The sequence below is a fragment of the Gopherus flavomarginatus genome, chromosome 14, assembly GCF_025201925.1.
Source record: "Gopherus flavomarginatus isolate rGopFla2 chromosome 14, rGopFla2.mat.asm, whole genome shotgun sequence".
NCBI classification, from domain to species: Eukaryota; Metazoa; Chordata; order Testudines; family Testudinidae; genus Gopherus; species Gopherus flavomarginatus.
In genome coordinates, this window is record NC_066630.1 from 11,418,102 (window position 1) to 11,562,280 (window position 144,179).

The 144,179-nt window shown below is 41.3% G+C and overlaps 1 protein-coding gene across 1 annotated transcript; it reads right to left on the reverse strand.

Annotated features, from left to right (window-relative positions):
• Nucleotides 1-20,842: 20,842 nt before the first annotated feature.
• Nucleotides 20,843-101,138, reverse strand: CDYL2 (chromodomain Y like 2). The gene is made up of 7 exons (XM_050922870.1): nucleotides 100,622-101,138; nucleotides 60,408-61,002; nucleotides 46,254-46,471; nucleotides 35,431-35,603; nucleotides 28,873-29,083; nucleotides 28,070-28,213; nucleotides 20,843-25,521 (listed from the first exon to the last, which is right to left on the reverse strand). The coding sequence occupies exons 1-7, from the start codon at nucleotides 100,643-100,645 to the stop codon at nucleotides 25,363-25,365; spliced, it is 1,524 nt and encodes a 507-aa protein (XP_050778827.1). The 5' UTR covers nucleotides 100,646-101,138; the 3' UTR covers nucleotides 20,843-25,362.
• Between the last annotated feature and the right edge of the window lie 43,041 nt (nucleotides 101,139-144,179).

Here is a 144,179-nt window from a genome sequence, read left to right on the forward strand (position 1 = left end):
GAGCCCCAGGCTGCAGGCCTGACTATAGGCTGAATAGGTGCAGGGTTGCAATGGGGCAGCCCATGGAGAGGCAGAGGCAGCAGGTCCGAAGCCCTTTGCCTGTGATGAGTGACTTATGCTGCAGTCAGCCCCAGTGAATGGGGGCTAGATGGAGACTGAGGCCAACTGGCCTGAGTAGCCAAGACTGAGGCGAAGTGGGGATAGTGGGTGGGGGTTCCCCTGGGAGGGGGAGACCCAGACCTGTGGGGGTACTGCCAGGGGGCAGCACCCAGTAAAAGGGGCATGGGAGTCCTGGGAGGGACATGGGGGCCAGCGGTAATGTGGATCACTGGCCAGCAGAGCGTGCTCTGGAGGCTGGAAGCTAATTCCCGTGGATAACCAGCAGGAGGTGCCACCGGGTGAGTCTGCACACTTACACTTGGCACTCCTTTCCTTTTTTCCAGCAGGTGTTTGTTAGTATTCCTTAGGACTCCCGTTGAAGAGGCTGCTGGACCCGTTGCTACTCTATCCGCTCATTGTTTGTGCATTGGGAGTATAAACAGAATGGATATTTTCAGTAGTATTGGAAGTTTGATCCATCTGAGAGGGAACACTCAGCACTGATAATTGCAAATAATCCTTAAAATAGAATAATAAAATCACAGAAGTGTAGGACTGGAAGGGACCTCAATAGGTCTTCTAGTCCAGTCCCTTGTGCTCAGGGTAGAACTAAGTAATAACCAGACCATTCCTGACAGGTGTTTGTCTGTTGACTCTGTAAGAAGGCTCGGTGGGGCTCCACATTTATTGTCCCTTAGCAATTTCCCCCTCAAATAGCTCAGTTTACAAATCATTGGTATGGACATTTAAATCCTCTAATTCTCTTCTACTTCTCTAACCCGCAATGGGAACAATTTAGCTGAAGGATGATACCCCATAAAAGTATATCTCTGCCAATCCTACCCCGAAGTGCACGTGGACAATGGATGCTGTAGTCCATTTTGCCCTCATTTAGATTAGCATAAGCCATTGATGTTATTGGGGATAGATGGATGCAACTGAGGATAGAATCAGGGTCAATTTTTTTTACTCTGATTGGATTTAACCCCTGCTCAACACTGGCACTGACCAAATGCGTCCTCATTAGAATAAAAGTTGTTGCTAATTCTTTACCATTTAAACAACAGTCATTGCCGTTTACCATCACCAAATTGAGACTGGTTTCTGGGAAAGCAGCCATCCTAATTAAATGTACCCCAATTCATAAGGTATTGTAATATTTTAAACTAAGCCACTTACTTAGCAAAGTATATCTGAAATAATCTAAAATATTATTTTCTGATGCTCTCTGCATAAAAATAGCTGAACTCATTCAAATCAAATTTTATACAATAATTAACGTTTCCATCTGGGCTGGAAACCTGTGTGCCAAACTTCAGCCCCAGGGGAATTAAAACAGACAAGATGTAAAGCCATCAAAACAGACCCTTTGCCATGACAGTGTTGCTAAATTAACATGAGTGTCAACTACAAGTCTCTAGCATTTTTGTTTGATCTCTGCTGCTTCTGATGTGTTCAATATGTTGCAAGTACAGTATATGTCCGATCCTGTAAGTGTTTCATAAGGGGAATGTTGTAGTAGACTGTAATGTACAAGTTGTTTTGGGTAGTTAGACATGATCTTGTTCTCTTCCACCAAGTCTCTTTTTGTTTTTTTATGAGTACACGGGATCTTTGATGTGTGACTGTTAGTTATTATATTTATTATTTTGTATTATGGCAGTGGCAGGTGATTCCAACCAAAATTGGCAGCCCATTATGCTGGATGCTGTATGTACATATAGTGATAGACAGTCCCTGCTCCTAGGAGCTTACAGTCTAAATAGACAAGACATACAAAGGGCTAGAGGGCAAACAGAGGTTAGAGAGGCAGCAGAAGTCAAGTTCCTTGGTACATTTGGTTGCAAGTGTTAAGCAACACTGTATTTTAAAATATGGTTCGTCTGAAAATTGACTGTGTAAAAAAGGCTTGTTGGGGCTCCATGTAATTTCCACCTCAAAGAGCTCAGCTTACAAATACTGTGCAAAGATGTCTTTTTTAAATGCCTGCCTGCACACTTATCCTGGGATGAGGGACTCATTGTTTCCTTCTTATTTTTCCTCACCAGTAATAAAGATTCTCTGGACAAAATTCAGCCTTTGGTTACATTCGGTTACCATTGTCACATGACTCTCTTAATGAAAGCTGTCTCACCATTTGAGAGACTGGGATAAGGGCTGATTACGTCAGAGGGGTCACCAAATGAAATTAATAGGCAGCAGGTTTAAAACAAACAAAAGGAAGCATTTCTTCATACAATGCACAGTCAACCTGTGGAACTCTTTGCCAGAGTATGTTGTGAAGGCCAAGACAATAACAGCATTCAAAAAATAAATGGATGGAGGACAGGTCCATCAATGGCTATTAACCGGGATGGCAGGAATGGTGTCCCTAGCCTCGGTTTGCCAAAAACTGCGAATGAGTGACAGGGAAGGGATTACTTGATGATTACTTGTTCTGTTCATTCCCGTCCACTCTCCATCTTTATTCAGGCCTAATTTGATGGTGTCCAGTTTTCAAATTAATTCCAGTTCTGCAGTTTCTCATTGGAGTCTGTTTTTGAAGTTTATTTGTTGAAGAATTGCCACTTTTAAGTCTGTTATTGAGTGTCCAGGGAGTGGATGGGTCACTACAAAAAGTAATTTTCCCTCTGCTGATACTCACACCTTCTTGTCAACTGTTGGAAATGGGTCACCTTGATGGCATTGGCCTCATTAGCACTACAAAAGTAATTTTCCCTCCCTTGGTATTCACCCTTCTTGTCAACTGTTGAGAATAGGCCACTTCTACCTTAATTGATTTGGCTCGTTATCACTGACCTGCCCCACACTTGCTAAGGCAACTCCCATCTTTTCATGTGCTGCAATATGTACACATGCTTACTGTATTTTTCACTCCATGCATCTGATGAAGTGGGTTTTAGCCCACTAAAGCTTATGCCCAAATAAATTTGTTAGTCTCTAAAGTGCCACAAGGACTCCTCATTGTTTTTGCTGATACAGACTAACACGGCTACCACTCTGAAACCAGTCTCACTGATGTAAGTTGAAAATCATTTTCCATGTGCAAAAGAGGAATCTGGTTCCACTTGAGTAGTTAACAAGTTTACATGAAAATCTGTGCTTGAAACAGAAGTTGTAAAAACTTACAGGTCCTGATTCTGCTCTCAGGAGTCACTCCACTGAAGTCAGTGGAGTTGCTCATGTAAGTGAGAGGAGAATCGGGCCCTGTGAATCACATCAGCTCTCTCAATGGTGCATACACCCTGGGCATACAATATATAAACTAAAATTGTATATCTGTATATCTGTCAGGCTCTGCAGGTCTCAAATCCAGGAAGCTGCTGGGACCAGGGTCCAAGAAACCCAGCTATGGCCCAACTCCCACCCCTGTGCTCAGACTGGGAGAGCTCCACTGCTCCTGATTGGGCTCCAGCCCCTATTTAAGCCAGAGGAAGTTGTCCATAAATGAGCTTCATCCTGTCCTGGACTGCTTGTCTGATGTTTACCTCTGCCTGCCTCCTGATCCTGACCTCCTGATATCCCGACTCAGCCTGAACCTGGTACTGCCCCCTGGTTCCTGCCTTCTGATTTGGTCATCTGAACCTGACCTCCTTGTATCCTTACTTGGCCTGAGTCTTGGTAACTCTTGATCCCTGTCCTTCAATTTGTGTCTCAGTTCTGATCTCCTGGGTTCAAACTCAGTCTAATTCCCAGTAACGGGCTCCTTGTCCTGCAACCTGTGCTCAACACTAACTTCTAGACCAGGCCACCCATTCCCTGGCCCTGACATTACCACACACACAAGGCCAATCAAAATGGATCCTTGGTCATGTTAACATAATTTAATACATTTCCTCAGCTAACTAAGCAGTTATTCCTTACACATTCCAAAGTCCTTGATTGCAATGGGATGCACAAGGATTGCAGGATCAGGTCATATAAAGTAAATCTCAGAAGTGTTGTAGCCTGCTCAGCCCCATCCCTTTCCCCCTCCTCGTGCATGATAGTGGAGACTTGGAGTGAGGAATGAGCAGATCAGTGGAGTCCTAGAACTAGCTGCAGAGAGGAATGGGGACCTAGCTGTGACTAGAGCCAATAGAGTGTTGTAGTGTCTCCATACATATGTCCTCGGCCTGCTGTGCATCCCTCTAGATCACGGTTTCTGAAACAGGGGTCACCACTTCTGTGGGGAAAGCCCCTGGTGGGCCAGGCCGGTGTGTTTACCTGCCCCATCTGCAGGTCCGGCCGATCGCGGCTCCCACTGGCCGCGGATTGCTGCTCTGGGCCAATGGGAGCTGCTGGAAGTGGCACGGGCCGAGGAATGTACTGGCTGCTGCTTCAAACAACTCCTATTGGGCCGAAGCAGCTATCTGCAGCCAGTGTGAGCCGCGATCGGCCGGCCCTGCGGATGGGGCAGGTAAACACACCGGCCCGGCTCGCCAGGGGCTTTCCCTACAGAAGCGAAGACCCCCTGTTTGAGAAACACTGCTCTAGATTTTAGACAGGCTCCAGATCTATTCCATAGGGGGACAAACTCTTAAATCCTAATGCAGTAACATGGGGGGAGGGTTCCTCCCTTATAGCCCCTCATCCATGGGTTGTCTTGCAATAGGAGGCAGTACAGGCCATTGACTTCATTGGGACAGCGTGAGTGAGTAAAGTGACTCACATGTGGATGTGTTTGCAGGACTGAGCACTAAGATAGAACTTGTTCTTCTGTTGTTTGCTAGAAATCCATCTCCACTCCTGAGCAGAGTCACCTCCAAGTTCACAACTGTAGTATGTAAACTACTGCTAAAGCAAGACTAGGCACCAGATGACTGGAAGGTAGCTAATGTAACATGGATTTTTTAAAAGGATCCAGAGATTATCCTGGCAATTACAGGTCAATTTGCCTAGCTCCAGTGCAGGACAAATTGATAGATACTAGAATAAAGAAAAGAATGATTGGACACTAGCTGATAGATAAGCATGACTTTTTGGAAAAGAGTCAACACATATTTAATAACAGGAAATCATGCGTCACCAATCTATTAGAATTCTTTGAGGGTGTCAAAAAGTATGTGGGTTAGGGTGATCCACTTGATAGTGTACTTGGATTTTCAGAAAGCCTTTGACAAGGTCCCTCACCAGAGGCTCTTAAGCAAACTAAGTAGTCATGGGATAAGAGGAAAGGTTCTCTCATGGATCAGTAACTGATTAAAAGATGGGCAACAAAGGGTCGGAATAAATGGAACAGTGGAGTCCCCCAAGGATCTGTATGGGGACCAGTGCTATTCAACATATTCATTAATGATCTGGAAAAGGAAATGAACAGTGAAGTGGCAAAGTTTGCAGATGATATAAAATTATTCAAGGTAGTTAAGTCCAAAGCCAACTATGATGAGTTATGGGGGAATTCACACAATGGACAACTGGACAACAAAATGGTAGATGAAATTCCATGTTGATATGTGCAAAATAATGCACATTGGAAATAAATAATCCAAACTACAAATATATAATGATGAGTTCTAAATTATCTGTTACCACTCAAGAAAGAAATCTTGGAGTCACTGTGGATAGTACTCTGAAAACTTCAGCTCAGTGTGCAGCAGCGGTAAAAAAAAAAAAGCCTCTCAGAATATTAGGAATTGTTAGGAAAGGGATAGAAAATAAGACAGAAAATATCATAATGCCACTGTATAAATCCATTATACTCCTGTAGGGTGTCTAGTTCTGATCACCCCATCTCAAAAAGTATATAGTGGAATTGGAAAAGGTTCAGAGAGGGCAGCAAAGATGATCAAGGGTATAGAAAGGCTTCCATACGAAGGGAGACAAAAATGATTAGGGTTGTTCAACTTAGAAAAGAGATGACTAAGGGGGAGATATGGCATGGGGTATGCTGTCCCACTGATCTGGTAATGTTTTACACCCACTTTGCACTGGTGTAAATGGCTGTGCAAGGAGTGAAGGAGTGGAGAATTGGGCCCTTCTAGTTTTTCCTGTCACAATAGAAGAATCTCTGAGAAACAGAACTGTACAAGAAACACCCTGCAATGCAGCATGTTTTAAAAGGGATTCAGTAATAATGATCCTTTTTCAAATCTTGCGACGCCATCATATGTATAAAACACAAGACCGGAAACCTATGAAGTAAAGCCACTCACATAGAAACCCCTCTTTGTACTGGGAGTATCACAGACCATTTGAGTGATATGTTCCTCATTAACATGTGAACCCTTCTGTACGTATGGACAGTGTGCAATGCCATAGCTCCCAATGAAACAGCTGTCATGAAACCACTCTGTGCTCAGCGGCCGAGCCGCCGCTTCCAGCAGCTCTCATTGATCTGAAGCAGTGAACCATGGCCACTGGGAGCCACGATCAGCTGAACCTGTGGACACGGCAGGTACACAAACTGGCCTGACCCACCAGGGGCTTTCCCTGCACAAGCAGCGGAACAAGTTTGGGAACCACTGCATTAGGTGAATCCTTAGAGGGCTGGAACCTAGGCATTATAGCAGCTTTGCTTTCAGCGATAAAGCTGGGATTAGAACTGAGGAATTGCTGATTCTACCTTCTTCCCTCTGACAAGTAAACGTTGCTGCCTCTCAAGGGAGCAGTGTTCGTTTGACCCCTAACCTTGAAGAAGCGTGAAAAGTCCCTGGTGGCTCAGTTGGCAAGATTTTTGGCTTATTCATTATGAGCCTAATGACCAAACCGTGGACTTCGATGAGATTGTTTGCCAGAATCTGAATCCCTAACAAGCAGCTTCCTGTAGCTGCATACAGAATAAACAAATGAGGGGCTAAGATAGTACAGATCTTGAATAATTAGGCATGGGAAGAGCTTTACATGAATGCCTTTACCATTTAATGAACCTCTTGTAGAAAGTGAATACCCTAGAGCTTGGAGGCAGCATATGTAATCACTAACCAGAAGGCTAGAAAGACACAGCCGTATCAAATTGCTGATCTTTTTGGTGTAGCTGAGAATATATCCCTTATTTGGAGACACATCAAAATCACATCTGGTTGACTGTGAATAACTTACTTTTAGAAGATGGTAATTAACTTAATTCTAAGATGTCAAGATCGCTGGTTCATAGTACTCAAATAATTTGTTTCATGATAGAAACTCTTATGCTAGATGCTGCTGTTTATCTAACATCTCAAATAGGTAACATTAGCTGAATAGCCTCATTCCAAGTACATCCCTTACATAAAAACATGAGACCGGCCATACTGGGTCAGACCAAAGTTCCATCTAGCCCAGTATCTTGTCTTCCAACAGTGGCCAATGCCAGGTGCCCCAGAGGGAATGAACAGAACAGGTAATCATCGAGTGATCCATCCTCTGTCACCCATTTCCAGCTTCTAGAAAACAGAAGCTAGAATCATAGAAGATTAGGGTTGGAAGAGACCTCAGGAGGTCATCTAGTTCAACCCCATGCTCAAAGCAGAACCATCAGGCTAGGGACACCATCCCTGCCAATCTTGGCTAATAGCCATTGATGGACCTATCCTCCATGAATTTATCTAGTTCTTTTTTGAACCTTATTATAGTCTTAGCCTTCACAACATCCTCTGGCAAAGAGTTCCACAAGTTGACTGTGCATTGTATGAAGAAATACTTCCTTTTGTTTGTTTTAAACCTGCTGCCTATTTCATTTGGTGACCCCTAGTTCTGGTGTTATGAGAAGGAGTAAATAACACTTCCTTATTTACTTTCTCCACATCAGTCATGATTTTATAGACCTCTATCATATCCCCCCTTAATCATCTCTTTTCCAAGCTGAAAAGTCCGAATCTTATTAATCTCTCCTCATACGGATGCTGTTCCATATTCCTAATAATTTTTGTTCTCTTTTCTGAACCTTTTCCAATTCCAGTATATCTTTTTTGATATGGGCAACCACATCTGGTACATAGTATTCAAGATGTGGTCATACCATGTGTGACGATGTATCCCATAATGCTTTATGGGAATATGACATAACTGGAATATGTTTTACGCTACATGTGCCATGTAAGTTATCTCTGTAAAGGTTATGGTCTACTGAATCTATTCATCCTGTTTGTATACATATATCATTTTTGTACTTGAAGTTATGAATATTGGCTGTATACTTGCTTGATTTCTAAGTAAGATTTGTAAGGCATTTGGTCAGCTTCTTTAGACAGGAATTTGCAAAGTTAAGTGCCCAATCAAGAAGCACTTAAGGAACAATGGATCTTGGAATGCTCCGATCCACATAAGAAGTCTACTTGAGGACGTTCAAGGTAGCATGTGAACCATGGCTGCTACCTGTAGTTCTGAGTCATGCATGGACATGTGACTTGCCCATGTGGCTCCAAAACTCCATCTTGGAGCTAGACTTTGCATAGGAGTGAGGAGGTGGTCTCCACCCACAAGAGAAAATCTATTTAAACCCCTGGGAGACCCCTCCATTTGGTTTTCAGCTGGCTAAAGAGAGAGCCTCTTCACCCCCAAGGATACCTGAAAGGAACTGGAACAAAGGACAGTAACTACAGGGGGTATGAGTGATTGCTGGACCCAGACTAGAAGGAGACTAGTTTATAAAAGGAAGTTTACTGGAATTCCTCTAAGAGTGAGGTTCTTATCTGTATTTTTTCTTACCGTATTAAGCTTAGATTTGCGTGTTTTGTTTTATTTTACTTGGAAATTCACTTTGTTCTGTCTGTTACTACTTGGAACCACTTAAATCCTACCTTCTGTATTCAATAAAATCACTTTTTACTTATTAATTAACCCAGAGTATGTATTAATACCTGTGGTGTGTGTGCGTGCAAACAGCTGTGCATTTCTCTCTCAGTGTTATAGAGGGTGAACAATTTATGAGTTTACCCTGTATAAGCTTTATACAGGGTAAAATGGATTTATTTGGGTTTTAGACTCCATTGGGAGTTGGGCATCTGAGTGTTAAAGACAAAGACACTTCTCTAAGTTGCTTTCAGTTAAGTCTGCAGCTTTGGGGCAAGTAATTCAGACCCTGAGTCTGTGTTGGAGCAGACCGGCATGTCTGGCTTAGCAACACAGGGTGCTGGAGTTCAGAGCTGGCAGGGAAAGCAGGGGCAGAAGTAGTCTTGGCACATCAGTTGGCAGTTATTTGCCTGTGCATGGGAGTAAGGGGACATATCATGGGTAGCAGTATGGTGAGGGGACAGCAGGCTCTACAAAGCCACTATTTCTCCTCTTGTGTAAATGGACGGGGTGTTGGTGTTACGATGAATAAGTGAAGCATTAGCTCTCTCCCCCACAACATACCAGCCAACTCCACTGATCCAGATATAGGGATGGTGCAGATTATTTCACCCATGGAGCAAGGGGGCAACCAGAGACCAGACATCTCTCTCCAAGAGTTGGTTACTGGTCTGGTTCTAATAGCAATACAGCCACACATGGCCTTTTACTCAGGGTTTGTGGCAAACCCACAGCTGATCCCCTGAAAGTAGGTTTTTGAAGCTTGGCTTTGAGAATTTTGGGAAGTATTATTCTGGGGGCTGAGCACAACAAAAATCACAATAATAATATACTGATTTAATAAATACTAAAAGGCTGACTTAAACTGACGAGAGTCAGGGGGCTAAATTCTGCTGTCTTTACTCTGCAAAACTCCCACTGACGCAAATGATATTTTTACCTGAGTAAGGAGTGAATAAAAACTTGAGTGCAGTAGAAAAGACTGAATTGCTTGGCTCAGGAGTTTTCAAGTCACCGTCTTCATTGCTGGCCTCTGCTATAGTTTGCTAAAGGGAGGTGCAGTGGAGTTCAGAGAAGATGGCGGGATAATATGGAGCAAGATCTAAGAGCTCTTAGAGTGAATTACCATCAGTGGGGAAAACGTGCCCTTGACAGAGAGGTAGAGGCAAATTGTGAGAGCAGCCGAGGATCTCCATGATCTATAAAGCCAGGGAGTGAGAAAGAATCCTGGCACTGGAATCCTGGCACTCCATTGTTGATGTACTTGATGCATGAGGAGACATTGGAGGTAGTGTATGTACTATGTATAATTCTGGAGTGTTATCATCCTTCCTGTCCTGCAGGAAAGGGAGTGTTTGCTTTACAGGAACTTCATGTTATTCCATGGAAGTTGCCTGCAGGACAGGTAGGATTATAGTCCCCTCCAGGGTTGTATCTGCTACAGTAAGCAGCATAATTGTTGTTTATTATTTTTGTGCTGGGAGCTTCACAGAAACCAGTAAAATGGCATTCTGCAAATGAGTTTCTATACAAAAATGATGTGTCCAGTTTAAGGTCATTCAAACAACTGAGCCTAGCATATGATAAAATGTAAACTCAAAAATGTTTATAGGAGAAAAAGGGATGTTGTATGCATTTATGTAGATATTTTAGCACACCCATCTTCAGTGCTTATCCTCGTCAATACAGACTTTCCTCTACAAAAATTATTTCCTCTTTTCTTCTGTGTCCCTGTGTCTTTCCCTCACAGTCCTTGTCTGGCAATTAATTTGTTCCCTGCTAAATGACAAACTGCTTCTTTCTTTTTATTTAAATGAGAAATTCCATTCTTACTGAAAAAATACACTTCGACTGCTCCAGGTGAAAATTACCATGTCAGGCCAGACGGACACAATAATTGGAATCCAACACGGCTCTGAAGTATTCTATTTTTATGATAAATCAGTAATTAGCAAATTTGTAAAACTAAAAGAAAGAACAGTATGAATTAAAGCAAAATGTTCCAAGCTCAGTGCAAATGGTATAAATGCTAGCACTGGCTGTCTCTCCAGCTTTACTGGTAACTTGAAACCCTCTCCGGGCTGTGATTGGAGAGCTTTTTGACTTTTAAGATGGAGAAATCAGACTTGAAAGACATACTCAGGACTGTGTCACACTTTCTTAAGCTCAGTCGACCCTGTGAGAGTCTTCTCAACAGTAGCAAGACACTGGGAGGAACGGGGGGTGAAATCCTGGTCTCACTGAACTCAGGAGGAGTTTTGCCATCAACTTTTCAATGGAACCACAATTTCACCTTGGTGTTCTCCTCTTCATTGTCCTAACCTCCCATTCTTCCATGTTATGGAGTCTCCGCTCATTTAGATGATCACCCAATTTGCGTGTGAAAATGCTTTCCCATGGTGTCCATGAAGTCCTCTCATGAGCTGTTCCCTCGTTTTCTTCCAAGCCTCTCCTTGCTCCTCCCACATGTAGTATTGTCCCTGTCTAAGGACTAGGGCTCAACACCAGAAAGGGTTTGTCATAGTGAGATAGTGCTTTGGGTTGTTTTTTTAATGCTGCCTTTGTTTGAAAACATTGATTTATTGCCTGGATATTTTCTTTCTGGTATCTCAAACAGAATGTGTTCTTTTGTCTACTTTTCTCTAAAGGGAGGATCTTTACAGGCATTGGGTTTGGTGAGTTCCTCTTCCCTGTAACTTGCTAGTACATTAACCTATACCACCACCCCATGCTCCACAGGTGATTTATTCTTTTCAACTGTACGTTCAGGGAAGACACTGTAGATGGTCAAACTCATCTCTGTCAATTCACCCAAAGTTGCTACAGGGTTCTTTCCTTCTAAAGAGCACATTTCATCTTTAGACTTCTAAGAAATTCATCCTATCCAGCTGCAGTTTCTTCTGAGGACTAAACAGGATACACCTGAGATAAAATTTTTTAAAATATCATTAGTAAATGAGGGGCATTTTTCCAAAAGCACTTAAGTCAAAAGTTACTCAGATAGGTGCCAAGGAGCCTAAGTTTCATTGAAAATCATTTGGATGTAGGCTCCCAAGTGCCTAAGTCACTATTGAAGGTGGAATTTAGGCTCAATCAGGGAACTAGTGGAGGGTTAATTCCCAGTTCAAGGAGACATATCCATGCAAGGGATGGGATAGCTCAATGATTTGAGCCTTGGCCTCCTAAACCCAAGGTTGTAAGTTCAATCCTTAAGGGGGCCACTTAGGGATCTGGGACAAAATCAGTATTTAGTCCTGCCTAGCAAAGGCAGGGGGCTGGACTCAATGACCTTTCAGGGTCTCTTCCAGTTCTATGAGATAGGTATATCTCCATATATTATTATTTAAGCTCTGATCAACCTAGCATGCTAGAATGTGTAGCTGTGGCAGCACAAGCTATAGGAGGGGCCAGCCACCCCAAGTACATGCCTAGTGTTTTGGATGAGTATGTACTCAGGGCAGCTAACCCCTCCTGCTGCTTGTGTCACTGCAGCTTCACTTATATTTTTAGTGTGGTAGCTTGATTATAGCTCATGAGGGTATGTCTCCTCAAGCAGGGAATCATACCCCCAGCTTGAAGTGCAGACATTTCCATAAGTCCTTTAGTCCCAGACTCTGATCTCTTGGTTTCCAACCCGGCCTGGTTCCCAGCTCCCACTCAGTCCATTAAGTCAGAGTGTCCATGTCCCAGGCGTGAGAGTTTGCATGGACCAGTTAGGGCACAGAAGTGGGCCCAGGGCCGGCAGAATGGATCTGGTTAATTATTTGGGAGCATTGGACATGCTCAAGAGAGCTGCCTGCTTTCAGGCAAACAACCAAGCCCTGCAGGCTTGGGTTGTGCAGCTGAGCTCAGGAAACCAACTATTGCAGGAGCAAGTAAAAAATGCTGCACTCCAGGCATGCTCGCAGAGTTCTGTTCCCCGATACAGCAAGTCCGAGGTTTTATAAAGCAATGTCACTGCCTGTTCATGATGCATCCTCAGTCTGATACTACTGATGGTGCAAAGGAAAAGGGCAAATATAGTGCCAATCTATAAAAAGGGAAATAAGGACAACAAGGGGATTTACAGACCAGCCAGCTTAACTTCTGTACCCGGAAAGATAATGGAGCAAATAATTAAGAAATCAATTTGAAAAACACCTAGAAGATAATGAAGTGATAAGTAACAGTCAGCATGGATTTGTCAAGAACAAATTGTGTCAAACCAACCCGATAACTTTCTTTGACAGCCTTGTGAATACGGGGGAAGCAGTAAATGTGGTGTATTTTGACTTTAGTAAAGCTTTCGATATGTCTGACATGACCTTCTCATAAACACCTAGGGAAATACAACCTAGATGGAGCTACTATAAGGTGAGTGCATAACTGGTTGAAAAACTGTTCCCAGAGAGTAGTTATCAGTGGTTCACAGTCAGGCTGGAAGGTGCATAATGAGTGGGGTCCTGCAGGGATCGGTTCTGGGTCCAGTTCTGTTCAATATCTTCATCAGTGATTTAGATAATGGTATAGAGAGTACACTTATAAAGTTTGCGGACGATATCAAGCTGGGAGGGGTTATTTTGGAGGATAGGATTAAAATTCAAAATGCTCTGGACAAACTGGAGAAATGGTCTGAAGTAAATACGATGAAATTCAATAAAGACGAATGCAAAGTGTTCCTTCCTAAGTGGAGTAATCAGTTGCACACATACAAAATAGAAAATGACTGCCTAGGAAGGAGTACTGAGAAAAGGGATCTGAGGGGTCATAGTGGATCACAAGCTAAATATTAGTCAACAGTGTAACACTTTTGCAAAAAAAGCAAACATCATTCTGGGATGTATTAGCAGGAATATTGTAAGCAAGACACGAGAAGTTCTTCTGCTCCACTCTGCGCTGACTAGGCCTCAACTGGAGTATTGTATCCAGTTCTGGGCGTCACATTTCAGGAAAGATGTGGACAAATTAGAGAAAGTCCAGAGAAGAGCAAGAAAAATGATTAAAGGTCTAGAAAACATGACCTATGAGGGAAGATTGAAAAATTGGTTTTGTTTAGTCTGGAGAAGAGAAGACTGAGAGGGGACATGATAATAGTTTTCAGGTACATAAAAGGTTGTTACAAGGAGGAGGGATAAAAATTGTTCTTCTTAATCCCTGAGGATAGGACAAGGAGAAATGGGCTTAAATTGCAGCAAGGGCAGTTTAGATTGGATGTTAGGAAAAACTTCCTAACTGTCAGAGTGGTTAAGCACTGGAATAAATTGTCTAGGGAGGTTGTGGAATCTCCATCATTGGGGAGTTTTAAGGACAGGTTGGACAAACACCTGTCAGGGAATGATTTATATAATACTTAGTCCTGCCTTGAGTGCCGGGGACAGGACTAGATGACCTCTCGAGGTACTTTCCAGTTCTATGATTCTATGAAAGTTGAGCCTGGTCATCAGCCTGCTGTCCAAGGAAGCATTAGACTGGGCCTCCCTCTTCTTGAAGTGTGACAACTTGATACTGTCAAGCTGGGAGGTCTTTCTGCAAGCCATGGTGGTGCTATTTGATGATCTACACTGAGCTTGAATGGTGGAGGCTGCCCTAAGGATGCTCCAATGGGCAGGGCACCATAGCCATCTATGCAGCTCAGTTCTGCAGCCTCATGGCTGATACAGATTGCAATAAGGCAGTGCAATGTACCAGTTCCGGTGAGGCCTGTGAGAAGAAATTAAAGATGAATTGGTCCAGATGGAGATGCCTGTGAGTTTGGATGGCTTTGTGGCTCTCATCGTCCGTGCAGACAACCGGTTACAGGAATGAAGGAGGAAAAAAGAAGTGTCTTGCAACTCTCCTAACCTCTGTTCTGTTACCTGTTGATCAGTGCATCCCACCGAGCTGATGCATGTGGATGTATCCTGTTGACAACTCACCCCCCATAGAAAAGGAATAATGATGCTGGAATCCAGGGCCATTCTTAGGATTTATGGGGCCCTACACAGCATTATTAAACTGGTGCCCCATTGATCCCAGTGTGCCGAGGGGGCACAGCCACCACGCCTGCCTGCAGGCGCCCAGAAGAACCCCCCCACAATTGCTGATGTCCTGGGAGCCAAGGGGCATTTCTCGCCCCCACAGGAGTGGAGAGGCCGGCCGGTGAATTTGGTGGAACTTTGCCCGACTCACCCTTGGAGCTGGCCGTGTTGTAGGGGTCCGTGGGGCCCCATGCCCAACCCAGGTCTCCAGAGTCCACCTCTGCTCAGCCCTTCCAGGCTGTGTCATAGTCCCCCCCGCTGCTTGTCCGCCACCGCCGCTGGCACCATGGTGAAGTGCGGCATCTCAGGGCGGGGGACCTGCAGGGCTGCGGCAGCTCCTCCTGTCCTGTGCGGCTGCCCCTGGAATCGGAAGGATCGCTGCCAGGAGTGGATTCATCCGGCCCAGGAAGAAGCGAAGGATCACCTGGAAAAAGCAAGACCAGACTATAAATGGTATGCAGACCAGCATTGACAGCAAGGCCAAACCTACCCAATGGGAGAAAAAGTATCTCTCCAGGGAGCATCTCCACACAGACAGACCTGCTTGCAACTTGTGGTTCCTTGGCTCTTTTAACATCCTGTGACAGGTTAATCCAGTCACTTTTGAACTTCAGCTACCCCACTCTCTGAAGACTTATCTGTGCACATATCACTTTTGAAATCCTACATGGAAAACCCTTTCTCTCACAGAAGCCAGCCACCTCCTCCAGCAGTACAGGTACAAGACCATGAGGAATACATGGTTCACAAGATCCTGGACTCTAAATGTAAACATGGCGGGTTCTGGTAGCTTACTGTCTGGAAGGAGCATGGTCCTGTGGAGCGTACCTTGGAGCCAGTGGAAAATATACACTTCACTCTGCACAAGTGTTCCATAGGAATCACCCCCGAAAGTCCCACTTCACCCTACGGCACCCCTTAGTGAGGGGGTGATGTCAGGAACTGTAGGTCTCAAACCCTTGTCTAAAGGCTCTTACTCACAGTTGCCAGAGCTAGAAGCTATACTCTGACAGAGGACTCAGGTCCTCAGATCTGATTGGCAGAATGGTGGGGGTCTTGACCGGTTCCCTGCTTGTATTTAAACTGAGCACAGGAACAGGAAGATGTCCATGCAACTCAGTTTCCCTTGCTTAGGACAGCCTCCCTTGTGCTGCCTGCTCCTACTTGCTGTCACTGATCTGCTGATAGCCTGATCCTGCCTGCTTCCTACATAAGAACAGCCATACTTGGTCAAACCAAAGGTCCATCTAACCCAGTATCCTGTCTTCTGACAGTGACCAATGCTAGGTGCTTCAGAGGGAATGAACAGAACAGGTCATCATCAAGTGATCCATCCCCGTTGCCAATTCCCGGCTTCTGGCAAACAGTGGCTAGGGACACCATCCCTGCCCATTCTGGCTAATAGCCATGGATGGAGCTATTTGCCATGAATTTATCTAGTTCTTTTTTGAACCCTGGCACCTGACTCTTTTTTTGCCCTCTGGCATATCTCAGACTTTGATCTACTGGTATCCAAACTGACCTGGCCTGGCTCCGAGTCCTTCTCTAGCCACTAGATCAGATTGACCACATCTCAGTCATGACATTTAGGCACTTTTGAAAATTTTACCTGTTATTTCTATGACTATAATATCTTAGCATTTCATAAATATTTAAAAATGAAAATAATACTCTCTCCCTTTCTTTCTTCCCTGTATACATTATAGGGCACTATCTAGACAATTTGGATGCAACGTTACATTTTGTAAAGGGAAGTTATTATAAGCGAAAGCTCAAAAGGACTGGTACCCAATTAAAAAAAATTCCAATTAAAAAGGGAGCTGTTAAAGTAATAAGCACTCCTCTGCAGTTTTTGAAAATACAAAGAAATGAAGTGTCAGTGTTTTTTATCCAAAGCAACTGCTCACAATATATAAATTGCAGCACTGAAAGCTGACATGTCAAACTGAGGCATGGTCTACACCTGAAGCTTAGGTTGACCTAGCTATGTTGCTCAGGTCTGTGAAAAATGTTATGCCTTGTGTGACATAGTTATGTTAGGTCAACCTAACCACCACTATAGGTGCAGCTAGGGCGACAGAAGACCTCTTCCGTCAATCTAGGTACCACCTCTCGGAGAGGTGGATTATCTACATCTAAGGGAAACTCGCTTCCACCTATGTAGGAAGTGTCTACACTACAATAGCACAGATGCAGTGTAGGCAGCCCTGAGTGAAAACAGAAGTAAAATTGACTTTGTTGATTTCCATTGTTCCCGGTGGGAGAAATGCTGAAAGGAAACAAGGAACATAAGTAGTGCTATGTAAACTAGATTTTTCCCCTGTAATAATCTGAGGGGGTTTTAGTATTGTTAATGAAGGACCGTGTTTGTGTACAACATACGTTTTTTAAAGTTGACAGTGTCGTTAACACTGCATAAACACCATATTTAGGAACTAGCTTGCAGACCGTGTGGAAATGATTGTCTTTCAAGGGAAACTGCAATGTGTTACCCCATGACAAGAGTACAGTATTTCACTACTAAATATAAATCAATAATTGTTGGCCTATGGTGCTGGTTAAACAAGATTAAATTATATGTGTTCAAGTCCTCCGAGGATGATATTATAAGTGGCCTCAGAGGAAAAGTTCTATATAAATGCAACCACAGAGCATTACAAACATCAATTAGGCCTCCGAGTGTTAAACATTGATTAGGTCTCATAACACTCTTGTGAAGGAGACAAGTATTATTTCATTCTCTTAAAGCTGGTTAGACTGAGGTATAAAAATTTAAGTGGCACAGGGATGGGCAAACTTTTTGGCCTGAGAGCCACATCGGGGTTGCAGATCTGTATGGAGGGCCAGATAGGGAAGGCTGTGCCTCCCCAAACAGCCTGGCCCCTACCCCCTCTCTACCCCCTCCCACTTCCCACCCCCTGACTGCCCCCCTAGAACCTCCAACCCATCCAACCCCCCCTGGTCCTTGTCCCCTGACTGCCCCCTCCTGAGACCTTCCCGACCCTAACCAATCCCTCAGGACCCCATCCCCTATCCAACCTCCCCTGCTCCCTGTCCCCTGACTGCCCCGACCCCTATCCACCCTCCCGCCCCCCGACAGGCCCCCTTGGACTCCATCTATCCAACCCCCCTGTTCCCCATCCCCTGACCATCCCCCCGAGCCTCCACCCTATCCAACCACCCCTCTGCTTCCCGCCCCTTATCCAACCCCCCCCAACCCTCCACCTCCTTACTATGCTGCTCAAAGCAGCATGTCTGGCAGCCGCGCCACCCGGCTGGTGCCAGACACGCTGCCCTGCTGGAGCGCACAGCCCCGCCACCCAGAGAGGGGACAGCAGGGGAGGGGCTGGGAGCAGCCTCCCCAGTGAGGACACAAGGGCCGGGCAGGACGGTATCGTGGGTCGGATGTTGCCTGTGGGCCGTAGTTTGCCCACCTCTGGGCTGCCATGAAGTCATGTAGCAAGTCCAATCAAAGCCAGGAATAGAACCCAAGAATCCTGGCTCCCAGTCCCTTGCTATAGATGGCTGACCCCACTACCTACCAGTGTCTATAACTGTAAAGCTAAGCACGTTTTTTGTGTGATAGCATATGACTGTTTTCTAGTTCTTTTGTTTAAATTTAGCTTCTGTGTTAAAATGATAATTTAATGGAAGTAAGCACTAGTGTAAAAAAGTGTTTGGATGCCTTTGGAAGTGTACACACGATTTATCCTATGCAGCTTTCCATTAAAGTGAATTTCAGCATTTTCAATCTTTTCTTTATGATGTTACTGTTGCCTCTGAGTAAATAATGTTTGTTTCTCTAATACTAGTGTACAGTACATGCTTCCATGCATTTAGACAAAATAAATTGTAAATATACAAACCAGTATTGCCAACCCCAACTCTTCAAAAAGCATGAGGTATTTAAAAAAAATAATATTTGGGTTCTTTTTTTTTTAGCCTTCAGATTGCTTTTAGGTCATGTTTTCAAACTTTTCTCCAAAACCGTAAAGGCTAGAAACTGTTTCCCCATTCCCCTAAGGCAAATCTCTGTCAATACATTTGCACTTTTAGTCACTTTTGTCTCAGTGTTTGTAGACAAAAAACAATAGGTTTTCCAGTTTTGGAAGGGGCATGTATGTTTCATCCCTTTCAGCCCAAGAGTTGCCAGTCTGTGAGGTGAGTTAGTGTTGCACAGATTGTGGAAGTTAGATAATGTGTGCAGTTAAAGAATAGTAACGATCAAGGCCCTGACACTGCAAGTCTCCAAGTACATCAAGAGTTAAGGGGAGTTTGTGTGGGTGCAGAGATTTGCTTTTAGGGTTGACTCCATATTGTTTGTGGTCCTTATGCAAAAAACTCCCTCCTTTGTATGCCCCATGCCAGGGGGTGTGATGGAGTATATAAACCCCACACTAGGCCAGAAGGGGCTAAGAAGTGATTCTGGGTTTAGGTGACTCCACCCCACCACACCTGTAAAGCCTGCTGCAGCTGATGAAGGAGATTAACAAGGTGGGGAGGGGAGGAAGATTAAATGGCAGAGGAGAGACCTATCTTAGGAGTGCCTGAGTAAGGGTGAATCCTGCAAATGGTAGCTACTCTAAGCCTTAGAGTAGGGGCCAGAGAGGAGACCCAGGTGTGAGGCAGCTGGGAGTTTTCTCTCTTGGGCTGAGAGAAGCCTGAGAGGCAGAGTCCTGAGTTGGAAGCTTGACAAGACAGAGGCTGATCAGGGACTGCAGCCTGCCTGAAGCTGTGGGCAGAGGGAGAGTGTGACAGCCTCAGGTAGTGGGAGTGAAACTTGGGCTAGTGTGAAACTGAGCTAGCCTGGAAGAAGACAGCAAGCAGCTGAGCCCAGGTGGGCTGAAGATTCAGTTGTTTGTGCTATTTTTGGTTGGACTTTAAGTGCAAGACTTTGAGGCCTTGTGGGGAAGCCAGTAGTGGGAAGCAGCCCAGGGAGGCAGCTCTGAAGCACTCCAGGGTGTCTTAGCACCCTCGGTTAGAGACTGATGGAGAGGGAGGGCCTGGGAACTTGTGGAGGGGGCATAAATCCCCCTATCCCTGGCAGAGGAGAGGCTAAAGACATTGTAAGCCCTGTGTTAAGGGTATGCCACATATGGGGGCCCGCAGGTAGGCTGAAGACCCTTTCTTTTGTGAGGCTACTGGCCTCTATGTTTTGTTGGACTCTGTTACCCTGGAAGGGGGTGAACTCAATTGTCAACCCAGCCAGAGGGCCGAGTCACTACCTACCAAAAGGTGGTGAGGGATGCTGGAGACGCGGGAGAGTTGGGACCCAGTGACCTTACCACTACGCAGCACCACCGGTAAGCCAGGCCTCATCACAAGAGGTTTCTTGTATTGCTGTTCTGCTTAGGGGGAACTAACCGACTGCTCCCTCTCTATGACCCCGAGGTCATAGAGAGGTCAGAGAGGAGGCGCTAAGCATGGCACAGCCTGCACATCAGCTCTATGCATAGACGAATCCACAGGATTGTGCCCCTTTTGAAATTCCACTGGGATGGTGCTGCTCCACGCTGGCTGCAGCACAGGGCTCTGTGCCTCTTGCACAGTACAGTCCTGTGTGCAGAATCACTCTTCCAAAGCCAGACCTCTTAGCACAGCCACCCCTGTATTTAGAACTGCATCATTGCTGGCAGTCCTAGGCGCTAGAGCAGCATGAGCCATATTGTGTCATATTTCGTATGACTCGCATATGTCAAAGCAAGGGTGGTAGCAATGGTGGAGTAGAAGTAGTCTTAGAAAATTATATTGAAGACAATGATTCTTTGCTAATTTTCTTGGATGTGAACAGAAGGTCAGGTAGAATGAAGTCAGACTCATTACATTACTAACAGCAGTTCTTGTTGCTGTGATCTTTGCAATTTTTGGATGGATGATTAGTTTTAAATTTAATGTCTTCTCATAATAAAAACCTCGGTATGCCTAATTTCTTATAAAATATAGGAGCCTATTCAATGTTTTTACCATATCACTTTATAATACCCCCTTTTCTGTATGGCATCTATTTACCAAAATCATTTTGATTCCTGTAAAATTTGAAAATCACTAAATTGCAATGAAGTTTCAATGTTTTTATTCAAAGCAGCTTTTCACAATGTATAAATACTGCATATTAACACACATGAAAAATACAACTTCTAAGGCACCCAGAAATGTGTCCATACACTAGTTACAGGACCATCAACAAATATATTGTGTACAATTTGATGTAGACAGTCAATATTTGATATATCAAGATACAAGTCCCTCTGTACTGTACCAGTTTCAGAAAATATTTACAACACTGTGATGAAGGGGTGCCTGTACCCTTATAATATTATATTATGTACTCATCATTACAAATATTAGAAACGGTTTTAGTCTGTTCCATAACATTCTGACAAAATAACGTAAGGGCCTAATTTGCAAAGTTCTACCTTTAATTTCTTGTGCAAGTTACTAGTTTGAAATCAAATAAATTTACATAGACAGATTTTGTGAATTTTTGGTTCTTTGCTTCATCTCAGAGGTTTGGTAATAAGCCTTACCAATAGACATGCCAGCTTAGCAGAACATTGCTCATTTCCCAATAGTCTAGTGGATACATTTTCCCCCCTTATGCTTAAAATGAATGAGAATGAAATGTTTGTAGCAGGAAGAGACCATTTGATCGTCACTATAAATGTCAGACTAGTTGATTTGCTAAGTAACTAATGCTTTGTTAGAATAATGTAGTTCTTTGGTCCTTTGTTTTTATGGAAGGCATAATATTTTTATTCACTAGAAATCACAATCCTGTCAACCTGTAGATAAGTTAGGGAATGACTTTCAGTGTAGTATTAAAGTAGTGGTAAAGAGATTTAATATGGCTTAAAACATACAGTTAACTGGGTAGACACAGATACCACATCCAGGATACCGAATACTTAAATGTACTATGATTAAGATTGTCTATATGTCTCTTATGTAAACTTCTTTAGTGTCTCCTAAAGAGTGCTGGCTTTAGCCAGATTTGACTTTTATAGACCCAGCCACAAAAAGCCTGAGATTAACTACTGTGGTTGGGAGAACAATATGCACGGTTTATATAGAATAAAGCCCAAACTGACAAGTCTCTAACTATGTTGTTAAAAAAAAAAACCAAACAAACAACCCGTATTATCCTTTTCACAAGAAAAACCTAAGGCCCTGTACTCTGATTTTGCCAACTGTTTTGCAGAGATTATTTGGGGAAGTCCTTAATACTACATATGCCGTTGTGAAGTTTTAAGATTTGTTGTACCTAATGGTAAGGCTTATTCACAAATGCAATAAATTTACAAATTATACTTTAAACTTAGTTACTTCAAGGCTGGCAAAAAACAAAACAAAACAGAAGACCTGTGCACCACCCCCAGCAAACCTGTCTGTATATCCCTAACATTAAAAGAGCATTTTATCCTAGTGAAAAACTATTGGCACAAAACCTGTATACTATAGATTAAAAGAACAATTAATAGTAGTGAAAAAGATTGCCTAAAACGCATACCCTAACCTACCACAGAAATATAAAAGTTTATATTCTGAAAATATATACTGTATTAAAGTTTGTAAGCTTATTCATTTAAACAGAAATGTACTGAAGTAGTAAACTAAACAACACTTATCTACAGCAAAAAATATACATGCAAGACAACACAAAATAAATTGCTTACCTTGAATATCTACAAATGCAAAACTGCAGATTCTTAAAGATTGTACAAAACAATTTACACAAGAATAAAATAACATACTTAACAACAAATTGCATTTATTTTTTTAAATACTGTGAATATTAGTAAAGGTACCCAGACTAATATGTACAGTACATCTATGTATCTGAATAGCAAGTAAAGACTGAAACAGAAGAAAAAAATCAATTCTGAGCCTTAAATACTCAAAAAGGAAGCTTTTGAAATTATTAGCCTTTTTCTGAAAGTAAAACAAATTCTATGGAAACTAGATTGTAATTGTTTAGACGTGAATAATTAAACATTAAATATGATTAGCGCCTTTTATGAAAAAACATATTTCAACCATTCCTTTGTCAAACAAAATATTAATATGAATATTTGAAAATGCAATTGAAATGGTGCATTTAAAAAGTTGATTGAATTATGATTCTTTTTTGTTCTAAAACCTTCTGTGATAAAACACATCTTCATACCGCAGAGAGCAATTTTCCTAGATATATCAACATGTAACAAGCACAGTATTGAAATAAACTTTCTAGTATTTTACTGACACATTTTACATGACCTGGAGTTGTACCTCTCTGAACCAGTATAAGGAAAAATGAAAGTTGGGGCATCATGATACTTTTCTTGATTTTTTCTAAAGTCTCATACTGGAAGCCTGATTGTACAAACACTTATGCACGTGACTAATCCCATTGAAGTCAGTGGAACTACTGAAGTAAGTGACTTGTGTGCATGCTTATATGATTGGGTTCTATGGCCCTGATCCAGCAAAGCCTTTAAGCATGTGCGTAACCTGATCACATATTTAAATTTTGCTAGGGGGGCCTAAGAAGTAAGCAACCCTTAACATATAACAAGTGCTGTATCAACCATTTTCATATTTTTACTGAAAGAATTACACTTTATTTTAGACCACTGAAAAATAAGAGTCACTCCATAATCACATACAATGTTGCATTTCGAAGACATTTAAACAAAGTCTAACTATGGGTCAGATTCTGCCATTTTTTTTTTATTTTAAGCAGAAGGGGGGAGGGGAGTTCAGACTTCAACATAGTGCTCTGCTTTAAAAAAAAAAAATCAACGGCACAATTTGGCCCTAGGAGCATAAATAGAATGTAAATGGAAGGTATTTTACTTTTAACTATGAAAACCGAAAAGATGGATGGACTCTGTGGAAACCTACTGCTCACTAGAATTGCTGGCTTGCAATCTCTCACAGACTTTGAGACTCTTTTTTGAAAGATTGTAAGGAAAAAATGAACAAACCCCTCAGCTCACTTGTGGTTCTTTTAAACTGTAATCTGGTCAGTGAGCTCAAGGATGGAGAGCAAGTGCACAAATCACTAAAGAAACAAAGGTGCAAATTTTCTGCTTTGAGAGATTTTGATTTGGGCATACTAACATGGCAGTTCGATTCACTGAACATGTTCATGTTATTTCCTCCCTAACTGCCTGCTAGACTTTTGAATCCAGGGTTCAAATTCAGTATCGCTGAAAAGTATTAGGGTCACATTTTAAAAGAGCAAATTAGATTTCTTTTTTTCCCACTTAACATGGACTGTTTTTATGGACAGCCATAGATTTTTTTATTTTATTTTATTTTATTTTTTTTTTTGCTTCCCCATAACCAGATTATGGGATGGCCAGCAATGGAGTATTGGAAAAGCAACACAAAAACTGTTTCCACCCATTTCAAAACCTAGCACCTTTTTATAAAACTCCTATCCCAGACCCAGACGCCTCCAAGTATTAATTATCCCACAACTGAGCAATCAGGCAGATAGACTAAGGCTCACAAGGGTCGGTTTGTAGACTTCAGACCAAAAAGAGATGTTTAAACCTGAAGAACACTATGATGCCACATAAGGGCACCACACACCCTGTTATTAATGTCCAGCTAATAAGAAAATAGTAATCTTAAAGCATTTTGTTGGCAAGCCCTTCAGTGCTCCTCAAGAAGGCAGGAAGTGAAGAGAGACTTGTGTGGGACTCACTATTGCAGCTTCCACTGATTTTCCTTAACAAGTTTACAAACTATGACTTGACTTCAATACATCTTTGTACAATTTCACACATAAAGGAACATGTACATGGCTGTCACTTTTAGTGGCCAGACATTTGGTGATTTCTGTATGTTCTTTATTGTATACACAGCTCACTGTTAAAAATGCACTGGGCTACTTACATTCTCATGTGAAACCATTAATCCAGTCAAGGGAAGTATGAAAATAATATCTATATGATCAATAAACAGTTGCATACAAACATAAAATAAATAAGTTAAATAAATTCAATGAAAGAAAAAAATCCTAGTAGGTTTTTTTTTTCAAAACTAACTTTACATATTATACATATAAATTATCAGGTTTTTCCATTACATTGTTAGAACTTAAAAAAATAATTAAAAGATTTCTGAAGTATAATAATCTCGGTCTGCAGAGTGTTACTGTGACCTGATTTTCAGATTGAGCCCTCAGTGTCAGCACAGACACTTGTTGCAAAGCAAGAATAAGTTAAAAAAAGGACAGACAAAATAAATCATTACAGATGGTGTGCCTTACTGGGCCACAGTAGTGCTTTTCAGCACGTGGAATGTACACTTCTAACTGGATGAGCATGTGAATGATGCAGCGCTCAGTTGAATTTATGTGCGCTGACCAAGCCTGCCTCCATCTTGATTACACAAAATCAAACCAGCTAGAAGCAGCTGTGTAACTTCTCAATTTAACTCACAAGGAAATTGACACAACCATATGTATTAAGATACACTGTCACAAATTCATCTCAAGGATGCATTCCCTCCGCTTTTCAAACACAGGTAATGGTTGAACTCTGTTTACACTTGGAATGTTTTCTCTCCAAGTTAAACTGTGACTTCAGACTTCATAGATTTTGTCTTGCAAGTAGCTGAATAATGAATCCAGTCCTTTGGAAGAACTCCACAGCTGTTTTAACATCTGACACTCTTTTTCATTCACATCTTCAAGTCCAGATTTCAGGAAGCTCCGCACCAGGCATTTAGACTCTTCTAATACCTAAAGTTAAAATATTAGCAGTTATTTTTTTAATTTAATTTTTGATCTGCTCGACCTATTACGGACAGCAGTATTAATAGTGTTTTAACACTTAAATAATTATCTCTGTGGTGTAGAGAAGTTGGACCTGATTTTTCAGAAGTATTAAGCAGCCACCACTCCACCTGAAGTCAGTGGAGGTTGCTGATACTCAGCACAGAGATTTGTATTTATGCTCTAGTACCATGATTTTCAAAAGTAAATAGTGATTTCAGGTGCTTCCATTATTGCGGGCCTTACTTAGGCCACCTTAATTTAGAAACTGTCTTAAGCCAAATTAGGTTGTCTCTCTTTACATTTTTTTTACATACAAACCCCAAAAGGAACTCTATTAGTTAAATGAAATTGGGATATGTTCCATGCTTCACTGTGTTCTAAGGGCAGGGGGTTAATACAAGATGTTAGTGTTTGTAGAAAAGGGAGACAAAATGGAGCAAGCTCTACCAAACAACTGAGTCCTAGACTAAGGTATCCTCTCAGTTTTGGACTGTAACTCGTTACTATTCCAGAACTGTGTTTCTTCTCAATAGACTGTAAACAGGTCAATTATAAGCAGCAGGGTTACTGTTTTTTTTTCTGTTTGTTTTGTATTTTTATGCACAACTGTCCACAATGAGCTAGAATGAGACCATTATATTTGTTCTACTAGACTCCTAACTCTTTTATAACTTTTAAACCTTTTGATAGGTAGCTCATGCTTGGTCATATTATAGAAGTAGGGTGGGAAGAGACCTCAGGAGGTCATCTAGTCCTTCCTTCAATCTAGCAGACTTCAGTAGAAGATGCTATTGTACACCTGATCCATGTGTGGGGGAATGAAGAATGCAGGATGAGATTCAGAGCAGTTCCCATTTCATATAATATAGGATGTATCAGCCTGATCCGATAAGCTTATGCTGCATTTCCAAAGACCAATTCATGGTGGGTTTAGTTCTGAGTGTCTTTTCTGAGATGTAATCTACACCTGATTTAATTAAAAATCTTCTGTGCCTCTACTGTGTCTTGAATGACAAGTCTTCTAAGTGAAGTCAAGGAATGCTAAGGGCATGGCTACACTGGAAACTTCAAAGCGCTGTCACGGGAACACTCCCATGGCAGCGCTTTGAAGTGCGAGTGTGGTCATGTGCGAGTGATGGGTAATCCACCTCCACGAGGGGATTAGCTCCGAGTGCTGGGAATGTGGCTCCCAGTGCTTGGAGCCTGTCTACACTAGCACTTTAAAGCGCACAGACTTGCTGCACTCAAGGGGGTGATTTTTCACCTCCCTGAGCCAGCAAGTTAGAGAGCTATAAAATGTAAGTGTAGACAAGCCCTAAGAATGCCAGGGGCATGCAGTATAACTGAAAAATTAAGTACAAATGGCTACCAGTTGCTTTCATTTTGTCAGTGCTTTTTTAGGGAGGCTGTGGTTTTCATTGTTACCGTTTACATTACATTTCTTTTAAAAGCTTTGCCCTCGTCCAGACTAACCCGCGGCATCGGCGGGTTAAAATCGATTGCTCGGGGATCGATATATCGCGTCTAGTCTGGACGCGGTGTATCGATCCCCGAGCGCGCTTACATCGATTCCGGAACTCCATCAATCCGAACGGAGTTCCGGAATCGACGCGGAGAGCCGCGGACATCGATGCCGCCCCGTCCAGACTGGTGAGTACCTCGATTTTAGAAATTCGACTTCAGCTACGTTATTCTCGTAGCTGAAGTTGCGTATCTAAAATCGATTTTATTTCCTAGTCTGGACGTGGCCTTAGATAGGGCTGATGCAAGAATATACATGCCTCAAGGAAGAGGGCCTTGGAAAGTGAGGGCTATGCAGGGGTTTTAACAGCCACGCTGCAATCAGAAAACAGGGAAGTAATAACTCCTTGGACCGATTTGGCTCCCAAGATCCTTGTATGGATCTCACCTCTCCCACATGGACCTCAAGAGAATGCTCTGTGAGGTCAGAAACTATGGGAGGAGGGGAAGAGGGAGGGAGGGAGTTGGCAGTCTGGTGATTGGATGAAAGTAGGAGCTGTGGACATACATTTTCCCATCCCTTCCACTGGCTCCCCTTCACTGGGGCTAAGGGGGTGTCCCTTTTTTAAAGGCTGTGACAAATGCAACTCCATTGGAGCTGTGCTGCAGGGAGCAGAGAGAAGCTTCAGGGAGGGACAGAGAGTCTGCACAGAGGTGCAGGTCTCCTGCTGACTCTGTGTATGGATCCCTCTGGTTCATCAGTGAGCCCTACAATCCATTCCATATTGGGAAGTGAAACAACCTGGGAAGAAATCCATGAGCAATCCTTGCACAGACCTCCTTCTATTAGCCCTCCCCTCCAGAGGTTTTACTACAGGAGTTGAGAATCTAGTTCTCTAGTACATGACTAGCCCTTGTAGCACACGTTCCCTGTTTTCAGTGAAGTTATACTTATAAATTCCTTTTGCCTATAACTGAACAGGTTTCTATTTAATTCCTTAATACGAGTTGTAGTCTAGCAGATAGAAACAAAAACTGATAGAGTTCTTACCACTGCGCTGCAAGATGCCATTTCTTTTACTCTCAGCATCACTTCTTGACTGAATGTTGTTGGCCAAAATACTTGTGACACAAGTCCTCTGCTGCAGGCTTCCTGTGCTGTTAGCTTTCTCCCGCAGAACAACATTTCATTTGCCTGCAAAAGAAAAGGCTCACTCAAGCTCCTGGGTGGTGATTTCCTTCTGTCCTAGACCACATATGCCTGGTGCTATGGTCAACTAAGACTTGCAAATATTTTCATCCTTCTCCTTACTGAGAAGTACTTATAAAGTGTTTTTGGCAGTGACATCTAAGCATTGTATGGACAAATTAAAAAAATACATTAGCTGTTCATATCAGCATATTGATGTCAGTGATTTTTACAAGAGTAACTGTCAGTATATAGGCAATGATAGGACACTGATCCATGACAACAAGTATAAGCTATTATGGGGGTCAAATTCTGATCTTTTTTTACACTGGGGTAAACTAAGTGACTAATGGAATTACTCCAGATTTACACTTGTGAAGCAGACAGCAGTATAAAGCCCCAGTGTACCGCATTAACTATTAGCTGTTGCATGAGTCTAGCATGGTGCAGAAAGATACTTTGAAACCTCCCACATTAGCTTTGCCAAAGCAATTTGTCCCTTTCCTGACATATCCTTGAAAGTGGCCCCTCTTCTCATGTCCCTTGGGTCTCTCTTAACCAGAGACTGTAAAATGTGTCAAATTCTGTGACAGTCATAAAAACAGTGCAAAACAGTATGGAATTAACCAAGCCCGCTGAGCAATTCTAGGAGAAAAGTGCCTTACCAGAGCAACACCCAGTATTTGTGGGAATGTATATGATGAGCAGCCAGCTGGAGTGAGTCGGATCGTTGCATATGGGGTCTGAAACCAAGCCTTCTCGCTTGCCCAAACGATATCACACAGTGGTAAGATAGATGCTCCCAACCCAAGAGCTGGGCCATTGATAGCAACTACAATTGGCTTCTTAAATTGAATAAAAGCTTTTACAAAATCCCTAAAATAAAAAAAAAGGAAGTTCTTGAATAGGGAAACACTTAAATTAGTTCTTGAGTTTAAACTATGTATCTGAAAACAGATCTGAATGTCAAATGCTTTGCTCAGTTTTTATGCCTTCTACTGGGCCTTTCCCCAGATGAACACTTCAGCTGATTTGTCTGTAATTAATCTATAAGAATACTATGGCATAGAAAATGATTTCTCTTAAATTGTATTTGGTTTGTGTACAGTAACTGGAATGCCTGGAACATGGTACCTTTTTTCGGTATGGTTAGGACTAGTATTATTTCTGGACCAGTAAGTGATGGGTTGTATACTTAGTGGCTCTCACTCTATTCAAGGAAGGCCAGCATGGACTCAGGTGGTCTTGCTTAGCTAACTTGATGGAATCCTTTAAACATATTGCAGAATGAAAGAGGAGGGAAACTCAATGGGTGCACTGTTGTATACTTCTGTTAAAGAACCCGAGGCTCTGCATCAAGATTAATGGTAAGGTATCCTCCTGAGCCATGGAACAGAGATAAAACAGGGTGATCTAAAGAGTACACACAAGCTGAAAGAGAAAGACACAAAGGGGAGCTACAGACTGGAAAAAAACTACGTTGAAATGAGATTATTAGAGTGGTATCCAGAGGTCACATGCTGGATCTTTGTTAGAAGTGATTTAGATTAAGGTATAACAAAGACCTCCATGTCCCACCTCTTACAACAAATTTGAACTGATGGGGGGAGGGGAATAAAGAGGGGAAGTGGAAATAATGCAGTCAAATGCAAAATGGGTTGGCTTATTTAGGTGAGGGATAGAAAACGGTAAATTTAGTGCAATAAGAGCTTTGAAATAAGTCACCTGCCTTCTAAGAACAAGGGGGTATGGAATCTGTGTGAAACGGAACAGTCTGCACACTGATCAGGAAAAGTGTGGGTGTATTTATGGACAAATTATGGGTTCCATCAAACCAGTGCACAGCAAGAGAGAAGGCAAACAAAATACTGAATGATATTAGCAGAAGGAAAACGCAAAGCAAGAGGTGATACTGTTACTGCCCAAGTCTCATATGGAGTATGTTGTGGAAGAACGTGATTCCTTTAAAGACATTTGTCCTTGGATGTGCTTTCCTGTTGAGATCAATGGGACCTATGCTTGTGCATGTGAGAGCAGGATTGGGATGCTGGAGATGATAACAGATCTCATGGAAAGATTAAGGCACTGATTTTAGCAAAGCACAGGTATATGCTTAACTTTAACCATGTGACTAGCCCCACGGAAGTCACTGTGACTATGGATTGGGATATAAGAGAAAGGGGTTTATTTTCAACAACAACAAAATAAAAAAAGAGGCGACTTCGAGATGACCCAATATTAGCGTTTACAATGTATGAAAGGGACTGACAGTGACAGTGATGTGTTTTTTCAAAGAGGTAGTATGATCAATATTAAGAGGCCTGAGTCTGAACATGAGAAATAAGGAGTGAAGAGGGAGGTCAAGAGCTCCACCCCATACAACAGACAATAAGACAGAACAGGTTACTAGACAAGGCAAGTAGAGTAAGGAGGAGTACTGTATCGATGGGCTCAGAAGGCAGAGATGTATTACTGGAAAAGGAGGGGACTAAGGGGAATTATATCACGCTTCGCTGACCAAAGCAAGGCCCAATGATTAACTCAACGCATTTCTCTGCCTGTAATGTGACAAGCTTGATCAATTTCAAAATTTCAGAGTATTCTGGGCACCAATGGGCACAAGCCTATTGATTTTTGGTACAGATCAGAAACTGGAAAAGCCTAATGCAGAGGAAAATCAAGACTCCCAGACTGCTAGGTGCAGAAGGCAGAGGGAACTCCCTTTGCTCCTGCAGCTGCCTTCACAGATCAGAGGCAGCAGCTAAACATGCTGCATGGGGAGACAATCTGCAGCCTGGCAGAAACAAGACAGCCTTATAAGGAGAAAGGGGGACCCCAGGAGAGGAGAACAGAATGTGAGGGGACATTCTTAGAATTGCACTGGAAGTTGTAAATACTGTTGCACAGTGGAACTTATTACAGTGAAAAGGGAAAATGTTATGTTTGGAAGGCTTTTGTTTTTACTAGAGGAGACGTGAAAATATGGTCTTCATGTGCACTTTTGAATCTTGCAATGAGCTTGGCATGGACACAGCACTCTCATTGCAGGATCAGGGCTTCTAGTCTGTTAAAGAGCCTGTGAAACAAACGAACTGCAATCCTATTGTTTTAGGCTATGATCAACATATGAGAGCTATAGCACAGACAGAAGGAATACACTGTGAGAATTCTTCTTTTCATCTCATAATATTGATATGAACACATTCCATTCTCAGCTGATACAGAGAATGGACACGGGTAAGTTACTATACACTGGAGCACCCTAACTACTGACAAAGCAACATTTTCTCTCTCTCTACAGTGTTATTTTGTGTCAGTCAGTTAACTGCTTCTCCCTTTTCAGGGAATGATTGAGCAACAGAAAAGCATTGACAGTTAAGTTAAAAGTTTATGAATATTGTATTTCCATGCTCATGAAATCTAATCTGACTGGGCCAGAATCTGACATTCTTGCTGAGAGGAATGATGTTGTTCTGAGACTACTACTGATTTTAACATAAGAAAGGGTAGCAAAATGGACTTGATCCACATCCCTTTTAAATAAGAATCCAATTGACTTCACTGCTTGTTGTCAGGCCCTATATGAGGGACATACCAGATTTCATTGAGTTTATACGGGGCCATATTGCAATACCCTTCCTTCCATAGATTGTAAGCTACTATTCAGTGCGACTGGAGTAAGGCACTACCAATGTGAGTCAGAGTATCGCAGTCTGGTCCATACTTGTTTAAATGTTGAATGGATATGTATGACTCTATACATCTATAGGATTTCTGTGTGTATAAATATGTTTATTTAGTCATTCATATTTATAAAATAAACATTAAACAAGTATTTACATATTGATTGTGTATATATGTATACCCATACACACACACACAATTTCATACATAACTAGTGATTTTGATACACTTTGAAGGTGCCTGCTTTTCAGAAAGTGCTGAACATCCATCCCATAAAAATTAGGCCTCTTTCAGGAGTCCTCAGCCTCACAAGACACTTCTGAAAATTTAAGCCATAATATTATATAATTAAATTTACAAGACATTCATTTTTCTCTACTTTAAGTTTCAGAAATATCTACTAGAATTATCCAAATTGTACTGTAATAGTTGTGACAGATACGGCAATTTCCTGTGTATTCTTGGGAGACCGTACTGAATTAAGTTGAAGTGTCTTTGGGGTCCATTGTATTCAATGCAAATCTTATATATTTTGGTGAGCAGGGACTGTATGTAACCTCTCCAGGAGGCAGATGTGATGTGAGGCCAGGGAGTTCAAAGGTCTAAATTGAAAATGTGTCAGAGAAGAATGGATTTTGGGACATTAAATGTGAGGTATTCCTCAGGAAATCTACTTAGGGAGAGGTAAGTTCAAATTCCCCACTTCCAATTATGCAAAAACTCAGCCTTTTGAAACTATGCCCTGAGGAATGGGTAATTGTCTGCTGATTATCTGTTCCAAGAGACTGCAGATCACATGCCCAAGCTGTATAAAGAAATAGTTGTACTGCAGTTGAGATTCTGCTTCTGAATTTGAGACAGTTATGAACATATTACCACAGGGAAAACCCAGTTGTGGGTTTTGAAGGACTGACCAGGGCTCACGGTTGGAGCTGGGGTGAGCTCTGGTAAGCTTTTTAGCATGCATGTAGATTCTTTTATTGTTTTTAATGTTTTCCCTGTAATGCTTTTATCTTAAGAATACATGTGCTTGCTTAGAATGAGCTGTGTGATAACTTATAACTGATGGCAATACACAGGTGGCAGCCCCCAGGGAGAAAGTAAAGCACCAACACTAGCTTTTTTGGCAGTCTAGCTTGCTGGGGAGATCACAGTGTAGGCAAGGAACTGTATAACCTTAAAGAACGCCCAGTCAGGATGGCGTGCGATGCGGGATCTCTGTCCAAGGGAGGTGACTGCTGGGACCCTAAGAAATACAGGTGCAATTGCCCTGAAACTGACAATAGTCACTGCAGTAACCAAGCCCACGTCCAGACTACAGCCTAAAATCGATGTGCTTAAAATCGATTTTATAAAGCAGGTTTTATAAAATCGATTTTGTGCATCCACACTAGAGGTACTTACATCGATGTTGAGCGTCCATTTTCCCTGGCGTCCATCTTTTGCTTGAGCGTTGCACTCTGGGTACCTATCCCACAGTTCCTGCACGGGTCCCTGCCCTTTGGAATTATGGGTTACTAGCCCAGTGCATGATGGGATCAAAGTCCCCGTCCTGGGTGGTTCTGGGTACAGCTTCACCCCCCCCCCTTCCTGTAAACGGCACACAGTCAGTTCGCGCTGGGTGGTTCGGGGAACGCGAGAGCAAACTGCGGCAAAGCTGGTCTCCTTTCCCGGTTTGCTCTCGCGTTCCCCGAGCAAGCAGGTCTCCTTCCCTGCGGTTTGCTGGGTGGTCCGGGGAACGCGAGAGCAAACCGCGGCGAAGCTGGTCTCCTTCCCCGGTTTGCTCTGCGTTCCCCGAACAAGCAGGTCTCCTTCCCCGGTTTGCTCTCGCGTTCCCCGAACCCCGAGCAAGCAGGTCTCTTTCCCTGCTGTTTGCAGGGGGGTCCGGGGAACGCGAGAGCAAACCGCGGCGAAGCTGGTCTCCTTCCCCGGTTTGCTCTCGCGTTCCCCGAACCCCGAGCAAGCAGGTCTCTTTCCCTGCTGTTTGCAGGGGGGTCCGGGGAACGCGAGAGTAAACCGCTGCGAAGCTGGTCTCCTTCCCCGGTTTGCTCTCGCGTTCCCCGAACAAGCAGGTCTCCTTCCCTGCGGTTTGCTGGGTGGTCCGGGGAACGCGAGAGCAAACCGCGGCGAAGCTGGTCTCCTTCCCCGGTTTGCTCTGCGTTCCCCGAACAAGCAGGTCTCCTTCCCTGCGGTTTGCTGGGTGGTCCGGGGAACGCGAGAGCAAACCACGCTGTGCAAGCAGGAAATGGAATTTCAAAGTTCCCGGGGCTTTTCCTGTTTACCTGGCCAGCAGAAGAGTACCTTTACCTGTGTAGAGCGGCCACTAGAGCACTGTGGGATACGTCCCGGAGGCCATTAACTTCGATGTCCGTCCACACTATCATAAAATCTATTTTAAGAAATCGATTTTGGGGTTACTCCTCTCGTTTAGATGGAGTTCCAAAATCGATTTTAGGGACCCTTAAAATCGATTTTATGCACTCTGTAGTGTGGACGGTTACAGCTTTAAATCGATTTAGAGCTCTTAAAATCGATTTAAAGCTCTAGTCTGGACCTGCCCTAAGACACTGGTAATGAACAGACTGAGGTCATTACTAAAATGGCTTGGCTTCCGTTAGATAATTCTGTTGATTTATATCATGAAACAATAAAACAAGTTGTCCTAATATAGCTGAAGTCCAGATCTATAGCAAACCATCTCCTTTAGTTGGATTCCTTCATAATAATGTCAGAATGTACTGCATAAAACTTGAAAACTCTCTCAAAAGGAATACATATTTGTAGGAAATAAGAAGTCTGAGCCAAGTCCTCAGCTGGTGTAAAAAGATGTAGTTCTATTGACTCTAAATGGAGTAACACTGATATACACCAGCTGAAGATCTGGTCATCTATTTATACCACTGTGGATAATGGGAACATTTGATGGTTTATAGTGTAGACTGATTTATAGACAGCACTTCATAAACCCTGGATTTCTATTAAAATAATCTATTTTAAACAAAACCACATTTTAGGTATGAAAATAGAACTACATTTACATATAAATTACATGATTTAAATGTAAGAAAAATATCAGAAACCTTTCTAAGAAGGTTCTGAAATACATTAGATGCCTGCTGCATTAATATAACACGACTAAGTCATAGATCCCCATTTGTACTGAAACTCATTAAAATGATGAAAACTGAAACAAGTAAAATATCTGGCTTTGAGGAACAATGTTAAAACATGAAGCCACAGCTAATTTAAAAAACAAAGTTACATCTCAATCTGAATTTGAGACTTGAGGAAGAATTTTGAAATACACTGAGGTAGTGGAACTAAATAAATCTTAACACATTGTACTGGAAATAAGAGTTCTATCTCATAAGAAAAAGCTACAGCAAACTCATTCCTTTTTCTTGTTAAATGAATTTGTAGGACTAAAATTAACGTACAATCAACACTTAAATATATAACACTCTTGGACCTGACAAATATTTTTTTATAATCACACACTGCATTTCATAATTTAGAGATCATATGTAAGCTTGGGTCACCTTATAGCTTCTGCAATCCTAGTGCTTTCTTTTCTTCTGTCATTGGATAACCTGCCAATTAAATATGAGTAATCTAGGCCACTACAGAATACACTTCCCACTGCGCTGAGAAGTAAGAGTTTACTGTCATCAGCTGATGCATTGCACAATGCTCTCCGAACTTCCTTCATGATCTGTGGATAAAGAAAAGTAAACAATTCGACATGCATGCCTTTGCAAGATAATTTCTCTTGCTTTATAAAATTGTACTTGTTGTTAGAGATGTATATTTTGGCCATTGTAACTTAAGTACTTTGAATTATAATAGTGTTTACAAAGCCCTTACATCTTTGAAGTGCTTTGCGCACATGCAGTAATTCAGATCCACTTTTGACAAGGTGGCATTTCTTCGCTTATCCTTTGGGGTAAATTCTGGTTACCTATTGATATTTATCAGATATTGTTATTCTATTGATATTTAACAGATTTCTTGTTTCTTGGCTCTTGTTTTGCTCCTATGACTTTTTAAAAAATAAACGGATATACATCATTGTACCATCAAAGTTGTTACCACAGCAATAGCCGGGTAAGCTCTGTGTTTGAGTGAAATATATAAACCCTGGCCTTCGGTTCTTCCACCAGTTCAGTTAGAGCAGTCTGTATCAGTCAGGTGGAACAATACAACTTTAAATGCACAGACTTATGGCTAATTTATTGTTTATAGTACTATGGTCAGTGACATTTTTAAAGTCTACAAATGCAAATCGTAATAAAAGCCAGTAGAAAGGTGACTAATTTACCGCTTGATTTACTATTAGATCAAATTATTCATAAACACTAGTCAAAATCTTTAAGACCTTGATGTACTGGTGTTGAAATAAGAGACTATTATTATTGCAAGCACAACATTTTTTCTAATCATTTTAAGAAGGGGAATAATATTTCATACATTTCTGCAGGTAGTTTTCATTCCGGCCCTGACTGAGCAAGGCATGTACACGCATATGTAACTTTAAGCATGTGAGTAGCCCTGTTGACTGACTACTCTTGTTGACTTTTATGTGTGAAATCCTGCCGATTTAAATCAATGGGAGTTTTCTTATCGACTCCAGTGGGACTAGGATTTCATTTAGCAAGACTATGCATTTGCTTAAACTTTTGTACATATTTAAGTGCCTTCTCAATTCAAGACCTAAAGCATGATGGGCCAAACTTTGCGCTCATTTATGCTGAAAGATTTGATGTACAGGGAAATTTTCAAAGACCGCAAAATTTGGCTTGATGAGTTACAGATGTAGAGAAATAAGACCTTCAGGTGGCAACTACTACTTTTCACTACTTAATGCTTGCAAAGTGCTTTACATCTCTGAAGTGCTGTACAGATATGTACTAATCCAAATCAGTTTTAAAAAATGTCACTAAATGTACAGGTGCAATTTTATGCATGCCATTCTTCCTGGACAGGCTTTGCACACACAAATTCTATGATTTATGGCAGTGTTTCCCAAGCTTGTGATGCCGCTTGTATAGGGAAAGCCCCTGGCAGGCCGTGCCGGTTTGTTTACCTGCCGCATCCACAGGTCCAGCCAATCGTGGCTCCCACTGGCCGCGGTTTGCTGCTCCAGGCCAATGGGAGCTGCTTGAAGTGGTGGCCAGTACATCCCTCAGCCCGTACTGCTTTCCCTACACAAGCGGCGTCCCAAGTTTGGGAAACACTGATTTATGGGAACAAGCTTGCATTTGCTTGAGCAAATCATGTAGCGTGGTATCTACCTGATTTGCATGTGCAAACACAAAGATCTGAATTCTAGCATGTATAAAACTTGCACATGAGAAATGGAAGGGTAAGTTTTCAGAAGATAAAAACTCTTTTGTAGGTGCACATTCGAGTGTTTACAATCCTGACTGTGTGTGAAAATCAGGTAGTTATAGGCAGAAGTTCTCTCAGCTCTGTAGCTAGAATTCATGTACAAAAATGGCAGCACTGATTTTGTGAGGGCAACTTAACCCAAATCATGGAGGCACAGCCTCAGTCCTTTTGAGAATATTAACCCACACTCATGCAAAAATGCAGCTGGGTAGAACAGCATATGCAAATTTTGTTGTAGCTGTGAAGTGAGAACAATCTTACTCAAAGTTTTGCATGTGATTTTAGACCTGATCAAAGCTAAACATTTATTTCAGAAGATACAGAACTGTGTAAGGCAGAGATCTATTGGATTGACTAGTCCAACTCCCTGCTATTATAAGATTGCTCTCATCACTCTGTTTTTCTAATGTTTTATGTCTCCCTAACACTGGGACTTCCACTATTTCCTTGGCAGATTCTATACTGTATTCAACATGTTTGGGCAATATTTTGTGTGGCCAAATTAGAAGCAAAACTTCCTGTTGATCATAATGGGGGGCTTTGCTTCAAATATGATGATAGAATATGACTCTCCTGTCAGTTAGTTCCTCCTGATATTCGACTGCAATGTTCCCATCCCCATATGTTTATATGCACATCTACAATTTCTCTCTTCCTTGATGTTATCATCCTTCAAATACTTGTTTTGCTCTTAGCCCACATGTATATCTGGATCTCTTCATTTTCCCACAATAACATTTCTGGACTTAGGTTTAAATGGATCAAATCATAGAAATGAAGGGCTTGAAGGGACTTTGAAAAGTCAAGTCCAGCCCCTGCGCGGTGGCAGGACCAGTTAAACCTAGACGGTCCCTGACAGGTGTTTGTCCAAGCTGCTTTAAAAACCTCCAGAGATGGGGATTCCACAGCCTTCTTTGGGAGCTTAATTACCCTTAGAGTTAGAAAATTTTCCCTAATATCTGAGCTAAATCACCTTGCTACAGATTAAGCCCATTACTTCTTGTCTGACCTTCAGTGAACAGTTGATCACAGTCCCCTTCAAAGCAGCCCTTAACATCTGAAGACTGTTATCAGGTCCCCCCATCAGTCTTCTTTTCTCAAGTCTAAACATGCTCAGTTTTTTTAACCTTTCCTCATAGGTCAGGTTTTCTAGACCTTTAATCATTTTTGTTGCTCTCCTCTGGACCCTCTCCAATTTGTTCACATCTCTCCTAAAGTGTAGTGCCCAGAACTGGACACCGTACTGCAGCTGAGGCCTCACCAGTGCCAAGCAGAGTAGGATAGTTACCTCCTGAGTCTTACATACGATCTCCTGTTTCTACACTGTAGAATATTAGCCCTCTTTGCAGCTGCATCACATTGCTGACTCATTCAACTTGTGTTTCATTACAACCCCCAGATCCTTTCCAGCAGTACTAGTGCCTAGCCAGTTTATTCCCCATTTTGTAGTTGTGCAGATCTTTCCTTCCTAAGCGAAGTACTTTGCTCTTGGATTTAGTGAATTTCACATCTTGTTGTATTCAGACCAATTCTCCAGTTTGTCAAGGTCACTTTGAATTCTAAGCCTGTCCTCCAAACTACTTGCAACCCCTCCCAGCATGGTGTCATCTGCAGATTTTATAAGCATACTCTCCACTCCATTATTCAAGTTGTTAATGAAAATACTGAATAGTACCAGCCCCAGAACTGACCCCTGGGTGACCCCCCAAATTTCACCTGAGAGTTTGACAGCGAATCATTGATAACTACTTTTTGAGTAAGGTCTTTTACCCCATTTGTGCAGCTGCCTTATAGTAATTTCATTTTAGACCATGTTTCCCTAGTTTCATTATGTGAATGTCATGTGGGACTGTGTGAAAAGCCTTACTAAAATCAGGGTATAACACATCTGCTGCTTTCCCGTGTCCACTAGGTCAGTAACTCTGTCAAAGAAGGAAATTAGGTTGGTTTGGCAAGATTTGTTCATGATAAATATATGCTAGTTATTCCTTTATAACCCTATTATCATCCAGCTGCTTGCCAACTGACTGTTTAATAATTTACTCCACTATCTTTCCAGGTGTTGAAATTAGGCTGACCGGTCTATAATTTCCTGGGAACTCTTTTTCCTCCCCTTTCAAAGATACTATATTTGCCCTTCTCCAGTCTTTGGGGACCTGACCCGTCCTCCAGAAGTTCTCAAAGATAATTACTAATGGTTCTGAGATTGCTTCAGCTAGTTCCTTAAGTACCCTATAATGAATTTCATCTGGTCCTGCCAAACTGAATACATCTAATTTACTTAAGTATTCTTTAACCTGATCTTTCCCTATTTTGGCTTGCATTCTTTCCCCCTTGTTGTTTAATATTAAATGTGTTGAGTATCTGGTTACCATTTAACTTTCCCTGGTGAAGACTGAAGCAAAATAGGCATTAAACACCTCCGCTTTTTTGATGTAATCAGTTATTAGCTCTTTCTCCCGATAAGCAGAGGATCTACATTTTCCTTAGTCATTCTCTTGCTCCTAATGTGTTTAAAGTACCTCTTCTTATTGCCTTTTACGTCCCTTGCTAGGTATGCCTTAGTCATTCTTACTTTATTCCTACATGATTGTGCTATTCTTTTATACGCCTCCTAAGCAATTCGTCCTCATTTCCACTTTTTGTAGGATTTCATTTTGATTTTTCAGGTCATTAAAAAGCTCCTGATAGAGCCATATTGGCCTCCTACTATGTTTCCTATCTTTCCTTCACATCAGGATAGTTTGCAATTGTTCCTTTAATATTGTTTACTTGAGAAACTAACAGTTCTCCTGAACTCCTTTTTTCCTTAGATTTTCTTCCCATGGGACCTTACCTACCAGTTCTACAAGTTTGTTGAATTCCATTATCCTTATTCTGTTGCTCTCACTCCTTCCTTTCCTTAAAATCATGAAATCACCCAAAATGTCTTCCACCTTCAGATTCACTTCCAATTCCACCATGTTGGTCAGAATCAGGTCTAAGATGGTTGTCCCTCAGGTTACTTCCTCCACTTTCTGGGACAAAAAGTTGTCCCCTACACATTCCAAGAACTTAATGGAAATTTTGTGTTTTGCCAAATTACTTTTCCAACAGATGTCTGGACAGTTCAAGTCCCCCATTACTACCAGGTCCTGTGTTTTGGATATTTCTGTTATTTGTTCTAGAAATGCCTTATCCAGCTCCCCTTCCTTATTTGGTGGTCTACAGTAGACCCCTACCGTGATGTCACCCTATTTTTTACCCTTTTTATCTTTTTACCCAGAGACTCTCAACTGGTCTGCCTCCCACCACCTCCTGGACCTCAGAACAAATATCTGTTTTGATGTGTAAAACCACACAGAAGCAGCAATTTGAGAAAAGGTTTTATTAAATGTACACAACACTCCTCCCCATCTCAATTTTTCTCATCCCCCCTCCCTAGTGCTGAAGTTTGTTTGTTTGTTTGTTTGCAGAGGGAGCCGAAGGACTTTAAAAGTCTGTCCCTGGGAACTGATCCCTGGGATCAAGGTGAATCAGAGGAGGCCAAATTTCTGACATTCAGGGAAAACATTTTAAAAATATAAATGAGAACTTATTTTCTCCCCTACAGATGGGACATAATTCATATTAATATAAACACCCAAAATTAGAAAGGAAAAAAAACCCCAGAAAGCCTATCGAAGGTTAGCCCTTCCAGACTCCTGATAATTTTTGTTGCTCCTCTCTAAATTTGTCAGTACTACTTTAGCAAAGATGTGCTCAGAAGCTGAACAGAGTATACTTGGATTACCAGAATTCCCTGGTTCTGTGATATGATGCCTGTGCAGCCTAAAATGCTATTGGCCTTTCTACTATTCCATGGTGCACATTTGTCTCTAGCTTGCAGTTCGCTATCAGACTCTTTTAAGCCTCTTTTGGCATTATAGTTTCCCACACATCTCATTGAATATCTGTGTTTTAGATTAAACATCTGTAGGAAAACAAACATACATAAATAGACGTAGCATACTTATTGATAATCATACAGGACGAGCACAAAATCTACTTCTCGGACTACAGAACTACGTATTTGCTAGCAATGTTCCAAAATGAATATCATTTTGGTCCAGTTCATGTCATTGTTTTTTTTAAGCAGAACTCCCTACTGAACTCCATATAATATATTCTGTCTGTTTCCAGACTCTCTGTAGGGTCCCATGTACTATTTCTCTGGCCTGTTTGGTATTGGCTTCTCTGGTATTTTCACCTTCCTGCCACTTAATATAATTTGTGAAATTCATTAAAATGTAGTTTATTTTGTCTTCCAGACCAGATCCAGCACTGATTCCTGCAGGATCCCAGTAGATATCTTCCCCAACTCAATACATTGCTGTTTATCATTTAATTTTCTTTTATGACCCTTCAACCAGTTTTCATTTGACAGGAGATTATTCCTACCCAAGTCCTATTTGAATTAATGATTTAACGTTATAAACAAAAATTCACATGACCAGATCCTCAGCTGGTGTAAATCAGCCAAATCACCAATTTAGGCCAGCTGAGGCTCGGTCCTGCATCTACTGCTTTGCTGAAATCCAAATATATTAAAACTACTGCTTTCTCTAGATTGATTTTTTTTTTTAAATAGGACTACAAAATTAGCAATCAGGTTTGTCTGGCAAGATTTCCCTTTTATAAACTGATATAAAAAGTACGTAAACTGCTAAAAAAAATAGACCACTATCTTTCTAAGAACTTAGTTGAGTTATTTCTCCTCCCCCCTCCCCTTCTTACAAATGGGTGTTTTCAAAGACTTCTCTCTGAACTTTGCTTATATTCAGAAAGTCTCAGTGAATCGGGAATTTATCCCTAAACTCGCCTACACATAACCTGTATAAATCAATAGAAGTACTAGGTTTAAAAAATTAAATTTCATGTATTTATTTGAAACGCTAACGGTCCATTTGCATATATAAATATAAAAAGAGAAACATTCTCTAAAAATGTTACAATGAGCAACCCTTGGTAGCATTTTTATAACTATTCTGCAGTGATTACTTTGGACAGCCTTGTTAATTATACATGTAATTCTATTATTTATTGATACAATCGGCACTCCTGTAAGCACAGAGTCCTTTCCAGTACAAGGATATCTGATAAATTATATGGGGATGATAAATCCTACTGGAATGATAGGGCAATACTTGTGATTGAAGTCGCCATGAGAAGCAATCTGTCTGCTAGGAGAATAATAATACAGATAGCTGTCAGCTTGAACCTGCCATATTTCATGAGAAGAAGAGTGCAAGTAAACCAGTGATGTGACATATATCTATAACACTACAAGCACTGCATTTTTTTCATGTCTAGAAGAATGAATATTGGTATTTCATGTGTGTACCTCCACTTTCAGTTTTGACTCATAATGCATATGGAGTAGTTCGGTCAAGCTTTACTAAAGCCATCAACAATCTAGAATTTATTTTCTCATTTACTCTTCTGCTTTTTAACTCAGTAAATTATTAATCCCCAGAAGTATTTTTACCCTAACTAGGAAGAATGAAAACAATGAATTAACCATGTTCCTGGGTTTGAAACAGATTTTGGATTACCAAAAGCTGTTGAGTTTAAAAAACAATAACAGAGGTTTTCTATATATTTAGGTAATAGACTTTCAAAAAAGTTTGAATCAAATCTTCAAAATTAGCAAGTGACCTGTGAAGTTAAATAACCCATTGGTAGAATTTATGTTGAAAATTTGCATGACTCTCTTTAAAAAATGAAATAAAATACCAAAGCAAAATTATAATTTTTCAAAATGAGCAATGTCTAGTTAAAGATAAAAGGAAATAATTCCATTAGTAATCTGAATCTTTTTTCGAAAACCACAATGGCACTGAGCCAATTACAATCAATGCAGATCCTAAAAGAAAGGAACATAAGCATGTTTTATGCTAAAACCAACTGCATGAACTTCAACTGTGATGTAGTTACTAGCATGAATTATGAAGTTCCATTTAGTGTTAGCTTATCTCCCTTTACTCGTGATATCAACAAGCCTAGTGATAATAACTTGAATTGCATACCATAGTTGAGGTTAATCTTTTGTCAGGCAAATGTTTGCTTGGCTCTGCTTTGACACGTGCAGAAAACTCTATAATATAACCTTTGGGTTTTTAGACATCTTTAAGTGGGGATAAACAGAGTAAATCACTAGTTTAACAAAACAGCTAAAGCCCAGAGGAAATCCAGCTGTGGCTGGGTCAGGAGGAATCACAATGGAAAGCAGAGAAGCTAAGGAGAGAGTGGGCCTTTGTGTAATGTATAGTTTGATGATTCTGGGCTGCACAAGCCTTGCTGCCTTGTCTACTTACTCCACTGATGGTAGCAATCATGGCAGCTCCAGCTCAAGTTTTAACTTCCACGTCAGCTAGACCTGCTCTGAGCAGATTTGAGCAAACATTTTTTCCTATGTTTCTAATAGAGTCTGAAATGATTATAGTAACTTTTAACAAAACCAAATCCTCTTCTCCACTGTCTATAAGTGTTCTGCATGTGTGTGGTTAGCTCTGGTAAAAGGTGTCAAACTGACATCCCTGGGGACTGAAGCTCTGTGTTCACCCACAGAATATTGTCTCAAGCCGCCTAGGGGAACCACACACCAGGGACCAGAGATTTGCTCCATACTGCATGGCCCTTGGTCTCTTTGCCGAAATTGTGGCTTTTAAACACGCAAGCTAGATGTGAAAAGCTAGATACCCTGTTACTAAGCCCCGACCATGCAGACCTTAGATATTAATGCAGCTTTAGAAAGAAAAAGGCTATTTATTTCCACGTTTCCAGCTTCAGCAATGACTTCAGCCCAGCACCGGGAATACTGTCAATGCTGCGGATCTGAGAGAAGGAGCCCACCATAACTGTTTGTGTGGTTCGTGCACAGAGGTGGGCTGCTGGGTTACAGAAAAGATTCAAAGGAGTAGGCCAGGTATGGCTTCTCTGGAGAATTTTGGGCTCTAGCCACACTGCTCAATGAACTTGAACTCCTCTTGGTGATCTGGGGGATGAGCTCTCAGGGCCAGCAACACAAAGCTATGTCTGTCTAAAGTTAACATGGCAAGTCTTTGGTTTGCCTCAGTCAGCAGTCATTTATAGTACAGCAGTCTCATACTTATACATAAAGTTGTTTGCCTCATAACGAAGTAATGGATTCTATAGGAATGATGGATTTAATGTAATTTTTATAAGTATAGTGTGTTTGGTGCTTGATAGGATTTACCTTTACTATAGTATTCCTTATCATTTGGGCCCTACCAAATTCATGGCCATGAGAAACTATAACTGGGTTAAAAAACAAAGTTCATGGAGGGATAGGTCTATTAATAGCTATTAGCCAAGATGGTCAGGGACACAACCCCATGCTCGGGATGTCCCTAAGCCTCTGACTGCCAGATGCTGGGACTGGACATCATGGGATGGATCACCTGATAATTGCCCTGTTTTGTTCATTCTCTCAGAAGCATCTGGCATTGGCCACTTTCAGAAGACATCTGTGAAATCTGATCTTTTGTGTGCTTTTATGCTATGCTATACAGATTTCATGGGTGAGACCAGCGTTTCTCAAATTGGGGGTCCTGACCCAAAAGGAAGTTGCAGAGGGGTCACAGGTTATTTTAGGGGGGTTGCAGCATGGTGGCTGGAGAGTGGCGGCTGTTGGCCGGGTGCCCGGATCTGAAGGTTGCGCCCCGCCAGCAGCAGCACAGCAGTAAGGGTGGCAATACCATCCCATGCCACCCTTTCTTCTGTGCTGCTGCCTTCAGAGCTGGGCAGCTGGACAGTGGCAGCTGCTGACTGAGAGCCCAGCTTTGCAAGAAGCAGTGCAGAAGTAAGGGTGGCAATACCGTACCATACCATCCTTAGATCTGCGCTGCTGCTGGCAGGGGCTCCGCCTTCAGAGCTGGGCTCCCGGCCTGCAGCCACCGCTCTCCAACTGCTCAGCTGTGAAGCAGCAGCACAGGCTTACGTATAGCAATACTGCAACTCCTTTTTGGGTCAAAAATTACAACACCGTGAAATTTCAGATTAAAATAGCTGAAATCCTGAAACTTATGATTTTTAAAATCCTATGACCATGAAATTGACCAAAATGGGCCATGAATTTGGTAGGTCCTTACTTATAAATATTACAAAAACTGTGGATGGTAAGTGTCTAGTTTTGTATGGTACCAACAGTATTAACGTCTCTGTGTATGTGTCCCCAATATGAAAGACAGAGTACATTTCCCACTGGATCCTAACTATTTAGGGGGTGGGGGAAGATAAAATTTAAGGCCTAATGTGCTTGGCAATGCTTTTAGCTGTGTTCAATTATTGGAAATTAATTTCAAAATGACACATTTGTTACTTAATAGAAGTCATGATAAACAAGACAAAACAATCCTAAATCCTAGATGTAGAATGACTGATTCAATGGAAATCAATAACATCACTTATACAGAGACACTGAATCCCTGTGCATTTGAGTGCAGGGTTGGGGCCTCAGTTTGTAAAGAATACAATGCCAAATGTCAAATGGACAATTAAATAAAAGCAGTGAAGGATTAGAATGACTTTTTTAATTTTTTGAATTTTTATCCTGAGATAAGATCCTGATTTGTGTATAAATCATTGCAGTACTAATCAAACATATTGTGCCAGATTTCCACTAAGGGTAGTAATTTTTATATTTGAACAACTATTTCTTAAAACTGCAGGAAGAGATTCATGATCATATCTTTTCTTTTGGGAGAGATTATTTGAAAAAATATTTTCCATTGCATATAACAATTGGATCCATCTGGATAAAATTCCAAGCATGGAAAGATGGAATATTTGAGCTCCATAAATTTTAAAAAGATATTCAATAGGGTACCCCACCCTCTAAAAATACAGATTAAGAGTTGCCTTTAATTTTCAGGTTAACCACATTCCCATCTATTAAGATGGCTTCCTTTTGCTTTTATGGCTACATGCTTACCTCTGGGGTCAGTGCATTGTTATCTGAAGTCTGGCTGGAGAGCAGAATGTGTGTGAAACCATCTTCTTTCCGGACCACAATGTCCCTGAAGCGACAGTTACTTTCATTTTGACGCACGCTGTACCTTAGTCTCTTATCAAAGACATAATCTTTCTCCCCATCCAGTTTCCTTTTCACAGTGCTGTGCAGATTCAGGCCTCCGTTGGCCAGAGAGGAACCTTTCAAATGCAAACAACCAAAATGGATACATGTTATCATATCTATCCCTCCAAAGAAAACAGTGTAGTGTATCATTAACTTGACTTTCACTTGATGTCTAGATCATCCTATTCCAAGGGTGGGCAAAAATGTGTCCAGCAACCAAATGTGGCCCACGAATTCTAGTGTGTCCTCTGACTGTTCATTTTTACTACAGCGGTTCAGCCTGTGTATCCCAGCATGAAATGCTCTATCATGATCTGAGCAGAAGACCACTCCAATTTAGATCAATCATTGCATTTTGGAACTGGTGGTCTCAACAGATATGCCTGTAGTAGAAAATAAGAGCAGCTGTACCCTGCTCTTTTATGGGAATTTGGGGTAACCCTCAAGTTCATGGGAAAATTCTAATTCAATTTTCTTTGGAAAAGCTCGGCATGATTGACTTAGTCCATATCATCTCTTCCTAAGATACAATTTGTTCCTTGTTTACAGAACTAAAGCCATTGCCAACTCCATTTGGCAACTTTAATGTAGGAACAGGATCCTCAATTGTACATCTCTATAGGGACTCAGAGCAAGATAGAGCAGTTCATATCAAACATTTACAGCTAAGCTGACTCCACTATCACACTCCTCTTCCTTAGAATTCCAGCAGTCACCATTAAAGGTAGTATTTTACCCACTGTTATCGCACTGTGGTATCTGAGATTATGCTCAAATTAGGATACAACTCGATACAAGGTGCTCCATTGGAGAGGCTTCAGGGAAAGGCAAACATATTTGTAAATGTGAAGTTTGTGTCCAAGAATTAGACAGTTTTGGGAGGAAACAGTCATCTCATGACAAAATGCTGGCTTCCTTGAGGTCCCCTGATCTGCTTACCTAATGCTCCAGTAAAGGATCTACATTTTAAACAGGATGACAAATTAACTTTTTTTTACTGTTAGCAGCAAGACCTTGTATTGCACATTATTGGGAAAATATTACTTCTCCTTCAATGGAATTGTGGAATAGTAAAATACATACTGTCCTCATATTAGAGGACATATTACACCACGTATATACCCAAGAGAAGTGCCAAAAAGAGGATAGCCATTTTAAAAATTTGGTCACCCTTTTTAGCATACTATGAGAATGAGGGCTCTCCAACTAGGAAGCCGAAATCATTAGCCAGGTTCTTTGAATATTAAGCTGATCCTTAATAAGTAATAATATATAACGAAGTAGGTTAATGTCTTCTTGTAACTTTGCATTAATAAAAGTCCCCTCCCCACAAAAGGGGGACTAGGACACAACTGTGGTATCTCATATACCACTGTGTAGTAACAGAGGTAAATACTGACTTTTTAATCACCTGTACTTTTAACATAAAACTGCAAAAAAGGTATTAATGCTGATGCCATTTTGCAGAACACATATTGATAGGAAAACACCAAATCAATGACAAGAAATACATGCTTCCTCTTTAAAAACAAAAGCACCACAACAAAACAGCATCTTACTGAGAAACATACAGTTTATCCTGCGTTCTGCTTGCAGCAAATTGTAACTCCTGCTTTGTTCATATTTATAATTCCTATGGGATATTCAGGAAATATGTTGTCATTAGTAACAATAGACAAGTAGGCCAAAGGCTGTGTTATGGAGTCATAAAAATATCCTAAACACATGCTTTCTGTAAGTCTCCTTTTTGCAGTTACAGATATTTTAAATGTCATTACCATTAAAAATGATGGGTGAATAAAATAATTAGATAAGTTCATGGTGGACAGGTCCATCAATGGCTATTAGTCAAGACGGTCAGAGTGTCCCTAAACCTCTGACTGCTAGAAATTGAGACTGGATGACGGGATAGATGACTTGATACATTTCCCTGTTCTGTGCACTCCCTCTGAAGCATCTGGCACTGGCCACTGTCGGAAGACAGGATATTGGGCTAGTGAACCATTGGCCATACTGGATCAGACCATTCTTAAGTTCTTATATAGACTGTACAAAAGCAGAAGTTAAAGTTGCTTAATTTACTTGATATATTGGCCATTTTAAAAAAAAAAAAAAACAAGAGGGGGAGATGGTCCCAAAATACTCCAAATGTCCAGGAAGGAAAAAGAGGAGTACAGTCTGCATCCAAACCTGAATCTGTATTTAATTTTGTTCTTACTTCTACAGCAAAGTAAACCAACCTCCTGGTTTTGGTATTAAAAAGCTAAAGGGTTTTTTTGAGGAGGAGGGATGGAAATTAGGACATGGATGTAAATTTTGTAGCTTAGATCTTCTTTGTCCAATTAAAAACGCATTGTTACTGATGACTGTAATGATGAATTTATAATGAAAGATTCCCTAATAGGAGCCAGCCATCTTCCTTTGATAGTCTTAGTATTTCCATTACTTGATGTCTGAGTAGCTAATTCAACTACATAACTAGCCATCACTAAACCCTGGACTCTGCAAATGTTCACGTCCTGTAAAATATCTCTTTATACTCTGCAATTATTATATTTAGTACTAAACTATATTAAATGTCTAATAGTATTCAGCTGATAAAGTCTTGCCTGATTTAATATATACATATTTGTTAATTTTATTTTTTCAGGGATTCAATAAAACTCTTTTTACAGTTAAATTATAAACACTCTCTAGTAGAGCTCTAGCAGATATATTCAATTAAATAACAGTTTATTAATTGAAACATTAAATTTAAATTAGTTCCTTAGTTTAGAAAGAATATTTGAAGCCTTTAGGGTTTGGTTTTTTTTTTTTTTTGACAAGAATTATTTTCAAATGTAAAAATCCCAAGCCAACAACACATGTCATTTAATGCTTGAAATTTTAAAAATTATAAATTGTACACTTTTGGCTTCTTCCTTGTTTATAGTGACTCATTACTAGAGCACAATGACTTGTCTGGTAGCTTATTCCTTTTTTTTCTGTTCATGAATTATTTGCAAACTGAGGTCTCAATCTTGCAAACACATATGTGCTTAACTTTAGACTCAGGAGGAGTTCCATGGAAGGCAGTGGGAGTATTAATGTGCTTAACGATAAGCAGTGTAGAAGTGTCTGCAGCACTGGTGACTGACTGGCTTTTACAGATTTGTACAACATTCAGAATTGTTCACAAATACTTTGTGAAGGCATTTCAGCCTGTCATTGTTTGCAACCAACTTCCTTTATCTAGGTCTTCATCTATTTTCTGTTCACTAACAGTATATGTCATCTAGGATGCATGGTACTGTTTCTTGTGCCTGACTAGAGGACTGTAGCTTTTTTACAAACAATAGATGGGAAATAGGGTCCCCAGCTGTCCGGTTTTCAACTGGAATGCCTGGTCAAAAAGGGACTCTGGTGGCTCCAGTCAGCACCGCTGACTGGGCTGTTAAAAGTCTGGTCAGCGACGCAGAGGGGCTAAGGCAGGCTCCCTGCCTGCTATGGCTCCCGGAAGCAGTGGCATGTCCCCCCTCTGGCTCCTATGTGTAGGGGCAGCCAGGGGGCTCCACATGCTGCCCCACCACAAGTGCCAGTTCTGCAGCTCCCATTGGCCGTAGTTCCTGGCCAATGGGAGCTGCGGTGGCAGCGCCTGCAGATGGGGCAGCACGCAGAGCCACCTGACAGTGTCTCTGTGTAGGAGCCGGAGGGGGGACATGCCGCTGCTTCTGGGAGCTGCTTGAGGTAAGCACAGCCCAGAGCCTGCACAGTGACTCCCTCCTGTGCCCCAGCCCTGATCCTCCTCCCACACTCCAAACCCCTCAGCCCTAGCCCAGAGCCCCCTCCTGCACCCCAAATCCATCATCCTCAGCCCCACACCAGAGCCCTGTACCCCAAACCCCTGCCCTAGCCCAGAGTCCCCCTCCACACTTTGAACTGCTCACTTCTGGTCCCACTCTGGAACCCACACACCCAGCCCAGAGCCCCCTCCCATACTCCAAACCCCTTGGCTCCACCCCCCAACTTGGAGCCCCCACCTGCACCCCAACCCCCTCATCCATGGCCCCACCCCAGAGCCCAGCTCGAGCACTTACCCTCTCCTGCACCCCAACCCCCTGAGCCAGCCCAGTGAAAATGAGTGAGTGATGGTGGGGAGAGTGAGCGAGAGAGGAAGGGGGAATGGAGTGAGCAGGGGCGGGGCCTCAGAAGGTGCAGGGCATGAGGTGGGACAAGGGTATTCGGTTTTATGTGAGTAGAAAGTTGGCAACCCTAATGGGAAAGCAAAGAAATTTCAAGATGGCTACTTGAATAGGTGGTCTTGTTAGGAAAGAAGTCAGACATGACAGTCATAGTTGTTCCTTCTGGCCTTTAAATCCGTGAACAACTTCTGGTATGAACCTTTAAGCAAACTTATACTTAGGTATTCATCAATTTCACTTTTCACAAACATTCTTATAAACAAACAAAATTTCTTGTACAAACATTCATGTGAATGAATAATTGGACTTGTGAATAATTCTCTTTCTTTTTTTGGGGGGGTGGGTGCGGAGGGAACAAAGATTCCAATACCACATTTATGCACTATTTGCTCTGCTTCGTGCTCACTATGTTGTTTGGTCCATCTGCAAGCCTGCTGGAGAGGGAGATTTTGCAATAAAGTCTAAATAACTTAGGAAATTAGATGCAAGAATGGACATGAGATGGAAGCAGCCTTGGGCTAACTGCATTGGTAATCTGCATACTATTAAGGAATAAGCAACAGCTGTTCTAAGTACAGATGGTAAGGGAAGGGTGGGGGCTTAATTCTTAAGGGAAATCTATCAAAACAAAAAGCCTCTCGTCAATCAGTTTATCATCATCATTTGTTGCATCTCATTTTGTTCAAACAGTGCGCCAAGTGGGGAAGTTAAAGATATGACAAAAGAAACTGTTAACCTCACAGCAATTATTATAAGCAAAGTGTATGTCAGCTGACAGGATTTTAACCAACAGAAGGTCTACATGCAATCTACAATGGCACCTATGTTTTCTAATTTATGTTTTCCTCAAATGACACTGAAGACTGCATGTAGACCTTCTGTTGGTTAAAATCCTGTCAACTGACATACACTTTGCCTATAATTTTAGGTTTCATGCAAAGATTTACACCAATGCAACTAAAATAGGTCTGGTCGTTTTTGTATGAAACCTAAAACTGATACAAATACCAATAACTATCCATGGATTATCTATGGGAGGAATGTCTGATAGTCTCATGATAGTGCAATTCTGTATCAAAATTCTGAACAATGTTGCCTGTCTGTCAATATCAGTATTCCAGCATGGAACGCAGACTCTCATCTCTAGTTGTTGGAACCTAAACATAATTTAGTTATCTACTTTGAGATGGGCCAAGACAGTGAATATCAACGTTTGCAGCTATAATTAAATAATGCGTCTTCCTCCTGAACATTCAGCCTAAACCAAAATGTGCCTAACTTTTTCACCTGGTTAGTACATGGTAGGGTAACAGTTAACACCTTAATATGTCAAGATGAAAAATGACTGTGGCATGGAGTACAGCTAACCATCCCCTAAACAATGAATAATGTATGTGAAATAAATTAGAGATGTCACAAAGAAACACAGGAAGCTTTAGCTACCTCTGAACTTGGTTTCCCAGCCTAAGCACAGAGATGAAAATTTTAGTTCAGCTTTTTGGTGCTGTCAGTTTATATGTGAAAGAGAGCATGAGACAATGTTTCCTTAATTTACCTAGGTCTATAAATTAAATATCGGGTTATAAATAATCTGCAATAAAACTTGTGAAGGTGTGAGTAAGAGCCATGTAAAGATTGGGAAGAAGAGCTGGTAAAAGTCATCAAAGGAACAAAATTTATATTAGTCTAGAGATCCCAGCTGACTTCAGGGCCACATTATGCTAAGTGCTGTACAAAACTCGTCCCGATAGTCATACTGTCTAAAAAGATGAAACAAAGGGTGGGAAAGGAAACAGACGTGACACACTTAAGGTCATACAGCAGTTCAGTGCTGAGCCAGGAACAGAACCCAGTCAAGTGCCCTATGCACTAGATCACACTGTCTCTCTAGCTACCCTGTTAGCTAAGAATTGATGAGTAGGGCCCTACCAAATTCATGAAAAACGTGTCACAGACTGTGAAATCTGTTCTCCTCCAGTGAAATCTGATCTTTTGTGTGCTTTTACCCTATACTATACAGATTTCATGGGGGAGACCAGCGTTGCCCAAATTGGGGGTCCTGACCCAAAAAGGAGCTGCAGGGGGGTCACAACGTTATGGGGGGGCGGGGAGAATCACAATTTGCCACCCTTACTTCTGCGCTGCCTTCAGAGCTTGGCAGCCGGAGAGCAGTGGCTCTTGGCCAGGTGCCCAGCTCCGAAGGCAGCGCCCCACCAGCAGCAGCACAGACATAAGGGTGGCAATACCATCCCATGTGACCCTTTACTTCTGCACTGCTGCCTTCAGAGCTGGGAGGCTGGACAGTGGTGGATGCTGACTAAGGGCTCAGAGCTGCAGGCAGCAACGCAGAAGTAAGAGTGGCAGTACCATACCATGCCACCCTTACTTCTGTGCTGCTGCTGGCAGCTGCTCTGCCTTCAGAGCTGGAGCTGGGTTCCCAGCCAGCAGCCACCGCTCTCCAGCTGTGAAGGCAGCACCACCGCCAGCAACAGTGCAGAAGTAAGGGTAGCAGTACTGCAACCCCCTAGCCCCTACAATAACTTTGTGAACTCCCCACAACTCCTTTGGGTCAGGACCTCTACAATTGCAACACTAAAATTTCAGATTTAAATAGCTGAAATCATGACATTTTAAAAATCCTATGACCGTGAAATTGACCAAAATGGACCATGAATTTGGTAGGGACCTAATGATGAGTCTCCCATACTTTAACCAAGTTTGTTACTCACTTATTGCAAGAATGTTCCAGAAGAGAAAATGAAAGTATGAATGTCCCAGAGACAGTTCTGTTGCATTAAACTCTCAGGAGTGTTTTTTGGTAATAGTTTTAGAGCCATGTAATCAATTACGCATCTGCAGGGTTCCTTAAATCAACACATTTCTATCCAGACTGAACTGAGAAAGTAAGACAAGGTGGGTGAGGTAATATCTCTTATTGGACCAGAGTGTCACAGCTAAGTAAGGTGGAACAGATTGTTTAGTATAAGCAGTTAACACACATGAATGGCAAATAATTGGCAAATGAAATTTAATGTGGATAAATGTAAAGTAATGCACATTGGAAAAAATAACCCCAACTACACATACTATATGATGGGGGCTAATTTAGCTACAACTGATCAGGAAAGAGATCTTGGAGTCTTTGTGGATAGTTCTCTGAAGACGTCCACGCAGTGTGCAGTGGCAATCAAAAAAGCAAACAGGATGTTGGGAATCATTCAAAAAGGGATAGAGAATAAGATGGAGAATATCTTATTGCCCTTATAAATCCATGGTATGCCCACATCTTGAATACTGCATACAGATGTGGTCTCATCTCAAAAAGATATACTGGCATTAGAAAAATTCAGAGAAGGGCAACTAAAATGATTAGGGGTTTGGAACGGGTCCCATATGAGGAGAAATTAAAGAGGCTAGGAATTTTCAGCTTGGAAAAGAGGAGACTAAGGCGGGATATGATGGAGGTATATAAAATCATGAGTGGTATGGAGAAAGTGAATAAGGAAAAGTTATTTACTTGTTCCTATAAGAACTAGGAGCCACCAAATGAAATTAACGGGCAGCAGGTTTAAAACAAAGAAAAGGACGTTCCTCTTCACACAGCGCACAGTCAACCTGTGGAGCTCCTTGCCTGAGGAGGCAGTGAAGGCTAGGACTATAACAGGGTTTAAAAGAGAAATAGATAAATTTAATGGAGGTTAAGTCCATTAATGGCTATTAGCCAGGATGGGTAAGGAATGGTGTCCCTAGCCTCTGTTTGTTGGAGGGTGGAGATGGATGGCAGGAGAGAGATCACTTGATCATTACCTGTTAGGTTCACTCCCTCTGGGACACCTGGCTTTGGTCACTGTTGGTAGACAGGATAGTGGGCTGGATGGACCTTTGGTCTGATCCACTATGGCCGTTCTTATGTCAAAGGGCCATTCAAGGTGAAGAGGCATGTTAACACCCCTCCAGTTATAGGTGGGCGAAGAAAAGAGGAAAAAGGCAGTGGGAGTTAAGGGGTTTGGGATTATTATTGTATTTATGGCTTATTACTGCAACGTGTCTATTCAGTCCATTGGAAAGTGTTGTTGTGCAGGTTTCCCTTAAGGATGAGGACTGATAGGTCAGATCACTTTGTAAAAAGTGCTCACCCACAGGTGATGTGTTTTTATTGTTATAATTTTTCCTGTGAGTTCATTCGAGAGCATAGTGATTTGTCTGGTTTCACCCACATAACCCTCCACCCCCAGCTGCCTCCCTCACCTTCCTTCCTCCCCCTCTCCACCCACAATGGGAAGGGTGTTAACAGGCCACTTTACCTTGAATGGTTCCTTAAAATGTGTTAACTACTTATGCTAAACAATCTGTTCCACCTTGTGTTTAGCTGTGACACTTTGAGTATGTTTCCCAGACCTGAAAAAGAGCCCTGAAAGCTCCAAAGCTTGTCTTTCTCACCAACAGAAGTTAGTCCAAGTAAAGATATTACCTCACCCACCTTGTCTCTCTAATATCCTGGGATCAACTTGGCTACAACAACACTGAGAAAGTGAGTATTTTTGGTTGCATTTTACTGTTTCCTATAATGAACAGAACAAGGGGAATAAAAAGAAAGCAGGAAACTGGATTGATAAAGAGTATTTAAATTAAGGACACCATGACACTATGAAGGTTTTCATAGTGGAAAGATACAGAGGTTAGTGATACATAACAAGCAGGCATTCTTCAGCAGATGGTGTGCAGAACTAGAGCAGGGCAGGAAGAAGACTATTTAAAGGAAAAATTTGATGCTGTCAAGGAATTTGACACAACAATCACTCTTAATTGCAGTATCATGAAAGAAGCAGATAGAAATGGGATAACAGAAGACAACAAATGTCATCAGAATACTGCTTCAAGCTACAGAAAGTTTTTGAACAGCTGTTACAGAGTTTACCTAGTGTTTGTTTTTCCTCATGGCCTGGCCTATTACAGTCATTCACAATGCAAGAGTCCAGACCTGCAAGGCTAACAGCACGCATCTCCTCGGCAACATCAAAACAACAGGTGTTCCGAGTTTATGGCAAGATGCAAAGGAAACAAGAGAGCAGCGTACATTAATCTGCAGCACACCCTTACACTTACTGACAGGGAAGAGCTGAGAAGAGGTGGCTATTTCATGGGAATTACAATGCTGCGTGTTGAAATGGACTAGCTAGTGTATATGGCAAGTGCAGCCCCCTAGTGGACAGAACAAGTGCGGCTCAGGTCATTTTGATCTATGTTCTCTAATGTCCACCAGGCAAAAAGCTTTTACCCTAATGGAGGCAGATATAAGTATTCATAGAGTCAGTTGTTACATGGTTCTGTTCTGCCATTCTAGGTAACAGAACTAATAAAATACAGTAAACTTGTGATTAAGGAAAATTAAGAGTAAGCGGAGGAATGCAGAATGGAAATTTGTTTTATTTTGGTAAATGTATTTAAAGGTGGGTTGAACATTAGAATTTTAAAGATATAGATATTAATGTACATTATGAGGTGCTTGAAGCTTTTATCACCAGCTGCTGATTCCCTTAAAAGATAACAGGAGAAGATGGTAAGCGCTACTTGTTCTGGGCTTTCAAGGTTGGGGCTGGATTCTTCCCTTCGGCAGAGAAGTCTATGAAAGAGGCAGTATTTTTTCCAGGCAATTATCTCCTCAAGGAGGGAGAGTGCAGATGGTGGGCAAAAGCTGTAGTCTCCCAATCCGGCAGATCCTGAGAAGAAAGCAAGTCCATGGGATGCAGAGGCAAAAGCTGTGTCTGTGACTATCCCAGCTGCTCTGCTGAGTCTGACATGGCTGGACAGTGGTCCAAACCTCCAGTAATGTGCATGCAGGTATGTGTGTGCATGTCCACATACACATATCTACAAGTACACTATGGGTCTGTTGGTGAAAATTGTATCTGTGGGGTGTGCAGGTGATAGCCCATCCAAGTGTATGTGTACAAAGCGGGGCATGCATTAGTGGAGGCCACTTTAGGGAGCCATTGAATCTCAGTCCCCGAACATATTTTATTCCTACAGCACCATTAGTATGTGTGGTATTTTATAGACAAAATACAGGTTATTTAATTATAGGGTTACTCAGCTTATGGCATAAATTTAATTATCAGGTTAATTCAATTATTCATTATTGCTATAGTATGAAAGACACTTTTGGTTCAGGGGGATGGGATATGGGGCCTTTCACTTCTAGGCTATGGGTTGGACTATAACCAAGATTGGGGATGACTGAAGACTTAGCTGCTGTCCTATGTAAAAGGAGTTGGTGATGTCAGTCCAGTACTAAGTGGACATATGCCCTCATCACAACTGGCATCTGTATTACTGCTAATAAGCCTTCCTGTAAGTGTGCAAACTGAGGGGAGAACATATTAGTCTCGGCTGGATATGAATAGCAATGCAGATTTCTTTGATTTACCTGTGGTTTCTGTCACACTCTCTAATTTCTTCCTGACAAGGAATGGAAGAAATTTCAAAAGCCTATAGCAAAAAAACTTTAAAAAGCATTACTTTTAATCAGTCTTGCCTGCTCCTCCTCTCCCCTGTTTTCTATCCCTTCCCCTCTTATTTTAGCTGCATAGTTTGTCCCCTTTTTCTCTCCTCCATTGTGCATGTTAGCCACTGCAAAGTGAGACTGGATGGAATCATCAGCTCAGGAGTGCTGGTAGACAGAACTTTTGGAGGAGATGCATCTAAGCTCAAAATGTAGAGATCAAAATTCAGCTTCACTTTGCTTCTGGTTGCAGGAAGAACAGAATGGAGTGAAGGGAGCAAGACAAGAGTGTAAAGCACAAGAATAGAAGTGATGGAGATATACCTATCTCATAGAACTGGAAGGGACCTTGAAAGGTCATCAAGTCCAGCCCCCTGCCTTCACTAGTAGGACCAAGTACTGATTTTGCCCCAGATCCCTGAGTGGCCCCCTTGAGGACTGAACTCACAACCCTGGGTTTAGCAGGCCAATGCTCAAACCACTGAGCTATGAGTTGGGGAGAGACAATGTAAAAATCATTATAAAGAAATGTTCTCAGATAGTTCGGGCCATCTGCTGTTATGCCATAAGCCGTATCCGTAAGTGTCTGCACACCTGGGAGCTCAGGGTGAGGAAGGGCTTTTTTTTCAGGACAGACTTGTCAAGAGTATTATTCCAACAAGGAATGGGAGATACCCTTTTTTTTTCCCAGTGAGGACAAATGAAAGTTTATTTGCCCCTTGAGTTCTCGTTTTATTTTCCCCTTTTAACAAAATGATCTTAAAATATAAAAGAAAGGTATGTGTAAAAACCACTGCATTCTGAATAAATATATTGTGTACTGGAAAATGAAAATGGATTAGGAGCAGTAGGCATTAGAAACCTTCACTCATTAAAACCTATAACTACAAAAAAGAAAAAAACAAATGTTATACACATAACACAGCTGAAGCTTAATTTTCAAACAGACTCCTTCACCCAAACCCAGCAAAGCACAGAAGCCCAGGCTCTCAGCTTTAAGCATGAGAGTTGCCTGACTGAAGCCTTTGGGATTACTCATATGCTTAAAGATGAGCTTTCTCTGGACCGGACAGGACATTTGGATGCTCAGATTGGAACATAGATGCCTTATTTTCAGCCTCAGGCCTTCACTGGCTAATGTGAACATTGGTGCATTAATGCCTGTGGGCGCACTTGAAAGGGTTCAAGTTAATGGACATTTCGGTGAGTTTCACTTGTGAGGCTTTAAATTCCCAAAATCCAGGTGTGAACTTCTTATGCAATACCCAAATAACAGCAATGGTTGTGTAGTGTGGCAACTGCTGGGGTAACTATAATAATCAAGGTTATGGGATTAGCAAAGAAATATACTGAATACTCTCATGTCACTGAAACAATACCAAAATGGAAATTAAGGAATTAAAAACACCTTGATGGCCATGATGAGGCAACCCAGTATGGCTATGTAAAAGAATACTGCACCTCTCTAACCTACTAGAGTTCTTTGAATGTGTGTCCACAATGTAGTGGATAATGGAAAACTGGGTAATATAATATGGTTTATGTGAAATTTCAGAAAGCCTTGACAGTCATTCACAAGAGGCTATTAAGGAAACTAATACTATCATGGACTAGAAATTGGCTAATAAAAATAATGAGTGGAAAAGAAACCATTTGTTCCATCATGGCAAATGATTAACAGTGGGCTGCCCTAAGGACCTGTAGTAAGACTGGTTGGTTTGATATACATAGACACCTCTACCCCGATATAACGTGACCTGATATAACACAAATGGCTATAACGTGGTAAAGCAGGGCTCCGGGGGAGCGAGGCTGCACACTCCAGTGGATGAAAGCAAGTTCAATACAATGCCGTTTCACCTATAACGCGGTAAGATGTTTTTGGCTCCCAAGGACAGCGTTATATCGGGGTAGAGGTGTAAATGATCTGAAAAGGAAGTGAAGTGATAGAAACATCTTCAGTGAACAAAATTTGGTTAGTGGAGACTAGAAGAGATTGTGAAGAACTAGAGAGAGACAGAGAGAGAGAGTCCTAACAAAGATATGTGAATTGGCAACATGATAGCAGATGAAATGCACAATGGAAGGAATTTGAACTACTCATACACATTGCTGGATTCTAAATTAACTGTAATCACTCGGGAAAAAAGATTGGTGGATCATTGTGAACACCTCAATGAAAACCTCTGCTTGCTGTGCAGCAGCAGTCAAAAAAACCAAACAAAATGTTAGGCAGTAAAAGGAAAGGAATAGAAAACAATACTGAAAACAGTGTAGTGCTATTATATCAGTCAGCAGTACAGCCTCACCTGGAATACTGTGTTCAGTTCTGCTCACACTGTCTCCAAAAATATACAGCAGAAACAGAAGGGGCCACAGAAGGCCAATGAAAATAATTAGAAACATGGAAAGACTGCTATAGGGGGAGAGATTGAAAAGACCTGGCACTCCTTGGCTGACTGAGGCGATGCATGATAAATTGGTTGCCCTATTTACCTTTTCACAGAATATAGGACCAAGTGGATATTCAGTGACATTGAAAGGGAGAAATCGATCAAATGAAATACACAACACACAATTAACCCAATTTAACGATTATGTTAAACAGGATTTTTTATAAGGGGTATAAACTCCATTCTCCAGGGCATAAGCCAACCACTAACTACTGGGGAAAGGAATAAACGTTCCCTCTGGGCAGGTTATTATAAATTGTCTACTACAGGATTCCTTGTACCTTTCAATGAAGTGTTTGCCTTGCACCTTCCTATGAATCAAGTCACTGTCAAGAGATACTGACTTCTGGGCTCATCTGGAATGGCAATCCTGAATAATTACCTCACAAACGTTACTAGTGGCAGTAATAAGTACCGTAAAATTATTCAGGCACATTTATCACAAAGTTTAGGCAACAAATTAATACTAAGATAGTTTCCAAGATCCTGCCTTTTCTGGAGTGCTGGGCCGGTACTTGTGGAATTGAGAAGCAATTAGTAAATTGGTAAGAGGTATAGCCAGAATTTCAGAGTTGTATATACCTCAACTGTCACCCCCACACCATTCCTCGGCATCCCTCCCCCACAAATACCTGTAAATAAAACACACCAGAGAGGTGAGTGACACAGTCCACATTGCCTCACATGACTCATCAGGAAAAGGGAGGGAGGTGAAGAAGTGGATTGATGGAAAATTGTGTGCAGAGTCTGGACTTTTTCATGTGCTTATTACTCATGCAGTATGACAATAACTTTTCCATGAATTGGGCTCTTTGTTATCAATTGCCATAATTAAAACCCAACAGAAAGGACTGTTGCTGTTTAAATCACATACCGATTCCATTCACAACAGGCACATCATTATTAACTTCCAACATGCTGGGCAAATCATGTTCTCCTTCGTGGCCATTTACATCCATGTTTTGCTGTTGTGAGCCATTCCCAAAATGTCTAGAATCTTTCTCGTGACCAGCATCTCCGTTCTGTAGGCCATTGTGAGGCTTTTTCAATGGCATGATCTGTAAACCACTAGGCGTAGTTCGGTAAGTCACAGTTTTAGCGGCCCTGTCACCAGCAGGTGCCGGCTTTGCTGTGTACCCTCGTTTCTGTTTTTGAAGAGATGGGTTAATTCGCTTTCTTTTATGTGTTGACCCTTTGGCCTTCCCAGATTCAGAAGGTCTGTGTGATATTTTCTCAACAGACGACCCTCGGCTTTCCCGTAAAAATTTTGGCGCACTGGTCTGTTTCCCATGTTTTGCTCGCTTTTCTCTAGTGACACGTAGTCCGTTGAACTCATCAATAAATTCCTCACAATGCAATAGGTGATGCTCAGGTTCCCAAGTGTCCTCATTGCTTCCATAGCCTTTCCATCTGATAAGATATTCCCATTTGCCCTTTTTGTTCTTCCTTTTGTCAACAATCCTCTCAACCTAATAGAAAAAGAGGAGATACCATTAGCTGTTAGAAAGAAAAACAATTCAGACATGAAAAACATTTAGGGCCTGATCCTCAGTTACACTAAGGTGCCTTTACACTGCCAGAGGCTGTTTACCGGGACCTTAGTAGAAATGAGAATCAGTTCCCTATTGTGAATATAAACTGATATTGCATTTCTAAGCAGGCTAAACAGAAATTTTGCCAAGCAGATCAAACATATTCTCATTTTTAGAAACCTCTCCAATCCCCTTTCTACACCTGCAGTCCCATCAGATCCTCAATAGACCCTGGCTGACTGCTGATGTGGCCTACCTGCATATACTGTTTGATATTCCATTTATGTATCACAGCTAAATGTCCTCATTTGTCAAAGAATGCTCACAAGCAAATCTGGCTGTATATGTAGAGGAACTTTGCTGGCCCATTGGGTATGTTAATAGCAATCCCATTTGCAGACACTCATGTTTTCCCTGTGAAGGAATCTTAACTGTAATAATGTACAACTGTGTTTTCTGAGTATGGCTAACTCTGGGAATATATGAGGCTTAGGATCAGTAAAGAATGTGTGTTACCATTGAAACTGCATTTCTAAAATGAGACCATATTATCATCCTCCTCAGCTGTCTCCCACTGAAAAAAGCTAAAGTAGCTTTTGCTGCACTCTTTACACATTGAACACTCTATTCTGTGTGTATGTATGTTCTGATAGTGACAGTTCTCTTATTACCTGAACTATAGGAACCCCAGCTACTTCATCTCTGAAACTGTCTCACAAAGAAATTGTACTAAATTGTGTGGTCATCCTGAATATTGAGGGCCACATTTGCAACATTGTGTGTGCCCTTTTATATTTGTCAGCTCTCCCAAAGTCAGATTTCTCTATGGATGCAGTGTTTGCACTGAAATTTGTGCACATACATCAGTGTATGTGAACTTAGCACATTTATTTTTGAAAATGTGGTCTCTGGTGACTGACACTAAACTGAAACTAACTGATTTGCATCTGACACCAAACTCAATTCAGGTCTCTAAATGTATAAAGCGAAAGTTAACAGTACTGGTACAGACAAAGACAAAATTAAATGGGTTAGTGCAACAATTTTTATTGGTCCCCTGAGATGAAAAGTCGGCATGTTTACGTGCACTGTACCACTTCCCTCAGCTTATTTTCACTTCCCCCCGCCAAAATTAAATACCTGTTTAACAGTTATCTCCTATTCCTTTCTGGACATATCTACTATTAGCTCCTTAACTACCCTTTAGACTACAAAAATGTCCAATTTAATTCATTTTGCACATGCATAATGTTGATTTGTTTGCACAATTACATTTTCTTCCATGCATAAAATTGATGGCATGATTAAAAAAAACATGCTGAAAAACTGCTGACCATGATACTTGTCAGTAATAAATTCCAAGAAACCTTTGTCCATTCTTGGGCAGCGACTGTGTCTTCAGTTATGCTTGTGCCACTCCGAGCACACTTATGGCCGTCAATGAATAATAAAAGAATATAAGCAGCCTGCTACTTCTACCTGCGTCTTTCAGTGATGCTTCAGTTTTAGGCATATTTTAGGCATCACAATTACTTATCTGATAGGGTGTATCAAATCATTGAAGGAACTGAGCATCAAAAGGAGATAGTGATTAGAAAGGGGAAAGCTGGTATTTACCCATTTTAATGGGCAACTATGGGAAAAAGAACACAGATTAAATGCAGGACTTTCCAAGCAATTTGAATCTGTGTGTTTATCTCTGAACATGCACAGTTTTAAATCAATCTATTTAGTGCAGCATCAATAGAATCCTGAAGGAAAGACATCCATTTGGAAATAGAAAATAATTCATTAGAGTTAAAAAGATTACAACTACAGTGCAACACCCATTATCAGAAACTGAGGTCTGTTTCTTAAAAGGTATAAAACAAAAGTGTCCAATGCTTTTCCAGGTTAGATATAAAACCAGTCCCACATATTTTTATCCATTCATAGCTTAAAATTATGTTGAGATGTAGTAAAGGGCAAGAGTACATATTAGTAATTTGTTAAAATACATTACATGGTTATTGTAGGTTTCCCCAAACTAAGCAATATAAATCCACACAATTCAGATTTAAGGTTAAACTTGAGGCAAGGGGGAATCTAAACATCTTAAGTTATTGAACTGTACTGTTAGGATACACAAACAACCTTACACTGCATTACACCAAACAATAAGCATATGGTTAGGATTAAGAAATTTTACTGTTTGAGGTCCAGTTTAGTTTAAATTGATTTTTAAAGACACATTCGATTCTTTTCTTTTTTCCTTCCACATGATGTCACAGCACTAGCAAAAACACACTCTCCAGTACCACCTGTCAGCTGCCAGTATCCCTACTGCACTGGCTTCAGGCCAGAGAATAGTACAGGTAGATGACTTTTGCCTGGCTATAGACTGGGGCAGTACATCCATAGTCATCCTGTTGGACCTCGCAATGGCATCTAGTAGTACTGATCCCCAAACACTACAGTCCCACCTCCAAGAGGCAGTAGGATTGTAGGAGACACCTCGTGATAGCTTAAGGCTGAGAGGGCTGTGATGGGAAATTGTTCCTCCATCTCCACTGCACTCAGCCATGGAATCCATCACGGCTCATTCCAATCTTCTATCTTATTTAACAGCTACAGAAAACCACTGGGGAAACAGATGAATCAACATCTCCTCCACACTGAATATAACAGCACCCTCTCCCAGCTTTCGCATGCTGATATAAGTACAATGATGAAGAGCAGCTGCCTAAAGTGGGATCTAGGCAAGGTGGAAGTGATTTGTAGGGAAAGAAAAAGCACTTAGAAGAACTAGCCTCTTCCATAAAGTCCAATCTTAAGGACATCTTCCCTCAGATAGTTAAATTGCTTTGAAGCGTTGGGATCCTGTTGCATTTAATATTACCAGATGTCCACATGACACTAGCTGCAAAAAAACCTACCCACTAGCTGCAAAAAAACCTACCCTACCCTACCTAACCTATCTGTGGCTGGTTAGAAAATGTTGTAGCAAATTATGGAACACAGTCCTGGCCATAGTCATCCACACATTCATGACCTTGATTATTGCAGCACACTGTACCAAGGAAAGAAGTCATGTGTCCTGGACAAGCTCCAATTGGTACAAAATTGAGAAGCCCATTTGCTAAGTAACAAGGTTGCTGTGAACACATCACATCACACTGGTAATCTTCCCATTGTGTACAAAGTCCAATTCAAGATCTCTGTCTTGATACACAAAAATATTTATCAGGCTGACTCTACTGATCTGGGAGATCACCTCTCCCTTTGCTACCATGACCTTTGCAACAGCTATGTTCTACCAGAACAATGGAACTGTTAACCATTAGAGAAGGTTGATTACAAAAGACAGATCGTTAACAGGACTGAACTGTGGACCTCACTCTCACAGGAGACACAGATGACAAAGGACCTCACAATTTTCATAATTACATACAGAATATTTTTTCAACCTAGCTTTCCCATAATAAACTCACAAACAAAATTTCTACTAACTACTCAAGTGCAATCCTACCTCTGAGAAGGAAAGAGGCCATTTTTTTTTCTTTTTAAAATTTGGGAAGTATTCAGATACTTCAGCAATAGAGCACTGTAAATATTTACACAGACAAGAAGGGCCAATAGGAGGACTCTATTCCTAAGGAATAGCACACTAGCAATGGAGAATATTATAAGTGGTCCACACAACACACAATTGCTTCCAGTACAACATAGGAGCAGAGAGACAGACATGAGTATCACGAATATATATGTGCAACAAGAGCGCGAAAAAAGGCACCAAATGATGCACAACACATATGACTAGATATCTGCCTACCCCTCCCTGCTGTCCCTTTGTGCACTGTTGAGTTATAGCCTTAAGCACAATTACTGGGCCTTTCAACATGGCCCCCTTTCCCCAGTGGCTTCATGTCCATCATTTTGCCAACCCCCTTCGGAGTGCTGCTTTGCCCTCTAAATGTATTCAACAGAAGCAGAGCAGTGCTTCAGTTTGGACATGAATTTCATATCTGTTCCCCATCACGTGATACAACTTCCACCATTTCCCGTCAATGTGCAGTGAACACCAACAGCACAATTGACCATATATTTTTTCTAAAATGATTGGTTTTAATTTCTACTAAAGCAGTTGAAAAATGCGCTGTACAAATCTTCTTGCATTTAGTGTAAGCTTTCAGAAATTCATAGGAATTTTTCTTAAGAAATTATTCTGACAACTAGTGATTAATGGAAATGATATTTTAGTTTTTCTCCCAGAATACACAATTTCTGTTTAAGTAGAAAGATCTGTTACTTCCATTTCTTATTTTCCATATTTCCAATCAGTTCACTCTTCAATGAATAATGTATAACATCTGCAAAAAGCAGTCTTGGTAGTCTTGTATTTGGCACTTTAAATTTATTATATTTGGTTTGGAAAACTAGATGGTTATTTCTATTAAAAACTACATTACCTAATTACTTTGCTGTCCTATCTTTTATAAGCACAAGTACATTGTACAAGTATTATAGTTAAGAGTGTCAGAATTTTACATGTGTCATTACTTCCTTTGACTATACAATAGGCATACAAGCTAACACTGGGTGAATCAAAATGTTACTAAATATGTTTTAAGAGAAGAAATGGAATGCAACCATGACATCTGTGGAAATGCATTTTTAACGGTACTTTTCAACTTTCAGGTGTGGATGATTCATAATCTTAGCAGTATTCTCACCTATATAGGTTAAGAGGAATGACATAAATGAAATAACATCCTTTTTGATTAAACACATATATGGGGACACAGCATTCGTATTAGATCAGGAAACAATGGTACAGATCTGTAGAATTTTGTAAGCTAAAATGTGAATGCAGAATTTGTGCATGCAATTAGTGATTGCATGAGCAAATAACCAGTTAAACGTAATTAGTGAAACTGCACAGGTCATGTCTATATATGTTCTTGAATTAGCACTTGAATTTCTATATGAGTGGTTTCCAAAATTTGTATAACATGGACTGCCGAACAGAGATGATACATACTGTATACACAGCATGCACATTTTGCTCATTCATAAAAAATACAACATGCAAATCATTTGTTATAGAAGTAGTAGATCAAATCTCAAAGAAATTGTAGGTTCAACCCTTAAAAATTAATTTTATCAGTTCAATGACGTCAACAGGCATTGGTGTATAATTAAAGCACTGTGCATGCTGTCACAATTCAGATAATCAGATCTACACAGCATATATAAAACTCTTCACATTTCAGCAAGACTACATATAATTCAGCCTGCCTAATCATGGAAACAAATCACCTTTCCAACAGGATATGGTTGGAATATTACATACCTAAATCCTGATTTCCAGAATGGGCAGAAGAAATCACCTCTTTTTTGACCACATCTGTCTGTATGTGGACAGATGCTGTTAAATAGTAATCTGTGACACCAAAACAGCCCGTCAACGTGCAATGGGGAGGAACAGACTGACTTCCTGGCATGGACTGGGAGAACTGCCTTTCATTACTGTGAGTTATAGTACTTGCACTACTTTTGTGTGTCTCCTTCGTTTTGAGTTTTTGCCCCACATTGTGTGCCAGTATATTGTGAGAGATGGAAAGGGCTTGTGAACAAGGTGCCAAAGGAAACAGACAAAGACTATCCGATCCAACGTGCTTGCCTTTTAAAAATTCATTATTGTACTAACTTCCTGCTTTTTCCACTCCATCACTTACAGTCCTCTCTTCTTCAGAAATAATCTTAGGTGTCGCATGAATTTCGCTTCCATCACCTTCCTTTGTAACTCATTTCTGATCTTTGGATTTAATTTACAGAAAGCTAATTGTCCAAACACCTGGGCAATGTGTGGTAAAAATACAGGACCAGTTTTTCAACAGTGCTCAGTGAGCTGAGTGCTGGGCCTTTCTTGAAAATCCAACACAAAGTTTAAAAACTAGAAGAGATCCAATGACTCACCTGAAAAAACGCTCCCTACTGGACCTGCATAGTGAAGGAAAGAGGAAAAGCTAAATAGCTACGAATATATAAAAGGAAAATTTACTTGTTCTAAATCACCCACAGACAGTACTTCAGCAGACATCTTCAGGGAAGAAGTTCAACAGACAAAGTCTTGGTGCTAACAAGGCTCAACTTCTTCTGCTTCCTCGCTTCTGTTTCTAGGTTTACCAATTTCTAATCTTCTGGAATCTCTCCTGAAGTGAGTGAACTGTTAAAAATGCCCATGAAATGTTCACTGGTTTGCCTGCTGTGATGTCTTAGAACAGGGGTTCTTAAACTGGGGTCGGGACCCCTCAGGGGGTCACGAGGTTATTACATGGGGGGTTTGTGAGCTGTCAATCTCCACTCCAAATCCTGCTTTGCCTCAGGCACACATAAAAGTGTTCAATATATAAAAAAGTGTTTTTAATTTATATGGGGGGGGGGTCAGACTCAGAGGCTTGCTATGTGAAAGGGATCACCAGTAAAAAAGTTTGAGAGCCACTGTCTTAGACGACTACAAAGGATACTCAGAATATAAAAGTGAAACATTGAAATTTCAAAATAGTATTTGGAAATACGTATTTGAAATGTTTCTATGTGTATATGGATATGAATTGGGTGACTGCGTATGCCTGGGAAGAGACTGAAGCGGAGGACCAGGAGGGGTCAGCCATTTTAATAATTGCATCAGGACTAGAGGTTGACACATGGGGGCCAGAAGGAGTTTTCATAAGCAAAGATTTTTTTAGAGGCAGTCTACACTCTTATGGTGTACCTGGACCTCTGGTTCTGACAAGAAGTGTACACATTAGAGCAATGTACTGTACAGTACACACTCCTCCCCTCCCCCCATATTATCAGGGCCTCATGTTTTGCCTACTTTAGGTACACTCTATTCTCTTTCCTACATGAGCATAGTGTTCAACTCCATTGAAGAAAACGAAGCATAAACCTGACTGTGTGAAACTAGGCAATACAATTTTCTCCCTTCCTTTGTGTCAGGAATCTTCTGGTTTTCTGAGGCTGAAACCTGGGAATAGAGCTGGCCAGCCTCTTTATACCAGTATACACCAAAGGAGACTATGGCCCACAGCCTGTTGTGTTTGAAAAAACCAAACAGACCACAACTATGGCTCTTCCATCCACGCTCACATCGCTGCCTCTTGGCATGTTTTCTTAGAAGTCCTATCACTATCTGAAATTCAATCTCTTTAAAATTGAACTACTCATCTTGCCTTCCAATTTTTGCTCTCCTCTGCCTCTTTTCACTATTTCCTTTTGACAACTGCCATTATGTTTCCTGACTTCATTCCCATAGTCTCAGTGTAATCTTCTCTCTCTCTCTCTCCCCCTTTCTCTCCTTTTCCAACCATTTCCAGTCTCTTACAAGGTCCAATGCTTCTTCCTTTTTAATATCTTTTCCTTGCTGTCTCTGCTATCAAAACCTATTTTCATTCCCATGTCTTCTCTCATCTTGATACTGCAACTTTCTCCTGGACTGATCTAATTGCCTTTCCCTTTTACCTATTCCAATTTGTCAAAATAATGCCTGTGTTCAAACCATATTCCTCTCCCACCCTAATCTCAAGGGGATTTTCTAAACCACTTGACTGCATTAGTACACACAAAATACATTAGCATCCTTCAGAAAAGTCCACAGTGCTATGGTGTCTTTCCCATTGGGCAAGGTCAATTTAATTTCAAACGCAGATAAAATGCCATATCCACCCTTCCTAGCTTTTGTGGATTTTAATTTTGTCATCAACTTGTAGCTTTTGAGGATGTCTTGCTAGCTGGACTCTCGTCTAAAAGCCTATATAGAGGGTTCCAACGTACATTCAAATGAAAGGCAGATTCTTAATACAATGTGTGGATTTTGAAATTCCATCTGCCATTGTGTTGGAAGTATTAATATTTAAATTATTAAAGGAACACTGCCAAGGCTGCAGGCAGGGAAAAAAGAGACCAACCATGCTTTTACTTGTGGGTGTACATACTGTAGCACGACCTATGGTAAAAATGCTGTGTTTGCTGACTGTTCATGTGAGCAGTCAGGGTAATGAAATATACAAGAATCCTACTCTGGAAGAAGGGAATTTTTGTATAATTCAATACTGTGACTACCCTCAAGAACAGAGCCAGAAAAGGGGAGTAGTGGTATGACAGGACATGCACATGTTTGTGTTACACACACACACACACACACACACACACACACACACACACACACACACACACACACACACACACACACACACACACACACACACACACACACACACACACACACACAGTGCCTGCGTGTTTTCTTGATAGGTTGCTTAGCAGAACAATTGGTAACTCTTACTTTTAATTATTTTTAAACAACACTGACACTCTTATTTTGGAAAACTGATTAGTTTTTCAGGATTAAGAGCCATGTCGTTAGGAAAATTCTCTGTTTTGGATAGATTTAATTTACATAGACTACATTTCTTGTACCTAAAAAGATTAAAACATAGACCACACCCTTGCACCATTACATCAAAAGGACTAGGATGCATATGAATGAGGCTTCTTTAGGTTAATCAAAGAGTAGTTGATTAGAATTTTCAAAGTAGTTGCTAAGTAGTTCTGTGAAGTAATCCAGTCTGTTCAAAAATAATACTGAATGCAATAAATTCCCACCAAAATAATCACATTCCCTTCTCTCATAACAAAAATGTCTGTCTAAATTGTTCAAAACTCACTTACAAAGCATCAAAGCACAGAGCACAACATGTGGAAAGATAATGAAGATGGGTTTCCCACTTATTTTAAAGAATAATCATGCAATTGCATTGCCAAATGGCCATTTTCTATGGCAGGGGTAAACTGTTCCCTTGTACAGAAAGTAAGCCAACGAATGTTCTTCAGTGTTTATTTTTTTTTACAAAAAGCACAAAATAAGAAGCCAGGCTTCCCAATGTTTCAGCTTCTGTTGGATAAAAAATTAGAATTTGGCTATGATTGCACACGCGACAATCCTGCTAGTATAAGTTATTTCAAAATGAAGCTGTTAGAATTCCACCCAAGGCATTTGAGTTTGATGACGAATACTTATTTTTATTTCACTACTAGGCTACAGCTTAGTTTTTACTGTGCAACTAAATTTGTTTTGCAATGGTGTAGTGCATACTTCAAATATAGAAACAATAGATGTGTTTTCAGTTTACATGCTAACAAAGGAAAAAATAAGTACAGGTTCCTATTTACTGCTATAAGTGAGATTTAAAAATAAAGCCTGTACATTGTGTTAATGCAAAAGATTTGAGAAGTGGATAAACTTTGTTTTAAGTACAGCTATGTTTGTATGGTCTATTTTTGTGACTAATATTGATGAATATAGGAGAAATGAGACATCAAAATATTTGTAAAGCACTACAGTGCTTGCCTACCATAGGAGATGCAAGTTTGGCTTTCAGCTTTTGTGGGCCAGATCCTCAAATGGTGTAAACTGGCATAGCTCCCATTGAGTTCAGCATACCTATGGAGTGTTCGGCCAGCTGATAATCTGGCCCATCTGAGCTCAATCATATGTACTGAGGGAGTGAAACATGAGACAGGATGCAGGTGCACGAGGATGCAAGAGTTCATTACAACTTCGATAAGCATTAAGAAGTAAGGGCCTGATTCTGAATACACTTACTCTTGCTTTCCAATGCCATAACTCCATTAGTGTCAATGGAGTTGCTGCTACTTTACACAGGTGCGAGATTAGAATTATTTTTATTTCTCTTGGTTTTAAAATTAGGGTACTTGAGTAGTGGTGACTTTTTTTTTTTTTTTTTAAACTTCACAGCTGAAGGGCTTGTGCAAAACAGTCGCTGGTTGCCTGCTGAGATACCTTGATGATAAGAACATACACTATTATTACTGAGTATTTCACTGAAAATGTACAAATCTTTCTTTAATTGAGAACATTTGTTTAATTAAAGAAGTTGATAAAGTCTGCAAAGAATTAAATATCTATTGATTCTTCCGCTTTACTGCCCAGTTCTACCCACTACACTGTCCTCCTCATTGCACTCCTACTGACCAGGAAAGCATGTAGGGACAGACCCTTTGCTGGTGTACACTGGCACAGATCTATTGAAATCAATGAGGCTATACTGAGGCCAACCGAGGCTCTGGCCCATTGTATTTTGTTTGAGAATCTTAGTTTTATCTGCTAAGGCCAATTTACCTGAAAAGAAAATCTGTATCAACTGAAGAATCTGAAATTTAAAGAGGTAATTTCAAACTCAGCATCACATAAAAATACCACTGTACTTGACTGTTTATACTGTTTTTATAGGATCTGGCTATATTTTTTTTCTGCTAAGGGCCCAATCCCGCTTCAATGGAAACCAATGATAAAATTCCCACTGCCTCCACAGAAGCAGGATTTGGCCCAACTTCAGGCATACTACTCATGGCAATGATAATAATTCGAGTAAGAAGAGGTGAGTAGGATGCAGGCTGGATTTCAAGACACTAAGAGGGCTGGTATTTCTGTGACAGTAGCACAGCTCTAACAACGGAATATGCTGGAAAGATGTTGACATTAGTCATGTTTTTAAATAGGTACAGGAACATATTAGAAGCAATTAAGCTTTTCACTAGCATCAAACTAAATGCTGGGGGTTATTTTACAATGTCCAGAAATGCAGGAAGTAACTATTAGTTTACATAAATGCTGTACCTGAAACTATTAGCATTAATGAGCTCTGCCTGTTGTCTTTCGTGTGCTTCTATTTCCCCATTCAGTTGCAGGTTATTTAGGTCTTCTGTTCTTGTAAATTTCTTCCAGTCTTTTTCCTTTTCCATTTGGACCTGATTAATGCCCACTGAACCCAGTAGAAATACTACTAGTCACTTCAGTTGGACTCTATTGCCTCTACCTCATAGATCAGCCAGAAGTGGTGATTCAGTGAACAAAGATAATCATGAAGGTGCACTTTTAATGCTATATTAATAACAGTTTGAACTTCTGGGCTGTAGTGCCCCTCTTTCAGCATCAGTAATAAAATAAGCCTCCTCACTCCTGTGTGGCAGGTAAGTATTTGTATAGCTTTCTGGCACAACAGAGTGGAAAACGCAAGCAAAAAGAGGGTAGAACCCAACTTTTGAGAAGTGTCTGCTCATAGTGGGTGAGCCCATGGATCTAATATTCAGAGGTACTGAGCACCCACAACTCCAAAGAAGTCAATAGGAACTTTATCTATTCAGAGATGCTCTTTTCTTCCAGCTTCTTGCAGTGGGACATAAAAGTAGCTATTCTTCTGGGGCAGTTTCTTGGCTGTGGAGAACTTATGCGCTAGGTATAAGACAAGAAACAACAGGTGGATACAACAGATAGGTGAGGGGAAGTGCAAGATAACAAGATGATACTGATCAGCACAAGAATAACTACCAAGAAGGAAGAATGATAGTCTACTATCCTCTCAAAAACAGCATTCAAGTGAGCAGTGTCACTGGGCAAGATTTGGACCTGTTACCACGTTGGCTTCTGTGGAGTTACTCGAGATTTACACTGATGTAGATCAGAATCTATCCCAATGTAAAATCAATATATTATGGGAGCCTGGAAGGAACAAACTACTACCTTACTGATAGTGCTAAAGACAGTTATGAAAGTTGTCAGCAGATTTCAGGCTGATGTGTTTCCAAGAATCCACAGAATAGCTGATTAGAAGCTACATTCAGAGACTGGCAGTCTGCAAAGGCCAGGAAGCAATGGAGCAGGAGCATATTTAACTGATTTGATGTAAGTACATGTTCTGGGGTCATCAGAGGCAATGTGTGTGTGAAAGACCATTTCCTCACAATGTAAATGAAAGACCACTTGCTATGGAGAAGCCTTAACACTACTGTGCTTGTACAAGTTGGATGTGTGTGAAATGAGCCATGTTCTGACTCTACACCATGCTGCATGGCACACTACAGAGCTTATGTCATCATGCAGAAAGTAACACTTTGTAAATTCAGAATAGAGTCCTCCACATTAATCAGTCTGAACTCTCTGCTATTTTGTAATACCAAAAACAGGCAGTGAAGTCAATTCTTTCCATCACCCCCCATTACCCATAGCTAGAGTGTTGAATAAAGAAGTTATTATGTAGTCACATAACTCTGATGGCAATAGAAAGTGAAGTACAAACACCACGGGGAGGATAGAGTGAGATTGGTACGCAGTAGAGTCAGACAATCACATGTTCCCTTCTGCTCTCCTCAGGGACAACTAAACAGACCCTGTTGAGAGGCCACTTTGGCAATATCCAGAATCTTCAGCTTTCCTTGACCCCACTCAGTCTGGTTTCAGCCTTGGTATTGTACACAAGCCAAGCACCATTAGCTGTTGCTTGCTGGTTCTTTTAGACCTGTCAGCCTCCTTCATTATTCTTGATCATGAGGTTTCAGTGTCATGTCTGCAGACCTCCCAGGGATAGACGGCATTGCTGTGAAATGGATCCATTCTTTCTTCCTGAGAAATCTGACAGGGTAGTATTAAGAATTGCTCATCTGTCCTGAGGGCTCTCCCATGCAGAGTACTACAGGGTTCTGAAGTGTTGTTCATCCTGTTTAAAATGCCTATGAGGTTAATAGGCAGGTTAATGAGGAGGCCTGGGCTACAATGACTGTATGCTAATGACACCCATCTCTGTGTCTCCTGTCCCTTTTGGTTAGCACAGACTGATGTGCTTATAATCCTCTATAACATATATATATATTTGTAACATGTTTATAATATCTATTAATCATTTACTAACTCTGTATAAACTATTTATACATGGAACTTTAATATAAAGTTTGGCCAAATTTTCGGTGGTATCTGTAATTAGTTAATGTGATTGAGCTAACAGATGCCAGGCTTAGGAAGCTGCTGGCAGGGGATTTCCCAGGAGCAACTCTGGAACTTCTTTCCTTCCTCGATCCTTGATCCAGGATTTGTTGACTTTCAGGTCACACTGCGAGAATCATCTATTCTCTCAGACATTTTAGGGCAAGAAAAGACTGGGCTGGTTTGTTACAGGGTCTCATATAGGGTGCATTTTTAATCACTAAATGGGCAATTTGTGATATTAAATGGGCTATACACCGTGAAGTAGCTATTGCTGCTAAAGTCCCCTCATTAAAGGATACAGAAGGAGTAGTCTATTTTTAGTGTTTGCTTGGATGTTTAACCTAGAAGCAGTTTTGTCCAGTAGATGGACCACTGGATTGGAGTTTAGAAGACTGAGGTTCTATTCTCAGCTCTGCCATTGACCTACTGGGTGACCTTGGACAAGCCACTTCACCTATCCGTGCCTCAGTTTCCTCATCTGTAAAATGATACTTGCCTTCTTTGTAAAGTGATTTGAGATCTAGAGATGAAAATTACTACGACAGATAGGTGGTATTATCAGAGGTTGTGAAGGTACTATTAAATGTCTATCTCAATCCGTTCGTAAGTTGAAAATTATGATGAAGAGAATGTGTGAAGCTATTTCTTTGGAAGCCTAGGAAACTGCGTAAAATGGAAGAAAAGAAAGATAATTAATTTATATCGTCTCTCTGTATTTAGCATTTAGGCCAGCTGATACCTGCATTTAGCATTTATGTGAGTAAATTATGCAATGCAGTGTTCTGAAAAGACCAGGAGGATCCAAGGATGCTAGGAGGGAACAGCAGGTTCATATGATGAATGCAAGTTTTTCTTTGCTGAGAGGAAAAATGTACCATCCAGGATTAGATGACTATGCAATTATGTACAGAATTTATGATCCTATATCAGCTTGTCCTCTGCTCCAAAGAGTACATGGGTTACAAAGGCACATATAGGAATAATAATGCCAAAATAAGTGATAATGTACAAGGTGAAGGGATATCATATGCTTATTACTGCAACAGAGCTACTACAGTAAGCCAGGTAAATATTGGGGAAAGCATTACCCATATTATGGTTTTCAGGTGCAGACTAATATGAGGAACTTAAATCTCAATCAAGTTAGAAACTTTATAGGAATATTAGCTAGCCTTCCAGATAAGAATAAGGCAAAATATATTTTACATGGATTTACTAAGGATTTTAAGAGCTGTGCACATGTCTAAGAATGTTATTTCTGTGCTGTTTGAAGAGGAATCAAGAATCCACTTTACATTTGCAGATCATGAGAAAATGATCTGTAGTGAAGTTGACCATTTGAACAACTGTGTTTTAATAGAGAACTTCACCATAAAGCTCAACGTTCCCAAATTATTGATCTTTGACATTTAATTTTTATTGCTTGTAAAGCACTATACACAACTATGGTACTCTGTGAATAACAGTAATAGCTATTAATAATAGTAGAGATGTAACTTGGGTCAATGAGCACTTCATGATGTAATATATTGTGTGCCACAATGATCCAACATGTGTATTTGGTTAAACAGTCAGGACACGCGGATGACAAAATACAATAGTGAACTGGCTTTTGGACTGTAAGTATTGGTGAGCACAAAAAATGTCAGATTCTCTATTGCTCTGACAAAGACCTTCCCCTGGGCTGTTGAATGTCATATGCGGTGTTCAAAATATTCAATATGCAGTGCAGGGGCAAATACAAGGCATACAGTTCAGTGTGCTACCTTATCTCAATTTTTTCTGTTTTGCTGATTCTGCTAATACAAGCAATTGCAAATTAGTATATATTTTAAAAGAATAGTACTTGGGAGCTGAGAGTTACTTTTAAATGGAAGTTTGAGATTCTTTAAACAAAAGTAATTAGTTTTTCAAAGATACATAGTAGTTAACTGATAGCCACAGGAAAAATTGGGAAATTTATCTCTTTATTGATGGAAAGAATGCTCTAAAGCAGAGGTGAAAGTAACTTAAAGGACTTACCGGTAGCCAGAGTCCAGAGTGGGGGAGTGGCCTCAACCGGAAGAGGTGGGGCCTCAACCGGAAGAGGCGAGGTCATTCAAGATTTAAAGGCCCTGGGGCTCCGGATGTGGCTGGGAGCCCCAGGGCCTTTAAATCACCCCGGAGCTACCAGCTGCAGAGGCGGCTGGGAGCCCCAGAGCTCAGGGGCGAATTAAAGGGCCCGGGGCTCTGGCCGCCGCAGAGCTCCGAGCCCTTTAAATCACCATGGGAGCCCGGCTGCGAGAGCTCCGGTGGGGATTTAAAGGGCCCGGGGCTTCCCGCAACATGAAGAGTGAAATGCACAGCAGTAGTTATAGATTTAATTACTCCTAGACGTAAAGGCCAGAAGGGGCCATTATGGCCATCTAATCTGATGTCCTGCATTACACAGGAATGAATTTCACCCAGTTATTCTTGCATCAAACCCAGAACTTGTAGTTTAGCTGGTGCATATCTTTCAGAAAAACATCTCACCTTTATTTGAAGATTTCAAGTAATGGACAATCCACCAGTACCCTTAGTAAATTGTTTTAATGGCTAATTATCCTCACTTCTAAAATATGAACCTAATATCGAATCTGAATTTGTCTACATTGTCTTCCAGCCATATGATCTTGTTATGCCTTTGCCTCCTAGATCAAAGAACTCTCTACTATCAGAAGTATTCTTCCTATGCAAGTTCTTGTAGATGATCATCAAGTCACCTCTAGTCAATTTAACTTCGTACGTCTCTCATGGTAAGGCAAGATTTCCAAATCTTGAATTCTTCTTGTAGATCTTTTCTGAATCCTCTCAAATTTCTCAATATATTTTTAAAAAGTGTAGACACTAGAACTAGACACAGTGTTCCAGTGATGGATTGCTGTTCATCTGGAACCTCACCTTCAACCTTCCCACCTTGGGCGACTCTGCCAGGAGTGTGAACTCCAGATAGCATCACTCTCAGAATCATGGGAATGATTAAGTTGCTCCACCACATCAAGGTCACGATCCATTGGGGCTTTGTAGAGAATTCTCCTTAAATTTGGATGCCTGCCAAAATTTGTTGCCATCCTCTGATTCCTCCATGACAATATGTCTATGCTGATTGTCAGCAATGGATCTGAAACAAACCCCTTTCTAGTTAAGACAGGAGTTAAGCATGGCTGTGTTGTCATGCTAATCCTTTTCTCCATCTTCCTTGCTGTCATCATCACCATCACTGACAAGTTCTTCTCCTGACTTGACATCCAGTTCAGAATGGATGGCAAGCTCTTCAACCTCATTCACCTCTGATCCCAGCCAAAGACTATTACTAAATCAATCATTGAGCTCTAATATGCAGATGACTGTGCCTTGTGTGCCCACTTGGAAAAAGATCTTCAAAAAATAGTCGACACGTTCTCTGCGGCCTATAACCAACTTGGCCTCACACTCAACATCAAGAAAACTAAAGTAGTCCACCAACATACTCCATCCACATCACCAGGATCCTGCTCTTGTAATTCAGATCAATAAAGAGACACTGGAGAATATTGAGCACTTCCTTTACTTCGGCAGTCATCTGTTGCAGAAATCTGACACCAATGAAGAAATTCAACACCGCCTTCAATGCACCAGTGAAGCTTTTGGACATTTGAGAACACATGTCTGAAGATTGTGACATCAAGAATTAAACCAAGCTTCTTGTGTACCAAGCCATTGCTATCCCTGCACTCTTGTATGGTGCTGAAACCTAGGTCATGTACAATAGACACCTGAAGGTTTTTGAACAATACCATCAATGGTGCCTCTGCAAGATCTTCCGAATCCAGTGGGATGACCAACATACCAACATCAGTGTTCTGTCCCAAGCCAAAACCTCCAGCACTGAAGCTATTATCTTCCACCACCAACTCTGTTGGGCAGGTCATATTCTTCAAATGCCAGAAAATCGACTCCTGAGGCAGGTCATGTTCTCACAATTGAACTATGGCACACGGACAAGGAGTGGGTAAAAAAAGCATTTCAAAGACACCCTCAAAGCCAACATGAAAGAGTGCAGTACTGACATAAACTAATGGGAAAACCAAGCCCTTGACTGACAAAAATTAAAAAGAACCATGCGGCAAGGATCCCAGTATTTCAGAAAACAACAGGAAATGGAGAAATGGGAAAGGACTCAGTCCGACTCAGCAATCCAGATCTGGCCCTTCCATTGGGAAATGTCTGCCCCAATTGTGACAAGATCTATGGATCCCAGATCAGTCTCATTAGCCACCCACGGATCCGCCAGCAATAACTGGCTACCATTTTAGGAAAGACAACCATCCTTGAATTCTGAGGGATTGCTGACGTCCAGTGATGGTATCATCGATACCATAAAGAGAATATCCCCTTTCTTTCTCTACTCAGTATTCCCCTATATATCCAACAATTGCCTTATCTGTCTCAGCCGCAGCATCTTATTCCTCCATCAATCTTTGTGTCATCAGTCTTTGTGTCAAAGTTTACAAGCAATTATTTTATACTTATTATTGAAGAAACCTTTCAGAAACATTTTTCAGATGATTCTTCAAACAAACATAAACAAACAAAAATCCTTTTTCTCCCTCCTTGATAAAGGTATTGACTTTTTAATAGATATTTTGAAAGATATTGTTATGAGGCCAAGAACAGATCCCTGCAGGATGCCTCTATAACCCCCACAGTTGATGAAAATTCCCCAATAATGATGATCCAGGCTGTTTAAAGTAAGTTAAATAGATGGTCTCCATATTTCTGTAAATGCTTAAGACTCTCAGAGCTAATATGATGGTGTAGTCTAAAATATTGTATCTTTTGTAATGAAGCTGTATCAGCCGGCTTCCAAAACACTATCTCCCAGGTTTGAGGGGTCAATGCACATTTTTAAAAAAATTAGGTATTTTATACCATTTTAGGAGAAGGAGCTGTTTCCAATAAATGTACTAGTCACAACATTTTCTTTAAAAGGTTAGTTCAATTCAAGTTACCTATTTTGTCTCTGTCTTCTATTATTTTTTTAAAATGTTACATTCTTTTTAGAAAGTGATGAATTCCAATTACAGACAAAAGAAAGTTTTGAGTATAAGGAAGCAGGGTGGATTGATTTAAATTGAAGCAATTTAATCACCGCTTTTAATCATGATTTAAATCAACAATCAGGAAACCTTGATTTAAATAATTGATTTTAATCTTGTTCTGCATTTGTACTTTTTAATAATTTTTCTAAAGGTTGATTCTCATTGGCTGGTAGCCATTAAAACGTATTGATTTACAACTAAATGTAACCTTTACATTAAATTTAGTACTTCTGTTTACTAACCAGGATGATGTACACATTTATTTAAGCAATTATATAGCTTAATTTATATTTAAAAATTTAGACTCTGAATAATTTTTTATTATGTGAGAAAATGGTGAATGATGCATTTCTTATCTACTAAATAATTAATTTTTTATTTGTGAATTGTGTCAAATTCAATAAATAATGCATAAACAGCATTTTAAAATGTGGTTTTTTTAGTTAAATAACTATCTTCAATATGCTGGATACATAAGAAAAAGCTTTATCAGGAAGTATATCAAAACATATTTTGCATTTAAAATGAACTGATTTGTTAAATAAAGGAAGTATTAGCTGTAGTTAGTGCATGTAATATTGTTTCTGGTCACTGTGTCCTTCAAGATTTTGGAAAAGGTCAACAAGCTTTTCTGCTTTTTCAACTACTACAGGTTTCTTAACTTTAAATGAGCTAGTCACTGAACTACACTAATTGAATACACTGAAACTAAGAAAATATTCTCTCTGCACCTGTCGAAGAGGCTATTGCTGTTGAAAGCTGGGTTAGCACTTCATCTAACTCTGGCTCCAGGAGCTTGGTCAGTGACTTCCCCTGGTGCGGTGGTTTGACTTTCTTTAAATCTTGGCAGCAAATGTACCACTTAATATTATTTAATGTAATTTAAATCATTTCAATAGATTGTAGTGAATTTAGCCCTTAACATAGGTTGTCATTTTCAGATTTAATTATAACTATGCTTATTTCCAACCCCCTCCCACACTTGTATTTAAATTAAAAAAATAATTAAAAAAATTGTAAATTAAAAAATTGATTTTTTTTTAAATCACTGATTTTCATCTATCCTGCAAGGAATATGTTTAATACTAATTTCTCTGCCACCATTGTGTTGCAGCTGTGAAAACACAGTTTTCAGCTGGTAGCTGTCTAAATTGCATCTGGAACCATGTGTTCAGTCCTATTGGCTAAAGGAATAGCTTCCCCATGTTGTCCCATATTGCAGTGGTTCTCAACCAGAGGTCCAGAGCCCCCTAGGAGGCTGCGAGCAGGTTTCAGGAGGTCTGCCAAGCATGGCTGGCATTAGACTTGCTAGGGTCCAGGGCAGAAAGCTGGGAATGCAGTTGGGGGTCCCAAGCGCCACCACCCGGGGCTGAAGCCGAAGCAACTTAGCTTCGTGGTGCACCCTGTGGTGTGGGGCCCCAGACAATTGCCCTGCTTGCTACACCCTAACGCTGGCCCTGGTTTTATTTGAGAAAAACAGTTGTTGTGGCACAGCTGGGTCAGGGAGTTTTGACAGCATGTTGGGAGGCCTCAGAAAGAAAAAGGTTGAGATCCCCTGCATATTGCATCACTGCACATACCTACACACTTGCCCACATTCTGCTTTATATTTGCATAAATCTTTAACCTTTCTTTCTAAAATAGGATGACAATTCACACCTTCTTCATTTGTATTTCAAAATCCAAGTGCTTATTGTTTCTTTGAGTGTATTTAAACTTCCTGTGTTATGCATGTCTGAGTCACTAAAAAAAACAAGTAATGTATTTAAGTAACATAAATCCTGTAGAGTTTAATAATCTGCCTTTTTAAAAATCAACAGTCTTCTTTGTGTCGAATTTTTGTAAAACTCATGTGGTGTATTCGAGAATCTGTTCAGAACTTAGGTGGTTGTAAAGAATATTTTGACATGCACGAGTTTTAAAAGGATACACCTAATGTGATGATCAATATGTAGAGAAGGAGATCAAATGTATTTGTATTCTAGATGTCTGTTTTATTCAAATTTCCACAGTTTGGTGCAGAACTCATTGGAAGAGCTTGAGCTGAGTTGGTCTTTACATAGCACTATCAAGATCAATATCCCTTCAATATACCTTAAAATAGGAGAGGCATGGTTAAAGCTGACCCCTGAAAAGTTTTCACAAGGCACAAATAATTTCCCTCACTGAGTTTTACGCTGAATGAAGGAAGATTTCCTTCTGGAATTAGAAAGGTTTATCACGGGCACTTTTAAAAGACAGCTTAGTGAGACTGTACTACTTGGAAACACATAAAGTCATCATTGGAAATGTTGTTGTTTAACTCCTAGAGCGGACTGTGAATTAAGAAACAAAAATTTAGTAATTGTTTTCCACTGAAATTCACCACTAGTGAGTTTCCACTGAAATAAGCCAGGTCTCTGCATTTCAGAGCTCAGTGAACACCACAGGGCAAATTAACTCAAGTAGCCTCACCCTGTTGGTACATGAGTTCACTGGTCCTGGCCAGCTTTATATGACTGATAAAATATTTTAGTTCACTACTTAAAACGATCCCTCAGAAGTGCAGTTGTCAAACTGAGTGCCAAGAAGGGACTTGAAATGGCTATCTGAGAAACTCTGTTTTCTAATACTTTTTAAAGTTTTCTAATATTGTCTAGGAATTTTATAGTTTCTGGAAGCTGCAAATAATGTAGCCAGTTTTACTGATACCATTTTAATGTCCTTAAAAGCATGTCCTAGGTTATTACACATTAATTGTTTGAACGACTACTTAGAGACTTCATGTCTTCAAACCAAGTTTAAAATTAAGGCTTGATGGGAATGTTCACAGTGGTAATCTACAAAGAAAAATATGCATATATCCGTACTTACTAAAACAAATGGTCTGTAAACATCACAGAGGGTATATAATCTTCATCTGTTGCTATACTTACAGCATGGGTCAATACCAAACCTTTCCAATTTCTAGCCATTTTCTCTGAGTCGCTGTTGTGAGAAAATATGTCTGTTTGTAATATGTCTTTTTGTCTAATTGGTTAAAACATCAGTATTTTTTTTTGTCAAATACACTCTAAAAGCAAAGAGCATGTCCTGCCATTGATCTGCATACAAAACTTCTGTGAAGTCCAATTCGAGTTCCAAAGACAGGATGATACAGGACACAGCATAAGGAATACAACTTTGGTACTTTCACTAAAGTAAAAGGGAACAACATTTGTTGGTCACGGATCTAACAGAGCTGGACCAGCACTTGTTGGCAGTCTAGAGGTTATCTGAACATCTGTTTAACAGAAAGTAGGCTACCTGCCTATAAAAGCTTCCCTGCTTGACTGTAAAAGGTTTCTCTGGGTCTACAGCCACAAAAACATGTCCTTATTATCAATGCCTCTATCTTCATACAGTAGCTTATTATTATCATCCCCATCTCATGGACAAAGCATGTGACTCTTCCCCAGCTAATTGCAAAATATGGCAACTCTGCTCAAAGGGATGATGTTGCAGGTGGAGTACCAGCATTTTCAGTGTGACCCACAATAAGGTACAAGTTGCCTTCTGACATGCAATCTGCCAGGGAAGAATTTTAGTAAAGTTGGGCCCGTGGAAGTGTCCTGAGCTGACAAATCTATTTTAGAACTCACTAAAGGCGAAGACACTTGGTTGAAGATTTCTCTCCCCCAGCTCCCAGCAAAAGGGAGGAGGAAGGGATTTTGATCACTTGGAAGGAGTCCCTCCTCATGTCAGCTCTGGTGATCAAGAACAGGAAGCCCTAAATTACCTGTCCCTGCTGGTCAGGAAGGTGGCTAGGATCCACCTATGTCCCACCCTTGTGCTGCACTGGACGGTTACTACTTCCACGGGTTATGAACACTAAAGTGAAGGGAAAAGCAACGGCCCAGCTCAGGCACAAGGAACTGTGTAGTGGAAGGGAAATGCAAGCCCATTAACATGAACACTTTTCCTCTTCTTCACTCCCCCAAAGTAATTCTCCAATTCCCTGCTATAGAGCTGTTTTTTTTCCACGTGTGTTCTATTGCAAGTAGCCACCCTTTTCCTTGACTAGATCAGGCTGCCATTCAGCTAGCATCTACATGGCCTTTTGGGGCTTGCACAGGTTGGGATGTTCTCTCTTGGTTGGGCCCTGAGGTAGTACTGTCTTGTTTTCGCTGTCTGTTTGAAAACCCCTCTAAAGGGGCTTCATAAAGAGAAAGAAAGGAAAGATCAGACTATAGCATTAGCAAGTTATGTTTTAAAATATGTAAATGACATATTCCCCTAAGAAACACTAGAATCTTTTATATCAGATCTTTCCCTAATCATCTGTGCTGAAGGCTGTGGATGATGCCTTAGTAGAAGTCAAAAAGCATTGACATTACACCATTATTAGCTTTTGATGCATCATTTAAACTATGCTAAGTTCATAACTATGCAGAACCAAATCCCTCTAGCACCTTGAAATGTAAGGTCAATCATGTTCAGCTGAAGGGTTTTTTTAATGGAATTTTTACTATACTTAGCTATAAAGCTTTTTATTTGTTATATTTACCATGCTTTTCAGCTTTTAGTATTAGTAGATATGACTCTGTGATGAGCAGGAAAACTACCAGCCAGTACAGCAGGGGTTAAAGAGAGCCTTTGGGACCAGCTAGCCCCACCCCACTATACCTGCAGCCAATGCCAGTCTGGAGGTGGGGAGAAAAGAAGAGAGACAGACTCAGTTTGCGGCTAATTGGTGAAGAAGCGGGAGCTAACTGCCCCCCTACTTGAGGGGAAGGAGTGCTAGCCAGTCAAGGCAGCCAACAGAGAATAAGCACTGTCTCCCCAGCCAAGGGAAACTGCGAAGGGGACCTAGGAGCCTCCAGCACCTGAGACAATGACTGAATGAACCAAACAGACATTGTGGAGCTCGCCCTCACCGACTTGCGGCTGCCCTGCCTGAAGAAGCCTGGACCATGGTAGGGTGCTGCCCAAGATCCAAGAGGGGACCCTATAAGAAGCAAACCACCCAATAAACTGAACTAGAGGGGTCATACCCCAAACTGAACAGACTGATAGGAATTATCCTAGGGCAGTGGATTTTGCCTCTCTGCTAGGAGGGACCTTCCACCCACCTCCATTCAGGGGTAGACATATACTGGTCCCTGGACTGGGACGCAGTGGAGGGCGAGGGCCTGGGTCCATCTATGCCTTAAAGACTGAGGCTCCTCAACCAAGCAGGGTACTGAGAGCTACATTCTCTAACCATTAGGCTGCCTGGCCCTCCAAGCTACCTGTTAGAATATTATTATACTATTCTAGTAAAGAAGAATCAGTTGGAGAGGATATGAAAAGTTAGGCCTTACTGTTACTATTAAGAGATGTAAGTCTTAGCAATCAAATGCATACCTAGTCCTGGGAAGATGATACACCAAATATTACAAATCTGGTGGGACACCTCCTTAATCAAATACCATTGCATTTAGAGGTGCGTTTGTTCAAATACACATTCAACACATCCCTACTGTTCTGGCTTTAGGTCTTAAACAAACTTTAAGGTATGATATTCTGGTACACATGCAGATTAAGATCTCATCAGATAATTACTATCATATTTCAGCCCATGAATAGCAGAGATGTTGCAAGATTTTGGAATGGCCATCTGCTGGGGCCAGCAGGAGCAACAGCAAGTGGAAAAGCACACATAGGGGGAGAATGGGGTTGTATGTGGATAGACACTGTCAGATAATGACTGAGATACACAAGAAATCAGTTTAATTTGGGAATCTAGAATTTCACTAGAAAATGTAATGCTGAGCCAAAAGTGGTAGCTGTTACTGAAGGAATTCTGGTTGTAGCCTGAGAATGGAAGCAGCTACCAAGAATTTTCTCCTTAGTCTGTAGACTGTGATTTAGTCACAAATCCTGAAATGGATTGTGAAGAATTGGGGTGTGAACATTCTAACATTGAAGGACAGGGGCGGTAGTCCAAAAGCAGTTGGGTAGCACAAGTATTTTTATTGTTCATTATGCAATGTCCCTCTTCTCTGTGCACTACACAGGCTACCAGAACAGTTGTTGACAGCCCTGGAGAAAATTTGCACAGTTAAGTGTGCAAATAGCAAGTCCAGTTCACAAGCAAAAGAAGCCTTTGTTTTCTAACCATGGCAGGTTGTCAGTGACATTTGATTAGAACAGCAGAGAAAATAACAGTGGCACAGTTGTGGAAGAATTTAAAACACAGCCCACACTGGATTGTCAACAACTGGTAACTACACACGTACTACGATATTTGATACCAAGTCTGATAACGAGAGCTGTACTAGCATTGACAATCCCTGCAAATACATATCTTTAGTGTCAGAAAGCGAGTTTGTTGTTGCAGGGTCAGAGAATATTGATGGGGAAAAGGATCCTGCTTGTGACAAAGCTGGGAAAAGGCAGACAAATTACCCATCCAGGAGAGATTGTCTTACTCCACTTCTCTTAACAACTCCTTGAAGGGGCAGCAAAATCCATAGTTCATACAAACTGTGAAACAGGTCTGACCCAATCCATATGGTGAGCAGTGATGTTTATTGATGCAAGTGTGTCCTACTAATGTTCAAGCAAAAGGTTGACAAGAACAATTCACATCTGTTACATGTGAAAGAAAAAAAAACGTTGCCTCCTTAGTAACTTGTAATTTCGACAGTGATCCACTTGATAAATGTGGTGCAACATGCTGCTTGTAAAGCCTTACTCAGCAGGGAGAGATGGCAAGGCCACGTTGGCACCCCTGCTTTAATCTGTCATCTGATGCAAGTGCATGTCAGTGCATGGGAAAGGCACCAGAAGTCATTTATTGCTGGAGAGGACACATAAGGAGAACAGGCAGGGAGGAGACAGTCTTCTTGCTCTGACATCAGAACATTCTTTACTAACTGAGGAAATGGGAGGGGCAGATTGTTCTACTGCCCCTTCTGCTACTGTCAGGTCACAAAGCAGTATCCCTGGTACTAAATCTGAGAGCATTATTTATTCCCTAAGTGCCCCCCAAATTACTAACAGGCCACTAATGGATTCAGCAAAGTCTGGAGTAAATTCTGAAAAAACTGATAAAGGGAGAAACCTGGTGGAAAGCACCTGTTTACTAAGCAAGTTACTGAGGTCTTTGCTGCTATGAGAAACAGGCCCTGGTTCTCATGGGGGTCTTCAATCATCCTGGCATCAGCTGAGAGAGCAATACTACAGTGAACAGACAATCCAGTAAGTTTTTGGAGAGTGTTGGGAACAACTTCCTAGTGCAAGTGCTGGAGGAACCAACAAGGGGCTGTGCTCCTTTTGACCTGCTGCTCACAAACAGGGAAGAATTGGTAGGGGAAGCAGAAATGAGTGGCAACCTTGGCAGCAATGACCATGAGATGGTCGAGTTCAGGATCCTGACAAAAGGAAGAAAGGAGAGCAGCAGAACACAGACCCTGGATTTCAGAAAAGCAGACTTTGACTCCCTCAGGGAACTGAGGGGCAGGATCCTTTGGGAGGCTAATATGAGGGGGAAAGAAGTCCAGGAGAGCTGGCTGTATTTTAAAGAAGTCTTACTAAGGGCGCAGGAACAAACCATCCTGATGTGCAGAAAGAATAGCAAATATGGCAGGCAACTAGCTTGGCTTAACAGAGAAATCTTCGGTGAGCTTAAACACAAAAAGGAAGCTTACAAGAAATGGAGACTTGGACAGATGACTAGGGAGGAGTATAAAGATATTGCTCGAGCATGCAGGGGTGTAATCAGGAAGGCCAAAGCACAATTGGAGTTGCAGCTAGCAAGGAATGCAAAGGGTAACAAGAAAGGTTTCTACAGGTATGTTAGCAACAAGAAGGTGGTACCCTTACTGAATGGGGGAGGCAACCTAGTGACACATGATGTGGAAAAAGCTGAAGTACTCAATGCTTTTTTTGCCTTAGTCTTCACAGACAAGGTCAGCTCCCAGACTACTGCCAGAGCAGCACAGTATGGGGAGCAGGTGAGCAGCCCTCAATGGTAGGGTGACCAGATGTCCTGATTTTATAGGGACAGTCCTGATTTTTGGGTCTCTTTTTTATATAGGCTCATATTACCCACCATTCCCTGTCCCAATTTTTCACATTTGCTGTTTGGTCATCCTTCTCAGTGGTGAAAGAACAGGTTAAGGACTATTTAGAAAAGCTGGACATGTACAAGTCCATGGGCCCAGATCTAATGCATCCAAGGATGCTGAGGGAGTTGACTGATGTGACTGCGGAGCCATTGGCCATTATCTCTGAAAACTTGTGGCGATTGGGGGAGGTCCCAGACGACTGGAAAAAGGCAAATATAGTGCCCATCTTTAAAAAAGGGAAGAAGGAGAATCTGCAGAACTACAGACCAGTCAGCCTTACCTCAGGCCCTGGAAAAATCATGGAGCATTTTGGAATCCATTTTGAAGCACTTGGAGGAGAGGAAGGTAATCAGGAGCAGTCAACATGGATTGACCAAGGGCAAGTCATGCCTGACCAAACTGACTGCCTTCTATGATGAGATAACTGGCTCTGTAGATATGAGAAAACTGGTGGATGTGATATATCTTGACGTTAGCAAAGCTTTTAATACGGTCTCCCACAGTATTCTTGCCAGCAAGTTAAAAAAGTATGGATTGGATGAATGGACTATAAGGTGGATCAAAAGCTGGCTAGATTGTCGGGCTCAACAGGTAGTGATCAATGGCTCAATGTCTAGTTGGCAGCCGGTATCAAGTGGAGTGCCCCAGGGGTCGGTCCTGGGGCTGGTTTTGTTCAACATCTTCATTAATGATCTGGATGATGGGATGGATTTCACCTTCAGCAAATTCACGGATGACACTAAGACAGGGGGAAGGGTAGATATGCTGTAGAGTACAGATCGGGACCAGAGTGATCTAGACAAATTGGAGGATTAGGCCAAAAGAAATCTGATGAGGTTCAGCAAGGACAAGTGCAGAGTTCTGCACTTAGGAAGGAAGAATCCCATGCACTGCTACAGGCTGGGGACTGACTGGCTAAATGGTAGTTCCACAGAAAAGGACCTGGGGATTACAGTGAACAAGACACTGGATATGAGTCAACAGTGTGCCTTGTGGAGGGGGGATTTGATAGCAGCCTTCAACTATCTGAAGGGGAGGCTCCAAAGAGGATGGAGCTCAGCTGTTCTCAGTAGTGGCAGATGACAGAACAAGAAGCAATGGTCTCAAGTTGCTGTGGGGGAGGTCTAGATTGGATATTAGGAAAATCTATTTCACTAGGATGGCGATGAAGCACTGGAACGGGTTTGTAGACGGGTTTCGCCGGAGCTCGACCCTCCTTGACGGGGAGGGGAGCCACACCGGCCTCGCTGTCTTCCCTGCAATTACAATCTGCTCTGGCCTTTCAGCAGGTCAGAGCAGTGACAAAGTCAAAAGGGGCCCAGCCCTTGGTTCAGGCGGGCGCCAAACACAGTTATAACCAGCTCTGGCCCTTTGGAACAGGGCAGAGCAGTGGCAAAGTCAGAGGGGGCCCAGCCCTTGGTTCGGGCAGGGCACCAAACAGTTATAACCAGCTCTGGCCCTTTGGAGCTGGGAAGAGGGGGAATCTGCCACCCGCTTACGGGTGGCAGGGGGAACGCAGGCCCACCCACTCCTCTGCATTCCAGCCCAGGGCCCTGGTAGCGGCCATCACTGCTACCGGTGGTCAGTGGGGATCCTGACCGAAACACACTGACATCGGCAAGGTTAGCTCTACAGCCTGACTGGCGTCAGGCTCCCCCGGGCTACTTCCTAGCTCCCCCTCTACTCCTACCTGGTCCAGGGCCTCTGTTCTGGGGACGTCCAGGACCATTGGTTCCTCCCAATCCGGGCTGGGCGGCAGGTCCGGTAAGGTTTTGGGGAATGCGGGCCAAGCCTGGTCTGGGGGCTCCTCGGGGCCGTAGTAGGGGCGAGGCAGCTCTGGCGGCTCCTCGTCGTAGTAGGGGCGAGGCAGCTCTGGCGGCTCCTCGTCGTAGCGGCGAGGCAGCTCTGGCAGCTCCTCGTCGTAGTAGGGGTGAGGCAGTTCTGGCGGCTCCTCGTCGTAGTAGGGGCGAGGCAGCTCCGGCGGCTCCTCGTCGTAGTAGGGGCGAGGCAGCTCCGGCGGCTCCTCGTCGTAGTAGGGGTGAGGCAGCTCTGGCAGCTCCTGGTCTCGGCCTCTGGCTCGGGCAGTCTTCCAGTTACGGGCGTCAGCGGACACGTCTGCTTCTGCCGGTGGCAGACCTGCAACTGAAGGCTGGGGCCCGGCTTTCATTCTTCCAGGTTGTTGCCTGACCCTCTGAGGGGCGGGACTTCCACTCAGCGGCCCCACCCCCGTGGATGACTGACGGGGCTCGACCCTCCCTCAGGGGGAGGGGAGCCACACCGCCTCGCTACAGGGTTACTTAGGGAGTTGGTGGAATCTCCTTCCTTAGAGGTTTTTAAGGTCAGGCTTGACAAATTCCTGGCTGGGATGATTTAGTTGGGGTTGGTCCTGCTTTGAGCAGGAGGCTGGACTAGATGACCTCCTAAGGTCTGTTCCAACTCTAATCTTTTATGATTCTATTATTCTAACCCTGTGACCCTTTCTGTGGGAGATCCATGACTTCCACAATATACTGCAGACGACCATGCCCTGATATGATATGCCAAAGAGTATTTTAAAAAACTGTGCCAGAACCATTCCTTTGTTACTTTGTGTGTAATATAGGAGAAAATCCTCCCAGTGTAACATTACAAGTCATTGATCACTAACACTCTGCACCAGCCTGGAGCCCCCTCCTGCATCCAAACTCCCCCCCACAGTCCACACCTGTCACCCTCTCCTGCACCCCAATCCCCTGCACCAGCCTAGAGACCTCTCCTGCAACCAAAGATCCTCCCAGAGTTTGCACCTCTCACCCTCTCCTGCACCGCAACACTCTGCACCGGCCTGGAGCCCCCCCACCCCAGTAGCTAATTTTTTTCAAGCTTTTCTTTCCCTCCTAGTTGCCTCAATCTCTTCTCTTTAGTTTTCCTTTTACAGATAGATTAAAACAAAACCATTTTGTATTTCAGCCATCAACCCCCTCCTCATTCATTAATAGGCTTCCTTTCTTCCTCATATTCCCCAATCTCTGATATTTTTTAAAGGGATTTTAATCCACTGAATCCTAACATTAACAAATTCTATTTTCTGCTGCCCTTAACTTTTTCCTGCAAGCCTTAATGGACTTCGTGTGCTGTTGTTTGGTTATCTCCCTTCTTTTTCATTTCCTGAACAAAGCTGTTATCCTCACATTTGTGAGTTGTCTCTTATGAAGTTACACCGATCACTGCTTGTTCCTTGCAGTCTTCTTTTTTCACAGGATTTTTTTTTCTCTGGTGTCTCTTAGATGCTCCAGTCTTTTTCTACACTCAGGGATTTTCATACTTTTTCCCACTGCTCACTAAAATTTCTCAGTTCTCCCAAATTTGCTGCTTTGAATCCTCTAGTTCTGTTGCACTCTGTGAAACATTCCTTACTATACTGCAATCAAGTAGCTTGTAATCAATAGCTCCAAGAACTTTCTTGTTTTCCTTGTGTTCTCAAAAAGTTCCTTTTCTTTTGTTCGCACCAGCAAGATGTCGATCCAGGATAGTTTTTCACAGGGTTGGAATCTCCGCTTCTTGACTCCTTGGATCAAAGTGCTGTCTTCTACGTAAGCTGGGAGTAAGGACCTTTTGAATGTTGATACACATTTAGCCATATTGGCTACCCAATAGCTATCTGGGTAACTAACTTGTTTCTTGTGAAAGATATTCTGCAATACAGAGTTCGCTGAAATTTGTGCCAAAAAGTTTTCATTCTCGCACTTCTCCAATCCTGAGGATTTGCAGCAAATGGCCATTATATTTTATTTTGTCTTTCTCTTTCTGTGTCTCTAAGTATTTCTCTACTATTTTTGCCACTGAAGTGTATTTCACTGACTTGGTAAATACTGTACTTCCTACTCCCCATTGCCACTTCCTTTTCTACACAGAGTGCATCTGACATTCCAAAATGGGAGTAAATGATCATGCCCCAACTGAGATTGTTATGCTCCAGTTTTCCGTTATTGGACTCAACCCACAAAGTTTCAGGTATGTCCTCTTTGTCATAATCTCCATAATTTAGTATTACTTCGGGAACTTCTGGGTTATTTCCCATTCTCCTTGTATTTTTGTGGAGACACTAGTACATGAATGCACCTTTTTCTATCATTCCTGTCATTCTGATTACAGTACTTAACTTGTGATGCAGACTGTATTCCTCATCTGTCTTATGGTGTAAGATGAAAGTACATATTTGATTATTGGAGTTATGCTAAAGCATCTATTCTTACATGTGACTACTTCATTTATAGCTGCCATAACAATACCTGCCATTTTTGAAACTGGGAATTTGTTACATCCTTGTTTAAGTGGAAACCATCAAATGCAGTCTCTTCTCATTACAGAAGGCATTCTGATGATCCATGAACATCAACTCTTCTCCATCCATGCTTCTATCCATTAACCTCCAATATTTTCACTCTACTCATACTTATCATCAGAAAATTTTCTGAGATGTTCACCTGCCTTGACTCCCTTTTCAAAAGTGCCAGAAGTCATTCTTGATTCTAGCAAAACTCCATTTGTGCACTTTGTTCCTACATGAACTACACTCAACAGGAACTCCTCAGCAGTATTCAGGAGATGCTCCACCTTTCTTGTCACATTTCTGACACTGAGACACCTGCTATCCTGTCACAATGAGGTTTCTGAAAGAGGAATTCATTTACATATTCATTCAGTATATTCATTTGTTAAATGTAATGATTTTTATACTACATCTTGTTAATCAATCCTATAAATTAATGAGGTTTTAATAATTTAAGACATTCTGTTGCTAGTTTGAGGAAACTCCAAACACTCAACATTTTAGGGGAAGATCCATCTCCCGACATTAAACATTAAAAAAAGGTAATCTTCAATAGATACAGTATAGAATTCAGTTGTCTGTAGTTATCAATTATAATTTAAACTGCATTAAACATTAAAAAAGGTAATCCTTTTACCAAACGTTATCATACAGTCATGTTCTTTTTGTCCTCCTTCCCCTATCATGGATGACTAATAAGCTATGTGAACAGAAGCTATCTCCTTTACAATCAGCCTGTTATACTCACTGATGTCAGAGCATAGCTCATAACATCACCGTTCATCACAGTGAATAAGAATGTGATGCTGTAAAAAATGAATTCTGGCCTCACTGAAATAGAGCAGATTTGCTGGACAAGAGGTAGCTGTTTACATTAAAACATATTGATAATCAGCATTTATAAGAAGGGTAATAAGGAAAAAGTATATACCCATTTAATAAGGTTTCTGTGAAATGTTACTAAAATAAAAGTTTGAATACACTACCACTTTCACACAACAGCAAACTAGGTCTTTTCAGATTAAAGGGAAGAAAACATAAAATTCTATAGTGTGATACTTCTGAAGATGCACCTCAAAATCTAAATTAACTGAAAGCCCTGGAATAAATCCTCCCAGCACAGATCTTGAAATGATTTTTCTATTCAAAGCAAAATTATAAAAGAGGAGAAAGATATTTTAGGCCATTAGAAATACCTTCTTTCATTAATATATATTTACAACAACATTGATTTTACAAGTTAACTCATTCTACACGTATCACTAAAATGCCTTTTTAATTTATCATAATTTCTTTTACAGGGATTTTCAACCAGAATTGAGGTGGTCAGTCAAGTTTATTACTACTGTCTATTAAGCATAACATATTTGCACATGCCGCAGCATGTGGAGAGTCTGGGTGACACTGCCGTCCATAGGCAGCTGAGGATGGGCTACCTAAGTTGTGCCAGAGGTTGCAGCAGCCTCAGGAACAACCCAGCATGAGGGGCATACAAAGGTGGCTTAAAGCCAGTTTAGTCCCCACTCCCTCTGGGCTGCAGGTTTTATGCTGGACCTCCAAGAGGCACAGCAAAAATCACACCCCAAGTGATATAACAGCAGTTTGCAAAGAAAAGGATATTTTTGGCAGACATTTTTTCAGCACTATTTTCATTGTCATTGTCTATCACTAAGTATCAGGATTTACTCTAATGGGTGATCTATTTCCCCTGCTTTGCTAAGTTACAAAAAGAATCACTGGCTCCTACACTGTCCATCTGTATCAACCTAAACAACGTCAAGAAAGTTATGAGAAACGTTAAATATACCCTACAATATACAGGTCACTGTTTAAATTATAACTAATAACTACAGAAGACTGAATTCTACTGTATCTAACAATGACAACATTACAGTTGGTGTGTGATAAAAGAAAATAGACACACCATATTTCCCCCACAGCCTTACAACACTAGCCATTTATATGATAAGGGCTTTGGAATAAACATAGCTATTATGGCACTGTTATTAAACAAATTAGAAGACCAGTTTTCTTTCTCTAGGAGACAGAAAGAATAATCTTATTTTTATTTGTGTAAAACATGTTGGGGCTCATACAGTTTGATCATCATTTCTACCACTGTAAATATTACACGTTTAAATGGTTTGATATGAACTTTACATAATTCCACACACTTAAATAAAAAGAATAGTTAAGTCTTTCATCCAGTTTATGGCATAAAATATATTATAAAATCATTTCCCAAAATATATAGGTAAGAGGTGACAACAAATAATCTACATTGATGAAAATATACAAAGCCAAGAAAATGCAACAACGTTAAAAGTCAAATGAATGGACAAAGAAACATTATTCACTGAGTAGTTAGCCATTACAATTCTGCCTTTGATGAAAAAAAAATCAGCTAATTTTTCTCAGTATCAGATCACATTTGAATTTCACAATTATTTGTATTAGGTTTGTTCTAAATATATTTTAATTTACAAAACACAAACAATTACATAATTACATGACAATTTTGAATAAAACACCAATCTAAGTGCAATACATTTTGTATTTTTACATTTTTGTAGTTCACCAAATGCTATCAGAAAAGTTATGATGTGATTATATATGTACCTAGACAGTGAAAGGAAATATACTGAGTTTAATTTCTTTTGAGAAATGTAGTTCATTTTGTATACTTAATGGCGGTTTAACTATAATAGAAAGTATATTTCCAATAGTTTATCCAATCAGGAACATGGTTATCTCATGCACATTCCTGAGTTAACCTACATTTGGAGGGAATATATCATGCTCTGGATGAAAGAACTTCATCAAGATGATCATAAAACACTAATGCGATAGAAAATCATTTGGTTTACAATAGGTCTTTTCATAATCAAAAAGTCCCAAGCAATTTCTAATGCAATGAGGAAGTTGGATACTGGTAACACAGTGAGAATGTAGGTAAAATGACAGTTGTTGCTCACAGTAATGCTCACAGTTGTTGCTCACAGTAATGTTTTACATAGCCTAGTCCACACTTAAACATTAGATCGACCCAACTACATCGCTCAGGGCTGTGAAAAATTTTGTGCCCTGAGTACTGTACTATAGTTAGGTTGGCCTAACCCCTGGTGTAGATGCGGCTTGGTCAACAGAAGAATTCTGTTGACATAGCTACCCCCTCTTGGAGAGATGGATTAACTACATTGATGGAAATGTAGGAAGCATCTACACTACAGCACTATAGTGGCACAGCTGCAGTGCCACTGTAGCAGCAATTATGTAAACATGTCATGAGAGGGAATATTGGCAGAGTTATCCCCAATTCTTTTCTGAGAGTATTATGAAACTTTGCTTTAATATGCGGAACTACAACACGTGAGTAGAAGAAACCTCAATTTAACTTCTTATTGAAAGGTTGACACTTAAATTTAACCTCTCATCCAGCAGATTACCCAATCTAGAACTACATATCACTGTCACCACTGGGTACAAGATCAAATTTAATGTGGATTTGTATCCAGAAAGCTTCACTCCACTTTGAGACTTCTACCAACTGAACTAAAGTAATATTTGTACAGGTTATCTTAATTTAAGTAAAATTAAGTCTCCCAAATACTATTGATTGTGATAATCCTTCAGTGACACAATGCTACAGAAGTAAGTTTATGGTCAGTTAAATAGCTGATTCTTCCTAAAGAGACTTGATAAGGCATTCTCTTTAGCAGCAATTTTGCTAAATGTAATATGGCCAGATCAGCAGCCAGTGTAAATGGGCTTATTTCTATTGCAATCAACATTACAGTCAATAGAGGTATACCAATTTACACCAGCTGAGAATCTGTCTCGATATACTATATTTTTCTGCCCTCACTCCAAAAGAATTTTCATTATTTATACAACCATTTGCTCCTGAAGTCATCATTCTCTGCTTGTGACATCACACATATTCCCACAACAACCAATTGTTATGTCAATAAAGAGGCTGACTTCCGTTTGGAAATAAGTATATTTACTTCTTAAACAAACATTCTGTTTTCAAGTAAGTTACCTCTGTAATGAAAGAGGAGACCGTGAAATTGTTTTAAAATAGATTCCCCCTTCCCAAATGTTTTCCATAAGATAACAGCAGTTTAAAGTGTGGCTCTGTACTGAAAAATGACTCCATGAAAAGAGCATTGTGTGCTTCCATCTTTATTATGGACTGGTAATCACATTAGCTCGGTTTACAAACCAAAAGTCAATTTCTAAACCCTAGTTCTGTAAACTCAAAGGGGAATGTGAAATTCAAGTTGTAGTCTTTCTGATTTACACATTAAGACAGGTTACAAATATTCAGTGGGCCATATTCTGCCCTCATTTACATCTGTGGAGCACCATTGTTTTCAAATTCTGTCCTCACTGATAGCTGTGCAGTGAGTACAGCTATAATTGAGAGAAGAATTTGACACTGCAACTCACTTGGAGCTTAATTAACAATCCTGTTGATGAGGTGAGTGGGAATAGACTGCAACTCACTCTCACATAGCCATATTAACAGGAGTAAAATGTAGTTAAATCTTATTTTTGTCACTGATGTAGGTAGACATGAATATACACTGGCATTGTATCTCTTGATTAAGACAGTTTCATTTTTAAAAAGTCACTTTTCCAAGTAAAATAGCACTTTAGTGGCTAATAGTTTTAAATAATGATGAAATTACTGTGGTCCAGAGATATCTACCTGCCACATTCCTCTTGAGAGACTTAGCTGCTAATTCATTACATCGCTGAATTAAGATACTGTTTAATAAACTACCATAATTGGAATTCCCAATAGTTTTAAAGAACTATGAGAAAATGTTTAAGTTTTGATCTCATTGTTCCAAAAGCTCTGATTATGTTGGTTTATTATAAACAATGAGAAAATATAGAAAATTTTAGATCAAAATAAAAACTACACTTCAAAACAAAAATGCTTGTGATCTTCAAAAGCTTCTGCATGTTATTGATAAATGATATTAGGTATCATCATCATAAACCAGAGCTTATGTTTTATTGCAGTAAATTGCATTATCTTTGATAGAAAAAACTTGTGTGCAGTGTTTGAAGTAAAAGTTTTGTTTCTTATACTGTCATCTCATATTTAATACCAGTGCAGTAGCCTTCTTAAGCAACCTAATTCTGTTAAGAGAAGATCTTAAGTGTTGGAACTGAACTCAAGATGGAGAATACAAAAGGATATACCAAGGCAATGACAGCAAAACTCATAGCACCAATGAGCAATGTTGAAATTTACTTTTATTTTACCTATTCTCTGTTACTGAGATTAATAAATACATTATATCAATACATTCAACAAGCTGTCTAAACCAGAAAGCTCAACAGTGCTATGCTACTGAAGATCACTGTGCATATGCTGTTGCTAAAACATGTATTTAAATTTTTATTGGTCTAAATACCGTGCTGTGTATTTCTTAAATATTAAAAAAGATTACATCTCCTGAGAAAATATCAACATAATAAAGAACCTCCTCACCCTCCAGGAGAAGCTCAGAGTCATAATTACGTCAAAACAAGCAAACAAGAACTGGCCTTTTGTTCAACCTGTGAATGCATAGCTGTTCTTGAGATTCTATTCTATTCTATTCCGGTTCTTACACTGTGCTCATCATCGTAATATCTGAATGCCTCTCCCCACTTCCATTTAATCTAAAATTTCTTAAAGGGAAAACCTTGACTGAATTTCTACACAAAAAAAGAATATTTGTTTCTGTTGTCTTCAAAATTAGCACCTACTTTCTAATAATATCTGATGCAAGATATTCTCAAGTGTAGCACATCTGGATTCAAAGATACACAAACCTAGAACCCTATTATCAATAAGCACAGAAGTCTCTAAGGATGCTCTTCATTTTGTAGAATAAATGAAAACTAATTTGTAATCCTAAAGAAAAAGAACATATTTCAAGCAGAGATGGCTAGAAGCCATTTGATACCGAAAAGTGTAGCAGAACAACATAAAATATTATTGTTGTTTGGCTGTAATCTTCATTTCCTTTAAGCTCGACACATGCGCTAAATTTATCTTCAAGTCAATACCGTGTTGAAAAAAAATCTGTTTTTAAAATAATTGAACAATACAAAATGGATGAATTGTTATATATATAAAATACATATCTAGTTTGCACTGAATTACATTTCTCATATGTTACATAATATAGATACAACCAAGGAAAAATGTTTACATGGGTTAGATAGGTGGTAATACAGTGTACTCTTTTTAGTCATAACTACTGTAACCGTAATTAGCTGTAGTAAAATAATTTTTGAACAATACCAATTGCTTACTAATACAGAGGTAACTGCTCTTGCCTGATTCATTGAACTTCAGTAAAAAATCTCTGAAGGACTGAGATATTGTTAAGGCAGTTCTACACATACTTAGTAGATTCATAAGGTGTATCTACAATTAAAAATATTATGCAGAGTGCTTTAAGCCCCAGATCATTCAGAAGAGCAACCTGTTAAAGGTGACAATCATAAGCTATTTAATACGCACCTTGACATCAGAACATTTTAGCTGGCCAAAAAAGCAACAAAACAATGTCACATACAACCAACAAATAAGGTATGGACTCCAAACACACCACATGTTCATGGTGATATCATCTCTCATGCTACCTAACTGATATTTGACATCACTACCCACACATCTGTTAGAAGCCTCTTTCTAACGACTTCAGAAAACCCAAAGAGATCTTTAGATGTGGGGAGTTGTGTGCGTGTGTGTGGGAAAGTTCAGCAGTTATTTAACCAGAGCCTAACAACTGCCACCTTGCAGCATATCAGAATATAAACTATTCAGCTTTCCAGGCTCTGGCCCCAGTCACAAGTACCTTCACAGTAGAAAGGTTTTTACACCGCATAGATTGAATTGCTAACATAAGCACTATACATACGTTTCCCAGCAGCTTGACATAAATGCAATGATGTAACACCATGTACCATCTCAGAAGGTCATGTTCTAGACATATCAACAAAGTAGAGGTGGAGATCCATTCTTTCACTGACCCGTCCTGATGAATACAACTCTTCTCTATTATATATTGATAAGCAAAAACAGCCCAAAGGGAATGATCAAGAATAATCCACAGGCTGTAAACTACAGCATTCAACATTGCCTAAATTAAGTTCATGGTACTGTCAAAGATGGCTTCACAGCTAGACCTGAGCCTTTAAAATGATCATGCTTCGATGTGCTTCCTAGGCTGCAAGTCTGGATTTCACATAGCATTTTCATGGCACGTTGTTACTTACAAAATTTCCACACAATACACAATATTAAATGCAGAGCCCATCTCCCATTTCTATAGGCTATCTGCTCAGTCAGAGTAACACAGGACTCATAAAAGAGCACAGATTTTAATTAATGAATAGGAGCTGTAATAACACAGCCAGTGTCAATGTCAGCGGTATCTGTTTGTTTCCTTCCAGAACCAATCTAAACGTACTGAAATGTCTCTGGAATGCAAGATTATCTAAAACTTCTCCATGCTTCCCAGAAGTTACAAATAGACAGTAAAAGAAGAGCCCAACCAAACCTTTACTTCACTGAAAGTTATGGGCCAAAGTCATCCTTGATAGATCTCCCATAGACTACAATGGAGTCAGAGCACAGATAAAGTTGACACAATGCTGTTAATAACTAATTACAAACTGACACTACAAAATCTATGAAGAACCAGGGAAAACAAGCTGACAATATTAATTTAGATCAGTACACATCTCTGAGCATATCTCATCTATAAGAGTCCAAGTTCTACTTACTTCAAGGAAACTTAAAGTCCAGTTCAGCACAAGAAAAACAAAACTGATCAATATCGTACATTAATTACGCCCTGTGTTTGGGGATTTCAAAGGCAACAGTCATAGTAAAAGGGAAAAGTTGATCACAGATTCTGAGAGTTTTGGATGCAAGACCCCAAATTCTATGATTAAAATAGAGAACACGCCTAGCTACTCTTACTGCACCAGACCCAGGCGCATCCTGGTATATGAGCGCTGCAGAAACCTTGACACTTGGATGGAACTGGACCATGACAATTTTTGGTTGCAAGTCTCATATTGTACAATTTAAACAAGAAGTCTAGCCATTCCAGTTTCACTGAGAAAAGGTGGACCTTGATGCATCCTGATTCAGTAGCAGTTATAGGACCAGATATGATTTTTTTTTATTTCAGTGATGGAATTTGGGGCTTGGACCACATTTTTAAAAGATTCAGCTGGATCCATTCGCTGGTCCCAGGTATTTGCAGTGCCTGGGTCCAAATTCTCTTGTGGCCCAGCAGGAGGGACTAGACTTGCTCTTGCTTTGGATATTTAAAATTAGGTGCTCGGGGTCAAAATTTGGCTGGATCCAGCAAGACCCTACGGCCAGATTTGGTTTTAGTCGGAAGTCCAGCGCCTTTTTTTTTTTCTTGCTTTTTTTTCTGGCGCAGTAGGAGCAGCCAGACTTGTGCATGGTACAAACTGGGCGCCTGGAACCAAAGACGAGCAGGATGCAACGAGCTCCAGCTTTTCCCTTCCTCCCTTAGCCGCTGAGGTCCAAGCAGCCACCAGGGACCTGCCAAACTTTGACAGCCACCCCGCCAGCTGCCCCGATCCCCTCCCCGCAAAGCCCCCGATCTCTCCCCCACCCCCAGCCTCCACCTCCAGCCGCCCCCCAGGCGCAAGGTGAAGCAGCCGGGCGTCTGCTCCTGCACTTTGCACGGCCAGGCGCGGAGCCGCCTCCATCCCTGCGCCTTCCTCCCCAGCAGCGCCGCGGCGCATTTCCCCCTCTCCTCCGCACTAATCTGCAGATTCAGCACGTCCAGCGCCGCCGCTGACTTTACCTGGACTTTCTCCACTCTCCGGGCGGCTGACACCTCCCATCCTACCGCTAACTCCGGCTCGCGCTCACTCCTTCCTCCTTCTCCCTCCTGCAAGGCCTGCTGCGCTCCAGCCCCACGGAAAGTAGGGAGCGCGAGAGACAGAGGGAGCCAGGCAGGGGGAGGGAGGGGAGCGCTCCATCCCGGTCCCCCCACCCCAGCGCACACGCCAGCCCGGCTGCCCCCACCCCCGCCTGGGCGATTTCCTCCCCTCTTCAGGAACTAACCAGGCTCCGCTAAGCGTTTCCGAAACAAACCCCCCGCTGCTGCCGCTGCCTCCCCTCCCCACCCGCCCTTGCCCGCCGGGCTGCGGCGTGCGGCTGGCCCGCGGCTGCTCCCCGTACCTCGTAAAGGTCCCCCGAAGCCATGCTGGGCTGCGGGACTTGGCGTCTCAGCTGCCTCCTCGCCACCTCGCCCTCTGTCTCCCCCGCTCGCCGTGGAGTAAACTGTGTTTTGCAGAATGACAGGCGCTGGGGCCGGCTGTGCGCAGAATCAGAGGCGAGGAGAGACGGCGAGAGAGGGAGGCAGCGGGCGGGCGGGCGGCGGGGCTGGCTGGCGTAACCAGCTCTGGAGCGGAGCGGGGCGCTGCGCTGCGCTCTGTGGCTTCTCTCGCGCTGGCTTCAGCCACCCCCTCCCCCGTGCCCCCTCCAGCCTAAGGGAGGGCGAGGAGGAGGGTTGCACCCGACACACGCCGCAGGGAAAGTCCCCGGGCCCTCCGACGTGCCGCCTCCCCGGACAGCCGGGTGCGCTTCAAACTCTTTCCACGGCCAAAAAGGAAAGAGCGAGGCGGGAGCCCGGACCTGTGGTGTCACCACACCGGCACAGCCAGGGCAGGGCAGCTAGACCGGCCTCCAGCCCAAGGTCAAGGGGCTTGCAGGGGTGCAGTGGCGGGTTAGGGATTTCTGGGAGCACGGGGGAGGTGGTGGCTGCCATCTCCCTCAGGGACAGGGTGCCACCATGAAGGAACCCAAGGTGGCCAGGGCTTACTTCAAGCCCCATCCACCCAAGGACTGCTATCAAGGACATGGAGGTCTGATAACCCTCAATGGCCACCTGTAGGGAACCATGAGGAGACAATGGCACCCTTCCAACCCCTCTCCTCTTTCCTTCTGGTCCACTGGCTGCTGACTTCCTCCATGTCCCACCGCATCAACGGCCACCACCAGGAAAATGGAGGTTTTTTCATGGCTTCTTTCAACCATCCCACACTTGGAGTGGCCACTATCAATGGAGCTGCCCATGACTGGCTTCAAGACCCTCCTCCAGTAGATACAGACAGGTAGTCAATGTCATGAAACAATGTCATTATGGAGAGCGAAATATGGAACAGATTCTCTGTTCCACTTTGCTCCTTTCTTGGAGCATGGAAGCCGTACCAACTTGCTCTGAAAGGCATTTACTCCCTTCTTCCCAGCTCACACCCCCTTTATTTGAGGTGAGGAGTCCTTCAGAGAAATTTCTCAGAAGAGGAAACTTGCTAGGTGCCTTGTGTTCCACCTCTGCTTTGCCTCTAATCTGAAATGTTTGGGAAACCCATTAGGGTTTGGATACCATGGAGAGGATGAGGGGGATCCACTGGGTGAAGGAGTCTTAGATCGTGAGTAATGTCAGCCTGATACCATTTTATTAGATCAGAAAGGTGCTAGCAGACTAGGATGGATCAGCTTTGCCCTTGGGCAAGGTTGTCCAGGAAAAAAGCAACTGGGGATTCCAGCTGAATGGATTCTGATGGGACATACTCTAGAATGCCCAGACTAGGAGTTTTCCCCCTAGACCTGTTTAGCCTCTATTCTCCAGGAATGTGGTGAACACCCATGGAGCCTCTGCTTTGCATAGGATGGGATGGGAGCTGCATTTTTTGTGTGCAAAGAAACCATTTGGAAATGGGCTACATTTTGGAGAAACTGATTAAAATGTTAGAGGAGGCAAAAGACTCCTTTGCAATTGGGTGCCATTACAGTAACATAAATGATTCTCCTGAGACTTCACAACCCCAGATCTACCCAACCAGAGGGACTTATCCCCCCAACTAAAAAGTGATAATCTTCTTGGTAAGAGCTTTCTTGACAATGGAGGAGAAAGCAAGTAGATTCTGGTTTGATAAAACCATTTCATCTTGACTTCATAGAGACCTTGTTGTCAGCAGCACTGTGTTACCTGGTTTCAGATTTGATGTTTTCACTTCTCTACAAGGCACCATTGACCTGTAAATAGCGTGGTCCTTGTCACAGTGCCTGGACAGATGACATGGATGCTGTCAGGTGTGGCTATGTTTTCGCCCTGTTTTCTATTTGCCCTCACTTGGTTAGTATTTGTCATTTTGGTTGTCCGATCTCATCCTTTTGAATGTTTCTGTAATATACATGAATGTGAGATTTGTTAAGAGAAAGAAATTTGAATAGAAGGTGGAAGCCAGTGATTAAATATTATATAGTAATTCTACATTGTTACTAGTAAATACGGTTATTTTTGGCATTGCATTGTCTTCTGAATTTTCATTTACAATGAAGGATTCAAATAGAATAAGTACTAAATACTGTTGTAAGTAACAGAAATTTACCAATGCTCAGTACTTACAATTGATTGTGTATTCTCTTTTACCATGACAATAGGAAATATTTATATATATCTTGACTGACTATTCAGCCTACCAGTATCCTGAATTATGAATATTACATCTAGTGATTATGAACTTGCCAGCTAACCAGATTAGTATTGACATTTGGGTCAATAAAAACTATATAGAATAGTATTTTGGAGCTTAAAGCCATTTATGATTCATGTGGTCTACTGGATGATATAATCAATTTTAAATTCCTAAAAACAAAGCTAGATTGTTTACCGAAAAGCTCTGTTCTGGGCTTATCAATTTGCCAGCAATATTTGAATTTTTTGAGATCTGATATTTAAGTAGTAATATGTTGAAAGGATTAAGAAATATCATAAACTACCCATGAATGGAGCATAATTAGTAATTGACACAGTAGAAATGCCTTTATGCCCAAGAAATATATTACTTGATAATCACACCCAATGGTTTTGCCTTGATGTTATTGTAGAACTCCTTTGTCAGAGAACAAATACATTATTTTGTGCTAAAGTAAACTGAGATTGGTAGTTTACGATAGCAACTCAGCTCTTTAGAATGCTCTCTGAGCAGAATGCTCCTTAGATGTAGATAAATTTTAATTAATTGCCCTTAAGAGTCTAGTTTGCGGGACACATGCCTACCATTGTGCTTCTATCCACAGCAAAAACCCCAAAATGACAGTCAAAACAAGTGAGTCACTTCTCAAGTGAGTCCTATGACTTCCGTTTCATAATTTTTTCTAAGAATTAATTTCAAAGATGTCTTAAAAAATGTCCCTTCTCTAGTTGTTGAAGAACATGCATTGATACCTCTTGGTACATCTCAATAATCTAAACGATATCTCTAGTCTTTCATGTCATCTTGTTATTAAACCAATGAGAATTTGAACAACCACCCTCTAGTCACACTTGGAGAAACTTCTAGGACGTGGTTTATATTTTAAAAGTGCTTGCAGAAATATTACATTGTATTTAGGTTAAGTGAACATTGTCGATAAAATTGCTATAGAAGATGCTATAGTACAAGTTGGATCATAAGCCAGGCAAGCATTACGTGTTGGATACTTTAAAAAGAGGAATGCTTTAGTGAATACTTTGAAGAGGGGAAACATCTTTTTCCTGATTACTCATTCCTTGTTTTTAGAATATGCAGTCCCTTGGGTATGCAGTAAAGTGTGAGTCAATATTAAGGAGTAGGAAGAGGACTTTTATGGATATTTAACCCATGAAAAGTTGATTATGGTCTCAGTGTTTTTTTCCCTCCTATAAGTAAATTGGGCAAAAAAAAAACCCAACAAATGCATGAGATGTTTATCTGCTTAGTGAAACACACACTTGTTTTCAATGCATCAGTTTGTATGACTAATATCCATTTGAGTCTTTCTGAATAAACCAGAAAGAATGTCTGACAACAATGGAAATTTATTAATAAACTGTGTTTCAGTTTCTGTGCACAGTTTTTACAGGGAGTAATTTTTTTAAAATCTCAACAGTTGTTTTTAAATTTAAGAATATACATTTTTATTCTGAAGTCAAGTTACTGCAAAATTACAGTTACGTTGTAAAAATCATATATTTTTGGACACTATTACAAACACTAGACTAAAGATTAATTGCAAAATATGCACTTTTCATCCTCTTAATCATGTCCCACTCCCTTCCATTTCCCGTCCTAAGAGACAGTGGAAGGAAGGCAGAGAGATTCTGAGGATGATGTAAAGTGATCACACAGTGTTTCTGGTTTGATTAGATATTTTGGGTTCCAGCAGTACTCTCCATTCAATATCTCTCAAACTGGCAGAATCTTTCAAAATGGAAGAAACTTGTTAAGTGAAACCATTGTACTATTTTTAGTTTAAAAATAAAGAGAGTAGCATGTCTGTGATATTGATTTCTTGATTGTTCATAGTATGCTCAATGCTGTGTAAATACCGTATAGCCAACAATATAGTTCCTGCCCCAAGGACCTTACAGTCTAAGCCCCAATCTTGCAATGAACTCTGTGTGGGTGGGCCGCTCTACTCCTACGGAACCCAGTACAGGATCAAGGCATAAGGGCATAAACCATACATTTAATCACTATTGAGCAAAATGCTTTCTACTGTGATTAGTCCTATAGACTTCAGTGTGTCTGCAACTGGCAATAAATAGTAAGTCTAGCAGGATCAGGCCTTAAATTAGAGACAGGTTATACGGTCTTACATATAGGCTATATAGGGTAGATGGTGGGGTGTTTGTCAGGTTATCATAGAGAAGCACCATAAATAACTGAATTGTGTTTTAAAGAGCAGTGAGAATGAAAAGAGGAAAGACATTAGGTGAAGAAGGAGAGGGAGTGAGTGAGTTATAATCTGGGGCAGGAAGGAAAAAGGGCATGAAGATAAGATTGGAGAAGGATACAGAAGAGAGCATTCAGGAAGGAGGGTTAGGATGAGCAGAAGTAATGGGAATGGGACTAGGGGACCAAGAGAACAAAGATGTAGGTAAGGACACAGCTGTGTTAAACCTTGAAGATGAGAAATTTGATAATGATGCAAAAAGGAGGAGGGAAGCCCTTGAAAGGATCTGAAGAAGGGAGTGACATGATCCAGTGGAACATGAGAGTGGAACATGAGAGCAGCAGCAGTAGTTTGGAAATATAGTAGAGGAATGAGGTGAGGAAAAGGAATCCATAAACACGGAGATTTCAGGAAGAAAAGTTAGAGGTGACCAGAGCATGGACAGGTGTCTTAGCAGTGAGGGTGAAGAGGAAGGAATGGGTTTTAGAGATCTTGTAAAGGAAGAATTGACAGGATATGGCAATTGTCTAGCGTAGAAGAGAGGAATGTTTATTGTGACACCACTGTTTTGCACTTGGTGATGAGCAGGAAAATGGAAGTTTTGACACAGCTGGAGAAATGCAGTTGGTGTTCACATGTTGATTTTGAACTGGTGAGGAAAGATGCCAGAAACACTGTCAAACGCATGAGACCAAACAGGTTGGACAGCAAGATCCAGGAATCATCAACTTAGAGATGGTAGCTAAAAGTGCACGAGTAGGTGAGTATGAAAGCAAAATAGGAGGGGATCAAGTTTTGAGTCACTAATTTGCACATTTTGTAGAGGGAAAAAATGAATTTGAAAAAAGGAGTATTCTTTATAATCATGAAAATGCTGAACAGTCTTCATTTCAAAGGTAAACAAATGGTTGTGATCATTTGGTTCTGATTCTAAATTCAAAAAATGTTCACTAAATTGTATACAATGCAAATCTTTATAAATTAAATAAACATTTAAAAAGGCTACCCAACATATCACAGTGTATTTAAAACAAATATAAGGTAAGAATAAGTAATACAAATATCATTTGAGAAAATGGACAGGATTCCATCCATCTTTTTAGGCATTAATACTCTAACAACTTCGTATAGAACTTAAGGACAGAGTGAATCCAGTGATTTTCATATGCAACTGAATGGAGTTCTTCCAGCATTGAAAATATACTTTAATTGTAATTGTTGTTAAGAGCCACTTTAATTTGTACAACCCTGTTCCATTAGAGTATGCTTGCTGCTTTTCACAAAAATTATGGTATGGCTTAATAGTATAATAATTTTGTCTTTCTGTTTTGTGGGAATAATTCAACACTTTGACCCTGGATGTGTGAGAAAATGGATGCTAAGAAAAATATCTAGTAAACCATCCTGAGATGTCTGTCTTAACAAGCCATACCCTGAATCAGAATCTAATAAGACAATGTTATGTATTCTTACTGCCATCCATATAGCCTTAGGAATTAAGGAGGAGGAGGCCTGACTACCAGAGACTGGAAATCCATTTGTATACAATACCAGATAAGTGACAAGGAAATGGGTGGAGATATTTTTTTCTAATACTTTCACTTAATTTGGGATTAGTTTGAGGGGTTAAAGATAGAAATGAAAGACAAAAGGAATAATAGAGGAAGATAGACCCTATTGGACAGTTATCTACTTTGGAAAATGTGTCAGGTCAGAGACAGCTCATAGCCCTGATATTACAAGTTAATCCATTTGATCTATTGACTTTAATGGATCTCTGTCCAGCATAAGGACCTATCAATTGTTATCCCCAAAACAGAATTTGTATACCCCAGAACTGATAACCTGTTTATTTGTTATAACCCATCTGTTTTCATTAGGTATGGGTATCCAAGGTGCCTAAGGAAATACTTGGAGGACGCGGATGCAGCCTTCTGATAAATGGTTGACACATGCAGTATTATTTCTAAAACAAGATGCCTTTTATTGATACAAATAAAATTCCTTGACAAAATAACAATCTAAACTCAAATCCCTTATAACAAGTTAAAGTAATTCAAACCACATTGTCTTATAGTTATAAATGATACGAAGTGGCCGGTCCTTGGTTATGGTGATCAGTCATTCATGTGTAGTTAAGAGCAAATTTTAGATGTTCATTAGGTTTTACATATATAAATCCCTTTCACAAGCAACACACATACATACATCTTTATTAACCCCCCACACACTTATGTACATTAACATACATATTATGCTATAACTATTACTTTGACAGACTTACTCAGATGACTACACAATATCTTCTCCTATTATTTCTCTCTCTCACGCTTCTGATGCATCCTTCTCTTGTCATTCTGCTTGCAGCTTCTCCTTCATCTCATCCTCACCACCTTCACACCTTTCTCTGCCTTCTTAGCTCTCTGCTCAGCTGCTTTCTCAATCTTTTCAAGCCTGTCAGCTCTCAACTGTCAGTAGTCAACTGCCACACTGACCTTTATACTATTTCAATTCTATTTTTAAACATGACATCATACCATTTGACTATTATTTCTATCTGTTAGTCATGGTTTACCACCTTCTTTTCTCACCAATTCTACTATGTGACCTTTAGTCTGTATTCTAAATAGCTCACAGTGTTATGATCTGTTTATCACCTTTTCTCGCCAATTTGGTTTTTAGTGCTATGTGACCTTAAGCCTCCATTTAATAATGGAGTGATGCTTGCTTATGTAAAATGGAAGCTAGGGACACAAAATGGAAGCGAGGGACACAAAATAGAGTTTCTCTGGTATTACTATATGGATCAGTTTGGTGGACTGGAACTGTATAGATAAAATCAGGAAAAGACTCAGAGAAGGCTTATTTAAAAAAAATAAGGCATGGAGTGATGGACCATAAGAAAATAAAGCAGAGATACTATATGCCATTGCTATGCCATATAGAAAAAGAAAGGACAGAAATTACCCTAGAGACATCACTAGAGAAGGAGACATCACTGTCAAAACAGTTTTCTGGAACAAATGAAAGTACCCTTCTGTAATGGCAGTCACTGAAAAGAATAAGAAGAAAACATGGTAGTGGGAGAACTTGTCGCCAGGACAGATAACTCATGATCAGTTTCTGATGTGAGTCAGTGGAAAGTACATTGCTGATTCATTATCATCACAACCACATTACAGCCACTGCAGAAGATGCATTACCAGCAGGTATCCCTGTTCTAGGACAAGTATGATCATGAAGGACCTATCCAAACCCCATTGAAACTAATGGGATTTTTTCCTCTGAGTTCTATGGGCTTTGGATTGGAGCATGGATCCCACCCAAGTTACTAGTTAATCTCTCCCTCTTTTTTTTTTGATTCCCTTAGCTGTATTTACCATTCATTGTACCACCTATAATCTTATTTTAAAAGTGTAGGCCACCTTCCTGCACTAATGTCAGAAAATAATTACTTTCGTTTCTTCTTCGCTATTGAGATATCTCTTACCTAGCTTTCCACCTGAACACACATGTTCTTTTTCAGGTTGCTCCCTGTGACGCCAAGAATACATCTTTTCAGATTCTGCTCCATCTTGTTTGCAATTGCAGTTGTATCTACTCACATTTCATGATAGAGAATAGACAGATGCCAAAACATTTTTGTTTAAGCAGACAGGAGGCTTGCTCCACAGACAAAATACCTAATAAAGAGGGAAAATAGTAGAACACGTAGATCAGGTGGTTGTCAGTGTTATATGGAAAATTACTGTACTATACTACAAAAAGCTTTTAAAAATGACAGTTCAATGGCTGAATTTTTGCAAGAGTGAGGAAATGCTCAGATGATACAAAGAAGGGGCAGATGAGAAGCATTCTTTTTTAAGGTTTCAGAGGGGTAGCTGTGTTAGTCTGTATCAGCAAAAGCAACGAGGAGTCCTTGTGGCACCTTAGAAAATAACAAATTTATTTTGGCATAAGCTTTCGTGGGCTAGAACCCACTTCATCAGATGCATGGAGTGGAAAATACAGTAGCAGGTATATATACATAGTACATGAAAAGATGGGCATTGCCTTACCAAGTGGGAGGCAGTCTAATGAAACAACTCATTTAATTCTCCAGTATGTCCTAAATATAAAATGAGAGAACATGGTCAAAGACATTAGTTAACTGTCTAACTTTTATAGGAGTAGAAATTTGCAAGTCTGAAATGGATGGCTATGGTGGTCTATTTATCAAGCAGAGGTGACACATATTGGAGGGGCATGGAGAGTCACGTTCCCCCCCCCTCCGATTTGCTGATTGTCTTCTACTGAGCATGCTCACATGGACTGAGCATGCTCAGTAACACTGCTGAAGCTGACTGCCCACTCTCAGCAAGCATGGGTCATGTCTGCTATCAAGCAGTGCATGAAATAATATAAACAGCTTAGAATTGCAGAAGTTATAATGGAATAAGGAAATTGAAACATATGCCATGCCAAAATAGAGAGAATGTTAAGAGTGAACATGCTGTCTGGACATAGCCATACTGGGTCAGACAAATGGTTCATTTAGCACTGCATCCTGTCTTCCAACAGTGATCAGTGCCAAATGCTTCGGAGGGAATGAACAGAACAGGGAAATTTACTGAGTGATCAATCCATCCCCTGTAGACCAGACCCAGCTTCTGGCAATCAGAGATTTAGGGTCACCCACAGCAAGACGTATTAGTATCATTAAGAAGGAGCCATCTGTAGACAGACAAGTTGGAAAACACCAGTAGAACTACCTGAACTAAATAAGAGTCACTTCCTGAGAAAACATCTGCCATCTTCACCCTACATACCAGTAGGTCTTGATATAATAAAGCACAGAAATAGGTTGATAGCTTGTCCCTCCTGACATTTCATTTTCAAACAATGTAGTACCCACAAGCTTCCAATATCTACTACTATGTAGATATTTCAATTTATGTTCATATTTCAGGGATAATAACATTTTATATGTTAACCCAGAGGATGTTTCTTCTTTGTTCATTTTTCAGTCATGGATTCAAATTAGGGGTCTGTGTTTTTAATTGCAACCCACAAAAATTCTGTTGCACACGTAGTATTTGTTACAGTGGCACAATAGCAAGAAATCTGTGTGTTTAAATATGCCAGTGGCTCTGAAGCCAGGCCAGGACACATGTCATTTCAGAAAAAAAGAACCGCTAAAGACATATTGATGCAATTTCTTTACTAATGGGCAGTACACACAAAGAGTAATGCAAAAATCATAATTTTCTTGTATTTATTACTATGTTTAATATTAACTATTTGCACATGTACAGTTTCTTTCATCTGAGACTCTCAAAGTACTTTCCATATGTATGGTGGTTTTATTATTCCTAATTTACGGATGGGAAAGTTCAAATGCAGCAAAGCTAAATGATTTTCCCAAGCTCATGAAGAGTTGCAAAGACAGGGATGGAACCCAGGTCTCCTAACTCTGAATTAATTGTGCTTCCTGCATTACTATTTTATTTTATTTTTTATTTTGAAGAAACCTCTCTTGCAGTTAAAGAGGTCCTGGACATTGGAGAATTACCATAGATATCACTTTGATTGCTTTTAGGAAAAACACATGCATTGGAACCTCAAAATAAATGGGGAAAAAAGTGTGGTTGGTAAGGATTGCAATAGTGGCTCAAAATATTACTATTGTGAACTAGACATGAATAATCTACTCTTGTCTAGGAGCTTGAAGCAAAGGTCTGTTGGATGTTGCCAAACATGGAAAAGATTCTTTAGGCTAGGCAAGAGGAAATGGAGAGCCTTGACTCTATATGAAGTCTATTCTGAGATTTATTCTGTGATTAGTTATGTAGATGGAGGCTCCAGCTGTCTTGTTGGCCTTGTGGGTATTTATGAGAAGTTTTTGAAACTGGAGATTAAAAAAGGCAGAAATAAGTGCTTGTCCCTTTTGATTTATTTTATTGAATATATTGTCTGTTTTTAGACAGTAGACTGTATATGGTGCTTTATATTTTAGTCAGATCCATATTCTTTAAAAATAGTAATTTATTACATGTTTATTAATTACTTATTAGAGTGGGTGCACTAAAATATCATCAGCTAGTAGAACTCTCCATTTATGTATAGGGAATATTGCTGGAATTGATAGTAGTTATACAACAGGAATTATGTTTTTAAGTGTGACCACTGTAAGTGACTATTCAATGTTATGATGCATACTTAAGTATGCTTATTCATGGGACCAATCCTCAGGACTACTATTGAGAGTAAGGATTACAAGACTGGGCATTGAAAATGGAGTAAAATAGCCTAAAAACCATTCTCATGCAGTTTTTATGAAAGAGAATCTGCAAAAAAGCAGATATCCTGTTGGTCATGTTCTCAGATATTAGGTAGGTACTGCTTATATACTGGGATGCTTAGTCTGTGAAATTAAATTCAGCTGTAAATTTCAAAATGTTGAGAATTTCAGGTGGATTCCACAAAGGTACTTGGATGTGTAAGTCCCATTGTTATGCACCACTGCGAAGCACAAAACTCTTGCTTGGCTGCCATCTAACCCCTGCAGATGCCTAAATTCACTCAGTGCCAAAGCTTTTGTAATAAAAGCTCCTTAGGAACCTATGTTTCTGACTCTGAGCATGTGCACTGCTGCCTCCCTCTAGGTGCCCAGGCACCTATCTCTCATCTAAACCCCAGAGCAAGTCAGAAACATAGACGGCAGGTTATATGGGCTCGAGGTGCCTGGGCTCCAGGAATATTCAGGGCTGGGGGCCCTACTCCAGCAATATTTGGAGCTGGGTCTCTCCCCTGGCCCTGCCTGGATTGGGTCTCGGCCCCGCCCTGCCGCGTCCCTGCCTGGAGCGGGTCCCGGCCTCTGCCTTCCACCCCTCCCCCTGCGTCCCCCCTCCGCCGCATCCCTGCCTGCCTGCTTCTGCTCCCAGAGAATGGCTCCCGGCAGAACTGCTGTCTGCTGCCCCAGGGTCCTAGCGCCTGCCATTCACTAATGGCAAGGCAGGCTGCCCTTACCTTGCTCTTCTGCCCTAGCCCTGAGCCTCTCCAACACCCCAAACCCCTCATCCCCAGCCAGAGCCCTCATCCCTCTGCACCCTAATCCTCTTCCCCAGCCAGAGCCCTCATCCCTCTGCACCCTAATCGTCATCCCCAGCCAGAGTCCTCATCCCTCTGCACCTAATCGTCATTCCCAGCCAGAGCCCTCATCCCTCTGCACCCTAATCGTCATCCCCAGCCAGAGTCCTCGTCCCTCTGCACCTAATCGTCATTCCCAGCCAGAGCCCTCATCCCCCTGCACCCTGATCCTCTTCCCCAGCCAGAGCCCTCATCCCCCTGCACCCTAATCCTCATCCCCAGCCAGAGCCCTCATCCCCCTGCACCCTAATCCTCATCCCCAGACAGAGCCCTCATCCCTCTGCATCCTAATCCTCATCCCCAGCCAGAGCCCTCATCCCTCAGCACCCTGATCCTCTTCCCCAGCCAGAGCCCTCATCCCCCTGCACCCTAATCCTCAACCCCAGCCAGAGCCCTCATCCCCCTGCACCCTAATCCTCAACCCCAGCCAGAGCCCTCATCCCTCTGCATCATGAACCCCTCATCCCCAGCCAGAGCCCTCATCCCTCTGCACCCTAAACCTCATCTCCAGCCAGAGCCCTCATCCCCCTGCACCCTAATCCTCATCCCCAGCCAAAGCCCTCATCCCCCTGCACCCTAATCCTCATCCCCAGCCAGAGCCCTCATCCCTCTGCATCCTAATCCTCATCCCCAGCCAGAGCCCTCATCCCTCAGCACCCTAATCCTCTGCCCCAGCTCTGAGCCCCCCCGCATCATGAACCCCTCATCCTCAGCCCCAACCCTCATTCCCCTGCAGCCTGATCCTCTGCCCCAGCGTGCACCGCCTGCCCCTTCCTACACCCTCACCCCCAGCCGAGCCTGCACCCAAACTCCATCCCAAAGCCTGCACCCCTCACCCCTCCTGCACACCCACCCCCTGCCCCAGCCCAGAGCCTGCACCCAGCACCCAAACTCCCTCCCAGAGCCTGCACCCCTCACCCCTTCCTATACCCCCACCACCAGCCCAGAGCCTGCACCCAAACTCCGTCCCAAAGCCTGCAGCCCTCACCCCCTCCTGCTCACCCACTCCCTGCCCCAGCCCGGAGGCTGCACCCAGCACCCAAACTTCTTCCCAAAGCCTGCACCCCTCCTGCACCCTAATCCCCAGCCCAGGACCTGCACCCCAGACCTCCCCCCTGAAACCCCACCCAGAGCCTTAGGCAGGTGGAGGCGGAGTTTGAGGGGGCAGAGTTGGAGGGGGCGGGTTCTGGGCACCACCAAAATTTCTACAAACTTGCCTCCCCTGGTCAGAAACTGTGGAAGATAGGCATTCAGTGTCCTTAGTTGCTTGTGCAGGCCCAATCCAGTAGCTGTGCTTACAGGCTGTGAAACACCACACAAGATGTAGGGAGGAAGATGCAGACCTCCTGTAGCTTAGTGTATAGGGTACTCATCCAGAATGTGGGAAAGCCCTGGTTCAAGTCCCCTCCCCCACTCCTTCTAAGTGAGAGACAGGATTTGAACAGAGATCAGTGATCTCTCAAGTGAGTTCTCTAGGTTGTAGAGTTACTCAGTGCTTTCTGTGGCCCAGTTAGTTTAATCATTCAATTATTTAATTAAAGTAGAACAACGTCAATGGCAGAGATTGAAGGAGAGTCACATTGGAATATTTTATAGTCTAGTGACTAGTGTATTCACCTGAGGTGGCTGATCCCTGTCCAGGCCCTTCTCCCGCTCAGGAGGAGCAGGGACTTGAATTGGGGTCTCCCACATCCTGGGTGAGCATCTATGACAGAGTGCTGGGAATTAACAGGTGAGTGTGCACGCTGATCACTCTAGCATTAATTGGCTGCTCCAGAGAGGGCTGATTGGGGGGATGAAAAGTAATTATAGTAAGCTAGGTGAACTAAAGGATTAATTAGCCCCTCAGCAGAGGACTGATAAAAAGGCACAGGAACAAAGTGAAAGAGGGAGGAGCATGGAGTCAGAGACATCTGCAGGAAGGGAAATGTCTTCTCTTAGACCCTGGGAAAAGGTCTGAGGATACAAGGGACATTGTACATAGTGTTGCTGAATTAAACTGTAAAGATGTTGGTGGAGGGATCTGAAATAAACAGCACAGTGTGGATATCTAACCAATGAGGTCTGAGCAGGTTTCTGTGATACCACAGAGCAGGGGCAGAGTGCCAGCCTGTCACAGCAGCCTATCCACTTAACTAAAGGTTATGAGAGAGAGTGTCCTCCTCTTCCCCCTCACTGTTTAGTTTCAAGGATTGCATGTGTCTTAGGCATACGGTCACCTGACTTCCCTGGCTCATGGACAGCAAGCAGAGATAGGTGCCTCTCTGGAGCCCAGATTTAGCTTTGCCTAGCTTTGTGAGATGGGTGGGGCTTAGGCCACACCCCTCTCCTCTCTATGTCCTATTGGCTAGTTTAGGCCTCTCTCCACCTATTGTTGGCCTTGTGGAACACATTCTGAGGTGCTGATTGGTCCCTATTAATTGAATAGAAACGTAGGCACCTAACTCAGGCTTTATGGATGGCGGAGTTTTTCCTGTGATTTCCTAAGTCAGTTGTGGGCAACCTGCAGCCCATCAGGGTAATCTGCTGTTGGGCCATGAGACAGTTTGTTTACACTGACTGTCCTCAGGCATGGCCGCCTGCAGCTCCCGGTGGCTGTGATTCGCCATTCCTGGCCCATGGGAACTGGCAGCCAGCACATCCCTGCAGCCACTGGGAGCTGCAGGCAGCCGTGCCTGCAGACAGTCAGTGTAAACAAACTGTCTCGCAGCCCAACAGCAGATTACCCTGATGGGCCGCAGGTTGCCCCCCACTGTTTTAAGTGCTTAAAAGCTAGGTGCCCTGACACTCAGCATTGCCTACATCCCTTGTGGATCCTACTCTTTATAATTTTTCCACCCAGAATGACTTAAATTTAGTAAAAAATTGAAATTCATCCAAAGAACTTGACCCTTTCCATGTTAAAAGTGATTTACAAATAGTAACCAATCTAATTTACCTTGCTTTTAATGGAGATTATATAAGGGTGTGGCCAACTATCTCTGTCTGTGATAGGTATTGGCTAATCCACATGCTTAATAAGGTGGCTTTCTGGGGTAACAATGAAATGACTTCTTGGAGCCTGAGTTAAAAGGAATTAACTAATAAGGTTAATTAAAATTAAGAGCCTGATTCTCCTCATATTTCCACTAGTGTAAATCAGGAGTAACTGTGCAGAAGTTAATGAAGTTCCATTGATGTAAAACCAGAGTAAGAAGAGAATCAGGCCTGAATCTTTAAACACAAAAGCAGGCTTCCAACACAACAAAAGTCTTTAAATACAAATTGGGACATCTTAACAGCTTGAAAGCTAGATTCCCAGAAGGTGTACATTGGTGACTTCTGTGAAGCTACACCTATTTACGTCATCTGAGAATTTGGTTCAGAGTCTTCATCTGGAGATAAAATCATGTGTGCCGGGAGCCCTCAAGGAGAGAGCTTTTATCAGCTGAGTTTCCATCATCCAGTCTTACTCCACACTCTTGAGCACATTGACTTAAAGAGCACCTGTGTACCAACTCAAAGTCACAGTGTAAATGGCTTCCAATCCCACTATTGTGGTTTATACTATTTCTTCCTCACTGATGGAACAGTCTTTGACACTGACTCCCTACCTCCTCTTTTCCTTTGTCTGGATTTTACCTTTAACTTCTGTAATGAAGGCAAACACCAGAAGTGAAATCCTACCCTCCTGCTCTTCACCACTGAAGTCAATGGGAGTTTTCTAATTCAGTGAGTCCAGGATTTCACTCCAGCTGTCAATATGCTTCTTAGAGACAAGGTTTAATCCTTCTGTCTGCAAAACACGTTGTTAGGTCTGCATGTTGTGTTACAGGGACATACTGAGAAAATAATTAGAACCCAAAGAAAAGGCTCTGAGATTTTTTTGCAGGATCCTTAACTGCAGTCATCAAGGTTTTTTTTTACTTTTTGACATTTTTAATTTTTAATGTCATGTTAGTACACGGGTATACGAAATAAAGCGATCAAATTATCTTGTGTGGGTGGAGATTATCTACGGTTTCGAACAGCAAATAGTAATTAAATGGGGTGGTGGCAGAATGTACCCTTTACTAGAGCAGCTGCTATCCGCATTGTTCTACTGTCTTCCTTCACTGCATTTTGTACCAAGTACTAGTGCAACTTTAAAGAAAAGAGGAAGGGAGTAGGTAAAGCTGCCAGATAATCATGAGAGTGTTGTGCATGAGTTGCCTGTGTTTATTATGATATGATTGTGTGGCTCTCAGACTAATAAAATGTGTGATTGCAGATCTTCTGCTAATAAAGTAAACCTGTAATTGGGCATTCAGAATTTGTAAGTGGCCAGTCTCTGAACTGTGCAGCTGTATGTTCACATCTGCAGTGGTGCACGCGCCTGTAATCCCAGCTACTTGGGAGTCTGCAACTAGCGGATCGTTTTGAGTTCAAGGGTTCTGGGCTGCAGCGTGCTATGCTGATTGGGTGTCTGGTGCCACTGACAGCCTGGCCAGCAAATGGTTGAAAGACTAGCTAGAACAACACAAATGACATGTTGTGATCAGCACTCTGTGAAGGCTGATGGACCGATCAATCAAGATGATGTTCGCAGCTATACCTTAATCTTTAGGTGTAAAGATATTCCTAAATCCACTTCATGAAATTTTCTGAAAGATCAGCAGTTCAAATCTATTTTAGGTCAAATAGTGACCCAAAGATGTAATAATCTGACAGCTGTTTGGTGACTTGCGTGAAGTGAGTTTGGGGGCCTCAGTCCCATTTGTAGTGGATGTTTTCCAGTTCACAAAAACCAGTAACTCTTTTGGAGGCAGTATTAGAAGACAGGCCAGGGATTGAATGGACATAGCAACAGAACTCCTATCACCCCTGGTCTGTATAAGCCCCAAAGGCTTCATAGGTCACTCAGTCTGGGCAGAGTTTATTTTGCAGTAGAAGTCTCACTTTCCCCCCACATAATAAGCCAGTTTCTTGGTGGCAAATTATAGAGCTGCCCAAGAGGAAGAGAGATTGTACCAATGAGTGGTAAATTAACCCCCCTTCTGCCCCCTCAGCACAGTCCGTTTGTCCACTTCCTGCTTAACAACCTTTGGGATTAATTTCTCTGCGTAGCTTCATTTTAGGGACAGCGGGTGGTTGGGTCCAGTTTATATGCTGAATGTAAACAATAACAACAAAATCAATGGGAGTGAGATTAGGCTCCTGAGGGCCCTCTCTTTTTAATGCGGACTCTGGTCCTTCAGTTATGAACGAGTCCAGCCTCACTACTCTAAATGTTGTGTTTTGGGGGTCTTTGCTAATATAGGAGAATTTTGAGGGGCTTCTACCTCCAATACGGTATGGACCGCACAGCTACTTCCTTCCTTCTTTTTTATTACTGACTACAGGCAGGGAGCTAATAGCATGGAAGAGCTCCAAATGTCTTGCTATGCCCATGTTCAAATCTTTCCTTAGCTGACGCTGATTCAGCCATCCAGGGAAGAGCCTGATCCTGTGTTAGGACATGAGGGACAGACTATGAATATGAAGGGGGCAGTGTCATCTCTGCAAAGGCAGTATCACTCTGATGCTGAAGCTCATTTTGCTTGGGTCTGTTCCTAGGGGTTGTAAAATGCCAGCTTACAGGGGAAATGGTAATTTGTAACAGTTTGTCACTCAGCTATGCCCGAATGTGTGATTTCACAGGATAAAGAAAAGGCACTTCTCTAGCCTGAGGGCTGAACAACCTTTACAATAATAAGCTTCTGCTCGGGTATTGTGTAGTGGTATCTGAGTGATGTAGTTCATGAAGCGAGACTGAACAAGAATACCACATTACAATTGGTAAATTTATTTTTAAGGTACTAATTTTCTAACTTCCATGTCTGTGATAGATGATGTGAGAACAGTCTCAAGTACACCCTGAATACTAAATCATTTATAAATGCCACTGTTCAGTGTTCACCTTCCCGGGAGGAAACACTGCTGCCCCTTTTCACACCTTTGCTTTTCTTTCATGCACTTCTCTTCTAGTTCCTCTGCTGAGAAGAGGTGGGACAGAGTTGAGCCTCTCCTCCCTGCCCACAAAGAATGAAATGAGCAGGAGGAGATGCTACTGCTGTCAGACGTCTTGCTCCGAATCTCAGGAAAGTTCAAGGACCATATTGGGATGAATATATAAAAATATTCCAAGAAATAAGAGATAGAAAAGATTTATTACTGTAGGTCTCTCTCCCTGGCCAGTATGAGATTGTTCTTCCAATGTTTGGTCCATCTACTTTCAGTTGTCCCAAGCAATGAGGTCTTCATAGTTCCACACACTACTAGATCTCACCATTAGGAAGTCTTTCCTAATGCTCAGCCAATGGTCCCACTTCATGCCATTATCCTTATTTACATGTTATTTGCCCACTCCTAGACATCCCCTCCTAGGCATTTTCTCTTCTTTGGTTCTTTGTTTTTGCCCATTTCTCTCCCTATAAGTATATCTATTGTGTTCATCGTTATGTTATCTAGGGACCGTGTTCCAGTGCCAAACATAAGAGATATGTAATATTTTGCTAGAAGTTGGAACTCCCCTTTAGGATCTAAAGGCCTTTGAGATCAGTAGGAAAGCTCATTAATTTCAGTGGGATTAGGATCAGCCCCTTAAGAAACTATCTTTGTGAGCGCAGAGGTTTTACTCCTACACCAAATACCTCAGGGCTCATCTGCTTTGAATGCCAATGAAAAGATATGGGTCTTGCACTGTACCCTAACAGTGCTGGTTTTATGCTGCTCATCATTCCATTTCTTCTTTCTCTTTCTTATTGTGTGTAAATCCTCCCCTCTTTCCACGGCCTTTATTACCACTTTCCTTCCCACAATGTCTCTGACTATTCTTCCTCATCTCTCTCTCCCTGACCCTTCCCAGAGTGGAAGGATCTCTTGATCCATGTAGTAGGGGAAGGGGTGCTGAAGCTTATTCAGTCTGGCTTCATGAACTACATCACTCAGACACCACTACACACTGGGAGATATCATTTGGAGTGGAAGAACCTGTACCCACCATTGCTCCAACAGCTCATACACCTTCCCAGTATAGCATGCACTACTGCTGCTGCTTGGGTAGTAGTATGCAGCTGGCTCTTTAGAGAGTTCATGTTCAACTCTTATTTTGGCATGATCCTAAATTTTTTCTGAGCAACGCAAGCAAGAGGGAGGGAATGGTCATTTTTAACAGTTTATAAATTAGCGAAACCTGAATGCAAAAGAAAAGGCACTTGTCTATCTCCCTACTGAATTTCAAGGCCCTGCTGCAAACTGTGTAGATTTGTGAGGTTTATAACAAACCAACAATTATTTGCAGAATCTTTTATAATGGAAAATGGTAGGCAATGTAAATATAGAGGTTACTAAAGGCAATAATGTTAAAGTTTTAAAAATAATTTCTGCCTTTGAAAGGATAAACCAGGGAGAAAAATATTTATGTTCTGACTGTCGAGCAAAGATTTGGGTAAGCCACATACATGAAGATGAATCATGAGCTGGTTCATGTGAATGACTGTTGATCCAAGTCTGTTCTGTAGCAATTAAATTCACAGATCAAAAGCACAGAGCAGTTGTTTAACTCCCAAGAAATGGGAGATGTGTTTGTTCATCAATTTATTTCAAGAGTGCTTTGTGAGCCTTTAAGCTAAAAGGTGCAATATATAAAAAGGTACATTTTATGATTTTTTCAGATCCAGAGGGGTGATGCACTGAACTGAATTTTCCTGCTCTACTGCATAAAGGTTCTCTACTGACACACAAACCTTTTATTGATGCAAAAACATGCAGAATTCCCCCTGGAAAAAGGATACCAAAACTGGGGAAAGGTACAGTATACATTGAACTACAGCCACTTTTGCATGCAAAACCATTCAGATTCCCCCCATCTTTCTCTGGGAACTGTCCTATTTATTGCTTTGGGTTGGATTTTTCCCTGTAGACACAGGAGAATGCAAATTGCACCTCCCTGTTCCTGTGGTGGCAAGTGTGCTGGATGGGAGATTCCCCTAGTGCAGGTGGTAGTACTGCAGGAATGGGCAGGACTGAACTCCAGCAGAGGTTTCTTAGGAGCCCTTCAGTGAAGGTTGCCTGAGAGATGCTGTGATGGGTCATGTGTCCCATACTGGCAAATAAAGGATTAATTAGTGCCTAAGTAGCCCATCAGGCTACACCTGGGGGAGGGAAGAAGGGCAGGCCTAATTTAATATCGCCAGCTGAGAAGGAGGATAGGGCACCATACAGGTAGAGGCTGGGAGCAGCCTTGAGAATACTCTTCAATAGAGAGTTGGGAAGAAGGTGTAGTGGTGGTTGCAATCCTTCTGAGTGATGCCAATAAATGGGAAAAGGTAGGAGCAGCCCAGGGAAGTGGCAAAGGATTGTAAGGAATATCCCTTCGCTGCCTAACACACAGGGACCCTGCTTTAACTCAGAGGAAAGGAGAGAGCAGATCTGGGTTCTCCTCCCCTTCCTCCAGCCATAGTGTAAGTACAAGCCTCAAGACTAAAAGAGGCAAAGATTGATGGGAGCTGAAGGCCTGTCATAAAGGTTATTAGATTTTGGGTTTTTTTCTGTCTGGACTTTTCTGCTACCCTGAATGTGAAAGGTGACCTGGCCGGAGGGTTGGGCCATAGAAGCTGCAGACCCAGGACCATAGGGACTAGACTGAAAGAACACCACCAACCCCTTATCATGGTTTGTGGGGGTGTTTCAGTGGTGATTTTACCCCCATTATAGATGCTTAATCTGTTCCTCTTCCAGCTGGGTAGGTGATGCTCCTCCTGAGCCAATCTCATCCAATTTGGGGCTACCTGGGCTGCTTCTGTGTCCTCTCAATGGAGTGGGATTAACAGGAAGCTGGCAGCACTACACCGCTACTTCTGGTGAACATACCAAGGTCAGTAGCTGCTAGACCCTTAATTAGAAAAGTAAAACTCCCTCATGCAGTTGCTCAAAAATTTTCTGTCAAAACTTTAGTTTGACAAAAAATGGCTTTTTGAATAAAGAGAAATTTGTGTGGCCAAAAAATTCTGTTTTTGTCAACAATTTTAGGGTTTTCATCCAAAAAATGAAAATTTGAAAATGTAAGTTTTTGGCAACCAACTTCTGTTTTGGTTTTTGACAGAAACATTTTCATCAACATTTTTCACAGGATAAAAATATTACTTTGCAACCAGTTCTGCTCCCTAATGTTGGCCTTTTCAGATAGGTAAAGCTCACCTGTTAGAGTCTGAGTCTATACAGCTTCAGTGAGCAGGGTAAAAACTACTTTTTTACTCTCTCTAGGCTTTCATGATTGCTCAGTGCTGTGCTTCAGTGTCAGCTGTAGGTTATAAACCATTTTTTTAAGACAATAGGAATGAGACCACCCCATCGTTACACACGCTTACCAGCATTTCTTATACAGAGAAAGCTAAATGTGCTTAGAATGTTTTTACTTTAGGGATATTCTAATTTAATTTTTGGTAAAAAGTGTTAAAAGAAAGGTGGCCTGTCTTCTAGCATACATTACAAACACTGAAGTACTCCAAAGTGCAGTAGGGTGCTTTAGGCTGCTAATAATTGAGTGATCTTTATGTTAACACAACTTGCAAGAAGATTTAATTCCTCTTTAGTGACATTAATATATTCAAGAGTTATATTAATAAGTATTTTGAGTCATAGCTCAGCTTTAAAATGTAATTACATGTTCCTCATATTGTTGCTATAGTCCAATAAATTCTGTCTTTTCATTCAAAAATTGTCTATGGTGAAACTAGCTGCAGTTCCATTCTTTATTGCCCATAAAGCCACATCTTGAAGTTATTGGGTTTGCACCAGTGTAGCAGAGCGGAGTGTGGCAGCACGTGACAAAAACTCAGCTTTCCATGTATTGTTCTTATTGTAACTGACAAACCTATTTTTCATTATTTCCGTATCAGAAAAATTAAGTAAAATGTGCAAAATTGTGTTTTTTAAACCACAATTGTTGGAAAATAACAGTAATGGAAAATCAGATTTCATGAATAAAAGAGAGTCTGTGATTAGCTGTTATATGGGCTTGCTCCATCCTTGAGGACTGGGGTAAAATTGTCATGTCTGAATACCAATTTTAGCTGGAAAATAGGAGTTTCTTGGCAGGAAATCATGCTTTTTTTAAAAAAAAAAAAAAGCCACGACACTTTATTTTTTTTCAGAATGAGTTGAGCTTGAAAAACGTGTTGGGGATATGTTCCCTCTTCTTTTTCTCCATTAAGAAGTAAGTTTCTCATTGAGAGTTCAGAAAAAATGTATATTCTGGTATGAATAGATACTTCTGCCCTCAGGTTTTACCATTATTTTATGTATGGCATATTGAACTGGCAGGGATAAAATATTTTATTTGCACTGCAGCTACTTTAAAAAACAACAACAGACATGGGTTCTGTGGAGACCTCAGTTTGGTATTGCTGAATGGGGTGTCAGTCAGCTGTTTTTCAGAGCATGGTATTCTGTGTAGGGAAGGATGAGTCAGCAGGTTGTCCAACCAGAGTGCTCTGGGATAGCTGGTGCAGTTTAAAAAAAAAAAAAAAAGCCACAGAAGCCAATGAGTTTGCCTTCATCAGCAATACTTAGATCAGACTGTGCAGACTCCTATGGAATCTTCAAAGTGAAGGGAGAAATCACTGCTTATGGGTGCTTCTGGCTGCTGTTCTCGCCACAGCCTGGCCTATTGTGCCCTTGGCAATGACTCTTAAAAGTTTGATTTTCCAAAAATAGCACAACACATTTTGCACCTGTAACTCTTTTTACTTACAAACACCTGGGCATGCCTTAGCTAACGCCAGCACGTGTGTGTGAGTGTGAGACAGACACTAACGTCTGTGCACACAAATGGGTTTTCCACATGCCAGTGTAATCTCTAGTGTTGTGCTCTCAGTGTCAAGTGGTTAGTCCATGTAATGTGCACATGCAGATGTATGTGTGTAAAATGTCATGTGCACACAAATGAGATATGGATAAGGTCATAAGAACATAAGAACGGCCATACCGGGTCAGACCAAAGGTCCATCTACCCCAGTATCTGTCTACCGACAGTGGCCAATGCCAGGTGCCCCAGAGGGAGTGAAGCTAACAGGCAATGATCAAGTGATCTCTCTCCTGCAATCCATCTCCATCCTCTGATGAACAGAGGCTAGGAACATCATTCTTTACCCTTCCTGGCTAATAGCCATTAATGGACTTAACCACCATGAATTTATCCAGTTCCCTTTTAAACATTGTTGTAGCCCTAGCCTTCACAACCTCCTCAGGTAAGGAGTTCCACAAGCTGACTGTGCGCTGTGTGAAGAAGAACTTCCTTTTATTTGTTTTAAACCTGCTACCTATTAATTTCATTTGGTGACCCCTAGTTCTTGTATTATGGGAATAAGTAAATAACTTTTCCTTATCCACTTTCTCTACATCACTCATGATTTTATATACGTCTAGCATATCCTCCCTTAGTCTCCTCTTTTCCAAGCTGAAGAGGCCTAGCCTCTTTAATCTTTTCTCATATGGGACCCTCTCCAAACCCCTAATCATTTTAGTTGCCCTCTTCTGAACCTCTTCTAGTGCTAGAATATCTTTTTTGAGGTGAGGAGACCACATCTGTACACAGTATTCAAGATGTGGGCGTACCATGGATTTATATAAGGGCAATAATATATTCTCAGTCTTATTCTCTATCTCCTTTTTAATGATTCCTAACATCCTGTTTGCTTTTTTGACCGCCTCTGTGCACTGCGTGGACATCTTCAGAGAACTATCCACGATGACGCCAAGATCTTTTTCCTGACTCGTTGTACCTAAATTAGCCCCCATCATATTGTATGTATAGTTGGGGTTATTTTTTCCAATGTGCATTACTTTACATTTATCCACATTAAATTTCATTTGCCATTTTGTTGCCCAGTCACTTAGTTTTGTGAGATCTTTCTGAAGTTCTTCACAATCTGCTTTGGTCTTAACTATCTTGAGTAGTTTAGTATCATCTGCAAACTTTGCTACCTCACTGTTTACCCTTTTCTCCAGATCATTTATGAATACATTGAATAGAATTGGTCCTAGGACTGACTCTTGGGGAACACCACTAGTTACCCCTCTCTATTCTGAGAGTTTACCATTAATTCCTACCCTTTGTTCCCTGTCTTTTAATCAATTCTCAATCCATGAAAGGACCTTCCCTTTTATCCCATGACAGCTTAATTTATGTAAGAGCCTTTAGTGAGGGACCTTGTCAAAGGCTTTCTGGAAATCTAAGTACGCTATGTCCACTGGATCCCCCTTGTCCACATGTTTGTTGACCCCTTCATAGAACTAATAGATTAGTAAGACACAATTTCCCTTTACAGAAACCATGTTGACTATTGCTCAACAGTTTGTTTTTCTATGTGTCTGACAATTTTATTCTTAACTATTGTTTCGACTAATTTGCCCTGTACTGATAGACTTACCGGTCTGCAATTGCCGGGATCACCTCTAGAGCCCTTTTTAATTATTGGCCTTACATTAACTAACTTCCAGTCATTGGGTACCGAAGCCAATTTAAAGGACAGGTTACAAACCTTAATTAATAGTTCCGCAACTTCACATTTGAGTTCTTTCAGAACTCTTGGGTGAATGCCATCTGATCCCGGTGACTTGTTAATGTTGAGTTTATCAATTAATTCCAAATCCTCCTCTAGTGACACTTCAGTCTGTGACAGTTCCTCAGATTTGTCACCTACAAAAGCCGGCTCAGGTTTGGGAATCTCCCTAACATCCTCTGCCGTGAAGACTGAAGCAAAGAATCCATTTAGTTTCTCCGCAATGATTTTCTCGTCTTAAAGTGCTCCTTTTATATTTTGATCGTCAAGGGGCCCCACTGGTTGTTTAGCAAGCTTCCTGCTTCTGATGTACTTAGAAAAACATTTTGTTATTACCTTTGGAGTTTTGGCTAGCCGTTCTTCAAACTCCTCTTTGGCTTTTCTTATTACACTCTTGCACTTAATCTGGCAGTGTTTGTGCTCCTTTTTATTTGCGTCACTAGGATTTGACTTCCACTTTTTAAAGGAAGTCTTTTTATCTCTCACTGCTTCTGTTACATGGTTGTTAAGCCACGGTGGCTCTTTTTTAGTTCTTTTACTGTGTTTCTTAATTTGGGGTATACATTGAAGTTGGGCCTCTATTATGGTGTCTTTAAAAAGAACCCATGCAACTTGCAGGGATTTCACTTTAGTCACTGTATCTTTTAACTTTTGTTTAACTAACCCCCTCATTTTTGTATAGTTCCCTCTTTTGAAATTAAATGCCACAGTGTTGGGCTGTTGAGGTGTTCTTCCCCCCACAGGGTTGTTGAATGCTATTGTATTATGGCCACTATTTCCAAGTGGTCCTGCTATAGTTACCTCTTGGACCAGCTCCTGTGTTCCACTCAGGATTAAATCTAGAGTTGCCTCTCCCCTTGTGGGTTCCCGTACCAGCTGCTCCACGAAGCAGTCATTTAAAGTATCGAGAAATTTTATCTCTGCATTTCGTCCTGAAGTGAAATGTTCCCAGTCAATATGGGGATAATTGAAATTCCCCACTATTATTGGGTTCTTAATTTTGATAGCCGCTCTAATTTCCCTTAGCATTTTATCATCACTATTACTGTCCTGGTCAGATGGTCGATAATAGATCCCTGATGTTATATTTTTATTAGAGCATGAAATTTCTATCCATGGCGATTCTATGGAACATGTGGATTAGCTTAAGATTTTTACTTCATTTGAATCTACATTTTCTTTCACATATAGTGTCACTCCTCGCCCTGCATGACCTGTTCTGTCCTTCCGATATATTTTGTACCCCGGAATGATTGTGTCCCATTGATTGCTCTCAGTCCACCAGGTTTCTGTGATGCCTATTATATCAAAATCCTCCTTTATCACAAGGCACTCTAGTTCACCCATCTTATTATTTAGACTTCTAGCATTTGTGTACAAGCACTTTAAAAACTTGTCCCTGTTTATTTGTCTGCCCTTTTCTGATGTGCCAGATTCTTTTTTATGTGACTGTTTATCATCTGATCTGGCCCTTACGTTATCCTCTTCCGTCCTCTGTTCCTGACTATAACCTGGAGATTCCCTATCATCAGACTCTCGATCTGCAAATGAAATACTAACTTCAGCCACTGATGAACAAAGACAGATCTTCATCTAATTATGGGGCTTTCAAGTGATTAAAAAAATTAACCGCATGATCAAACAATAAGATAATACAATTTATTTAAATATTTTTGGATGTTTTCTACAATTTTAAATGTATTGATTTCAATTACAATACAGTGCTCACTTTATATTTTTATTACAAATATTTGTGCTGTAAAACCAAAAGAAATAGTATTTTTCAATTAACCTCATACAAGTACTATAATGCAATCTCTTTATAATGAAAGTTGAACTTACAAATGTAGAATTACATACCAAAAAAAACCCCCTTCATTAAGAAAAACAATGAAAAACTTTAGAGCCTATAAATCCACTCAGTCCTGAGCCAGTCACTCAGACAAACAAGTTTGTTTACGTTTGCAGGAGATAATGCTGCCTGCTTCTTGTTTACAGTGTCACCTGAAAGAACAGACATTTGCATGATGTTGTAGCGGGCGTTGCAAGATATTTATGTGCCAGATGTGCTAAAGATTTTTATGTCCCTTCATTTTCAACCACCATTCCAGGGGACATGCGTCCATGCTGATGACGGGTTCCGCTCAGTAACAATCCAAAGCAGTGCGAACCAGTGCATGTTCACTTTCATCATCTGAGTCAGATGCCACCAGAAGAAGGTTGATTTTCTTTTTTGATGGTTCGGGTTCTGTAGTTTCCACATCAGAGTGTTGCTCTTTTAAGACTTCTGAAAGCATGCTCCACACCTCATCCCTCTCAGATTTTGGAAAGCACTTCAGATTCTTAAACCTCAGGTTGAATGATGTTGCTATCTTTAGAAATCTCACATTGGTACCTTCTTTGTATTTTGTGAAATCTGCAGTGAAAGTGTTCTTAAAACAAGCAACATGTGCTGGGTTATCATCTGAGACTGCTATAATATGAAATACATGGCAGAATGCAAGTAAAACAGGGCAGGAGACATGCAATTCTCCCCTAAGGAGTTCAATCAAAATTTAATTAATGAATTTTAACAAGCGTCCTCAGCATGGAAACATGTCCTCTGGAATGGTAGCCGAAGCATGAAGGGGCATACAAATGTTCAGCATATCTGGAACATACATACCTTGCAATAATGGCTACAAAAGTGCCATGCGAACACCTGTTCTCACTTTCAGATGATCTTGTAAATAAGAAGCTGGCAGCATTATTGCCCATAAATGTAAACAAACTTGTTTGTCTTAGCAATTGGCTGAATAAGAAGTAGGACTGAGTGAACTTTTTGTTTTTGAGTGCAATTATGTAACCAAAAAATGTACATTTTTAAGTGGCATTTTCACGATAAAGCAGTGTTTCTCAAACTGGGGTCACCGCTTGTGTAGGGAAAGTCTCTGGCGGGCCAGGCAGGTTTGTTTACCTGCCTGGTTTGCCGCTGCAGGACAATGAGGACTTCTGGAAGCGGCGACCAGTAAGTCCCTCGGCCCGTGCCGCTTCCAGCAGCTCCCACTGGCCTGGAGCCTGGTTTACAGGGCAGGTAAACAAACTGGCGCAGCCCACCAGGGGCTTTCGCTACATAAGCGGCGACCCCAGTTTGAGAAACACTGTGATTAAGGGCTTGCATTATGGTACTTGTATGAGGTGAATTGAAAAATACTATTTCTTTTGTTTATCATTTTGACAGTGCAAATATTTGTAATAAAAATAATATAAAGTAAGCACTGTACACTTTGCATTCTGTGTTATTTAAATCAATATATATGAAAATGTAGAAAAACATCCAAAGATACTTACTACATTTCAATTGGTATTCTATTGTTTAACAGTGTGATTAAAACTGTGATTAATCGTGATATATTTTTTAATTGCAATGTTTGAGTTAATCGGGCGAGTTAACTGCTATTAATTGACAGCCCTACTAATTAAACCTAGTAAGACATTAGCTCCAATCTTCCTTTTGTGTTTAGTGAAATTATAGTTCTTTACACCCCACACATAGTCACTTATATTGGAAGCTGTAATATTGTCACAAATAAGGTCTATGATATCAATTTGCTATGGAACAAAGATTTTGTTAAGTCCATTCTTTTTCATTATAAAGCTTATATATCTTCTATTCATGACCTGTTAAAGACTGATATATACACCTCTACCTTGGGAGCCAAAAAATCTTACCGTGTTATAGGTGAAACTGCGTTATATCAAACTTGCTTTGATCCACCGGAGCGCGCAGCCCTGCCCCCCTGGAGTGCTGCTTTACCGCTTTATATCTGAATTCATGTTATATCGGGATAGAGGTGTATTTAACTTGTTTATATTTCCTTCGAAAGGAAAATGCTGATTAAGAAGTGCTGTGAAAAGCAATCTTCCTTTTACTGTGGTCATTGCCTTGCTTTTTGACTCAAGTTATTACTTACATGGTTGCCATATTCCCAAAACCCCATCATAAATGAGCTCTAAAACCCAGTGGTGTGTCCTGGTCAGGTAAATGAATGAAGACAAAATACTCTAAATGATCTTGCTGTTCACATTTCATATCCAGTGTGTTTTATGTCTGGTAGACAAGCTCAATAAATGTTATGTTTTATGCATTTGTGCCACAAATATTCCATTTGATTCCTAATGGTTCATGAAGTGCCTTCTGCAAACCGTTGAGGGGATGTCAGACTGAACCATGGAAAATATATTCCCTACTAAATTCATTTTTCAGTTTTACTGTATCATGTTTATCCTGTTCTTACTTTTCTAAACTGTATAAATTGCAAATTTTTATATTTTGGACCTGATCTGCCTCTTGTTTGTAGAAGTCACGCCACAGAAGCCAGCAGGTTTACACTGACACAAAATGGGTGTGAACTGGGTTCTTTGTATATTGCTGCATTCTAACCTATGCAATCTTTTATTAACATAAGAATAAATACTAATCCCTGTTAAAATTATACAGGTCTTGATTTTTTTTTAAACATACAAAATGAAGACAGTTTAGAAAATTGAGTCAGAGTAGGTTTGAAATATATTAGAGAGGTCTCAGGCCAGGAGGCTAATGTGCTGTTAAATCAACTACAGCTTGTAGAATGGATCACCCATTGTTCCTGATATAACATGATCTACAATTCCTAACTTGGATGGCAAAAGTTGAATGAGGCTGCTGTAACAGAGGACTAACCCAACTTCAACTTCTTTTGGCCTTTGTTCATTTAAGTGAAAATCCCACACCCCTTTCCAAGACACTTTTAACATAGAATTTTGCATTTCCCCCTTTGTTTTTAAAGTGCAGTTACACTCTGAAAAGTGACCGTAATGGTGACATTGTGGAATTGTTTCTCAATAAGTATATACATACTGATTATTTCAGTAGGAAAAAGATGGGAGTTTGTTCTGCCTGACATTGTGGTCTGTTTTGTGATATGTAAATCAACTGTCTCTCTTCTGGCTTGGGCAACATTGCCAGTTATAAAGATCCAGCATTCAGAATTTGGTTAATAAAGTTTGTGGATGATGCAGGAGTGAAAACGGACCTTAGCTTGCTTTTCCTTAGCTCTATTGGCTCTGCAGAATAAAGAATAGTAAAACCATATTTTTATCACCAAAGCAGGCTAATGTCAATTCTCTGACCATAATCACAGTTTAACGCAGTATTATTTATATTAGGTCAGATTCAGTCATATTGAATTACATTACAATGATATTCTCAAATATATAGACAAGACTAACATAAAGCAATTCAGAGGACTGTAGAAAAGCTGAACATCTAACTTGCTTTAAGTAAGATTCAGTATGCGATTAAGATTCAGATAAACCGGTTTCATCTTCGTGGAATAGATTTTCATAAATGTGGCGCATAAAAAGAAAAAGACAATAAATTCTAGAAGATGGTACATTTTGAAAGGCCAAATATACAGTGAGATCCAAATGGCTGTGTTAGTTCAGCATTTGCTTCAGTATTTAGGATGACTTATTTCCAGAGAATTCCCTTAGACAATCTACTTTGTGTGTGATGGAAAGTTGTAGGTCACCGAGGCAATGCTAATATCTTGCATCTTAGTTCTACTGAACAGACAAGTACTGGAATAAGTAGTATTATATGCAGCCAGGATGTTGGCAAAACCATAGCTATAGAATGCTAAAATAATATGGTTTAGTATTCATGAAGAATTCATCTTTCTGAGAGCTCATTGGATTTAAAGGATCCACCTGTGGGGTCTAGCAATGCTTTTTGTATGGGATCTGTAAGGAAGACTAACATAGCATGCATATTTTGACAGAAGAAACCAGGGTGAACAGAGTGTTGCATGGCAAAATTATACCAGGAGGTGTTAACTGCAATTTAGAGTGAAGGCCAATAAGCACCAATGTGTTTCATGCTCTTGTTAAATTGTATGAAGTTAGTTGACAATCAAGGTTAGAGGACATGAAACAAGTAATGACGTTTGGAGAAATGTGGGTAAAGACAAAAGCATTGGTACCTGATCAGCACTGCCACTGTATCCTTGTTAGTTCAGAAAAACTGCTTATGACCTGATCAAGGTTCACTGAAATCAGTGGAAACTCTTCCACTGATTTCACTCTGATTTGGATCAGACCCGTAGCCCTATGCAATGCTTATCAAGAGTGACTGGAAATGTATATAGAGAAAAGAATAGGCCCTCCCTTAGTTGTTTAGGGAGCTCCTTAGAAATTTGTACTTTGGCAATGAGTACAGTCCTCTTCAAATTAACATGGTTTGATCAGAAAAGTACATGTAAATCCTTTAAATATTCTATTAAATCAGTTCAAGTGTCCAAAGGCAGCCCCCCCCCAAACAAAACCAAAAAGTTCTCTGAATGATATATTTTGGATAATAGAATCAAATCAGCAGAAAAGATACAGAAGCAAAAGCAGATGAATCTGACCCCAATAAATTCATATTCTGTGACTGGGGGTGGGGGGAGTTTCAGAAGACATATGTCAGTACTATGTAAATCCTTGACTGATACAGTGCCCAGTAGGCATGGATTGCAAACAATGTGTGTGTAATTAATGTGCAACTATCTGTTCAGTCACCTTCAATGAAAATGGTGGTAAGAGGTGGCACGGTATCTTATTTGATTGGCTATTGCTAGAGACGATGGCATTCAGAAGTAAGCTGTTTTAAAGCCTGTGGAAGTTCACTGCTTAATGAGTGTCATATAATCACAAAGATTAAAGATTCAAATGTTGGATTTTTGTTGATAGTCATCTTCAGTGCTTGCTCTCTGTAAAATGTTTAGGATCAATGGTATAGCAATAATCAGCACACAAATTATTGCCTCCAGTGAGGTCAATGAAATATTTCCCATTGATGTTAATGAGAGCAAGATGGAGCCCAGAGTGACAGTCTACATTTAAAAATTAGGATTAAAGTAATTATAATGGAAAGACTGGTAGTCTCTCCAGAGTTAAGGTAGTAGCTGGTATTCCATAATAAAGCAGGATCCAAATCTAGAATCTTCCAGTCCTTATATTATCAAAATTTGAAGGCTAATTCTGAGGGAGAAAGAACTTTTCTGGAAACCTTGGAGGAAATTGAACAAATGCTTTTCCATCTGAACTAATTTTTGAATGGCTGACTGTTCAGTTGTTGTGAAATGTTCAGTCCAGGCTTCTCTCCATCCCTGAGCCTGTGCAGCTTCGAAACACTGAGTCCATTGACCTGATGAGAAGGATGGACAAAGGACGCCAGATTTTTGAAGCCATATTTAGAAGCCTTATTTTGCTTTGACAATACTGGTTCCCGTCTTCACCCTACAATGGATGAAATACAGAGCATTGGCTTGCCTTGTCTGAGCTGATTGACAAGCAATTTGCGGCTCTTTCTAATTCATAGGAGTCTTTATTCGAGCTAAAGGAACAATCCCTGCCATAACATTGTAAAGTTTGTTACATCTTCCTAGTTAGATTTAGGAAATGTAGTTTCCAAATCCTCTATAGCTCTTGGAAAAAGCAATTTGTCTTAAAGCTGGTCCTTCTTTTTCAGTGTGGATAGCTATGCAGTTCTTCATCTAAGTGTCTCGAAGCCTTTCCTCTTGTTAGGTTCAACCCCAAACTGATGGGAAGGTCCATCTTTTACTTGTTATGTAATAATTTTAAACTACATATTGCCTTTTAGATAGAACTGGTCAGACAAATTTTAATATTCTATTGGGTTATTTGGTTCTGAAATGGTCATTTTTCCCAAACATTTGTTTTGAAAGAAAATTGTGGGGAAAAAAATTCTGAAAACACAAACATCCCATGATGACATTTTTGGAACAGATGTTTCAATTTTTTGTTTTGGAACAAAATTTCAATATGAAAAGTTGTTTATATAATATAAAATTGGAGGTGCCTTTGGCATTCTGAGTCAGCCTTGCAAAGTAGTCTAGAATAAAGTTCATCATGTTAATATCTTAGTGCTAAATTCTACCTGGCTTTAATGGAGCTGTATGGGTGTGACTAAAGGCAGAAACTGAAACATTTAATGAGCACTCAGGAGTCAGGTTTTGTCAGGAGTGAAGAGAGTATTTGTATTAGCTATGTGAACAGTCATATCACACTGGGACTGCTCAGGGTATGTCTGTTACAAAATTAGGTTGATTTTGCAGAATTCGATTTTTAGAAATCGATTTTATACAGTCAATTTTGTATGTCCCCACTAAGCGCATTAAATTGGCAGAGTGTGTCCTCACTACCGTGGCTAGCATCGACTCATGGAGCAGTGCACTGTGGGAAGCTATCCCATAGTTCCCACAGTCTCCACTGCCCATTGGAATTCTGGGTTAAGCTCCCAATGCCTGATGGGTCAAAAACATTTTCATGGGTGGGTTTGGGTACATGTCGTCAGTCTCTTCTCCCTCCCTTTGTGAAAGCAACTGCAGACAATCACTTTGCACTTTTTTCCTGAGTTAGCTGTGCAGACGCCATAGCATGGCAAGCCTGGAACCTGCTCAGCTCACTGCTGCTGTTGCAAGAATTGTAAACACCTCGTGCATTATACTCAGTATGTACAGAACCTGGCTAAGAGATGGCAATGTGAGGACTATTGTGAGGAGGACATGGACACAGACATTCCTGAAAGCATGGGATGTGGCAATTGGGACATACTGGTGGCAGTGGGGCTGGTTGATACAGTGGAATGCCAATTCTGGGCCTGGCAAACAAGCACAGACTGGTGGGACCGCATAGTGTTGCAGGTATGGGATGATTCCCAGTGGCTGTGAAACTTTCACATGCATGAGGCCACTTTCCTGGAACTTTGTGAGTTGCTTTCTCCAGCCTTGAAGTGCAGGAATACCAAGATGAGAGCTGTCCTGACAGTTGAGAAATGAGTGGCAATAGCCCTGTCAAAGCTTGCGACGTCTGACTGCTACTGGTCAGTTGGGAATCAATTTGGAGTGGGCAAATCTACTGTGGGGACTGCTGTGATTCAAGTACCCAATGGCAATCACTGACATTCTGGTATCAAGTGTTGTAACTGTGGGAAATGTGCAGGTCATAGCGGATGGCTTTGCTGCAATGGGTTTCTCTAACTGTGGTGGGGTCATAGACGGAACACACATCTCTATCTTGGCACTGGACCACTTTGCCAACCAGTACATAAACCGCAAGGGGTACTTCTCAATGGTGCGGCAAGCACTGGTGGATCACAAGGGATGTTTCACCGACATCAACATGGGATGGTTGGGAAAGGTGCATGACACTCGCATCTTTAGGAACTCCGGGCTGTTTGAGCAGCTGCAAGAAGGGACTTACTTCCCAGACGAGAAAATTACTGTTTGGGATGTTGAAATGCCAATAGTTATCCTTGGAGATCAGTCTACCCCTTGCTCCCATGGTTCATGAAGTCATACACAGGCAGCCTGGACAGTAGTAAGGAGCAGTTCAACTATATGCTGAGCAAGTGCAGAATGGTGTTAGACTGTGCCTTTGGATGTTTAAAAGCTCGCTGGTGCTGTTTGTTGACTAGGTTAGACCTCAGTGCAACCAATATTCCCATTGTTATTACTGCTTGCTGTCTTTTCCATAATATCTGTGAGCATAAGGGGAAGAAGATGTTATAGTGGGGTGGGAGGTTGAGGCAAATCGCCTGGCTGCCAATTTTGAACAGCCAGAAACCAAGGTGATTAGAAGAGCACAGGGAGGCACGCTGCGCGTCAGAGAGGCTTTGAAAACCAGTTTCATGACTGGCCAGGCTGTGGTGTGACAGTTGTGTGTGTTTCTCCTTGATGCAAACCTGTCCCCTTTGTTGATTTTAATTCCCGTAAGCCAACGACGCTCCCTCCTTTGATCACAGCTGGCAAAGGAAATAAAGTCACTATTGTTTTGAAACCATGCATTCTTTATTAATTAAAAAAAAGTGAGATAACTGATAGGGTAGCCTGGGTGGGGGAGGAGGGAAGGACAAGACCACATTGCTTATTGTAGCCACACTACAAATCAAAACTGTTTTGAACAACAGCCTTCTATTGGGCCATCCTCTGGAGTGGAGTGGCTGGGTGCCTGGAGCCTCCCCCCTGTGTTCTTGGGCATCTGGGTGAGGAGAGTATGGAACTTGGGGAGGAGGGCAGGTGGTTGTACAGTGGATGCAGCGGCAGTCTGTTGACTTTCCTGCAACTCCACCAGATGCCTGAGCATGTCCATTTGCTCCCCCATTAGCCTCTTCTCATTGCACTCACTTAATGCTTTCCTGGACTCTGCCACTGAATGTCTCCATGCATTCAGCTGTGCCCTATCAGTGCGGGAGGACTGCATGAGCTCAGAAAACATGTCATCGCGAGTGTGTTTTCCGCCCCCTTGCCTTCTAATCTGCGATAACCTCAGGGATGGAGGTGATGGGAGGAACATAGAAACATTTACACCTGCCGGGGGATAAAAAGAGAGAGTAAAATTTAAGATGATACATTTCTGAGAACAAAACGGAGACTCTTTCACAGTGAATCAAGCAATGCACAGCAGACAGCACATGTGCTTTAGGTACAAGGTCGCATTTTGCCTTTTATATTGAGCGTCTGCTGGTATGGTGACACATCACACATGGCTGGGCAACAGAATTCGGTTTCCAGACAGCCATGGTAAGCCAAAGGGTATGTGGGTTTGGCCTCTAACAGCTTCATAACATGTGGGAATGTTTCCAAAAAGCAGCACCTTCCTTTCCCATAGCAAGTAATGCTGGTTGGGTTTGCCATTGAAAAGGAGGGGCTGCAGTTTTTGGTTGACTGTGCAGAACACACCTCCCTCCACCACTCCGCGTGGCTTTTTGAGATGATCTCTTCACTCTTCCCCACCCCGTGTGGCTATTCTCAGGGATGATCCCTTTTAGCCAGGCGCAAACAGCCCAGCATGAACAGGGTCCTTTTACTGTTCCCTTACAAAAGATTCTCCTATTTCAACCAGGTGACCATGAATGATATCACTGTCCTGAGGCTAACACAGAAAAATATAGACTGAATGTTGCTTGAATGCAACCAAAACCCAGGACCATTCGCTGCTATGCTTTGTGCTGCAATGATTCCAGACTACTTGCTACTGGCTTGGCGTGGTAAAGTGTTCTACCGTGGAGGATGAAATAAGGCAGCCCTCCCCAGAAACCTTCTGCAAAGGCTTTCAGAGTACCACCAGGAAAGCTTCATGGAGATGTCCCTGGAGGAGCCCTGCTCCATCCCCAGACACGTTAACAGACTTTTCCAGTAGCTGTACTGGCTACGAATGCATTGTAAGTCTTCAGGGCAAATCAAACATTAAACATTATTGCTTTATGGTAGTTACAAATGTGCACTCACCAGAGGTGCCTTCTCCACTTTCAGGGTTGGGGATCCCGCCTTGGGAGGGTATTGGCTCCAGGGTGATGAAAAGGTCCTGGTTGCCGGGGAGAATGGATTCACCGCTTGCTTGCTGCCCATTCTCCTCCTCCTCCTCCCCTTCCTCAAAATCCTCTTCTGTTGCATGAGGCTCCGCCCTTGCAGGTGTCCATGGACAGTGGTGGGGTAGTGGTAGGGTCCCCCCCTCCAAATGTCATGCAGCTGATCATAGAAGCGGCATGCATGGGGCTCTGACCCAGAGTGACCATTTGCCTCCTTTGTCTTTTGGTAGGCTTGCCTGAGCACCTTGACTTTCACATGGCACTGCTGGGCCCCTCTTGTAGCCTCTGTACATCATGCCTTGTGTGATTTTTGGCATATATATCAGCATTTCTTCTTTTTGATCGGAGTTCTACTGCTTCTCCCCATACAGCAATCAGATCCAGTGTCTCCCGTTCGCTCCATGCTGGAGCTCGTTTGTGATTCTGGGACTGCATGGTCACCTGTGCTGCTGAGCTTGCCATGCTGACAAAACAGGAAATGAAATTCAAAAGTTCTGGGGCTTTTCTTGTGTACCTGGCTGGGGTATCATAGTTGAAAGTGCTGTCCAGAGCAGTCAATTGGAGCACTCTGGGATAGCTCCCGGAGGCCAATAATGTTGATTTGCATCCACACTACCCCAAATTCAACCAAGCAAGATCAATTTTAGCACTACTCCCATCACTGGGGAGGAGTACAGAAGTCGATTTTAAGAGCCCTTTAGGTCGATGGAACGGGGTTGTTTGTGTAGATGCATTCATTCTAAAATCTACCTAACATGGCTAAATTTGACCTAACCCATAGTGTAGACCAGGGTTCAGTCTTCTCAACTAGCTCACTATGAGCATGCCTAGAGGCTGAATACAGGTATTGGCATAGTCATTGTCTCCTTAGCTTAGTCATCTAGTAACTTGACATCTGCCCTCAGAGAACTTGCTCTTTTAAATAGTTTTCATGCCTTATCACTTCTGTAAATTAGGTGGAGAAGGGTCATCAGGTTTAATTTCTGGCTATCTTTGAATCAAGATAGAGTCTTTGGAATGAAGAATAGTATATAATCTGACCCTCCTGACTTTTCTTAAAGGAATCTCATAATAAATTGAATTTACATTTGAGTTAAATAAATACTTATTTATCTTTAACTGAATTATTTAATCTGGAGGTGTTTCCTAGAGCTATTTAAAGACATGATATTCTGATAGTTCTAAAGGGTTACCTTTAGAGCTTGTCTCAAAATATTTTTGGGGATGGACATTGGCTGGCTGAAAAAAATAAAACACTTTTCAATAGCAAAATGAACATTTTTGGCTAACTTTTGGTTTAATACAGAAAATTTTGATTTGGAAATGTTGTCATGATGCCTTGTGGTGGTGGCTTAAATTCATGAGAGGGCTGGAGCAGCTTTTTGTCATTGCAAGATAGGTTCCAGCCCTAGTCAAAACTGCTACCAAGGAAATCGTGTGAATTGACAACGGAACATAAGTAGGACTTAAGTGGTGCCTGGGCCTTGTGTTAGTTTGCTTCATGAGTGCATTTCACCCATTGGGAAGAACTTGCCCCTTGTGTTCCAGGTCTTTCAATTGGCCTCCTGGCTGGGACAGATGCTTTTGGCAATCCTGCACTGATTCTTTAGGTGCATCATTTTCCTCTGAAGTATTGGGCCTGTTAAAGGCAGTATACTATGTTAGATAGACCAATGATCTGTTCTTATATGGTTATTCCTAGGTTCAGATGTATCTCTTGACAGCACCTTTTTGTGTTTTTCAGGACCCTGTTAACTAGTGATTACAGTGAGAATTGTCCTTAACCAATCAGGCAGATTCTCCAAAGTTATTGTACTTGTTTTATTCAGAGGCTCTTACAATGTGCTTTTCACAGTTTGCCTGTCCCAGTGATAACTTGGTTTGCAACTGGGCAGTGATTCACACTATGAGAAAAGGCTTGATCCAATTGCTACTTTCAGTTTTCCGACTTCTTGGTGTCTTGCATGCAGTTTCACTTAGAGAAGCTATTCTTTTTTTCCTTCTAACCCTCCCGTGCATCTCACCACTTGCTCATCTAGTTCTCTCTTCCCTGGCCTCTCACTTTATCTGACTGGAGTCAAATCGGTGAGCTTAGAGTCCAGAGCAGCTTACATCTGACTCTTCCTTGTGCATCTAGATTTTTCAGTCTTTTTCAGACTCATAGAAACTTAGGGTCCTCAAATTCTTTTCCACCTGGTTCCAGCCTAGGCATGTCTGTCTTATGTTTGAGCCCAACAATGAGGAAGTATAGAAAGACATTTGAAACAGCATTGGTACAATAACTCTGCTTTGCTTCACATAGGATGGCTGGTTCCCAATATACTCAAGGAACAGTACTTCATGCCTCCCGGCTCCTTCATTTCTGCGTTCGTGGAGCAGACTTTCCCATACACACAGAGCAACATGGTGTGCCTAAGCAAAAAGTATCAAAACAAAGATTATGAGCAGGAAACAAACAAGCCTCTAGAACCTTGACAGGAATCTACGCAGGAAATCCTCAAAACACATCAACTTCATGTAGTGCAAAGCCAAAAAGCCTTTTCAGCTACAGTGACCCACTCACTCGGAGGTTTCATACGAGGAGCTTAATATTCGGTCACACTGTTTTGAGTAACAACTAAATTGCAGTGTTTACTCCCTCCCCACCACCCCCATAAACACTGTGATAGATGGACAAGAACAAATACATATTTTAGATTAAACTGGCATAAAAATGCAGATAAATTACAGAAAAGCCAAATTTGAGACATAGATAATCTATAGAATGTTGCAACAGATGTGGGGAGGGGGACACAGATTGGTAATATTAGTATGTGATTCATACCCAATGGCTGGAGAAAGACTTAAAAGTAACAAATGAAGGCAAGTAATAGTTTTCTGTTGCGCTGTGAATTGTAAGAAGGTCACTATAAATAGTAGTTTTGGCTGGGACTTTTGGTTTCACAACACATGTATTTTTGTCACCATGGATTTCCTATGTGACCAAGAGGAGATGCTAGAAGCTGTGCTTTATTACAGACAAAAGTGTGTGGGGTTGGTGGGGGAGAGAGGGAAGGAGTCCAAACACTTGCTTAGGGGTGGGTTTTATCATTTGTACTTGCTCTCCAAACGGTACACTGATCTCAAAATTATTTTAAATTACAGAAGGTAACAGAGTCCCTATAGACTGAGGACTTCACATGGCGAAGCCCTCCATCATTGCCTGGTGCATCAGAATGTGACAGATTTCCAGGTACTTGGCCTATGGACATATCTAAACACAAGTGCTGGGACTAGAGGTACAGGGTGTGCTGCTGCACCCCCTGGCTTGAAGTGGTTTCCATTTAAATACAGGGTTTACAGTTTGGTTCAATGGCTCTCGGCACCCCCACTATACAAATTGTTCCAGAATCCCTGTATCTAAAAAAGGATTTGTCTTCTCTCAGGAACCTTTGGCGTTATAACTTTTAAAATTCTCTATTTTAGGTTTTCAGAAAAGTGCTTATCACCCTGTTAATTAAATGCTCTTAGAGGTCTCAGACCAGTGGGAAATCAGACAAATCCAGGGTCACATGCTGCCTGCATTTATGTGCACTTAAATATTGAACAATTGAAACCAATGGGAGCTTTGTATATGCAATCAGTAGCAAAAATGATACCCTGATGAACTCCACAAATTGGGTATTCTTGTAACTGTGGCTACTAGTGAAGTCAATATTCACTGGGCAAAACATAGAGCAGAATTTGGCTGCTATCTTCATTAGATTGACATTAGAATGATGCAAACTGACCACAGGTCAAAAATCCCTTTGAAAAAGAAGCTGTATATTCTTCACTGTGAATTCTCTTGCTTTTGTGCATAGGAACCAGGCTTTATGGTATTTCATGTAATATTAAGCATGATGCTTTTTTGGGGGGGGGAATCGATAAGTCACAGCCTGGCGGACTTGTGCATGAGGAAATCATGGAAATAATCTCCTTGCAGAGAGCATAAGCGCAGTATTTGGGTAGGGCCTGTGTCTACTGGCGTTAATTTGAGAGTAAAGACATTTTGTGTGCGTGACAACAGAAGAATAAAAATTACGCTTTTAGCAGTGGCTTTTATAGTATTTTTTTTCTGGGGTGATATGCTGGTGACATGACTGATGTTTCTTAAAATTATATTTGTTTAACTGTGGCATTGATGTTATATTTTAATGCTAATGTGCTGTGAGGGTTTGTGTCTCAGAGGTTTGTCCACAAAATGTACAGTGTGTGGAGAACATATATAATGTACCAAACTGTAAGATTTGCTATCCTCCCGTGTCAGTAGAAACAGCATCTGATATATGCTGGAATCCCACAAAGGGACATCTAGAAAAAAAGGGGGGGAAGCATTGTCTTTATCCAAAACAGATGTTTGACATCTTTCATCCCCACCCACAACAGATTCCACATGGAGTCCTTTCAGGATCACACCAAGTTCCTTCCAGTTAAGTTAGGGTGACCAGATGTCCCAATTTTGGGGGCTTTCTTATATTGGCACCTATTACCCCCCCATCCCCTGTCCCGATTTTTCACACTTGCTATCTGGTCACTCTAAATTAAGTTTAGTCATTGCTTTGCAATAAAGATGTTTACTTTTGGTTGTCTTCAGCTGGCAATGGATTAGGTGTAAATTACTTGATGTCTCTGCTAGTTCTTGAGCCATAAAGGGTATGTCTTCACAGTGCTTTAACATGCCTGTGTAGTCGCAGTACCAGTGCTGGGAGAGAGCTCTCCCAGCACTGTAAAAAATCCACCCCCCTGAGGGGAGTAGCTACCGGAGCCGGGAGCGTGGCTCCCAGTGCTGGTGCACTGTCTACACTGCCACTTCACAGCACTGAAACTTGCAGTGCTCGGGGGAGAGGGGGTGTTTTTTCACACTCCTGAGTGAGAAAGTGCAGCACTGTAAAGTGCCAGAGTAGACAAGTTTCAACAGGAAGTTAAGAAGTTGTCACACTTTCTACAAGACACTATGCAGGGCCATGTTTCCTATTGACTTCCACAGACTCTCTACTACACAGAGAGAGGCACTAGTTGCAGATGCTGAGACAGAGAATTCGGACAGGCTAGACTACAGCAGCACAGTGTTTAATTTCTAGATTATTTCTTGTTGGTTTTGGATGTTCACCACCTCTGAAAGTCATTCTCCATGTGTCTCATGTTGAGCACCCAAAATCAGTGACCATTTTAGGAAATTCTTCATTCAAGTGTTTAGTGGAAGCAACCAAAATATGTGGCTAGGACTCAGTTTTCATATCATAGCAGATACTTTTATCTGTGTGTTTGCGGCTCTGTTTGTAGATATTCTATGATGTCCTCCCAGCAGTTTGCTAACAGTGTCTGTACGTTTTTTGGCTTTATCTAGCTACTTTGGGTTTCAGATCAATAATGCTGAATGTCCATTAATGTTATCACTTCATCAAATAGTCAATTAGTTCAAAATGGGAATCCTGAATGTGCCTTCCCTTTGGCCTTTCATAGCCTTCTCCTGACTGGAGGATTATCACAGAGCTTTCCTAGCATCTCCCTGCCTGGCTGCACTTCTACGTAGTCTCTGCTGAGTTTCTTTGGATCATCATCCCTGCTATGCTCTTGTACCAGGGAGTAGGAGCATATGCATACTGCAAGTGCAGGGTGGGAATTGGCTGGGAGGCAAATGAAGAACCTGAGGAGGAGCAGATGAGTAGTCTCACCCAAACACAGGGTTTTTTGCACAATAGGGAGCATCTGAGAGGCCGGTTACACCTGGTGGGTGTTTTTTTGGCACACAGGGCTACAGACCAGGTAATTTCAAACCAGCTGGCAAACTTTAATCCACTTTCTCTCTCTTGAAAAAGTGTTCACCATTAGCAGAGTCTCGTGAAATGCAAAGGGTTTGTGATACAATAATATTGTAATAGAAGATCAGACTAATTCTTTCTGGTACATTAGACTTCTTTTAAAAATGCTTTCCCAAGACCAAATCCATGTGAGTATAAAAATCCTTGATGTGTGGAGCAACACAAATATATGCACTTTGCTATCTACATCTGTGCATATAGTTACTGTGACTGCATGTACATAAAAGCAACTATGAGAGCAAATGGCACTTTTGTGCACAAACTGTGTGCATAGATCTTTAAGAATGACTGTCAATATTTATTGTATGATTAGCAGTTATAATTTCATGATTACTCATTTTCAGCAATATATCCAAATTAGATTAATTTGCCTCCAGCTTTTTGCTTTGCAAACCATTATGAAATAGTCCTATAGCATTTAATAGAGACAAAACTAGTAGGGTTCTACAGGAACTTCATAGGGTTCTATAGAAAGTTTTAAAATAAATCACAGGATGTAATAGTAAAGGAAATAAAGACAAGTACAAAGTACTACACGCATATGCACAGCTACAAAATGAGAATACCTGACTAGCCAGTAGTGCTTCTGAAGAGGATGGAGGGAGTGGGATATAAGAAATTAAATGAATTAACATGATGCAGTTGTGGAATTCCCATCACTGGAAGTTTTAAGAGCATGTTGGACAAACTCCTACCAGGGATGGTCTAGGATGGTCACAGTGGCCCAGACTAGATGATCTCATGAAATCTCATCCAGCCCTACGTTTCTATGATTTTATGATATCCCACATAGGGTTTTTGAACCATGCCATGAATTGCCATACTGAGGATATCATTCTCTTATTACTCTTTCCATACATTTTTTTAAAACATCTTGCATAATTTATCATTTTTCTAATTTCCATAGGATTTTTTTTACTGGAGCTTTTATGTCCAGTTTATGACGGCAATGTTTGTTACCCTGTTTTGAAATAGTTTTTGTTTGTGTTCTCCTTTTAAAAGAAGTCTCCACTGTCCAAACGGCTCTCCACAGGAGTGCTCTGTGTCAGTGACTGAAGTATGTCTCTAAGGGATAGGAAGATTGGAAGACCAAATGGAAGGAAAGAAATGAATGAGATGTTTTGTGGGAAAACACACACAATTTCTGTGAGACTCAGATGAAAAGGAAAGGATGAGAATAGCTGCCTCCCCACCAGGGGTTAACACCAGAGAGACAAAAGCCCCTTTGTGCCTTCCTATGTGGGGTAGATGTTTACCATGCAGCCTTGTTTACACCAGTAAAATGGTGCTAGGTCACCATGACAGAGCTTCATACCTCTCAACTTAGTTGGACTGAAATATAATACAATAAGAGAATTGCTCTTCTGGCTGAGCAAATGTTGTCCAGAGAGTGCTATGATAAGTATCCAAAGATAAATGAGAAAACAAAACAAATAAGTTCCTGTTGCCCAGTGAGTTCAGATGAATCGCTCATCTGGATGTGGAAGCCTGATCTGTGGCCTTGCACCAGCACATAATTTCTGATAAATTTCAGTCTAAAAATCTTACCTTTTTTTACAGGCATAACTTGGTGTCCTGCAGGCTGCTGGTCCTGATCTAGCAAAGCACTTAAATACATGTTTAACTTCAAGAACGTGAGTAGTTCCATTGAGCTCAGTGGGTGTGGCGAACCAGGCTGTGGGTGGTCATGCCTAATGGTGGAAGCAAGAGTTTGGCCTACTAGTTACAGCTGGGTCCAGGCTGGGCAGAGTCCAGGAAATGAACCGAGGGTCAGTACCAGAGGGACGGAAGCCAAATGCCAGAAATGAGGGTCAGCCAGAGTCATAAACCAGAAGCAGAGCCATGGATCAAAGCCAGAAGTCTGAAGCCAGAGGGGAGCAGGTCCTGAAGGAGAGCTGGAACAGGGACTGGGGGCAGGACTTGAAGCAAGGGCTGGAACAAAGCAGGAGCAGGGACTGGAACAAGGGCAAGTGTAGTTGCAGGCATGGATAGTATGCATTGAGCAGCCACTGATCCACTTTGGGGCCAGGCTTATAAGCAGGACAACTAGATAAGCAGCCAGCTGAGGCTGTGGCCATTCTGTCAGTTCCAAGACAGTGCAGCTAGGC

Coding starts and splice junctions, on each gene's coding strand:
- CDYL2 (XM_050922870.1), bottom strand. CDS start 100,645: ATGGCTTCGGGGGACCTTTACGAG. Junction 61,003..100,621: donor CTTCGGGGGACCTTTACGAG/GTACGGGGAGCA, acceptor TTTTTCTATTAG/GTTGAGAGGATTGTTGACAA. Junction 25,522..28,069: donor TGGCATCTTGCAGCGCAGTG/GTAAGAACTCTA, acceptor TTTTAACTTTAG/GTATTAGAAGAGTCTAAATG.